General features: G+C 36.5%; 2 protein-coding genes across 6 annotated transcripts; one reads left to right on the top strand and one right to left on the bottom strand.

Moving 5' to 3' along the window:
• The first annotated feature begins 6493 nt into the window (after positions 1–6493).
• On the top strand, positions 6494–18897 carry LOC127833522 (uncharacterized). Of its 2 annotated transcripts, XM_052358817.1 has the most exons (7): positions 6494–7193; positions 7465–8581; positions 8919–8973; positions 10031–10111; positions 12093–12273; positions 13277–13372; positions 13577–14459. In XM_052358817.1, exons 2-7 carry the CDS (start codon positions 8243–8245, stop codon positions 13773–13775), a joined length of 951 nt encoding a protein of 316 aa, XP_052214777.1. In that variant the 5' UTR covers positions 6494–7193; positions 7465–8242; the 3' UTR covers positions 13776–14459. The 2 variants fall into 2 exon arrangements, with proteins under 2 accessions (XP_052214777.1, XP_052214778.1); XM_052358818.1 differs by lacking the exons at positions 6494–7193; positions 12093–12273; positions 13277–13372; positions 13577–14459 and adding exons at positions 15393–15543; positions 15903–15989; positions 17654–18897 and having other exon boundaries at positions 7412–8581.
• A 23714-nt stretch (positions 18898–42611) lies between these two features.
• On the bottom strand, positions 42612–129147 carry LOC127833520 (WD repeat-containing protein 44-like). Of its 4 annotated transcripts, none has more exons than XM_052358815.1 (22): positions 128938–129147; positions 113278–113376; positions 111712–111793; positions 108211–108807; positions 100805–101050; positions 100156–100415; positions 99868–100101; positions 96573–96705; positions 91993–92129; positions 90832–90909; positions 90526–90599; positions 79306–79373; positions 78172–78252; positions 75475–75519; positions 75205–75295; positions 66085–66167; positions 60101–60205; positions 54065–54187; positions 47800–47988; positions 45814–45915; positions 44687–44802; positions 42612–44392 (listed from the first exon to the last, which is right to left on the bottom strand). In XM_052358815.1, the coding sequence occupies exons 1-22, from the start codon at positions 128994–128996 to the stop codon at positions 44038–44040; spliced, it is 3357 nt and encodes a 1118-aa protein (XP_052214775.1). In that variant the 5' UTR covers positions 128997–129147; the 3' UTR covers positions 42612–44037. The 4 variants fall into 4 exon arrangements, with proteins under 4 accessions (XP_052214775.1, XP_052214776.1, XP_052214773.1 ...); XM_052358816.1 differs by having other exon boundaries at positions 100210–100415; XM_052358813.1 differs by having other exon boundaries at positions 99868–100415.
• Positions 129148–144066: the final 14919 nt, after the last annotated feature.

Here is a 144066-nt window from a genome sequence, read left to right as displayed (position 1 = left end):
ATCTCCCATAGGGATATTGCATTCATTCAAACACCGCATTGCTATGTGCATTCACTCTCACCATAAGGATAGGCATTATTCAGTACAACACCGCATTGCTATGTGCATTCACTCTCCCCATAGGAATTATGCATTCATTCAAACACCGCATTGCTTATGTGCATTCACTCTTAATTAATATCCCCCATACGGTTATGCATTCATTCAAAACACCGCATTGCTATGTGCATTCACTCTTATTTAATATCTCCCACGGTTATGCATTCATTCAAACACCGCATTGCTATGTGCATTCACTTTTAATTAATATCCCATACGGTTAAGCATTTATTCAAAACACCGCATTGCTATGTGCATTCACTCTCTTATAGGGATATGCATTCATTCAAACATCGCATTGCTATGTGCATTCACTCTTAATTTAATAACCCCATACGGATTATGATTCATTCAAACACGCATGCTATGTGACTTCACTCTTAGTTAATATCCCCATACGGTTATGCATTATTTAAACACCGCATTTCTATGTGCATTCACTCTTAATTAATATCCCCATACGGTTATGCATCATTTCTTCATCGCATTGTTGTGTTGTTTGATCCGCTTTATGACATTTTCATTTAAATGGTGAGCTTATTGAATACGTTTGAACTCGGTCAAATTATTGACATTTCATTTACTTTGTCATGTTGTTTACACAAATTCATTTGTTCACCTAACTGACAAATGCTTTCATTTCGTCTGAAAATTGTCCGATGCTATTCTAACAATTTTATTATTGTCCTACGTATCCGAACAGCCTCATAAGTGCCCTATGTATCCGAACAGTCTCAATATCGCCCTATGTATCCGAAACAGTTTCATTATCGCCCTATATATCCGAACAGTTTCATTATCGCCCTACGTATCCAAACAGTTTCATTATCGCTCTATGTATCCGAACAGTTTCATTATCTCCCTATATATCCGAACAGTTTCATTATCGCTCTATGTATCCGAACAGTTTCATTTTCGCCCTATGTATCCGAACAGTTCATTATCGCCCTATATATCCGAACAGTTTCATTATCGCCCTATGTATCCGAATCGTCTCCTTATTGCCCTATGTATAAGAAACAGTCTTATATTTCCCTATGTATAAGAACAGTCACATTATTTCCCTATGTATTAGAAACAGTCCTCATTATTTCCCTATGTATCGACCAGTTTCATTATGGCTCTATGTATCCTAATAGTCTCATTATTGTCCTAGTATCCGAACAGTTTCATTATTGTCCTATGTTTCCGAACAGCCTAAGTATTGCCCTATGTATAAGAAACAGTCTCATTATTGTCCTTTGTATCCGAACAGTCTCATTATTGCCCTATGTATCCGAACATCCTCATTATCGTCATATGTATCCGAACAGCCGCATTATTGTCCTATGTATCCGAACAGTCTCATTATTGCCATATGTATAAGAAAGTCTCATTAGTGTCCTATGTATCCGAACAGCCTCATTATCGCCCTATGTATCCGAACAGCCTCATTATCGCACTATGTATCCGAACATCCTCATTATTAGTATATGTATCCGAACAGCATCATTATCGCCCTATATATCCGAACAGCCTCATATTGTCCTATGTATTCGAACAGTCTCATTATTGCCCGATGTATCCGAACAGCCTGATTATTGCCCTATGTATCCCGAACAGCCTCATTATTGCCCCAATGTATCCGAACAGTCTCATTATTGACATATGTATCCGAACAGCCTCATTATCGCCCTATGTATCCGAACAGCCTCATTTTTGCCCTATGTATCCGAACAGTATCATTATCGCCCTATGTATCCGAACAGTCTCATCTTAACCCAGTATATTAACAATGTTGCCGGATTCAATATGTATTTCACGCAGTTTCCTTTTTTTGCCATGGGTTATCACTCAGTCTCCGTATAACAACATTTATTCGCACAGTCTCCGTATTTCCATATAGGCATTCTCCGTATTGCAAAATGTTTTGCCGTTGCGATTGCCAGATCTGAACGGGCTCTGGCTTCCGGACTGGGTGAACCCAGACTTGGCGAGCTCAGGCGTTTTCAAGAAACCCTATCAGGCCAACTTCGATGGGGGGATTCATATCGCCAAGAGTGGAGTCTACCTCATGTATGCCCAGGTATGTATAGTTGAGCTTACTACGAAGTTCCATAATCCTTTTCCTGTAGGCGTGAACATTTTACGAACTCTTTTGAGATTTTGTGTTAAAAGAGTAAAGAAAAAATGCATGCAACACTCTTGGTCAGTCGTGTATGATGTTTACACTATTTAATTTAAATTCTGGCAGTTATCCATAAAGAAAGGATTCGAAGTAAATAAAGCAAACTGGCTCTGAGAAGACGGTGTTGATGGAGTGTTACATGGATCACATGTACACGCACCACTCCACTGAGACATGTGTCTCCATCAGGCTTTACGTGAAGCCGGACGACACGGAGGACCGGATTTTCATCAAGGAGATGGAGGGAGCAGCGGGCGCCGTCTACGGGAGGGAATCCTCCGTGCTGGGGCTCATCAGAATAGACGACGTCCAGTCATTGTCGGCATTATTTGAATGAGCTTGACAGATTATCGCGTGTGTGCGTGTGTTTGCTCATAACAGTGCTGGTGCCATGCGTCTTACACTTAGCACATGCAGCGATAGCCATATCCTTTGGCCAAACAACAGTTGGTCTTCTATAGACTAATCGATCAAGTGCATTGAGGAATTTGCACAACTTACCCGTATTGTGCTAGAAAGCTCTTCCACTCGTATGAATAGTTTGTGCCAATATAGTTTTATGAATACTCAGCAATCATCATCGTACAATAAAGCACACTCACATGCTGCCCGACTCTTCTACAATATTTACCGTTCAATACTGTTTTATGAAGATTTCTACGAATATCAACGGCACTGTGCAAGGATAGTCAACGAATGCTCACGAGAAAGAATAGCAATGTAATTGACGTCGAACTTAATGGCAATGACATTTATATACTTTACTTTCTCTGATTTCTGTATAAAAAAATATCGTTTGCAATATGTTAATATATGTTTTCACAACGATCGATAATAGGTATATGATGTATAGAAATGAATGCGAATGTTGAGTTGAATATATTATTATGAATTATTAATGTGTATACATGTTTAGTGGATAGTAAATAAGTTATTTATGTAAATATAATTTCTCTATTTGACTTTGATTAAAATGCGTTGATTTATGTAAAAATGCATTTGCAGAAACCTACCATTTGTGAAGGGTTGATATCTTTAATTTTAAAATGCTCCTATTTTTAACATGTGCTGTTTTTGTATCGTTAAGAAATCCAGTTGCTCGAGCCCTCCACTATTGTTTCAGATTACGCTCACTCACCAGAACAAGATAGGTTATCATGTGTTGAGAGGCACCCAGGACCAGCGGGAAATCCTCACCACGTGCACGCACATCACCAGCTATATCCGGCCCAGCAGTGAGACCACCGACGACAGGCCGGATCCTGCGTCATGCACCACCATCAAAATAGTCAAGCTTTACGAGAATGATAAAGTTTTTATTGAAGAGATCCCATCAAATACTGCAGCCAATTATTCCAAGACAACTAGCTTCTTTGGATTAATAAAAATTGACGACATCCAATGAACTAAATAAAAGAAACACCATTTTATTCCTGGGTACACCTGAGCACAATGGTTTTGCGGGACACAATTCTGTTAGTTTATTGACGTCTATTCTTTCAAATGGCATTCATACAACATGACTATAGAGGCTTGGAAAGTTGGAAACGTTGCTTTGGTTGCAAGTTTTGATTTGTTGTATGTGAAACATGTTCATCCACGTATGCGTTCAGTGTTTGCTAGCTTCGTGTTTGCAATCGTGATACATCGACTGTCTTCGCAATCCTCGAAATTACGCAATAAATCGTTTGCTGATTCAGAGTGCCGTGTTGATGAATTCGGTTTGTCGTTATACGCTGTATCGTCTGGACTAGCTGTACAGTGACCACTTGTAGACGACAGTTGAAGACAGGCAAAACTGTAGTAGAGGGCGGAATCTGTTAAACGCGTGTCCATTTTCAGTACAATTGGAAGGTGTGTTTTGTTATTTTTTAAGCATATGCTAACCCATGTATACATAAAGTAGTACGTTTTTTCATTATTATTTTATCAATGTCTCTCTCTTGGTCTTTGGAGAAATATAGGTGTTACAGGTATAATATTTAGGCTATTAGCAACATTTTTAAATTGGTGATTATGTTTGCCATTCTGCATAATAATATTATTTATATACGCTTATGTGTGTATAAGTTGTTTGAGATGAGTATCGATCGCATTTTAAAGGGGCCTTTTTAAGTTTTGGTAAAGTAACACAATTAAAAAATATATTTTTCAGATTATCACATTTTCCGTGCAGATATGATATTTGTGAGGAAACAGTTATACTGAACATTTACCGTGCTCTAAAATATCCATTTTATTTTTTTTTAATAATTATATTTATCAATATAAATCATTTAATGTAAAACTTCAGTACATGCCAAAATCTGTAAAAAGGTCCCTTTAACAAACTTAAAAGACAAGCTAGGGGATGTTATCTTTGGTATGTAAAGCTGTTGTTAACTTTTGATCTCATGTTGCGTAGGGTTTTATTAATACATTAATGTACATATATGCCGGTTTATTATTTCTTATCATTATGTTCATTGAAATCTAAGCATTCACATGCTCGACCATATATAAGCTGCAGTAGTTTTGAAAATGCGTAATCTTTGGTATTTACCTTTCATGTGCATGTGTATTACTATGTCTGTGTCATTGTTTGCCAATATTGACAATGTGCAATATTAAAAGATTTTGTTTTGTACTTTTTTGAATGTTTTACGTGTTTTTTCCGCAATCATTTACGGAAAAATATATCTTTAGTCTTTAAATGAATGCAGTGAATATAAGGCAACAGAATGCATTCAGTGAATATAAGGCAACTTAATGCATGTAGTGAATATAAAGCAACATAATGCATGTTGTGATTATAAGGCAACATAATGCATGCAGTGAATACAAGGCAACATAATGCATGCAGAGAATATAAGGCAACGTAATGCATGCAGTGAATATAAGGCAACATAATGCATTCAGTGAATATACGGCAACTTAATGCATGAAGTGAATATAAGGCCACAAAATGTATGTAGTGAATATAAGGCAACATAATGCATGCAGTGAATATAAGGCAACATAATGCATGCAGTGAATATAAGGCAACGTAATGCATGTAGTGAATATAAGGCAACATTATGCATGCAGTGAATATAAGGCAACATTATGCATGCAGTGAATATAAGGCAACGTAATGCATGCAGTGAATATAAGGCAACATAATGCATTCAGTGAATATAAGTCAACATAATGCATGCAGTGAATATAAGGCAGCATAATGCATGCAGTGAATATAAGGTAACATAATATATGTAGTAAATATAAGGCAACATAATGCATGTAGTGAATATAAGGCAACAAAATGCATGTAGTGAATATAAGGCAACATAATGCATGTAGTGAATATAAGGCAACATAATGCATGTAGTGAATATAAGGCAACATAATGCATGCAGTGAATATAAGGCAACATAATGCATGCATTGAATATAAGGCAACGCAATGCATGCAGTGAATATAAGGCAACATAATGCATTCAGTGAATATAAGGCAACATAATGCATGTAGTGAATATAAGGCAGCATAATGCATGCAGTGAACATACGGCAACATAATGTATGCAGTGAATATAAGAAAACATAATGCATGTAGAGAATATAAGGTAACATAATAAATGCAGTGAATATAAGGTAACATAATGCAAATTCTCATATGAACTAAAGTGCAGCTTAAGTTTCAGCTACTTGAAACGCAGTTATGTGACTTTTAACACATCAAGTTAAGTATGCACTTATCAAATAAATCTACATTGACAATTTATACCCGAGCTTTACATGGATACAAACCATTTTAAAAAGAACAGCACACCAAAATAAATATATTTACAACCAAGGAAATTCACGATGCTTTTTACAAGGGCTTGTTTTGGGATGGTTAACAATTCATGCATGATTAGTTAAAAATATTCAAGGGCTGTCACTCATCTGAACGTAATCACCATGGTGCAAGATCTGTACTTCTTAACAAACGAACCGACATCGTTGTTACTTTCGCAGCTGCAAGACCTAAGTAAAGGGGCTGACACAAGCTATTTGATTATATAGGCTAAGGCAATTTTTAATAAGCTCGCATTTGGCGAACTCAGTAACCTTTTTCTATGCGATGTTTAAATAATTTAAAGGGTTTGAGATCTTTTCATCAGATGCGGCAACACTTGAAACACATAAATGATAAATCTTCAAAGTTTCTTACACCGCTGTGGCGTCCGTTAATTATGAGGACTGCATGGTTGCAAAATGACAGTTGTTATTGTTCAGTATAAGAATACGAAGCCAATTTAAACGCTAAAAATGTTTGCAAAATGGTTTAATATGAACATAGACAACGGCTGCATTACGCGGTATACATGGCAAGAGATAAAAGAGAATAAATAATGTTCGACAGGTACCTGTGTCAAGTCACTTTAGGAAATTGTATAATTGCATGACAAGTTTAAAATATGTGCTATTATTTTCCGCACTAAGCTCCTGTAGGTCGCGTAAAAGTTAAACTAAGGTTCAAGTGGATGCAGATCTAAAGAGCACACGACCGTTTCAGGAATAATTATTGCTCTTGTAATTAATAATTCCTTTATCATCAAAATACTATTTATTGTAAACGGTCGTAACGCATCTATCCGCAATCGGTACAGTGCAGGTCGTGTGTTGCATAAGAAAGGCGTAGGCTGATATTGATAATGAAACCGTCTGGTTAAAATATTAGCAATGTAAATAAGTTATAACAAACAAGAGCCTTCAGAGTGGACTGCCAGGCGCTGCATACTGCTACCGTTTGATGCGAAATCGAACAAGTCAACAAACTAATTCTCCTGGTTCTACTTAAGGAAAACCCTATGAAAAAGAATGTTTAAACTTAAATGAATATGAATTGATTACCTTAATATTTTGCTATATCAACCTTTACTGTGTTATATAATAGAGGAATAAGAATATTCGACATAAGAAAAGCAGTAAGTAAACAAATCAATTGTTTTTCAATGAACCTAAAAGAAACGTTAGTTGGAATTTACACCGCCTGCGTCTATGTAGTCAACTTAATTAATAAGTTAGTGTGTTGATGGTATTTTCCTTTCGAGCCATTCACAATTTTGAAACCAGTATTTTGCATTGCGTGTGCTCCAATTAGACATGTATTTTAAGCATTTTAAAGCATTTTTATCACTTACATCTGTATAATATCGTCAACCCAAATACCGCTCCAAAGTGTGTTTTACGGCAAAGATGCCTTTCGTTGAACTGAAGAAGGATCAGGCAAGAATACAAGACGGATATTTCATAGCTTTTGTCATACATAAACATCTGATAATACTTATAAGCAAACAGAATGTCAGATATGTATGAAAACATTTTATTCACACACAAGTCGTACACATTTTGGTTTCTGGACTGATAGGCCTACAGGTTGCGTTGCTTAATTTAGGTGCACAGCCATCATGCGAGCAAAGGCTCGGTGTAATGACAGCTACACTACAACGATTATAAGGAGTAAGACTTGCAGTAAAGAATGTTGGTGCAAACATCGTTCAATTTTCTTTTGCCTTAGAAAGCATACATTCTTACGAGTTCATTCGGCAAATAATACTGCGAGAGATGTTAGCGCACTAAAAATGCGCAATATCAATTCGTGATACTTAACGAAATACCAAATTTAAGTCAACTGCCCCTTTAATGTTAATTGTTATGTTATAAATCTTGGTAAAGTACACTGAGAAAGTAGAGAGTACTCAAATGCTGGCTAAAGCTAGCACTATGCATTTTAAACTGTGACGTAACCGACGGTATTTTTTTTGTAAGGAAATGAATTGTTGTCGTTTCTATCGCCTGAGCTTATAGGTGTCGACAAATACAAACAATATGATTGGATTATCTAACTACGCATTTGTCTGATTGTGATCGAGTACTTAACAACGGCCGGGCTGTATCGCCCTCAGTTATACGGGAGCTAGTGCATACGACGGCGGTGAAGAATGTGACAGCCTTAACGACAATCACAGTGGACATGCACAGCTCTGCTCATCCGGAAATGGACTCAACAGTGTCAAAATGCCTTAACATTCAGAAGGACACGCACGCATGCAGGGATCTGATCATTGGAATGGAAGGCGTCAAATCAGAAAGCTTACATCGCCGATTGTGCAGCCGTTTCGCAGGAGTCTTTTGGTGCCGGAGTGTCGTCATCTCAATGCTGCTCGTATCGTTCATCTCGCACCTGCTGTTGCACGTGCAGCTCGGCGAGGTGCGCGAGGTGGTCCGGGTGCAGCGGGACAGGATAGAAGATCTGATGGAGGTCTCACACATACTACTCAATGAGGACACGGGCTTGATGCCGTCATTCAAGGTATGCACACAGTCGGAGTCTGTCTTGGTACTAACCTGGTAATAGTATGATGGATAGAGCTGCCGTTGAATGCTTATAATTGAATACTAATTGTTAACTCTAAAACTTCATAATATATCCTCAGAACAAGCTTATGTTGAATAAACCAGCATACTTCGACTAGTTTTATTTATCTATTTATTTATTTTTCATCAAGTAATTTATTTCATTTGTTGATTTATGTCATTATCCTTTTACAGATTATCTATTACATTATTAATGTATAAACATATGTTATTATCCAAGTGATTTATTTTGATGTTTTGACAATTATTGATCTTTTTTAATGTTGCTGCAGACCAGATCTAAGCTAGAGTCGCAGGATCAGATTCAGAGATCCGGGACTTCTCGGAGTGAGTACACCTTCATATTAACATGCTTGATATAAGAACAAATGCATCACGCTGCATCAAAAGTATATTGTATAATAAAGGCGACACTATTTTAACACTGTGCATGGTTTTTCAATACTGAAATAACACTTTATAAAGCAAAACACAATGTAGAGATATATAAAGCAATAAGCAATAACACAATGTAGAGATAAACAAATGGTATAGTCAGTTTTCGTTTTTTTCATTTATTCCTGCTTATTGAATAATTTAGTTTACACGTATTTACATAATACAACAGATTCACATGTACGTAATATGTAACGCTTACTAATTATGAGGTCAATAAATCGCGTTTCAAAATCCAGAATTTCCGCTTGAAATGACATACATAAATATTGCAAAAAAAACAACACTAGAATGTCAGCTTGAAATGGTCATACGAAAATAATGGGAAAAACAACCGATTTTCAATTTAAACTTCTTTTAAAAGAAGAAAAACCATTTCATGTGTAACCACGTTATGTGTTATTTATGTTTTATATTTTACATTAAGCATTTAAATACAAAAAAAACTAGTAGCGTTTCAAAATAAATACGATGGTTTGTTAAACGCTGATTCAATTCCATTATTTGGAAACCTTACTATCAATTACCTATATATGCTTATTATTTGGTTATATGACGATATGCATAAAAAAACGTGTAATCAGTTGTTAACATCAATGGGTGAATTAGCAATAACCTGTCTTAAAAAGGCGTTGACAAATCGGTTTTAGTAAGTTATAGATAAAACTATATTTGTAATAAATAATAAAAATAACAACATGGAAATGTTTTAGTAAGTTATAGATACAACTATATTTGTAATAAATAATAAAAATAACAACATGGAAACCATATTCATTAGTAAATGTATAGGTCGTCGAATTACCATCTGTTTTGATATTGCACTTTTTTGAACATATACAGTAGGACGATATCATTTAAACGTATGTTTATTGCTATTGGTCGGTGTACCCGGATTCGTATTGGGTTTATGTGCTTTACACACAATCAGTGAGTTCAATCTCCGTAGGGGCCAGACAGAAGCGCCACGTGCCAGCCAGTCCGAACTTCTTCTTCCGTGGGCGGTCTGGTGTCAATCCCAGCACAAGAGGTAAGTCTACAAATCAACTACCTCTTTCGTATTAACATTGCAACTGAGATACGCAATTATAATAAAAAGAAAGGATAATACAATTATGTATAACGTTACAACACATATCTACAGTTAAAACAATTTACTAGGAGAGTTAACCGTTTGTGTTGCCCATTATTTGTAGTCGGGTATGTTTATATTAATAACCAGATTAACATGTTCAACGAGGTAACGTACATTAAGTATTTTTCAAAAAACATGTACGTATGGATTTCAAACAAGCGCGTTAAAATACAAAATGTCATAAGCTGTGAAACATTCCGACCAAACGTTGTCTTGACAGCCATTGAGGTTGATTGTTTGTGAAGCCGTGATTTTCATTATTGCTTATTCTAAGAGCAATACCACGAATCCGTATGTTGCTATATATTAGTCGTTATACGACATGTTAAGATCTCAAAGGTCGTTATGTGGCATGTTTAGTTAAGAAATGCCGTTGTGGGTCACTGCACTGTCCCATAGGTCGTTATGCGGCTTGTAAATGTCTCACAGGTCGTTATGCGGCATGTTAAGGTCTCAATGCGTTATGCAGCATGTTAAGGTGTCATAGGTCGTTGTGCGTTATGTTATAGTCTCACAGGTCGTAGTGCGTCATATTAAGGTCTCACAGGTCGTTATGCGTCATGTTAAGGTCTCACAGGTCGTTATGCGGCATGTAAAGTTCCAAGAGGTCGTTATGCGGCATGTTACGGTCTCACAGGTTGTTATGCGTCATGTTAAGGTCTCACAGGTCGTTGTGCGGCATGTAAAGGTCTCATGGGTCGTTATGCGGCATATTAAGGTCTCACAGGTCGTTGTGCGGCATGTTAAGGTCTCACATGTCGTTATGCGGCATATTAAGGTCTCACAGGTTGTTATGCGGCATGTTAAGGTCTCATGGGTCATTATGCGGCATGTTAAGGTCTCACAGGTCGTTATACGGCATGTTAAGGTCTCAAAGGTCGTTATGCGGAATATTAAGGTCTCACGGGTCGTTATGCAGCATGTTAATGTCTCACAGGTCGCTGTGCGGCATGTTAATGTCTCATCGGTCGTTATTCGGCATGTTAGGTCTCACAGGTCGTTGTGTGTCATGTTGAGGTTTCACAGGTCGTTATGCGGCATGTTAAGGTCTCACAGGTCGTTGTACGTCATGTTAAGGTCTCACGGGTTGTTATGCGGCATGTTGAGGTCTCACAGGTCGTTATGCGGCATGTTAAGGTCTCACAGGTCGTTGTACGTCATGTTAAGGTCTCACGGGTTGTTATGCGGCATGTTAAGGTCTCACAGGTTGTTATGCGGCATATTACTTTGTAAATGTTCAAAATGTCGTTATTCGGCATGTTATGTTTCCAGAGGTCGTTATGCGGTATTTTTATGTCCCAGAGGTTGTTATGATTAGGTATCACATGTCGTTATACGGAATGATAAGGTTTCAACGTCGTTACGCTGCATGTTAAGGTCTCTAAGGCGTTACGCGGCGTGTTAAGGTCTCAAAAGCGTTGTGCGGCATGTTAACGTCTCGGATGTCGTTATAGATGTGATTTTTGCAATAGACTTTATAACAATACACGTGCATGTGAACATCCCTTGCTTAGCGGACGTAACACGTGGTTGTGATTTGTAGGGCAGCATTGTCTCATTGGAACACACCACACTGAATCGGAACACATATTTGTATGATTATGTTAAGAAACAAACTGGAGGTGTTCCGTTGGAGTTGTAATGTAATGTGCATCTGTGAGAAAAAAGACATGCACATTTGCCAATCCTAAAATTGCTCTGCCGAAATCTACGTCCCAACTATAAAATGCATTTTGTGAGAACGAGTGGGAACCTGGTCATGCCTAGCATTTGAGAGTTGTAACACGTTTCCGGGAATTTCCCTTGTGACAATAACAGGGAGAGCTGTGTTTAACAAGGAGCACAAACAAACAGCGTACTTTTACCTCCTATGCAGCTGGTGTGTTCTTGTGGGAGACTTCGTCGGAGAGCTTCTCGGATGTTAACTCGTTCGAAAGGGCTGAGACGAATGCAGGCTTCGTGGAGAACGTTACTGTGCTCGCGCCGGGCGTCTATTACGTGTTCGCGACCATCGTAGTGCACGGCCGCCGGCCCCGTAACGGGGAGCTCGAGCAGAGGTACGCGACCCAGAGGCCGGCCCGGAAAGCTCCTGATAAACGTAGTAACCACAGTTCTGATTTAAACACAATTGAACTGCATTTGTCAGTTTAAAAACAAATACATCATATTTCATACAAACATGAAATTTTACACTTTTATTAAGGAGCTTTTTGGAGACTGACCTAAAGGCAGTATGGGTATCTGTTGTTATTGTTCCTTTCTGTCTTTTTGTTTGCTATAATTCTATATAATACTTGTGATTTTTTTTATGAACAACCTTTCTCTTATACAAACAATGAATGATCACTTTCGTTGCGAAAAAATAAGTGTTTATTGAGCGCTTTTATGATTTTAAATTGACATTTTGTAATCTAACAATGAATGTGGATCGTTCTTGCTAGTAATTCGCATTAATACCGGTTAATATGTTCATGGTTAATGAGTGAGAACAAAACGGTGTTCTGGTACTGCTGACTCGGTTTGACTCAACTCAACTCAGTTATCGTAAATATAAAATATATCAACTTGTTATGCTGGTTGCTCATCAGATTATAAAAGGCATGTACAGTATTTCCACCCATATACCAGTTATATAGAAATTCTCTACTGACAACCTCATATTTTACAATCAGTAAAAGAAAAAAAAAATTCTCGTAAAAACAAAAATAACATATTCTCAAAGTGTATGCAACATGTAATTGTCTACCAATTTCACTATTTAATTTGTGGTTGGAGCACCTAAAGTTGTCAAAGGCTGTCTTATATTTTAGCGGAATTTCAAAACAATGCGAAATTTAACAAACTTATCATTTAACAATGGTGATCATCCAAAAGTACTGAGAAATACACCTTAAAACATAAGTATATACCATGGAATGAAATTCTGTTTAATGTATAAATGCCCGTGTTGAGAACATCGTTACACGCCGACTCATATTTGCTGCATGTTAAACGCTGATATAGATGCATTTGCATCTGGCATAGAGCACGATTCTAACGTGCGTTCTGGTTGTTCTCCAGCGCCGTCTATCCGCCGATGGGCGCGATGTTGCACCGCCGGAAGTCAGGAGGCGAGGAGGAAGTGCTGGACGTCTCCTTCTGCACCCAGGATGACAGGTACGCGTGTTCGCGCTGGCAGGTACTCAGTTGCAACTTAACAGATAGATGACAAAGTTGTGTGCATCCATGACGCTGAATGAGATTCAAACATTCGCTTTTCAGTATGTATGCAGTATCAGATCTAAAACACAAACATGAGCTGCTGTCAGTATCATGCTATAGCTGTTGTTACGCATAATGTTCAGCTCCCACTGATTGCAGGGGTGCGGAGTTCGGGTACGGCCTGGGCGACTACCCGCTGGACTCCGTGCAGCTCCGGGGCCTCTACTACCTTGACTTCAGGGACACCATTTGGGTCACCAAACCCACCAACATGGAGAATAACCCCAAGGGCGAGACGTACCATTCCGAGCAAACTGATATGCACTTCGGTGCATTTATGGTGGATAAAGCTGTCTAAAGCCATATGTGAACTGTATGAACCAATACCATTTACTTAGGACAACTTATATTAAGTATGATGTGGTTGTAAAAGAGGTCATTTCATCGGCTTGAACTGAATGCCGGTTGGGTGTTTTGGTTTCGTGTGTGTGTTGATACTGATGTTAATCAGTATTGTGTACGTTTTATAAACCCACGAGACCACGGTGGAAACACCAATCTAAGGGAAGCAATTCATAGTAAGCACACTGGCTAACATTTCATGCATGGATACAATTGTAAACTAAATCAGTTAATCAAAATGTGTTTACGATTTATATTGATTGTTTTGTTTTACTCGTTTATGATGTTGTTGGTGGTGTTTAAATTCTACTTCCGATGTAGCATTTGTTGTTATTGTTTTTCTGATGTGAAAAGTATTATTATTAGGAGGTTTAATTTGCTTTTGCATCATACATGCTTCGCACACTTTATAATCTGATCGCACGTGTTTTTTAATGCATTGTTATTTTCTGGCTTCATTTACACGAGTGAAGTTTAACAACACTTTCAGTGCAAATGGGACATGCCAACATAGCTGCAAAACATGTCGATAATAAAAATGTCTTCATATACATGTTAATGTAGTTCATTCATGTGTAAATTGTACAGCATGTGTTTATTTTTGATATTAATTATGAGATTAATAAATTATTGACATTTCCATCTGAGTTGTTCTACTCGTAGTATGATAGAAACGTGATTTTGTTAAGAGATAATTCGAACCGTGGAGCTCTATAAGTACGAAACTTATGGAAGAAATGCACAATAATACGAATATATATAAAGGAATAACGTAGATATAAATTAATGAGTAGCAAGTGTTGCACACCAAATAAATGCACGTGTAATAAAGACTATGTCTGTTTTCTGTATCACATACTTGTTTCATGTGCTTGTGTCTTCTTGTACTTGATAAACTACTGGTGGCCCCTATGTTATCTGTTTCTGGATGACATACTGGTTTTCATGTACTCTATTTCTATATCACAGACTGGTTTTATGTTCGATGCCTCTTCTGTTGCACAGACTGATTTAAGTATCATGGTGTTTGTTTCTTTCACAACAGACTGGTTTCATGTACACTGTGTCTTCTGTTCCTAGGTCTCAGACTGGTTTTTATGTACACTGTGTCTTCTGTTCCTAGATCACAGACTGGTTTCATGTACACTGTGTATTCTGTTCCTATATAACATGCTGGTTTCTTCTGTTCCTCGATCACAGACTGATTTTGTGAACATTATGTTGTCTCTTCCTATAAAACAGACTGGTTTCATGTCCAGTGTGTCTTCTGTTTCTAGATAACTGGCTGCTTTCATGTACACTGTGTCTTCTGTTTTAAGATCACACACTGGTATCATGTGTTCTTGCTCTTTTATTTCTAGATCACACACTGGTATCGTGTGTTCTTGCTCGCATATTTTTGGATCACATACTGGTTTCACGTGCACTGTGTCTTCTGTTTTTAGATCATCACAGAGTGATTGTATGAACAATTTATCTTCAATTTTTAGATCACAGGCTGGTTGTATGTACAATGTGTCTTCTATTTCTAGATCACAGACTGGTTCAATGTAATCGTATTTTCTGTCCGTAGACCTTCTGTGGGTGAAAGAACTCTGCGACGATGAGACGTTTCATCCGGAGTGGAGCGGGTCGTTTGTGAAGAGCGTCATGATCATGAAGCCAGGCATCTACTTTGTGTTCGCAAAAATTGGCGTCAATGGGCTTGCCAACCATTCCACGTAGTGAGTTGAGTTTTCATGACAGCCCATTTTAAAGGCAAACAGAATTTAGAAATAAACGTACAGTTCTGATACGTACGGAATCAGGCTGACTAATATATTAAAAACTATAGAACTATCATAGACGTATTGCAAAACAAAAAATATAACATCATTATATATTCATGAATTGCTTTTCAACGAATTCATAAAATAGTGTTTGCAAGAGCGACCGATGGTATGAAGTGACAACGAGTCTCAGACGAGTTGTATGCGGTCATATTTCAAGTACATTAAAGCTGTAAAATAAACGCATTTCCATTGCACAACGTTCAAGTACAAAGTGCCCTTGTGTGTAAGTACGCGATGTGTTCTCATTACAGCGCCCCGGGCCTGATGCTAATGAAGACACACCGACGTCACGGCACCAATATAACGCTAGAGACCGCCTACCTCACACAGGACAATAGGTGAGGACATGACCCGCATTTCAAATACAACATGATCTCCTCTGAAATAACTGCACTGAAAATTGTAACTGTTGATGTCAGCAATTTGATTCATGAACCTTACAAGAACAGACTTACACGCAGTTTTGCTGAGATGAAAATAATTGATTCCAACTTCCAAAAAATTGTATGACCATACGAATATCCCAGTGGTAAGTCTTCTCATTAATGGCTTAGACTCATATAAGTGCGACACACGATGTCTATGGTTTATACGAGGTCATTATGCGGTTCTTCATGATTGAATTTAGAAAACTTGCACTTTGTACCTTTTCAATATGTCTTTGATTGTAGAATTTCATTTCAATAACGTTGGTACCAAAATAGTTTTCTATAATTAGCACATTTTTCTTAAATCTTCTATTTAAAGTGCATACGTTGTTTCAAAATCATTTCCTAGACTTTAAATGTTTTCCACTACAAAAAGCATATTTCTATAAAATCGGTTGTATTATTCACTCGATTCTTGTGTTTCAATATTTTTGTTAAGTATATATACCACGAGTGAGCTTTGGCGTTCCCATGACTTTCTTAATAGTTGTATGGTTTACCTGCTCGTTCGCAAGAGTAAGTTATCTCGTTCACAATTCTTAATAACTCATAGGAACGAGGTACTTAATCGTGAAACCGTAATAAATAAACACACACACACCCGTCACTTATGCAAGCGTACAGACCTGTGTGTAGTACATTTTTATAGAATGCACATGTATTCTCCCATATGGTCATCGCCCCAGAAGACATTTTAATTGGGTCCCGGGGCTCGTGCCAGGAGACATACCATGCAAGAGACCGGGCGACCATGTTTCTTTTTAATTCTCGATATGAAGCATATAGTACTATAAATCTCGCTTAAATGTCTAAATGGTCCACACAAGTCACGTACATGGATTATGAAGAAGCTGGGATAGAAGGTGCGACCCATGTGTGCTGGCGTTAGTGTTAGTACGCGACGAAGAAACATCTCACGACCAGAATGTTGAGCCTTTTAATAGCTTTTTAAATAGCTACAGTACATAGAAAGCCAATTATGAGGACTTTTGTTATTATTAAAAAGTAAGCTTCTGCCGCCTTAGACGACAGGTCGTTGTGTCGAGGTTCTATTCAAAAGCAACTTCAGCACATCGACAACGATGTTTATAAAACTTGGTTTGTTTGTTGTTGTATTTAACACGAAATTTATCATGTAACTGCCAAATCATTGTTTGCGTATTGATATTGATAATGTATTAATTTATATAATTAATGCTCTCATTCCATGTCAAAAAAAAAAAGGGAATCGTTTCGGAAATTGGTGTACGGTCTGCGATTTTCATAGAATCGGTGCCTATGGACGTAACAACAGAGTTGTGTATGGAAAGAGTCCGCATTTTCTACTCGATTATGTAAAAAACACACTATCCAACAGCATCACAAGAACACACATTAAGAACATTCAAATACACTCAATTCCTGAGTAGCCTTAGCTACGTAAAAAAACAAACTATCACTGACAAAGTTTCCGTCAGAGCTCATTTTTCAACGCAAACTCAATTTGCCGTATTGCATGTGCATTTAAGAATAAAGAATAAACAGCTAAGCGATTGGCATTGAGAATTAAGCGGTTTACTATTACCTTCTTTCAGAGGCCTGCCCTATACCCATCAAAATAACCGACCATACAGCCCGCTGGATACGCTTCCGATATCCGGCCTGTTTCGGCTCCGCAAGAACGAGAAGTTGTTCGTGAAGGTGCGAGACCACCCAATGGGCGCTTTGTACGACCTGGATGGCAATCACACCCACTTTGGGGCCTTCATGGTTCAAACTAAGGATAGCTGAGGCGGTGAGCGGATGGGCTGCCTTCCGGTTCGGATAAAGTTTGTCTTAGACATTGAGTACTTACAAACTACCGTCTTAACGAATAGCGTGTGTACAGACTTCTTACAAAGAACCTGAACGTCGGAATTGGTGCTGCCAACAGGCAGTGAAATTTAATTTATTAATTGCCGACACTTTGCTCTAAAATATATTATAATGATAATAACTTGCGAAAATGAAAAAGAACAAATATTTAAGCAGATGCATAAACGCTATAATGAATAGCACATATACATCTTATTATATCCTGTTTTGCTTGTTGGGTGCGCTGGTTTTCTGCCAAGCTTTTCAGACACCGGAGTCCATTGTCCAAGCGGCCGGTAAGCCGATTATTGGGCCCTTCATTGGTATCTACTATGCCATACAACCAGAAGAGCACGTGGTCTAGCAGTAATGCCAGTTGCCAGTATTAACGCAGACTTTATACTTATCAGTGATTGTGTGCCCTATAATTTGAAAATAACTGATTGTAATACATTACGTGAAAGTATGTATCACAGATGTATCAACCCATTTGAAGTTTGTGCAAATCATAATGATTGACATGCTTTAACTTGTGTCTTATTAGGACAATCACTCTGTTAACGGGCCTTCTTTGAAATTATACAAGGTATTGTGGCGGTTGTATTTAACATTTAGAGTAAAAGTGTTCATTAAAAGTCTGTCGGGATTTACATAACACACTGTTCAAGATGTGTTTTGTATAGACCGAATAACTTCCTATATAACATATTAAACACGTGAATTCAAGTATGCTACATACATTAATATGGAATACTTCTCCAACACGTACATCGACATGTATTTGTGAATCCCTTCATGCGTCAATGTATATTGTTTTCATTTATGTATCTGCGTATGTGCGTTACCCTCAGGTTGTATTTGGTGCCTTGCTTATTACATCAGTTGTGTTGCAATTGTTACCGACTTCATTGTTAGTTTTAATGCAATTGTAATTCGACTAAAGAAGTAAGTGGAACTTGTTTAAATAAATGAAATGCCAACATTACTTAACTAAATTCCTTTTCCTTTGTGCTGAAGTTGGCATTCTCATTAAATTAGGGAAAAAAGAATCGGTTCCAACTTTCAAGGGTTTGGAGTTGGATACCGACTTAATGGAAGCAAAGCTCCCTTAAGAAAAAATAGGCAAACATAGAATCTTTCTTCATACGGTTGAACGTACTATAACTTTGAACAAACTATAACCTTTGCTTGGTAACATTACCTTGTTGCAAAGTTGTAATCCCAGGCAGGGGCGTAGATAACCTCCAAACATTGGGGAGGCGGACGCAAGGTCCCGGCTTTGAAAATAATAACATTGTTAATGTAATAAATTTTGTGTTAAATATTAATGATAATAATTTTAAAAAAAACATTATAAAGCAACAATGCGAGTCTTGTATGTTGTATGTTGTGTGTTTTTTTTCTAAATTTCGTTTGTATTTAGATCGACGTTAGGTTCATAAAAGGTAAGAACGGTCGCAAATTAAAATTTAATACTAATATACCTACCTAATCGTATTGGAGCCATGTGAACGAATCAAACCAACTAGATTGGAATGAACGCTGTTCTGGCTTTTTTTCCCGAATGTACGCTTAGGAAAAGCAAAATTTCGAGCCTGATTAGGAATACTCGTTTTGAACATTAAACAATTACATATATGATATTGTTTCAATGATTTCTAATCAAATAATAACTGTTATACTTAAAGAACAAAAATATTTTCAATCAAATTAATGTTTTTGACGCGTATATTTACGTACAATTGTTTTAAGTGGCAGTTACCTTTGAATTAAAGCGCTCAATTAAAATTAAAAGAAAAGCCTGTCCTCCTGCACAGACTCAATGATCTTACAAAGAAAACTATTAACCTAAATCACTGAATCACTCTTTCTTATGAAAATAGACGTGATATAACAGCATGGAAATTATTTGCTTCAATGGTTACACTAAACTTTCGGAAAAACGCTGGATCGATTCACCAGCGTTACACTTCGAAACAAAAAGCAGCATGTTCTGTGCGTGTAGTAAACTTACAGGTCATCGCCGAGTCTTCACGACTACCTTATGTGCTGATATGTCCCATGTGGCATTTTCAGTGTAAAATATTTAATTTTAAGCCAAAGTAGCTCGCATTTATCCCGCTGCCCGGGTTTTCGCCGAAGGAATTTTTTTCAACAAATACACCAGTGCGCGATGGCCAATGAGACCTTTATGTTCAATGGTAGTAAAACAGATAGGGATGCTATGATGGTTTGCTGTATGGGTTATGTTTATGTATTTTCTGTGGATGTTGTGTGTCTGTCTGGAGCGGAAAACGAGTGAGTAATCCAACTGTTCGCGTCAGTCCGTCGTGAAAGTCAATTTAGTCTATGTTCAATGCCAATCGCCCAAAACCCACTGTTAATTAATTTTATTTTCCTTACCATCATGATTATCATCATTATAACAATTGTTATCATTATTAAATTATAATTATTATCATTATTATCATTATTTATGATTGATTGTGTATAGTTTGTTTTTAAATTGTGTGTGTTTTTACTGTTCTCTCCGCCCCAAGTGAGGTGTAAGTGGGAGTTCGAGCGGGAAACAGGGAACGCCCCGATTCCAGAAACGTCCCTGGTTCTTTTAAGTGCCCTGTGTAGAGCACGATACACTGCACCCCCGGTTAACGTCCCTCGCGAAAGGCATATCAGTCAGTTAAGTTAGTATTTACAGTATTAGTTAAACCAATGCACACCCACAAACTAACAACAATATATATAAGAAGTGAATGAAAAACTAGCAATACATACTTGCATTATGAGACTAAGATGTCACGGTTTCTTACTAATTAGAGGATGGGATTGAATTGAGTATTATTGCTGTCATAGTCAGTAAATATAATTCAATACTCGAAAACGGATACAAATATGCAATCAAATATTTGAAAAGGGGCATTGTACCTTTTATATGCTGGCATGTACTAATATTAAACTAGCCTCGCTTTATGTCTTTTTAAGAGAAGATTGCAGTGCGGATATACTGTTACTTTCCTAAATTATACTGCTTACTCGTCGCACATATAACAAATATCATGCACTGTAAACCAAATAATAAGAAAAATTCGAGAGAGCATGCGATAGACAAGAGCAAGCCACCAGCATTCCTTTATTGTAATATTAAGTAGGTCATGTCATCAGGGCCAAGCGCGCGGGCTTGATGGAAATTCGTCAGGTGTGTTCCACTAGCGCCGCTGACATGCACTACCCAATATATTATAGTATATGTACCTACATTTTGAATCTAATATATAGCAGTCATATTGAGAAAAAAAATAATTAAGACTTAATGTGCGCGTACTCATTGTTAGGGGAGCACTGCGGGTGGATGAGGTTGACCCATGCTCGCACTTTTTTTGTATCTTCAAACAATGGGTGGAAGTGTGTTATACGCGCGCTTGTCCTCTATCGCGTAGTCGGCAGCTGGTTACAGCTAAAGAGAGGGAAAGTAAGAGGGTCTGGTTTTGTTACATAAAGCCTTTTTATTAAAGTTTGGTCATAGTGGTCATTTGGCCTAATGATATGCGTTTTGTGAGTACCCTTACGTCGTTATAGTGTGTGAGTTTTCTGTGCGTTATATCAGCCTGTCCCCGGCCATTACCATTGGTATGCAAGCAGGTATCCGGACAAACGGCACCCGGTCAATCGGCACCCAGTGTTTTTTTGCATACGCGGACAGTCGGCACCCAGTAAATTTGTCGACGCGGACCGACTGGCACCCTGTAAATTTGTCGCCCCGGACAAACGGCATCCGATTTATTTGTATACCCGGACAAACGGCACCCTATTTAAAGTTCCCGGTCATAGCTATATGTATGGACAGAATCGTTGTTTTTATTGAGGATATCACTGAAAATCCGGTTGAAATCGGTTTTAATTTTAAATCTATTCCCGCATGTAATTGATTAAAACAAGCGTATTTGTAAATTGTGACGACACAAAGCGGTAATTACGGGGATAATTAGTTGATAGCGATTAAATAAATATTTCATCAAGCAATGTTCAACGTAATCTAATTGCAGAAAACAAACAGCGTGCAAAACAAAATCAGCCGACAATATTCGCGGCGATTTTCAATAATGACGATTAAATAATAATTTGCGAAAAAAATATTTAGAATAAACAGTTACCGATACTTGGTAAAGCACGGGGAGAAAAATGAAATTTTCCGAAATTTATCACTTCTGTCGGACACTGATTGAAAAAAACGCGATAGGCCACGATGTCGCAAGAGTTAATTGACGCGTGTATGACAATACACAGGGTCGAGTATGGAACGCCAATGCTGCCTTCTGATGGCACTAGTCTTTATGTTCTGTGCATTTACCAAGTTGTTTTGTGTAAACTACATTTTGTCCTGTAGAAACATCATTTCGTTCTGTGCATTTGTCATTATGTTGTGTGCATTTGTCATTATGTTGTGTGCATTTGTCATTATATTGTGTGCATTTGTCATTATGTTGTGTGCAATTGTCATTATGTTGTGTGCATTTGTCATTATGTTGTGTGCATTTGTCATTATGTTGTGTGCAATTGTCATTATGTTGTGTGCAATTGTCATTATGTTGTGTGAATTTGTCATTATGTTGTGTGCATTTGTCATTATGTTGCGTGCATTTGTCATTATGATGTGTGCATTTGTCATTATGTTGTGTGCATTTGTCATTACATTATGTTGTGTGCATTTGTCATTATGTTGTGTGCACTTGTCATTATGTTGTGTGCATTTTTTATTATGTTGGGTGCATTTGTCATTATGTTGTGTGTATTAGTCATTATGTTGTGTGCATTTTTCATTATGTTAGGTGCATTTGTCATTATGTTGGGTGCAATTGTCATTATGTTGGGTGCATTTGTCATTATGTTGTGTGCATTTGTCATTTTGTTGTGTGCATTTACTAATTCGTTCTGTACTAACGACATTATGTTTTGTGCATACATCATTTCATTATGTGCCAACGTCGTTATCATGTTCGGATACGTTACACTGGGCAATACAAGAGAGAACACCGGTGTGCACTAAAAAAGGTTATATTCCGCAAGAAAACGGCCGAAAAAAAGTTGCAAAAACAGTCGAGTTTGACTTTTGACAAGTTTTTTCTTGGTTCGTACATGACATATCTTTTTCATTGCACAAATCGACTCCGCTTAGAATGGCCTTTAAGAAAAGGTATGGTTATGGGCGTCTCTATGTGCAAAATGTTGCATTTATTTTCGCTCAAAGATGTCGCTTTTACATTGAAATATATAGGGAAACTATTTAGTATATTGTGGCCTAACCACGTTGGAAGGCGCTTCGCAGCTGTTGGCCTTAGCGCCATTTTACCGAGATTGATAGGCGAAAAAAATTGAGTTCAAGATAATGAAAGAAATGTCTGATTGTGAATTTAGTAGAATCGGAGTGGAGACCATTGGGGATCGCTTAAGGTTGCGACAAATAGCAACTGGTGGTAGTGATACAGTTCATACAAGCCACAGTAGCACGCCAGCACCATCAGCAACAGGAAATTGTAATCAAGATAAATGTTACGAAGAAATTTAAATTTGATGTTAAAAAGTGTTTTTTCAATAATTATAATATGAAAGTTACATCCCTGGTTTTCGTCTAATACTGCCATAATTTGTTACATCCTTTTGTTCTAGTCATTCTCAGGGGCGTAAAAATGCGGTGTGTACACCTAAATACAGTAATGTATACATTTCTACGTAATGTGGCGAAATGAGGCGTAATGCTGTATGAAGAATGTGGGGAAGTTAGTGTTATGTATATATCTGTCAGTTTCTGGCCAAGAAATGAAACTAAAGTGATTTCCAACAAATGAATTCATAATAAACGTGCTCATTTCGGTCTCAGATTTTACAATTCATTTTAATGTTAAAGACCTTAGACCTTCTAGATCTACGTAATGTACAAGAAAAAATAACGGATGTCAATAATTAATTGTTTTAAGTTAAGGTTTTATTCTTCAAACTTTTAATAGTCCAAATAAATTAATACCTAAATGTTTGTCAATTCATTTTAAGTTAGTTTTTTTCTTTCAAATTTAGATAAGTCCGGGGTTAATTATAGTTAAAGCTACAGCTCCCGCTACAGCTATCTAAAAATATTCATTGAAATATAAAATATATATCACTTATCAGTATAGATCTAGTAGTGCCTTATTAGTATTACACATTTTTCTCATCGTAATATATTTTACTATTTCTACTTTTTCTTGATGAATTGCTTTCACTTTAATTACCTCGATAATAGGCAAAGATTTTACTTTTTTTATTCAATGTGTTATTATGAAATTCATCAGTAGGGGTTATCATATCAATTAAGATAATTGTTTCTATAATATTTGTATATTTTACAACGTTTTCTTTGCATTTATATTTTGATGAAAATATATTATTCACGGTAGTTTTTTTTTAAATTCTATTTACCCGCATGAAAAGTAGCCAACTTGGCTATAGAAAAGGCTTGATAGGGTACATGATATATGTATTGGGATATATACAAGATAGAAAAAACAACAACTTCTTAACATCAAATTTAAATTTTCTTCGTAAAATTTATCTTGATTACCAAGAAAGAACTTGTCAAAAGTCAAAATCGACTGTTTGTGCAACTTTTTTCGGCCGTTTTCTAGTGGAATGTAACCTTTTTCAGTGCACACCGGTGTTCTCTCTTTTATTGCCCAGTGTAACGTATCCGAACATGATAACGACGTTGGCACATAATGAAATGATGTATGCACAAAACATAATGTCGTAAGTGCAGCACGAAATAGTAAATGCACACAACATAATGGCAAATGCACACAACACAATGACACATGCACACAACATAATGACAAATGCACCCAACATAATGACAAATGCACCTAACATAATGACAAATGCACCCAACATAATGACAAATGCACACAACATAATGACAAATGCACCCAACATAATGACAAATGCACACAACATAATGACAAATGCACACAACATAATGACAATTGCACACAACATAATGACAAATGCACACAACATAATGTAATAACAAATGCACACAACATAATGACAAATGCACACAACATAATGACAAATGCACGCAACATAATGACAAATGCACACAACATAATAACAAATGCACAGAACGAAATGATGTATGCACCTAACAAAATGTCGTTAGTACAAAACAGGTTGGTAAATGCACACAACATAATGACGAATGCACAGAACGAATGATGTATGCACCTAACAAAATGTCGTTAGTACAAAACGATATTTCAAATGCACATAGCATAATAAAAAATGTACATAACAAAATGATAATTCTACAGAACAAAATGTAGTTTACACAAAACAACTTAGTAAATGCACCTAACATAAAGACCAGTGCCATCAGAAGGCAGCATTGGCGTTCCATTGTCGAGTGTGTACACAGTAATCTCGATACCGATCAAATAACCGCCATTGTCGTTAATGTCTGGCGTCAGCGTGAACACTGGTTGTTTATTATTGGTGTTTTCACTTCAAATACACTTGTATTTGTTAATGCAGCATACTAACACAATATCGCGAAAAGAGAAAAATAATGCATTTAATGTCAACCGTACTTACGATTTATTAATCAGTGCATCTATGTTTCGTATGAACAGAAGAGAGTAGTCCGCATTGCTTTACGCTGTTCAGTGTCACATCCCATACTACAAAGACACGGCGATGTTGTTTATGTTACGGAGAGATTATGCTCAAATCAGCCAATTAGACGGATTGAGTGTATTCATTTGGGTCTGCTGGCGTTCTGTAAAGGTCATCTAAGGTGCAAAGCTGGGTTAAACAGCTATGCCGAAAAAATGAAGGAGGAGGTAGAGTAAAGGTATAGATGATTAGTAAATACATTGCAGAGTGAGAAGAGGTTGGGGCGAGAGCAGAGACAGAAAGGAATAATAGCGAGTGAGAGCAAGAAGTGAGAGTGCGCGTGAGGAGTGAGAATACTGAGAATTCAAAGGAAAAATGTTATTACAGAGAAGAGAAAGTCGGGAGAGAGAAAGAGTTAGAGTTTGTTTGAAAATGGTAGGAGAGGGAGATGGAAAGAATAGGAGAGATAGAAAACGTAACCATAAAATGAGGCATATAGAGGTAATTGATGCGGATAGTAGGAGTAAGTGTTGTGATGAGCGAATAATATGAAAGACATCGGGCTACCACAACCAGTACCCGATAGTTATGGTCTATTAGAGCCCGGGTAACTTAATATGTTAATGTTAATATAATAAGTTAATATAGCATTTAGCTATAATTTTCGATGGATTAAGCTTTGGTGTCTCAACATAAATGTGAATTTTACAAAGACAGCACGGCAAACTTACCATTTCACCACAATTATGGTATCTTGATCAAAATGTATGTTAAATATGCATTCAAATGATACGCTTTTAACAAAACTCCTGCATTTAACAGTTTTATTTTTAAAACGTTCATCTTACAGTTTGTTATGTTTCATTTACTATAAAAACCGATCATTAAACATCATCATTTCAATATTTAATTGCAATACAAATGCGTTTTGTCTAAAGCTATAAAAGCGCGCGAACGATATGCTGAATAAACAACGTCAGGTATTTCTCGTTGAAAGTGTACGGGTACACAATTAAAGTTCTGTTCGGTTTACTTAAAATAACGTCAAAATGTTATAGTCTCAGCCACGCGGTCGCAGATGGATTTTTGATTGACGTAGAGGTAAAAGTTGTATTAATACTTTTGATCGAGTTCATTGAGTTCAAAATCAAGTGAATCAGGCACGGTTCGAATCACAGGAATCGATTCAATATCTTCTGTTTTTGCATTACACACTTACGATGTCATTTAAACAATCATACATTTCAACACCCCTATTTAAAGGATTTATAAATAATCATGTTCGTAAACAGGTCTTTGATTTATATAACCAACTAGTACGCCGATATAAACAGTTTGTGAGTCCCGTGCGTTTTTGTTTTAAAACACGATCTGTAAGTGGTAGATGCAAGTGTTGAGAGAAATTAAGAAGTGTTAGTAGAGAGATGATGTAGACAAAGTTGAAAGAGTGATGTAGGAGGGAAAGTAAATATAATGAAAAGAGAGTTAAAACAGTGCGGAGTGAAAAACAAAGACAGGTTAGAGTGATAGCAGATGCAGAAAGGAAGTTTGTTATACCAGTGAGGTCAAGAAGTTTAAGTGTGCGTGAGAATACTGTGAATTCACAGAAAGGAACGTAGATCTAGAGCATAGAGAGAGGGAGGGAAGAGAAAAGTTAGAGTAGAGATTGATAGTGTTAGGAGAGGAAAATGAAAAGACGAGGGATAGAACACATATCAATTAAATGAGGCATGTAGAGGTAAGTAAGGCTGTTAGCAGGAAGAAAAGTGGTGTGAAAAGATAAGAAAAAGAAAGACATCGGGCTACCACGACCAGTACCAGATGATGGTGGGCTCATAGAGCCCGGGTTACTCCGTCGATTGGACAGAGTTGAAAAATCCGCATAGCGAACGGCGCTCTGAGTAGCGCACACGTCTCTGTTGTTTGGTAACGTTTTATAGTATATTTTATTATATTCTTCAGTTAAATTTCGTTGTCTCAATATAAATGTATAATTTAATTAAGACATCGCAGTAAATTAACAACTTTACTACAATTCTGGTATCTGGATTAAAATGTTTGATTAAAGCGAGATTATACGATTTTGTCGAATATTTTTGAATTAATATGAAATGTTTAAAAAAACAACTTATTATACATATTTCAATATAAATTAAAATAAAAGTTTAGAAGAACATTTGTCGAAAAATGCGAAATAAGCCAGATATTTCATTCTAACATCGAAAATGACTGTACAGTCGAATTCGCCAAGATGTATATCTCGCATGTACGATGTGAATCTAAATTTAGTTTAACGGTTCCTTTTAAATTCCTGCAACGATATATATTCATACGGCACACGTACACTAACTCTGATCCTAATAAAAAGGCGAATGCTTCGGTTATTGTAGGAAAATATGTACGAAATATCTTCGTCACAATCGGCTCGGGGCGCTAATTTGTCTCTGCTGCATTTTATGAAATTCGTCTTCAATGTACAAATTTTCTTGCCTATTTTGTGTTCTTGTAACATATTTTTATCAGTATATTACAATTTAACACATATAAAAATCGTATAATCTCGCTTTAATATATATTAAAATTACATTAACGATAAAATTTTCTTCTGCATTTTACAGTTTTATTTTGAAAAAGTTCATCTTGCTATGTTTCAGTTACTATAAATAAAGGTGTGAAAGGCCCTGTTTACGGTAAGGTTAAATATGCTTGTGTCTTTCCTCTAGTAATACAGGGATTTCGTGGTCTAGCGGTAGAGCCCTGGCGTCGCAGCACCTTGGGTAGCAGGTTCGGGGCCGCAATGAACCTTCACCACACGTAACATGGGATATAGTAACGAAATAATACATTTTTCTAAGACTAATTATTATAATATTTATGCCCCCCCCCCCCTTCGAAGGGGGTATATTGCTTTGCTCATGTCGGTCTGTCTGTCTGTCGGTCGGTCCGTCCACCAGGTGGTTGTCAGACGATAACTCAAGAACGCTTGGGCCTAGGATCATGAAACTTCATAGGTACATTGATCATGACTCGCAGATGACCCCTATTGATTTTGAGGTCACTAGGTCAAAGGTCAAGGTCACGGTGACCCGAAATAGTAAAATGGTTTTTGAATGATAACTCAAGAATGCATACGCGGCCAACAGGGCACACTCTGAACAATATTACTGAAGCAACTGGTCTGTAATCCTAAATCTATAATTATCAGTCCAATGAAACATCATCCTTTTTGTAAAATACAGTGGATCAGTAAAAATATCAGAATATGAGATCAGACCTGATTACCCTACCGATTGCTTCTCAGTAGTAGGGAGAGCATCTCTCAGTAGTTTTGGGCTGTTGTCAGTAGTTTTAAACTTTTCAATCATTTTGAGCATTAAAACCCCATGACTGGGTCACATATCAGTTTAACGGTACATAAAGCATTAGATGAATTTACTTGCTAATAATTTAATCTGTTAAGTGATTTTTTTTTTTGCTTTTATTTGTTACAGCCTGTGCCATTTGGATTGGGAAAATTAGCGGCATAAACCATGACATTGGATAAAATAGCGCGATAAACCATGAAATTGGGAAGCATTAAGCATTATAAATATGATTATAAGTAACATAACTAAAATTGTTTTTAAGTGCATGTTTGACAGCATTTTTATCTTATAAAGTGCTGCATTAACATCTTTTTACAATGAATACAATATTTAGTTAATATTCATCCACATGCATATAAAACTTGCAATAATCTATAGATTCTTAAATACACCATTTGATCATAAGCTCTTTAAGAGTAGCTATTAATTTAATTCAGTATTTTTTTTTTAATTAAATATCATAAGGGGAAAACAAATATTGACAAACACTCTTTAGTGTTCTTGTTGTGTTAATGATGTATTAAATGGAGTTAAAATAATATATGTTATTTGTTTACCTTTCAATATCTTGCACTTGACAACCTCAGTTCAATGCTATTTCATTAAACTGTACAGCATAACAAACATAATAAAGCAGTATGCATATGAATCTGAGTATACACAGATCCACTAACATATATATCAAATTGACCGTTCCAAGGCGGTGACCCCAGTTTTATTCTTATTTGTGTTTATGTTGTTATGTATTGTGCTGTATTGTGCTGTTTTGTACTGTTTGGGCAATCGGTCACTTGCCTTAAATAAAGGACCTACTAATTGTTTAAAATAATAATTCGATACTACTCCAGCAGCTGGAGTTTCTCTTCCTTATATTGTCTTTTTTCCATTTTCGAACGATACTCATCTTATTATAATAAATGCTTTAACTTTGTGAATGACTGAACTCCAATTTTCCAACACTCGTTTCCGTGACGCACATTCACTGTGCAGATTTCTGATAAATATATATTGTTGTTTTCTTATCTCAGGTAGTATTTTGCATTAATTAACACACGCATTACATTATTTCCTAATGACCACATGTATCCGCTGTTAATTTGAATGGTATTTCTTATTTTGCCGTTAATCGCAATTTCTCGTCTGCTTGCCGCCATCTTGAACGTGTGCAAAAACAGGCGTGCTCAATCCCGATACATCGACTATCGTCGGTATTCTCCGCAATAGAGAGAGTGTATAATGGATAGCAACGTTAAAACATACATGTATATATTCGGCTAAATTTGCGAACCAATACGTAAGTCAGTTGTCGTTCGGTGACGACTCGACAAGCTCGATCAGCACTCGTTCCCCGGGAGGCTTGAATTTTAACGTTTCTTACTACGCAAGCGCCAAAATGATTATGATGGATAAATTACCCGCAAAGACCGAAAATAAGCAAAAGTACGATTAAAAACTGAAAATTTGACCATTTTGATCGATGGATCCGTAGTTTTTCAGTACAAATCCGTAGTGCGTAGTTTATCCAAATAATCCGTAGTAACTACGGCAAATCCGTAGAAGTAAACAGGTCTGTGAGATTTTTTGTATATTTTGTATTTTAAATATTGTGTTAATGATTAATTTTGTTGATTAATATAAATATAAGCAGGACAGGGGAGGTAATTTATATACAGGGGAAACCACCACCACCACCACCGCCACCGCCGCCGCCACCGCCACCGCCACCACCACCAACACCACCACCACCACCACCACCACCACCAAAACGTATTCACACAATGGCTGCTACTACAACTTATAGCCCATATAGGGGGGCATGCATGTTTTACAAACAGCCCTTGTTTATATAATTCTACTATTAACTAAAGTTTTTAAAGTGTTTAAGTGTTTAAAACATTTACAGACACTATATTTCACGTGCGGGTAAATTTGTTTATTTATACTAATTAAGTAAAATCAGTATAAAATATCTTGATAGCCACTCCTCACATGAGTGAATTAAGGCCATCCTGGTCCTTGTTTTATGATTTTGCTACTGATTAAATCACACTGTACAAAGTGTTTAACAAATAATCTATTACAAAGTCTTACTGATATTGTAACTGTTAGAGAGTTTAAATACAAATGTTCTAATTAATTATTAAAGGAGGACCTTTAAAATTGAAGGAGGGGTAATGCCATGCCCTAGATTGTTCATGAAAACATGTGTTTATGTATATGTACATTGTTCATTTTTATCGTTTATGTTTTGCATCTAAATGACTATTTCACTGTTATTTAATGCTTTTATTGGATTCTGTGTGGTAGTTAGAGCTAATAACAGCCGATGCCTACCTTTTGTGCTTCTTTATTATTTGTAATATCCTTTTTAAATGCCTCATTGTATTAGCGTCTGTTAATATGGCAGCAATTTTGGATAAACAGGAAGTTGATTTATAACATGCTGACATAAGTGCACTCTGGGTAGTTTACAGTGACTACAGTATTTTTGACAGTTTGGTCATATAATATGATTTGTTAAATACCCATATTCCTTCTTAAAAAGTTGTTTAAAAAGGTAATAGTCCTCTTTATAAATGACTTATTGATTTAATTGATATGTATTTGACTTCTTTTTCATTGTAATATTGTCAGAAATATCATTTTAAGACGATTGACATTTACCGTGTCAAGAACGCTAAAATTCTATTGTGCGCTCTTGCGCGCTTTACTGAGCGTTGTTTGTGCGCTTTTTGTGCACATTTCATATGCGCGCTTTTATGTTTATATTGCACAATGCTATGTGTCAGCTTCTGGACTGTATATAAGGCACTAAAATTTGTCATTCGAGGACTCTGCACTTTGTTTTCCTAGGTGTGAGACCTATTTTATTTTTCTTATATAAGCATTTAAAATACAGTTTTAAATAAGACTAGCTATTAAAATTAAGACTGAATTTTACAAGTAGAATTTATCATCTTTTTAGGACATTATAAAACAGAGTGTGCAAATTCTTAACATGATACATATATATTGCTGTATTGTAATGATAAATGTCTAAGAAATAACATGTCTGTTAAGAAATATATATTTCTATATTGAAAGTTGTTATTAATTTATTTTTTGTGAATGAATAAACTTTTGAAATGTTATAAATCTTGAGTTTATAATTTTTTGACAATTTAAAACAACTGAATAGGCAAAATGTTATTTTTAGTTTACTGTTTATCAGAGTCCATTTTAGTTCTATATCAAACTTGAACAAAAGCTTCAAGTTTGGAAAAGTTAAAGAAAGTAAAAAAAATCACAGCTACCGCTCGGCTCGTGACAATATGCTTGTCATGCTAGGAAAATTCTGTTTTCTATCCGTATTGAGTCACGATTTCATTCTTATGCACCCTATTGCTTCATGTCCAGTTTTACCGTGTGTGTGTGTATGGGGGGGGGGGCAAAGAGAGCACGTGCCTAACCTCACAACAGATTTTTTTTCGATTGGTTATTTGATCATATTTTGTAATCATCATCATCATCATCATTATCATCATCGTCATCAATAACAACATCAACATCATCATTCTGCGCAAAACTTACCTAAACACGTGTTCAAATGAATGTGTCATTTTTTGTATATTAAGATATTCTAAAGAATCGGCTGTTATTTAGGTTGGTAACATATAGCCTCATCTGCGCCATTTATGTGTGAAATTCAAAGTTTATTTAGAAGTCCTGCTGCTGATTTCCCAGCCATATCAGATCCCCCGCCCCCCCCCCCACCCCCCGGCCGCTGTACTACCAGAAATTAGTCAAGCGCTATCCACGAGGTTACACAAAGACGCATGATAGTGTATTGCAATCTCAACATCTATATCAACGGAAGAAAACGGAAAAATCATGGAAAAAATAGAAAAGAAAAATGTTTTTATGTTTCATAATTACATTGTTTAAGTAAAACGCAGTTCATTGGGAAAATTCGTGACAATCGGAAATAATTTATCAATTTTCGCTAAAACTGAACAAAACAACAAAACTGTTTGGGTTGATCATTTTCGATATTATTGGGTGTGTGATATATTTTTTATTAATAATACTTCGCATTTTGACTCGGTACTAAATCGTCCGGGAAAGACACAATGGACTATCGATAAACGTTGATAACACAGTATTGCTTTCAAGACGAGGAAACAAAAACTACCGGAAAAATATAGTGTCATGATAAGACGGAAATCGTTTCATTATCTAACCACAAATGTTTGCCGTACTCGTCAGTCGGTATGAAAATAGTTCTTGAGTGACTGAAATGCTACCGGAATTTGCCAGTCTGCTATAAATAACATAGTTTGACTTCAATTTTTTATCGAAAAGTATTGTTCCATCTATAAGAAACAAAGATATTTGTAAAGACCCGGGTCGTGCGAAAATGGGTCGTATGCCACAAGCGGCTAACGCAGCTATGGTCCAGCCTGTTCATCTCGCAGAAGGTCAGGAGATAACTAATGAGACCGCGAAACCTTGCGTGATTTAAAGCGGACAGCGCAGCTCCTGACCCAACTGCGCAGACAGGGCTTTAGCTATGCTAGCCAACACGCCAAAAGACCCATTTTCGCATGACGCGTCAAGAAAAGTATGATCTGAATTTGTCGAAAGATACTGCATGTCGAAAGAAAACTGCATGCTTATAAAATATTTCAATATTATATATTTCGATGGTGAAAAAATAAACTCATAATAAGCAAATTGAGGACACAAATGATGTGATCTCCCGTAGTATAATTTTAATTTACAAACATTTACATGTGGGTTGAATACACGTGCAATTAATAACACAAATTTCAGCGGTGAATATGCGACAAACAAGTGACAAAAAGCAATAACAACAATTTAAACATGTTTGTTTAATTAAATTATTTGAAGCGTATTTTTCTAACTTTAAGTCAGGATATTATATTTATCGGAAAAATCGCCAATGGCAATTGAATCTGTCAGCTCCTTATTAAAGTTGGAAATCTTAAAGAAGATGGCGATTGTAAAAAAATTAAGGTAACTATAAATGATATAGTATTCATTAGTTTAACAGAGCTCGGTCAGCAGCTGGTGCATGCACGTCGCGATCGGGGGGAGAGTCACTCGCAGAATATTTTCTTGAAGACTCCGATGAATCGCCAACGGAATGGTAATGGTCCGTAGGTGGATAGTGGTTTCACTATATCGCCTTAGGATGGTCGGATATGGGAACTTCCTCAGGTGGCTCTGTTAATCTCTGTTAATCAAGCGATTACAGTCATCCCTCGACCCGCACGGCTTTTTTCCTGCTGACTTCGCTGACTCCCAGAATTTGGAAGGAACGCTAAGCGGAATGGTAATTGTCCGTAGGTAGATAGTGGTTTCACTACATCGCCGGAATAGGGACGGGGACAGCGGAGGTGGCAGCGTAGAGGACGGGCGTGGCGGACCTTGGGCAGAGACACAGACCAGGATTTCGAAGGTGTGGCCCAATGAAGATAATGGAAATGTCGAAGGACGGCGGTACCCAGTACGCTCAACGAGCTGAGGGAAACCGTTCTGGGGTTCGGGTCGACGGCTTGTGGCGTCTGTAGAGGCCTTACAAGCAGCGCAGCGCGCGAGGATCGGGAAGAAGACATTTTTCAGCACTCTCTTTGGAGAGTAACCTTGTTCGTTTAAGGACAACCAATGAATGTCATTAAATTGTCTACCAGTGCACATTAAGGTCTCAGTTGCCACCGTGCATTAGTCTATTTTGATCAAAGTTACCAGTATTTCGTTGGCGAATTCCCGGGCAGCCGAGTTAAATTTGACAAGTCACATTACAGTAATGTGTGCTGACAAAAATGCGTCACGAGAAATTGGCATGTTACTTTCTAGTCGCCAATCGGTTTCGAGAATGCTTATGAAGACGGGGTTAACTGGCGACTATTATTTTTGATTGACTTCGATCAATGAAGTAAGCGTTTACCGCAGATTGTTTAACACATAATTACAGTTTTACCATTTACGTAATTCAGAACGGAAATTAATACAGTACATTAAAGACAATGTCGGGCAGCATCCTCACGCCTTTTAACGGTAATAAATAGTTACTTATGAAAAATCAAAAGCAAATGGTAAGCAATTGAATCCTTATGGCGAGTATTTTGTGAAAACACACACACACGCACGCACACACACACACGCGCACGCACACGATGAGAAAGTATTGACCCATTGAAACTATAGAAAAAATACGTTAATTTACGAATTGCAGTACATGGGATTCCTAAAAATATTGGTGACAGGTGGAGTAGAGGAGTTACACGTTAATGTCAGTACATGAAAATAAATAAAAATGAAATGGAAATGTATTAAATAAACATTTAATTTTAGGCAAAAAATATTAAATATTTTGTTATGTGGTTTGATCGATATTAAAATACAATGCTCGTTATTACCGAAAACATTTATTATTAGAATTATGGTGTGGTTCATTCTTTGTTAGACTCAAAGACTTTACCTAAGCGCCAACTTAGATATACGTTGAATTTATTTTGTCTTCTTTGTAATCATACGTTGAGTTTGTGTGAATCCTGTATACAATTATGAGAGATTGTAAATCAATGGCATTTTCCTCCTTTTTTTCAAAATCTCATCACTGTAGACCATTAAAAGTAAGTTAATACTAGTATTTATGAATGTCACCGGGGTTCCAGCTGGTCGGGCGTGACACGTAGTTTCGAGTTTGGCGGTTTCTTGCTTGCCCGGCAGGGTAGAAAGGATCTTGGCATTACATACTTAGATTAATTTAGATGTTTTTGTTCAAGTTTTCGACATTTTGCAATAAATTTCCAGTTCACTCAGATTGGTTTTCTGTACTTTCTTCGTCACTCTGTCCTTATCCTCTGGTGGTTAAAGCCACTATGTTATAGGAAAGGCGACATATATAAGTAGTTGATATTGTTCAATATGATATATATATATATACATAATGTTTCGCGCCAAAATTGTTTAGTGTCCCCAGATAAGCAATTATTTATGATAATGTTTATTTATTTTAATTGACCAACTCCCTTATTTTAGTATCATTTAAGCATAAAAATTAATTGTGATCTATAAATAGCGCATATTTGTCAATAGATAATATCCATGCAGTTTAGCTGACATAACTTAAAAAACCTTTATAGCGTACAGTTTAAATAACTGGTTGGTGTTTAAATAACTGGCTTGCGTTTAAATAACTGGTTGCCGTTTAAATAACTGGCTGCCGTTTAAATGACGGGCTGGCGTTAAATATCTGGTTGCCGTTTAAATAACTGGTTGCGGTTTAAATAACTGGCTGCCATTGAAAAGCAGCCTAACACATTTATTAAACAAAATACACTCCAAAATACATACCAAGTTCCGAATGTTTGAATATCATGAAGGTCATATGAAAATGGGGTGTTTTGTCTGGTCAATTATATGTCTTAAACTAGAATAATGCCGATCCGATCAACTCGATCATCCAGATCACCGAAATGTCCCGACCAAGCTCGACTTCTTCTCGACCTCATGTCGCTAACACAAGACCCCCACACGACGTCCACTCAGCCATCTTTCCGATTACCGCTCGATCATCTCGACCTATACGCTAGCCCTATACAAACAGTGGGAACCCAGCTTAACGCAAATTTAAAGGGACCTTTTCACGTTTTGGTTAATTGACCAAATTAAACAATTTTTTTTCCATATTCCCAAATTTTCGCTGCAGTTATGATATTTGTGAGGGAAACAGTAAAACTGAACATTTACCATGCTCTAAAATATCCATTATATGCATCTTTGGACGATTTAAAACCTGAAAATTATAAAGCGTTGCAACGCGAAACGATTGACTAATTTGCAGAGTTATGTTGTCGTTTGTGACACTACCAGGATTAATTGCGAATATAAAGTATAACATATATCACTCATTGTATGAGCACGGACGGTCGAGTGGTCTGAGCGTTGGACATTTACGCCAGGGTTAAGTGGTTCGAGCCAATATGAAGGTTCATTTTTTTCCTTTAATTTTATTGTGTTTATTTTTAACTGGAGCTTTTAAGATCCAATGTTTACATTTATAAAAAAAACATAACATGGCAAACTTCAATATCTACAAAAATCTGTGAAAAGTTCCCTTTAACTCATTATTATTGTTGTTATCAAATGTCGCTCACAGATTGTTCTGCATAAAGTGGAAAATAATAATAATTTCAGAAAATATATTGTTCGATCATGGTCAGCGATCTTTTTACAAACCAAACTCTTATTTTGTTTAGATGTAAGTTGAATTAATTCTTTCAACCGGTAACTTAAAATTAAATCAATCAAAATTGAAAAAGACTATTGCCAAGCAATTTATGTCCCCTACCGGCTTCACCATTGTCAGAAATATATATTTTTTTATATTTGTTACCATAGCAACAATAGTTTTTGACGTAGGAACAAAATGAAATGACGTGCATTATGTCCTTATTGCCATCTATCCATGTTTCAAGTTTCGTGAAAAAATATTAAGAACTTTGTAAGTTATCGCAGGATCCAGAAGTGTGACATACTCACAGACTGACGGACACGCAGAGCGCAAACCATAAGTCCCTTCCGGTGAAACTGGTAGGGGACAAAAAAGGAGAACTTTTTACACAGTACAAGGTTTGTGATATTGAATCTTTTCCTAAACCAGTGTCTTGCTAACTATATACATGTCTTCCAAACTTTTTTAAAGGAATATATTTGCAGATATCCAATCATTTTGTTGCAATATATATGAAACAAGAGGGCCTGAAAGGCCCAAGGTATCCCCCGCAACATATGCTTTGTTTGAGGATGGGTGCAAATTGGACGGATGAACATAATGATAGATGGACGGACGGAGGACAATAACACAAAACTAAGACAAAGGAAGGTATTCATACCAAGTTTCAAAGAAATCCGCCAAAGCGCTTCCAAGATATGGCTCCAGACACAAAAATGCCTATAGTAAAAAGCATTTTTTCAAGATACAAAGGGCCATAAGTCTGTTTTTAACAGATGGTGTACAATGCCATTTGGTGTGCATCATCCTCTTATGCATATATATACTCATACCAAGTTTAAATGAAATCCGCCAAAGAACTTCCAAGATATGGCTCTGGACACTAAAAAGCATTTTTTCAAGATACAAAGGGCCATAAGTCTGTTTTTAACAGATGGTGTACAATGCCATTTGGCGTGCATCATCCTCTTATGCATATATATACTCATACCAAGTTTAAATGAAATCCACCAAAAAACTTCCAAGATATGGCTCCGGACACAAAAGTGCCGGACGGACGGACAGCCGGACGGACGGACAACGCCAAAACAATATCCCTCCGCCTCTGGCGGGGGATAAAAAATGCTTATTTTGCTTTATGTATGATTGACTGGATGCTCCTGATTGGTCCTATGCGCCCCCCAAAAGCACAACATGAGACATGCCAATGATTATCACTTTTTATTTATGTATAAGATCAGTTATAGAAAAATAGCAGCTATCATGTGTCTTCAAGGGGAAAATCAAGTATATTGCGCATAAAAACGAACAGACACAAGTTAACAATACAAATACCTTTTCCATAATTTTTAACATTAGGAACATTTGCGAATAAGAGAGTATAATAAAAAGTCCAACAAATCTTAATCCTTCTCTTCAGTTATCGCAACTTCATAGACACTTATGGTAATGCTATGCTGATCTGATAAAAAAGCTTCAGCACTTTAATTATACTTTACAAGTTAAACGTGACAAATGTCCCAAACTGCTTGTTGGGGGTCTAATTCTTCACACATGTTGAAAATGTTTTAATTTCCCAATTTCATTATCATTAATGGCAATCCCATATGTACTGTATGCAATCCTATACAAGGGAACCAACATGGTAACCCCATATGTACTGTATGCAATTCGATACAAGGGAACCAATATGTACTGTATGTAATCCTATACAAGGGAACAAATATGTAGTTATGCAATCCTATACAAGGGAACCAATAGGGTCTTAGTTTGTGAGTAATATTTTTGATATTTAAAGTTCTTTTTGCTTTATCAGTTTAGACTGATAGAAACCATTTAAACAGCCTGGAAATAGGGTTTTATCTAACAAAAATTATTTCAGCAAATTATGTAGCGGACCATTATCTGATGTTACATTCTGTATTTTTTTGATTTAAGACAAAACAGTTTCATAGAAAGATTTTCTAATAACACTGCTACATCTGTCCATTTAAATAAATCATGTGGCACCTGGAGCTAGGCCGGTTTGACCTAAGGGGAATAATTTGAGTAAACGTTTAAGAAGACCACTGTCTGTTGTCACATACCAGACATCAAAACTGTGAGACTAGCAGTTTCAAAGATTTTAATATGAGTAATAACAGAACATATCACCATCACATCCAGAGGAAGGAACCAATGGGCATGATTTTTACAAACTTGGCAGAGGATAACTATATGATGTTACATGCTAAACATTAAACCCTGACCCTTGTGGTTTAAAAGATTTCAAAGATTTTTTACATTTTCATTCTTAAACAAGACCTGCGTTTGTGAAACACAACGCCCCTGACAATGCAGCTATATTAGAGAAAAATTTTAAGTGCAAGGCAATAACTTTGCCAAAAATCAATGCTCTCGAATGAAACTCACACTTTATCTGAAAGTCATGAAGAAGCCTCACATACCAAAAATCAGCTCAAATATCTGAAAGTGCTGCATAAAAAACCTAAAGAAAACAGAATATTTCTTAGTCCAAGGCCCATAACTTCACCCAGAATTGATGGACCAGAACAAAATGCAAAATTCATCTGCGAGTCATGTAGGTAGACTCACATACCAAAAATCAGCTACATATCTTCAAGCGTTTTGTAAAACAAACCTCCGGAAAACAGAAAATTCCATGTCCAAGGTCCATAAATTCCCCAAAAATAAATGGACCAGAACAAAGCTCACACTTCATCTGCAAGTCATGTAGGTAGACTAACATACCATATATCAACTCAATAACTGAAAGCTGACAACTGACACAAACAGAATTTATAATTGATAGTTGCATTATTTCTGCCAGCGGAAACATTTGCTTTTATTTAATTTTCACTACATGACTATACTGTATGAGAATTGGAAAACAAAGTTACTTTTCATAATTATTAATGAGCAAACTTAAACCAATATTATTCCATTTTACTATAAAATACTCTTCAATAAAGTCTGGATAGAAGCAACATTTGATCAGAAAACCAAAACTATCACAAACAAGAGATGTGTTCGTCAGAAACACAATGCCCGCTATTGCGCCGCTTTGAAAAAAACAATTATTTTTTTTGACGTTTGACCTTGAAGGATGACCTTGACCTTGAACTTCCACCACTCAAAATGTGCAGCTTCATGAGAAGCCGCTTTGAATTTTTTTTGTTTGACCTTTGACCTTGAAGGTCAACCTTGACCTTAAACTTCCACCACTTACAATGTGCAGCTTCATGAGAATGCGGCTTTGAACAATTTTTTTTTTTTTTTTCACCTTTGACCTTGAAGGATGACCTTGACCTTGAACTTCAAGCACTCAAAATGTGCAGCTTCATGAGATACACATGCATGCCAAATATCAAGTTGCTATCTTCAATATTGAACAAGAGATGTGTTCGTCAGAAACACAATGCCCCCTATTGCGCCGCTTTTATTTTTTATTTTATTTTTTACCTTTGACCTTAAAGCATGACCTTGACTAAAGGATTACCTTGACCTTCACCTTTCACCACTCAAAATGTTCAGCTCCATGAGATACACATGCATGCCAAATATCAAGTTGCTATCTCCAATAATGCAAAAGTTATGGCCAACGTTAAAGTTTTTTTCGGGACGGACGGACTGACTGACATACACACATACTAACTGACGGACAGTTCAACTGCTATATGCCACCCTACCGGGGGCATAAAAAGCAATCATTGACAACAATTAACGATTAAATAAAGCGTTGTTTCACTGCTTGAGAGTCTGTGCAGAATAAAACACAGAACCAAGAGATGCGTGCACATGAACACCAAAATTAGACAACGAATTCATGGTAACACAATACATACACAACACATAATTTGAAAAAAATATCACAGGAAAGAAAATAACATCATATCAGCATGCCCTGGCAACTTTCTGAACATATGTTAATAACTGTACACAGTTAGTTCAAAACATACCATAAAGAACTATTAAGTTAAAAAAAGAAAAGAGATATTATGATAAATAGGATGAAAGCATAAAAAGTAATTAATCATCATTATACTTAGGTGATTACATAATTGCTAACATATGGATTGATATGAACTTATGTATATACAAATTGCCACAAGCATGCGATATATTACAGTTGATGACAGATCGACATCCACGTAAACAGTAATCCAAGAATCTGTAATGCCTCTGCAGTTTGTAAGAAATTACCCGTAGGTATATATGACTGACACCAGTTGGCATCAAATATACTTTTAACAGTAAATGGACAATTGCAATGAAATAGGCCCTTAACTTCAACAAGAGGGCCATAGGTTTAAGGGCACTCAGCTGAGACTTCAGAGATCTAAAATGCTTGGAACAGCTTTTGTGATGTTCAAACCATTTTTGAACTTGGTCAAGATATCATGAGAACAGAAGTTCTAAGCAAGTTTCATGGTGATTGGAAAATGCAATTTCAAGAGTGTTCAAAATGGTTCACTAAACGTAAACTTGAACCCAGCCCATGTAAGCCATGTTTTCAATACAGAAACCATTTTCTAACTTGGCAGAGATATAATTTAAATAAGTAACCAACAGGGTTACTTTGAACGCACAGGAATAATTTGAGAAAAAAACTTGGTAGGAAACCCCAATATGATGTTACATGTTGTATACCAATCCTCAGGGCCTTCCAGTTTCACAGAATAATGTTAAATGTTTCTCTATATACGTAGTGTTGCAACAAGAAAGACTTGGGGCAGGACCAATTTTTTACTGAGGAGCATGATTTGAATCATTTTTAGAGGACCACCATACCTGTTACATGCCAAATAATACATGCCTTGGCCTGTTAATTTTTTTATTGAAATCCAACCTTAAACTTTGACCAAGGAGCCTGGGTATTGCATGTGACATTCAGTGTCATCATGCATAAATACTAACAAGAGCACCGCCTTGCGGGTGCAGACCGCTCATCTATTTTCTTTTTAAAGGTGAAGGGACTCTCAATTTCAATCACAAAGGAGGGAAGGGTGGAGTGAAGAGGGGTGTAAAGTGTTGGGGTGTGGACATTTATAACATTATCTTCCAAAAATGCGAAAAAAAAAATGCAATTTTTTTTAATATTTCTTTTGGAGGTGGGGGGGGGGGGGGGGGGGGGGTGGGGTGGGATGGGGGTATAGTGTGAGATGGTCATTTGTAAGATGACTTAAAAAAAAAAAAAAAAATTAGGGAAGGGGTGGGGGGGGGGGGGGGGAGGATTCTTGGGTGCGATGGTTGGACGGTATTTCAAAAATAAAATAATAAAAATAAATATTTGTGTTTTTTAACCGTTTCACAAAAAAAAATTGGGATGGGTGGGGTGGGGGTATAGTGTGAGGGTGTGGTGGTCATTTGTGAGATGATCTTAAAAAAAAAAAAAATTAAAAAATTAGGGGGGGGATTCGGGGGGGGGGGGGGGGAGGGGGAGGGCACGGGAGATGGTTTGGGTGGAGTCTATTGTGGTTTGTCAGGTAAGAGTAGTTTTGTCAAAGTATCAATCAAATCTAATCATAAATAAAGAAGTTATGGCAATTTTAGCAAAATTTAATAATTTTACCTTGAGAGTCAAGGTCATTCAAAGGTCAAGGTAAAATTCAACTTGCCAGGTACAGTTACCTCATGATAGCATGAAAGTATTTGAAGTTTGAAAGCAATAGCCTTGATACTTTAGAAGTAAAGTGGATCGAAACACAAATTTAACCATATATTTAAAGTTAGTAAGTCAAAAAAGGGCCATAATTCCGTAAAAATGACAACCAGAGTTATGCAACTTGTCCTTTTACTGTCCCCTTATGATAGTTTGCGAGTGTTCCAAGTATGAAAGCAATATCTATGATACTTTAGGGGTAAAGTGGACCAAAACACAAAACTTAACAACATTTTCTAAGTATAAAGGGCCCATAATTCCGTCCAAATGCCAGTCAGAGTTACATAACTTTGCCTGCACAGTCCCCTTATGATAGTTAATAAGTGTTGCAAGTATGAAGGCAATAGCTTTGATACTGTAGGAATAAAGTGGACCTAAACATCAATTTTCTAAGTATAAAAAGGGCACATAATTCTGTCAAAATGCCAGTCAGAGTTACATAACTTTGCCTGCACAGTCCCCTTATGATAGTTAGTAAGTGTTGCAAGTATGAAAGCAATAGCTTTGATACTTAAGGAATAAAATGGACCTAAACACAAAACTTAACCAAATTTTTCAATTTTCTAAGTATAAAAGGGCACATAATTCTGTCAAAATGCACGCCAGAGTTATCTAACTTTGCCTGCCCAGTCCCCTCATGATAGTAAGTAAGTGTACCAAGTTTGAATGCAATAGCATTGATACATTCTGAGAAAAGTGGACCTAAACGCAAAACTTAACCGGACGCCAACGCCCACGCCAAGGTGATGACAATAGCTCATAATTTTTTTTCAAAAAATAGATGAGCTAAAAATAAACTAATATTTTGTAAAGTAAAGTTAACCAATAAAAAATCAGTGTTTCAGTGATCCCTCATCACAACCTTTATAATACAGGGTTATACAAAGATTTGAACTGTAAATGATTATATAAACACATTATTTTTAATAACTGTAATAAGGGTTCGATTGACATATTTGTTAACACCTTGCATTACATATATACTAACTTATATACAGTATAACATAAATTTATCACATTATATGTTATATTAAATATTTTTAGATTGTAAACATAATATTTAATATTAAATATATTTATTAATATAATTTAATCTAAATGTTAATACAAACACACTGGTAAGCAATCTGGCCATTACACAAAAAATGAATTCCATTCATGTGTTCAATAATTCAGTACCGGTATGTGAAGTGTGTAGCTTAGTAGCTGGCAATAAGGCTATCTAGCCCGGACCACCTTGATACATCCCAACATATCTGCACTGATTATGAACTCTGCACTGGTCTCCTTGACACCCATGGAGCTAAGGGAGGGGGCAGACGTGGGCAGGGCTTCAAGAGTGGAGTCCTTTAGTCTGCGGGAGGAGCCCTGGCTGCTCTCATCTGGGGGCAGGAAGTTGAGCGGGCTGGGAGCAAACACCGCCGCAGTCACCACTGCATTGTGCACCTTGAACGCCTCAAAGTAGTCATTCCTGTCCCTACGAGCTGACGAGAACTTGTAGAACTCGTGTTGTGTGCGAAACAGGTAGATGAAGTGGTCCTCAGACCCACATACCAGGTACTTGCCTCGCTGACTGAACATAAACAAAATACACATTGGAAAGGAAATCACATTATACATTGAAACTTACACAACTTGTATTTGTTTTTGAGATACATAGGATCTTATGGGAATCCACAATCTTGTCAATTAAAAAGAAATGTGTACATCATACATTTTAATGTCATTTTACTACATCTGCTCATCAACTTTATCAAATAGAGTGAGTGATAACAAAGATGATTTCTAGAAGAACCAAACATGACAGTGTTTGCTGTCAGTGAAGTACTAGTATGTGAGTCTACTATGCCTGGTACCTAAATATTACCTGAATGTAGCTCTGATCTGACTACTGGTGTTGGTGAGACCCTTGTATTTACAGGAGAGAGTGAGGTCCCTTAGATCATAGAGACGAACACGAGAGTCATTGGATGTCACCAAAACCTGCAAATACACAAACAAAACTAGAACAATGAAAGTTAAAGTAGACAGGTTAAGATATTCAATGTCAAAGCTTATACAGTTATGGCACCACTGTAGAACATTTTCCTCGGTAAATAGAAATGTTTAACCCCACATGGAGGGATATATTAAATCATATATGTATGAGTCTATCCCTCCATTGACCTGTCTGCATAAAAACAACAAGTTTGTGGAGCAAACTATTTCCACATTTTTCAACCAATTTAATTGAAACTTAAAATTTGTCATGAAGTTTGTAAGGGGATGATATTTGTTCATGACAAATTATCCACACATTCTGGAGTTATTTTCCCTAGATAAGTGACAAAGTGATAAAGACATATTAGTAATGTTTGTGAAATCGTTACTCTTGCTATTTTTGAAATGACAATACATGTACTTTCATTTTCATTTTAGCTAGCGTTAAATAAAAGAAATAACATTTCAAGTTACTTCTTCAGAAACAAAAGTGTAGTTACATTTTGTCTTATTTAAGTAGTGAAAGTCATTTGCACCATTTTAAGTTTGTCACTTTTACAAGAGATTTGACTAAACCATTACAGGGTTCCAAGCCAACCTGGAAATCAGGAAAAACCTGGAAAAATACTTTCACTTTTTCCAGTCAGGGAAATTTGGAAAAGTTCCTGAAATCAGGGAAAAATCAGGGAATTTTGATTAGTCAGACTTTCCCGACTTGTGTCGAGAAGTCTATACAATTAAAACAGTAAATCGATTCCTCTGCATGGCTATGGTGGCTTTGTAGTATACATGTAGCTTAGATATGTCTGCAACTGCTATTTATTGAGGGCGTCTAAAACAAGAAAAAGGTAAAAATAATGATCCTGGAATTTTTATTTTCCATCAGGGAAAAATCAGGGAAAAGTCAGGGAATGTTGTACATACAAAAAGCTGGGAACCCTGCATTAATAATTGCAACGTACAACTCGTTCAAATAGCATATAATGTATTAGGAAGCATATATTGAAGGTTTACCTTGTCTTCGCCAGGTAATGGCTCAATTCCTGTGATTTTTTTACCCTTTGAGTTCTTTCCTCGTGTTGAACGAACGTGAATCTGGGTATAGTATTTAAGGTGCTACAAATACAATGAAAATACATTGGTAAACACATGGCACGATTTATTAAAACAGTTGAAAGTATCAGGTGGACAAAACAAAATCTGTGGAGAATGTATTGAAAAATAAAATGTTTTGTCTTAGCTCACTTTGACCTAGATTTCTTGTAAATACACACAGCTTCAAAGCCATACATTTCATATTGTAAGATCTTTATATAATGCAGTTGTAAATATTAATATTATGCATTAATTATCCCCCGCCATAGGCGGAGGGATATTGTTTTGGCGTTGTCCGTCCATCAGTCCGTCTGGCACTTTTGTGTCCCGAGCCATATCTTGGAAGTGCTTTGGCGGATTTGATTGAAACTTGGTTTGAGTATAAATATGGATAAGAGGATGATGTACACCATCTGTTAATAACGGAGTTATGGCCATTTGTATCTTGAAACAATGCTTTTTTAAGTGTCAAATATAACACTTTTGTGTCCACAAGAATATTGGCAGGGGATATCAATTCAACGAATTTGCTTGTTGGACACATGTTTAGGAGTAGCAATATCTTAGGGAATACCAACTTATAACAAAGGTTTTATGTCAACTACTATTGGAGTTTTGTTTTTAAATTAAAACAAGAGATGTGTTCATCAGAAACCCAATGCCCCCTATTGCGCCGCTTTGAAAAAACAATTATTTTTTATTTGACCTTTGACCTTGAAGAATGACCTTGACCTTGAACTTCCACCACTCAAAACGTGCAGCTTCATGAGAACGCCGCTTTGAAAAATTATTAGTATTTTTTTTTTACCTTTGACCTTGAAATTCCACCACTCAAAATGTGCAGCTTCATGAGAATGCCGCTTTGATTTTTTTTGTTGTTGAACTTTGACCTTGAAGAATGACCTTGACCTTGAACTTCCACCACTCAAAATGTGCAGCTTCATGAGATACACATAAGATACACATGCATGACAAATATCAAATTGCTATCTTCAATATTGAAAAAGTTATGGCCAATGTTAAAGTTTTCGGACGGACAGACACCATATATTTGACATTTGACCTTTTCCTTTCACCACTCAAAATGTGCAGCTCCGTGAGATGCACATGCATGCCAAATATCAAGTTGCTATCTTCAATATTGAAAAAGTTATGGCCAATGTTAAAGTTTTCGGACGGACAGACGCCATATATTTGACATTTGACCTTAAAGGATGATCTTGACCTTCACCTTTCACCACTCAAAATGTTCAGATCCATGAGATACACATGCATGCCAAATATCAAGTTGCTTTCTTCAATAGTGAAAAAGTTATGGCCAATGTTAAAGTTTTTGGACGGACGGACAGAAGCCATATATAAGACATTTGACCTTGAAGGATGACCTTGACCTTTCACCACTCAAAATGTGCAGCTCCGTGAGATGCACATGCATGCCAAATATAAAGTTGCTATCTTCAATATTGAAAAAGTTATGGCTAATGTTAAAGTTTTCGGACAGACAGACACCATATATTTGACATTTGACCTCGAAGGATTACCTTGACCTTCACCTTTCACCACTCAAAATGTTCAACTCCATGAGATACACATGCATGCCAAATATCAAGTTGCTATCTTCGATAGTGAAAAAGTTATGGCCAATGTTTAAGTTTTTTTAGGACGGACAGACTGACTGACATACTGACTGACGGACAGTTCAACTACTATATGCCACCCTACCGAGGGCATAAAAAAAATCTTCATAACCATTATTATATCACATTTTTTTCTATAAAACAGCAATCACACATGGTTACAAACACAGTACAACCATGTCTATGTAAAATGTGTATACATGTATATGATATTGAATATCAACAAGTTTTTGCATGCAGGTCCAACAAAAATGGTCACTAACTGTACCTCAGTGCTGTAGAAGATGCACTTGCCATCGTATGTTCCCACGACAGCAAACTTGCCATTGTGACAGAAGTTAGCGGTGGTAATCAGGCTGTTGTTCTCCACCTCGTTCCACATGGTTACCTTCTTGTCGGGGATGTTCCACAGCCTCAACTTGCCATCCAGCGACCCACTCAGGAAGTAGCGGTCATCCTGCACACACAAATACACCTCAACATGCATGATGTCAGTAATGATTTTGAGTGAATGTGATCAACTGTTGTCTCCACTTTAACCAGTTTTAACCTATAAACTTAAGTTATTGAGACACTGATGAGTCAGTTTCCTGGATAGAACCAGTACTTGTTTTCTTTAGGGGAAATAGGATGTTCTCACATTGGGGATCGAACCTGAGGCCTCACAGTCACTAGGCATACAACATATCTTCTACAACATGATAATTTCATCACCTAATATGGGTAGTATTCTTAAAAAGTGGACAATTATTATAAATAGAAAAGTGCTAGGTTTGTTGATTTGTCTTCTCCATGTTTATATCAACTTTAAAACAAGAAATTGTGCGGCCACAGCCGACACGTATCCCCACGCCGCAACTTTTGACCCAAGGGTCAGATCAAAATTCCAAATAGTGCACTGTCGTACATATGCTCATAGCTACCATGTGTTTAAGTTTCAAGGTTCTAGTGCTTATAGTGTAGGAGGAGATAGTGGCAAGGACGGATGGACAGACGGTGGAGATAATCACATAATCCCCCCACTCAAATTCGGAGCGTGGGATAAAAACAACACGCATTGTATGCCATGCAACAGTTGCATTATTGTCTAAAGAAAAACTCCGCAATTTTTAAAGAAAACCAGAGGGCCTAAAATCATTGGTCAATCACCTTAAACATGTAGCAATTAACATATTGTGTGTATATTTTTGATGTTTGTTAGTGTAATAACTGTAGTTTCTATCTAAAAAATTTAGTCCCAATGCCACAGACTTAATATTGTCTGCAACATTATTAAAAACAATTAAAAGTGTTTACTAAAGTCATATAAACAAAATCCATAACACCTAGAGTGGGGCAAACTTTGACCCCAGGGACATGATTTGAACAAACTTAATAGAGGACAAAAATAGGAGATAGCACCAAATATTGAACCCCTGACCCCTGTGGTTTCAGACTTCAGAGAGTAAGATTTTTAACATTATAAACTATACAAGTCTATATAAACAAGGGCTGTTTGTAAAACATGCATGCCCCCCATATGGGCTCTCCGTTGTAGTGACAGCCATTGTGTGAATATGTTTTTTGTCACTGTGACCTTGACCTTTGACCTAGTGACCTGAAAATCAATAGGGGTCATCTGCCAGTCATGATCATTGTACCTATAAGTTTCATGATCCTAGCCATAAGCGTTCTTGAGTTATCATCCGGAAACCATTTTACTATTTCAGGTCACCGTGACCTTGACCTTTGACCTAGTGACCTGAAAATCAATAGGGTCATCTGCAAGTCATGATCAATCTACCTATCAAGTTTCATGACCCTAGGAATAAGCGTTCTTCAGTTATCATCCGGAAACCATTTTACTATTTCCGTTCACCGTGAACTTGACCTTTGACCTAGTGACCTCAAAATTGATAGGGGTCATCTGCTAGTCATGATCAATGTACCTATGAAGTTTCATGATCCTAGGCATAAGCGTTCTTGAGTTATCATTCAGAAACCATTTTACTATTTTGGGTCACCATGACCTTGACCTTTGACCTAGTGACCTCAAAATCAATAGGGGTCATCTGCCAGTCATGATCAATGTACCTATGAAGTTTCATGATCGTAGCCATTAGCGTTCTTGAGTTATCATCCGGACACCATTTTACTTTTTCAGGTCACCGTGACCTTGACCTTTGATATAGTGACCTGAAAATCAATAGGGGTCAACTGCGAGTCTTGATCAATCTACCTATAAAGTTTCATGATCCTAGGCATGAGCGCTCTTGAGTTATCATCCGGAAACCATTTTACTATTTCGGGTCACCGTGACCTTGACCTTTGACCTAGTGACCTGAAAATCAATAGGGGTCATCTGCCAGCCATTATCAATCTACCTACGAAGTTTCATGATCCTAGGCATAGGCGTTCTTGAGTTATCATCAGGAAACCATTTTACTATTTAGGGTCTCTGTGACCTTGACCTTTGACCTAGTGACCTGAAAATCAATAGGGGTCATCTGCGAGTCATGATCAATCTACCTATCAAGTTTCATGATCCTAGGCCTATGCGTTCTTGAGTTATCATCCGGAAACCATTTTACTATTTCGGGTCACTGTGACCTTGACCTTTGACCTAGTGACCTGAAAATCAATAGGGGTCATCTGCGAGTCATGATCAATCTACCTATCAAGTTTCATGATCCTAACGCCTAAGCGTTCTTGAGTTATCATCCGGAAACCATTTTACTATTTCGGGGCACTGTGACCTTTGACCTAGTGACCTCAAAATCAATAGAGATCATCTGCGAGTCATGATCAATGTACCTATGAAGTTTCATGATCCCAGGCCCAAGCGTTCTTGAGTTATCATCCGGAAACCACCTGGTGGACGGACCGACCGACCGACATGTGCAAAGCAATATACCCCCTTTTCTTCGAAGGGGGGCATAATCATATGACCGTGGGGGTACAGTTAGTTTTGACCCCCAGGTCCATGAATTGAACAAAGCCCCATCCCTCGCGAATTCAGAGAAGATTTTGAAGTTTATCATTACTTACTATTATACAAGTCTTTAGCAATAATAACTTTTGGGGCCTGGCCAGTTTTGACCCCAGGTGCATGATTTGAACAAACTAAGCAGAGGACAACTATAAAAGATTACATGCCAAATATGTGGTTTCAGAGAAAAAGAGGAATATTTTTAAAGTTTTCACTATATAAATATACGACAAACAAGTCACAATTGGGCAGAGCCTATTTTGATGCCAGAGGCAACATTTAAACAGACCTGGTAGAAGACCACCATACAATCTTGAACTCTTTACATCAAACCTCTTACACCAAAGATTTGTTAAGTTACTTACTATCTAAGCCTAACAGTATATTAATTGTGTAACCCTTTGGAATTGCCAGTTGCAGACATGAAGATTTGTTAAAGCTTTTACTATATACAATTAAGGAAAACAAGTAACCCCAAAGGCGGGACCAATTTTGGCCCCAGATGCATTATTTGAACAAACTTTGTTTAGGACCAACATGCCATGCTACACACAAAATTGTACAACCCTGATTTTGTGGATTCATGGAAGAAGATTTCAAAGTAATCTACTATACAAGTCCACATAAACCATGTGACCCCTGGGGCATGGGCAATTTCAAGTCTAGTGGTATGATTTGAACACATTCAGTAGGTGACCACTAGACAATGATAAAGATTAAACATTAAATGCCTGAGCCCGGTGGTTTTAGAAGACTTTCAAACTTGCCATTTTTTAAAATCTTTGTTAAGCTCTGGTGACCTACACATGCAATTAATAAGAATGATTTGAAAAAATTGGAAAGAGGATCATCCAAGGATTAATCCCATGAGGTTTCTTTAAATCTGTCAAGCAGAAGTAGTTGTTAGAATTAAAACTCAACGCAGGCAACACATGCACTGACCAACAACGCTGTATCATAAAAGCTCCTATGAGCAGTATAGACAAGCAAAAACATCTAAATTCTAACTAGAGCTTTGTCACAGACGTGATGTATACCCCCACATGCTGCATTGACACAGAATATTTTGCATGGTGTCTTCACAAAACAAGAGAAGCTAATTTATGGCGATTTTTAAAAATTATTATGCCATTATCATTTATGGTCATGTTGACCTTTGAACTCTTGAATTCTTTTGCATGACATGCCATCCAATGACTGTGAACAAAATTAATGTACAGAGTCATTTAAAAATCTCACAATGAATGACATAGTTATGGCCCGGACAAGCTCATTCATTGCCATTTTTGACTTTTGAACTCCAAGTGTGACATTGACCTTGGATATATCGAGGTAATTCTTTGGCATGACACACCGTCCAATGATTGTGAACAAATGTACCAAGTAATTTTAAAATCTCACAATGAATGACATAGTTATGGCCCGGACAAGATCATTTATGGCCTTTTTTTAACTTTGAACTCAAAGTGTGACCTTGACCTTGGAGATATCAATGTAATTCTTTCGCATGACACACCGTCCAATGATTGTGAACAAATGTACCCAGTAATTTTAAAATCTCACTATGAATGACTTAGTTATGGTCCGGACAAGCTCATGAACGGGCATTTTGACCTTTGAACTCCAAGTGTGACCTTGACCTTGGAGATATCAATGTACTGCTTTTGCAAGACACATCATCCCATGATGTTGAACAAATGTACCAAGTAATTTTAAAATCTAACAATAAATGACATAGGTATGGTCTGGACAAAGTATCGGTTAAAAACACACTAAGTTACCCCCTGACCTAGCTTTTGACCCGGCAAGACCCATATTAAAACTTGACCTAGACAGCATCTAGATACAACTTCTGACCAAGTTTGGTGAAGATTGGATGAAATTTTCAGGACAGACAGCCTGACCGACAAAGTGACTCCTATATAGCCCCCATTACCAATCAGTGCTCACACTGCTGCCAGACATTGTCGCCAATGGCGATTATTTTATCCAACTGGCTATTATTTCTTAAAATTGTCTAGAAAAAATGGTGATTATTTTATCCAACTACATGTACATCCAAAACAAATGCCTCTAAAAGTTGTCCGGCGAGTGCGAAACGCCTATAAATCGGCATCAAGCAGGAAAAATCGATAACGAGATTACCTGTGTACACACTCGACCCTGTGTATTGTCATACACGCGTCAATAACTTCTGCGACATCGTGGCCTAGAGCGTTTTTCTCAGTGTCCGACAGCAGTGATATATTTCGGAAAAAAAACGTCTTTAATATCCCCGTGCTTTACCAATTATCGGTAACTGTTAGATCTATTAATTGTTCGCCAATTATAATTTAATTGTCATTATTGAAAATCGCCGCGAATATTTTCGGCTGGTTTTGTTTTTCACGCCGTTGAAAATTGCTTGATGAAATAATTATTAAATCGCCATCAACGAATTATCCCCGAAATTACCGCTGTTGGTCGTCTGCTTTAACATTTCTTGATGTGTGATAAAATTAATGATTTCAATTTTTAACCAGGTAACCTGGTTAAAAATAATACTGAAAAACACTTCTTTTCTCCATTTGAAGCATTTTTTAGCCAAACAGCAACATTAACACAAATCACCCAATTTTAGTCAAAACGCTGCGAATTTTTCCCAATTCAAAGGGACCCGGCATATGCCATAACCAGCTAATTTTAACGAAACACGTGTTTGGAATTACACTGAGGTGGTGTATTTTAAATCACGCGCTTTGACGTTATTTGATGTAAACATGATCGGCATTGCGAAAGTGTTATTGTTGGAATAAATCATTTACATTTGATATTGGCCTGTGCCTACAATATAACGGCCGATGGCAAACGTCTTTATAAGAGATAAAGCAGTCGAACGATATGTACCTTTTATTTAATGTGCAAAACGCGTACACTTTTTCGGATTTCCGCTTTCGGATACTGTATTTTTGTCGTCGATTATGATTTATTTTCAAAGTTCATAATAGAAAAAATAGAATGACGAATACACATGCGTTGATGCGGAAGGTGTGGTTTATAATATTTCGAATTGTATTCACCAGAAATTGCAATTGGAAAAACTAATAAAAAAAGTATAATTAGTAAGGGCTCTGGGTGGGGTGGGGGCTCTGCCCTTTATTCTCATGAGTATGTAACTGTAGCTGATATCTGGTTTGTTAAGTCACACCCACAACCTTGATTGTATTGTTTATTGTAAAGCCATGATAATATTTTATAAGAAAATGACACACTGATATTATGCTTGTTTTTAAGTATATATATATATTTTATATATATTGTAACTTAAATTCAATAGATATACATTTAATAAAACATAGATAAAATGAGATACATTGTTTTTTTCTTTTTTGCCTTCAGTACCGTTTTGCTGAAAAGTCCGCGTCAGTTTTGGCTATTATTTTTTTAATGAAAAAAATTATGGCTATTATTTTCTGAAGGCCAGTGTGAGCACTGCCAATGGCAATGGGGGTATAATTAGCGCTTGCATCCATAATAAGATCATGAAGACAAAAGGGCCAAGGGCTGCATGTGGTTGCTTACATACCCTGGGGTGGAAGACGATGGCAGTGACAAAGTCCATGTGCTGGAACGTACAGAGACACTCCCGGCGAGATATGTGCCACAGCCGCACGGTCTTGTCCATCGAGGAAGACAGGATAAAGTAGTTCTAGAGGCACACAACAAACACAAGCTGTGAAATATTGGTGAAATAACACGACTTTATTTTATGCTTCCTGGTGGTTTAAAGAGAAATATCAGTGAATAAAAACTGATAATTCACAGTTTTAAACAGAGAAATTAACAGTGTAAATTATCAATAATTTTCATTGTTTTACTGCAGGTATTTTTGAATATTTTTGGTTTCCCCATTGTGACCCCAAATTCTATCAAGGGCAACTACTCTGCATTGACTGTTTATAACATACGATAATGATTAGCTTTCCTTGAACATACATGTAATGACATTTCAGGGTGCCTAAAAGAGAATTATATGTTTTATAAATGTATAGAGGATATTTGTTGGATTTGTTGGAATATTGATTTTACACAAGCAAATTCGTTGAATTGATATCCTCTGCAAATATGCTTCTGGACACTCATACCAAGTTTCAATGAAATCCGCCAAAGCACTTCCAAGATATGGCTCCGGACACACAAAAAAGCATTTTTTCAAGATACAAAGGGCCATAACTCTGTTATTAACAGATGGTGTACAATGCCATTTGGCATGCATCATCCTATTATCCATATATATACTCATACCATGTTTCAATTAAATCCGCAAAAGCACATCCAAAATATGGCTCTGTACAGCCGGAAAGACAGCCAGATGGACAACGCCAAAACAATATCCCTCCGCCTATGGCGGGGGATAATAACTCATGATCATAGAAAATATATTTTCTATTATCACTAGTAAATTAAAATCCTATTCCACCAAATCCAACAAATATCCTCTATTAATTTATAAAACACTATCAAATAAAGTTAGTCATATGTATCATAACATTGTGGCCATATACTCACATCAGTGATGTTTTTAAAGAGATTTTTAAAGTTATTTTCCTATTTAAAGTCAATATAAACTGTTTGACTTCCCAGTCATTGTTTTCCTCAATAAGAGATTGACAAACTAAGAAACAAGAGCTGTCAGAGGACAGCACGCTCGACTCTTTGAGTGTTTGACAGTATAATGTAAGCCATCATGGAGAGGGGGGTATAATGTGGGTGTGTGATCATTTAATAGATGATCTTTCAAAAATAAGAAGAACAAACAAATTTTTTGGGGGGGGATGGTTTGGGTGGAGTGCATTGTGGTATGTCAGATAAGTTTTTTTTTAAGTCAAAGTATGAATCAAATGTGATCATAAATAAAGGAGTTATGGCAATGCAAGCAAAATTTATTAATTTGCCCTTGAGAGTCAAGGTCATTCAAAGGTCAAGGTCAAATTAAACTTGCCAGGTACAGTACCGTCATGAAAGTATGAAAGTATTTGAAGTTTAAAAGCAATAGCCTTGATACTTTAGAAGTAAAGTGCATGTAAACACAAAATTTAACAAAATATTCAAAGTTACTAAGCAAAAAAAAGGGCCATAATTCTGTTAAAAAGCCAACCAGAGTTATGCAACTTTCCCTGTACAGTCATCTTACGATAGTTAGCGAGTTTTCCAAGTCTGAAAGAAATAGCTATGATACTTCAGGAGTATAATGGACCAAAACACAAAACTTAACCAAATGTTCAATTATCTAAGTATAAAAGGGGCCATAATTCTGTCAAAATGCTTGATACAGTTGTCTGCTCTTATTTATAGATTGGGATAATGTTTGTAAAGAAGTATGCAAAATATGAAAGCAATATGTCAAAGGACATAGGAAATATTTGGGGTAGTACGCAAACTTTAACATAGATTTATCAATAATATGCATATTCTAAGTATAAAAGGGGCAATAATTCTGTCAAAATGCTTGATACACTTGTCTGCTCTTGTTTATAGATTGGGGTCATGTTGGTAAAGAAGTATGCAAAATATAAAAGCAATATGTCAAAGGACATAGGAAATATTTGGGGTAGTAAGCAAACTTTAACATTTGCACGCTAAACTAACAAGAACGCCGAGGTGAGTAGGATAGCTCCACTATATATATTTCATATATAATAGTCGAGCTTAAAAACATTGCAATGGCTTTAAGCCGATATCTGCAACATGCAACATGTCAAATTCAATCAATTTTTAGCTGTGGGAACCTTGACCTTGGAGATATCAACGTAATTCTTTTGCATGACACACTGTCCAATAATTGTGAACAAATGTACTGAGTAATTTTAAAATCTCACAATGAATGACATAGCAATGGCCCGAACAAGATCATTTATGGCCATTTTCGACCTTTGAACTCAAAGTGTGACCTTGACGTTAATTCTTTCGCATGACACACCGTCCAATGATGGTGATCAAATGAGCCAAATGACTTTAAAATCTCACAATGAACAACATAGTTATGGCCCCGACAAGCTTGTTCCTCCCGCCCGCCGACATTCGCCAACCTATAACCACTTTTTTTTCTACGGAAAACTTTAAATACATCATATCTGATTGGAGACCTTTAAATGATAAAAAATATAAATAATAAAATAACAAGGGCTGTTTGTAAAACATGCATGCCCCCCATATGGGCTGTCCATTGTAGTGGCAGCCATTGTGTGAGTACGATTTTTGTCACTGTGACCTTGACCTTTGACCTAGTGACCTGAAAATCAATTGGGGTCATCTGCGAGTCACGATCAATGTACCTATGAAGTGTCATGATCCTAGGCAAAAGCATTCTTGAGTTATCATCCGAAAATAATTTTACTATTTCGGGTCACCGTGACCTTGACCTTTGACCTTGTGACCTCAAAATCAATAGGGGTCATCTGCGAGTCATGATCAATCTACCTATGAAGTTTCATGATCCTAGGCGTATGCGTTCTTGAGTTATCATCCGAAAACCATTTTACTATTTCAGGTCACCGTGACCTTGACCTTTGACCTAGTGACCTCAAAAACAATAGGGGTCATCTGCAAGTCATGATCAATCTACCCATGAAGTTTCATGATCCTAGGCGTATGCGTTCTTGAGTCATCATCCGGAAACCATTTTACTATTTCGGGTCACCGTGACCTTGACCTTTGACCTAGTGACCTCAAAATTGATAGGGGTCATCTGCGAGTCATGATCAATCTACCCATGAAGTTTCATGATCCTAGGCATATGCGTTCTTGAGTTATCATCGGGAAACCATTTTACTATTTCGGGTCACCGTGACCTTGACCTTTGACCTAGTGACCTAAAAATCAATAGGGGTCATCTGCGAGTCATGATCAATCTACCCATGAAGTTTCATGATCCTAAGCGTATGCGTTCTTGAGTTATCATCCGGAAACCATTTTACTATTTCGGGTCACCGTGACCTTGACCTTTGACCTAGTGACCTCAAAATCAATAGGGGTCATCTGCGAGTCATGATCAATGTACCTATGAAGTTTCATGATCCTAGCCCCAAGCGTTCTTGAGTTATCATACGACAACCACCTGGTGGACGGACCGACCGACCGACCTACCGACCGACATGAGCAAAGCAATATACCCCCTCTTCTTCGAAGGGGGGCATAAAAATACAATATGTACTTTAGATGATCAGATTGGTCTACAACAAATGTGATCCAGATCATCCGTTAAATCATTCAAGCTTGACAAATAATTTAGAAATTGCACATTTGAAGCCTTACATGTTAAATTTCAAGTATTGCATAAAATCAGAAAACAAGAGGGCCTGAAAGGCCCAAAGTCGCTCACCTGAGATAAAAAGAAATGACCATTTCTTTTCAGCCCAAGATATCAATGGAACAAATGTTCTAACCAAGTATCATGAAGAATTAACAACAAATGGCCCCTTGGCGGCCATGTTTTTTTAACAGACATGAACCATTTTTTAACTCTTCCAAGATATGTCCAAATTTCATGACGATTGCGAAAAAAATGTGTTTTCTAGACTGTTCACATGTTGTCACTATATACATATAAAGAAAACTGCCCCACTCCCTGGCGGCCATGTTTTTTCACTGATCACGACCATTTTCAAACTCGTCCGAGACATCCACATAACTAATGTTTTGACATGATGATAAGGCAAAACATGTGACTTCTAGAGTGTTCACAAGCTTTTTTTACTATATAAATATAAGGAAAAAGACCCCCCCTGGCGGCCATGTTTTTTTACCAATCCAAACCATTATCGAACTCAACTGTCCTATCCAGGTGTGGTAGTGCGGTCTCCTTCGCTTACGCAAATGAACCGGTCACAGGACGGTTACAAGTTATGTAACTTTGTAAGCACTTATGTAATGCGGAAAAATTTATTTGACAAACTCTTATTTTTGGTCAGGATGAATATACTGACTGGTTGTAATTCAATTTACTAAAGGCGTTCAGTTAGGGACGCCTAAATACACTCAAAGAATTTATTTATAAGTGAAAACCAAGGCAGCTTTAACAAAAATAACTAATTTTTATTCCAAGAACTCAGAAAATGAAGAACAATGACAGAAAATTAAGAACAGGTACAAGACAAGTCTAAAGAATCTAAGTAGCGTTACAAAAATGAACAACATACAGCAAATACCTTAATGAATGTAAAAAGAAGTTCAAAATCTGTCAAAAAAACTGATCTAGAAAGTGCTTCAAAAATCTAGTTTACAAAATAGGTCTAATTTAATCTACAGAACAATATTTATGGAGATTAGGAAACTTCAGTGAATCAAATGTAAAAATAAGAAAAATTTACTAAAGTTATTGAAATAGAATAGAGTCTTTCTAATTTAGAAATTGCCAAATAAAAATAATCTAAATAATAAGAATAATTAAGAAAATAATGCCAAAATGTCTTGATGCTGGTGTTGAAAATAATTTAGAGTTTAATTATTTCAAAATTCCAACCTTTTTCAAGAGCTGTTAACTTTTCAAGAAAGCATCAAGAGGTGTTTAAATTAGCCAAAACAGCTTATTTAATACAGTTCAGAAGAGATCAATGGCAGAGTAGTCAATTTTCCCTCAGAACAGTGCATTTATCAATGATCAATATCTTCCCAAATTCCAGAGCAGAACTAAAAATAGATTACTGAACCAGGTTAAACAAGGGAAATAAATACTGCATAAATACTGCAAAATCATGTACATGTTGTCTTTCTTTCAGTTATCTCTTAGTTGAAAGGCTTATCATAAGTGTTAATAACTAAAACAGTTATGTTAACTATGAAAATTCTGTGTTATGAAAAATTACATAACACAGTTAATGTCACATAATATTGACATAATAAAACCAAACTTTACTACACAGGAAACCAATGTTCTGACCAAATTTCATGAAGATTGAGCAAACTAGAAAGTTAACAAGATTTTACTATAGCCATATAAGGAAAAATGCCCCGCCCCCTGGCAGCCATGTTTTTTTAAGCCAAGGTTACCATTTTTAAACTCATCCAAGATATCATTGGGACAAATCATCTGAGCAAGTTTCATGAAGATCGGAAAATAAATGTGGCCTCTAGAGTGTTAACAAGATTTTACTATAGCCATATAAGGAAAAATGCCCCCCCCCCCTGGCGGCCATGTTTTTCAACCAACCGACATCATTTTCGAACTCATCCAAGATATCATTGGGATGAATCTTCTGACCAAGTTTTATGAGGATCGGACAATAAATGTGGCCTCTAGAGTGTTTTAACAAGATTTTGCTATAGCCATATAAGGAAAAATGCCCCGCCCCTTGGCAGCCATGTTTTTCAAGCAAACGTAACCATTTTCGAACTCATCCAAGATATAATTGAAACTAATCTTCAGACCAACTTTCATGAAGATTGGACAATAAATGTGGCCTCTAGAGAGTGAACAAGGCAAATGTTGACGTCGCACAACGCACACGGACAAAAGGCGATCACAAAAGCTCACCATGAGCACGTTGCGCTCAGGTGAGCTAAAAACATCAGTGAAATATGAAATTTACGCCACATTGAGAGATACAACCTAGGGTTTGTGTACCTTAGACCATGTGACATCCAGCAGGTCGGCAGTGTGGCCCCTGTATTTACAGAAGGGCTTTGACTTGAACGGGCCTTTGTTATCCTCCTCTCCATCTGCACATGCCTGCACAAAGACACCATGGACATGTACAGTCACCCATGTGTACACATAGACACCATGGGTTATGGAGGTTTCGGTAAATGACAAGTTCGGTAAATTGATTTATAGAGTAAAAGCCGTGGAGGTTTCGGTAAATTGATTTTATAGAGGAGGTATACCTACAACGAGGTGTTAATGACACCTATTATCTGCTTACAATAACATTAGGGGCATTTATTTGCAAACTGTGGATTAATTTTGATGTACATTAATTGAGTTGTTTGGCACTAATTAATTTATCGGTTTAAATGTACGGACTTGATTTTATCAAATTAGAGATGTTTGCAAAGTGTTATTATTAATTATCCAGGCTTGCAACCTATAAATATTCTAATCGATGGAGGTAAATTATATATTAAGGTCATGGTCGTTTTGTATTTTATATATGTTTTTAAACAATTAGTTGATAAAAACCTTAATTAAAGCGTATCAGTTAAAAAAATATAATAATGTGGCTCTTACAAGAGGTGGCCTCCACGTGGCAAGAGCTGGGATACATATTCATTATGTTGGCAAACTACCTCATGTTTATATAATGGTTAAGTTTCGGTGGTTTAAAATACTAAGATCAAATATGTTTGTTTCGTATATAAATAAATTTCTCGCTTCTTTTTCCTAGTTATCAGTTAAATTTTATATATTGTTTTTCTTGTGTTTTTTCTCAACCAGAAACCAGAAAGAAATAATAAAACATATAAATAAATATAAAATTCAACATGAAATAATTTTTATTAAATCATATTTTACAAGAAACTTTTTAAAATAGCATTAAACTTAATTGAAGAGCTTACATTGATTCCGCCATAAATCATTATTTCTTATTACTATTATGTTACTATTATGTTATTTAAATAAAAGCACCAATTTAAAAACAAACAACAGTATTGCGTTATTTAAATCGTAAAATTAACCAAAAATTTCCTAACAGAATTCGTTTTTGAGAGGTTGCATTTTCATTTCCCTTAATTCTTTACCTTAGGCATAGCATTAATTACTCTACTCAAAATTAATCCACAGTTTGCAAATAAATGCCCCTAATGTTATTGTAAGCCGATAATAGGTGTCATTAACACCTCGTAGGTATACCTCCTCTATAAAATCAATTTACCGAAACCTCCACGGCTTTTACTCTATAAATCAATTTACCGAACTTGTCATTTACCGAAACCTCCAGCACCCGACACCATGGACATGTACATGTACAGTCACCCATGTGTACACATAGACACCATGGACATGTAGAGTCAACCATGTGTACACATAGACACCATGGACATGTACATGTACAGTCACCGATGTGTACACATAGATACACTGCAACTCCAATATATCGCGGTTGAAGGGATCCAAAGATCGCGACCGTGATATATCCGGAGCGCGATATTTATTGTTTAGTTATTCATCATGTATATGTATGCATTAGCATAGTTTGGCAATCTCAAAACACACTATTTACTTACCATATTGATTTGTGTGTTACATCCATATGTTATTCATTGGTATAACACAAATCATTATTCTATGTAAGTATTTTGAAATGCATATTATAATTAAATTTGTAATCCAAAACACCATTGTCAAATGTTATTGTTCAAGAAAGCATGCACAAATTAGACCCATTTACAAAATGACGTCATTCACCTCATGAAAGCATGGAAAGTTTGACAAACTGAGGGACATGATTCATCTCTCAATTAAAATCAAATAATTTACACTGTATCTAAAACGCAAAGATTGCTGAGATAGGTCAGTATTGACTTGTGACAATTACAGCTATAATTGTATACACCTTCATGTGTTTACTGGTGCGTTTCGGCAGTTCAAAGCAAATTCAATAGAGAATGGTTAACACCCAAAATGACCTGTGATGTTTGACAAGTTGGATTATTGTTTATCGCAGTACACAGGTGCTAGAGTGGTGTACAATGAGAGCAAACAATCTGGTTAAAACTGGATTATGAATGTCGGATTAACCAGAAATTAAGGTGGGTGAAAAAAGGGTAAAATACAACTTTGAAACGGATTTTATCTCATCAAATTCTCAGATTTTAAAGCATGTTATTTAGAGATTATGCTCATCAGATTTTTGGGAGCCATAGCCGATTCGCGATATATTGGACAACGCAGTAAAACGGACCGTGATATATTGGAGTTGCAGTGTACCATGGACATGTACATGTACAGTCACCCATGTGTACACATAGACAACATGGATATGTACATGCACAGTCACCCATGTGTACACATAGACACCATGGACATGTTCATGTACAGTTACCCATGTGTACACATGGCAAAGCATATAACGTAGGATATTATTAGTGAAATATAACAAATCATTGTCATTTCAATAATTATGGTAAATTGTTTTCCATGTTCTTTTTGTACCTGTAGTTCTTTTCTAATTTTTTTAGTTTGCATTGCTGTAAAATCAAAGCTGAAGTTTGGTCTACAGATTGATTATTATTATTAATGTAATTACTCTAAGTTTTCAGACATTTTATAATAATTTTTTTTTTCTGTGTCATGAAAATTTAGATAAGCAAAATATTTAAAACAAGACCTGTCAGAGGACAGCGTGCTCGACTATTCAAGTGCTTGACAGTTTAACGTAAGCCATCATGGGGAAATTGTTCATATTCAATAATTTATTAGACGATCTTTCAAAAATAAAAAGAGGAAAAAAAAAAAAATTGTGGGGAGGGGGGTCGGGGGGGTTAAGAGGGGGGTAATATGTGGGGTGTGGTCATTTATTAGATGATCTTTCAAAAATAAAAACAGGAAAAAACAAGGGCTGTTTGTAAAACATGCATGCCCCCCATATGGGCTCTCAGTTGTAGTGACAGCCATTGTGTGAATATGTTTTTTGTCACTGTGACCTTGACCTTTGACCTAGTGACCTGAAAATCAATAGGATCATCTGCCAGTCATGATCAATGTACCTATGAAGTTTCATGATCCTTGGCATAAGCATTCTTGAGTTATCATCCAGAAACCATTTTACTATTTCCGGTCACCATGACCTTGACCTTTGACCTAGTGACCTGAAAATCTATAGGGGTCATCTGCGAGTCATGATCAATGTACCTATGAAGTTTCATGATCCTAGGCATAAGCGTTCTTGAGTTATCATCCGGAAACCATTTTACTATTTCGGGTCACTGTGACCTTGACCTTTGATCTAGTGACCTGAAAATCAATAGGGGTCATCTGTGAGTCATGATCAATCTACCTATCAAGTTTCATGATCCTAGGCATACGCGTTCTTGAGTTATCATCCGGAAACCATTTTACTATTTCGGGTCACCGTGACCTTGACCTTTGACCTAGTGACCTGAAAATCTCTAGGGGTCATCTGCAAGTCATGATCAATCTACCTATCAAGTTTCATGATCCTAGGCATAAGCGTTCTTGAGTTATCATCCGGAAACCATTTTCCTATTTCGGGTCACCGTGACCTTGACCTTTGACCTAGTGACCTGAAAATCAAAAGGGGTCATCTGCGAGTCATGGTCAATCTACCTATCCAGTTTCATGATTCTAGGCATAAATGTTCTTGAGTTATCATCCGGAAACCATTTTACTATTTCAGGTCACCGTGACCTTGACCTTTGACCTAGTGACCTGAAAATCAATAGGGGTCAACTGCAAGTCATGATCAATCTACCTATCAAGTTTCATGATCCTAGGTATAAGCGTTCTTGAGTTATCATCCAGAAACCATTTTACTATTTCGGGTCACCGTGACCTTGACCTTTGACCTAGTGACCTCAAAATCAATAGGGGTCATCTGCGAGTCATGATCAATGTACCTATGAAGTTTCATGATCCTAGCCCCAAGCATTCTTGAGTTATCATCCGGAAACCACCTGGTGGACGGACCGCCAGACCGACCGACCCACATGTGCAAAGCAATATACCCCCTCTTCTTCGAAGGGGGGCATAAAAATTATTATTATTTTTTTTTTTTTGGGGGGGGGGGGGGGTAGAGGGTTGAGAGGGGGGTATAATGTGGGGTGTGGTCATTTATTAGACGATCCTTCAACAAAAAAAAGGGAAAAAAAATGGGGTGGGGAGGTGGGGGGGGGGCAGGGATTCTGGGTTGGGCCGTAGTGTTTTGTTTGGGTGGAATCCATTGTGGTATTCAGGCAAGTGTTGTTTTGTCAAAGTATTAATAAAATCTGATCATAAATAAAGAAGTTATGGCAATTTAAGCAAAATGTGCAATTATCTTAGAATAAAAGGGGCCATAATTCTGTCAAAATGCTTGATACAGTTGTCTGCTCTTGTTTATAGGTTGGGGTCATGTTGGTAAACAAGTATGCAAAATATGAAAGCAATATGTCAAGGGACACAGGAAATATTTGGGGTAGTACGCAAACTTTAACATAGATTTATCAAAATTATGCATATTCTAAGTATAAAAGGGGCAATAATTCTGTCAAAATGCTTGGTACAGTTGTCTGCTCTTGTTTGTAGGTTGGGGTCATGATGCAAAATATGAATGCAATATGTCAAGGGACATGGAAAATATTCGGGGTAGTACGCAAACTTTAACATTTGCTGCATATTCTAAGTGGAAAAGGGGCCATAATTATCAAAAAATGCTTCATAGAGTTGTCTGCTCTTGTTTATAGGTTGGGGTCATGTTGGTAAACAAGTATGCAAAATATGAAAGCAATATGTCAAGGGACAATGAAAATAATTGGGGTAGTACGAAAACTTTAACATTTGCACGCTAACGCTAACGGAAACGCCGGGGTGATTAGGATAGCTCCACTATATATATTTCATATTTAAAAGTCGAGCTAAAAATACAAGTGTCCGAAAATTTAGAGACAAAGATTATAATGTCGGAAAATTATAATTATATTGAAATAAATGCAATAAATCAATGTACAATAATTTTCTTGTGATTTACTCTTCTTAAAGTCTCTATAACGCTCAAAATCAACGAAAATTTCGTTAAGTATTTCGTAAAATAAAGTTAACACCTTAACAATCAGTGTTCCTCATAGCAATAGCCAAAATTTCAACGCTAGATGTGGTATGATTACATAGATTTTTGCAGATACAAAACGCTCGTTTTTATTTATTTGTGGCCACAATTATTTCCCGCGAATATATCTATTTATACGACACACGAACACCATTGTAGTGTTCATGTGTCGTATGAATAGATATGCAAAACAATAATAAAAACGAACATTTTGTATCTACAAACATCTATTTTACCAGACCACATCTTACGTTGAAATTTCCGCAATTGCCATAAGGAACACTGATTTTTAATTGGTTAAATTTATTTTACGAACAATTGTACGAAATTTTCGTTGATTTTGAATAGTAATGTTACTTAAAAAAAAATAAATACAAATTCCCAACTTTGCAAACTCTTGCCTGAAATTATATAGAACAAAAAAGTAAAAGCAAAAAAAAATTCTGCTTCCCTTATAGGACAACACTGTTTCAAATGCTGTTGGGTGAATCCATTATTTTCTACCGTTTATAAGGTTATATAGCCAATTACGTGATGCAATGGTACATTGCCCTCAGGCATGCATCTGCAAGGTTTATGACCTTAATACGGTTGTAAAAAACTATGATCAAAGGGTCACAATATAAGCGAAAACAGGGCCAAAGTCTGAAGAATAGCTCGGTAAAATATACTGTCGAAAATTAAGAGACATTAGTTATGGACAAACCTGTATGTCCGAAAATTAAGAGTCACGAAAAATAATTATTTTTGCTAAAAAAGAGGATGTATTCCATTTTTGTATGAAAATACATAAAACAACAAATTGCACACGTTTTCCGACAAATGAAAGTAAAGAAGCCATTACCCCAACATCGACTGAAGACATTTCTGAGGAAACAGATGGAATTGAGCTGAGGCTTTCTTGTGACGCGGCAGGGGAAACTTTCACTGAAACAAATGAACTTGCCAGTCACTTGAATGTATGTCACACAATAGCAACAGCTTAACATGGTTAACCCATTACAGCGAAGTACTGAAATAGAAACAACCTCTTTAACAACATTATATATTTAATGCTTATATATGACACTACCAGTTTAAAAAGACGTTTGTTCTCATATTATCTTGCACCAGCAAATATTGGCTCAAAATATTTAAAACAAAAACTTGAAAAATGTCTCAGAGCATATTAAACAAGACTATTGTCAAGGAATATAAGTGCCCTACCTGCTCCACCATTGTCAGAAAATCCAGATTTTTTATATATATATTTGTTGACATAGCAACCAATTTTTTTTATTTTGGAACAAAATGAAATGACGTGCATAATGTCCATATTGCCATCTATTAATGTTTCAAGTTTCATGAAAAAATATTAAGAACTTTAAAAGTTATTGCAGGATCCAGAAAACCACCATTTTCAGCAGTAATTCTAGTCTATTTGTTGCCATAGCAACCAGAATTTTTGACGTCGGAACGAAATGAAATGACGTGCATAATGTCCATATTGCCATCTACCCATGTTTCAAGTTACATAAAACAAGGGCTGTTTGTATAACATGCATGCCCCCCTATATGGGCTATAAGTTGTAGTAGCAGCCATTGTGTGAACACGTTTTTTGTCACTGTGAACGGTGGTGGTGGTGGTGGTGGTAGTAGCAGAAGAAATAATAGTAGTAGTAGTAGTAGTAGTAGTAGTAGTAGTAGTAGTAGTAGTAGTAGTAGTAGTAGTAGAAGTAGTAGAAGTAGTAGTAGTAGTAGTAGTAGTAGTAGTAGTAGTAGTAGTAGTAGTAGTAGTAGTAGTAGTAGTAGTAGTAGTAGTAGTAGTAGTAGTAGTAGTAGTAGTAGTAGTAGTAGTAGTAGTAGTAGTAGTAGTAGTAGTAGAAGAAGAAGTAGTAGTAAAAGTAGCAGCAGCAGCAGCAGCAGCAGTAGTAGTTGTAGTAGTAGTAGTAGTAGTAGTATGCATTACAAAAATGCAGTTAGCCTTACATTTAGTAAAATTTAAATATACAGTAGACTCTCTGTAAACCGGACGGTCTCGGGACCGGCCTGATCTTCCGGTTTTCAGAGAGTTCCGGTTTACCAAGAGTTTGCATATTGCCGAAATATACATGGAATGCATTGTGTACAGAATCACATTAAATAAAACAAACCATATACATTTACATGTACCATGTGATAACTCTACGCAGGTACTGATTGCATTCTTAAACAAGAGCACCGCCTTGCGGGTGCAGACTGCTCATCTATTTTCTTTTTAAAGGTGAAGGGACTCTCATTTTCAACCACAAAGGAGGGAGGAGTGGAGTGAAGAGGGGTGTATAGTGTGGGGTTGTGGACATTTATTACATTATCTTCCAAAAAAGCGAAAAAAAAAAAAAAAAAAAAAAAAAAAATCGGGGGGGGGGGGGGGGGGGGGGGGGGGGGGGGGGGGGGGGGGGGGGGGGGTTTGGGTGCGATGGTTGGACGGTATTTCAAACATAACCGTTTAAAAAAAAAAATGGGGGGGGGGGGTTATAGTGTGAGGGTGTGGTGATAATTTGTGAGATGATCTTAAAAAAAAAAAAAAAAAAAATCAAACAAAAAAATTGGGGGGGGGTGGGGTGGGGGGGGTGGGGTGGGGGGGGTTATAGTGTGAGGGTGTGTGTGGTCATTTGTGAGATGATATTAAAAAAAAAAAAAAATTAGGGGGGGGGAGGGGGGGAGGGGGGAGGGGGGGGAGGGGGGGAGGGCACGGGGGATGGTTTGGGTGAAGTCTATTGTGGTATGTCAGGTAAGAGTAGTTTCATCAAAGTATCAATCAAATCTAATCATAAATAAAGAAGTTATGGCAATTTTAGCAAAATTTAATAATTTGACCTTGAGAGTCAAGGTCATTCAAAGGTCAAAGTAAAATTCAAGTTGCCAGGTACAGTAACCTCATGATAGCATGTAAGTATTTGAAGTTTGAAAGCAATAGCCTTGATACTTCGAGTGATCGAAACACAAAATTTAACCATATATTAGAAGTTACTAAGTCAAAAAAGGGCCATAATTCCGTAACAATGACAACCAGAGTTATGCAACTTGTCCTTTTACTGTACCCTTATGATAGTTTGTGAGTGTTCCAAGTATGAAAGCAATATCTATGATACTTTAGGGGTAAAGTGGACCAAAACATAAATCTTAACCAAATTTTCAATTTTCTAAGTATAAAGGGCCCATAATTCCGTCCAAATGCCAGTCAGAGTTACATAACTTTGCCTGCACCGTCCCCTTATGATAGTTCATAAATCTTGCAAGTATGAAAGCAATAGCTTTGATACTGTAGGAATAAAGTGGACCTAAACACAAAACTTAATCAAATTTTCAATTTTCTAAGTATAAAAAGGGCACATAATTCTGTCCAAATGCCAGTCAGAGTTACATTACTTTGCCTGCACAGTCCCCTTATGATAGTTAGTAAGTGTTGCAAGTATGAAAGCAATAGCTTTGATGCTTAAGGAATAAAATGGACCTAAACACAAAACTTAACCAAAATTGTCAATTTTCTAAGTATAAAAAGGGCACATAATTCTGTCAAAATGCATGCCAGAGTTATCTAACTTTGCCTGCCCAGTCCCCTCATGATAGTAAGTAAGTGTACAAAGTTTGAATGCAATAGCATTGATACTTTCTGAGAAAAGTGGACCTAAACGCAAAACTTAACCGGACGCCGACGCCAACGCCAACGCCGACGCCAAGGTGATGACAATAGCTCATAATTTTTTTTCAAAAAATAGATGAGCTAAAATGTGTTTTTAATCGATTTAAAAGCAAAAAATATTCCATACCGACTTGTTTTGATTAATCCCAAAGTCAGCGTGGTGCTTTATACATGTACGTACGTGGCATTTGTCATAAAGGCGAGTGACGACACAAATAAGATTGTTGTAGATACACGATTTATTATCATAAAACATACACACAAGCAAACAACAGCGTCGTAATTATATTTTAAGATATTTTTTAAGATATTCATAATCTCAAAACCTACTAATTCTTAAAGTTTACGATTTCACGAAAAAGTCCAAGATCACTCTTAGCTTGAAAGCACATTTCTCCTTTATGTTAAAAACATGGCTATAAGATCTTTTAAAATAACCGAGAAGATCACAAGAAAGTGATCGTCGCAACGGCATGCATTAATTTTTTAATTAAATTGTTTATCATAGGCGATAATAAATAATTAATAAAACTATCGAGTCAATCACTTTTTGGTGTTACCGTACGTCTATTATAGACATTCACAGTTTGTTTTACATTTCTTAATCGGACTCCCATAGCGCGGTAGCGACTTGACACCTTTATGGTATGTTTAATCCGATTATCAATAATTTCGCGAGCAAAATGTGTGACACCGCACTCGCTGTGCTTATTAGGTATTGTTATTTTCACGCCTCGGGCATCTTGAGAATTTAGACCGTCCGGTATACTCAATGTATTTTACGTTGAAAATGACCAAATTTACGGAGATACCCGTCCGGTTTCCGGTTTTCAGAGAGTTCGGTTTATTCAACATTTTTTAACAAAGAAAAAGAAGGAGAAAATACGGGACTGGCCCGACCGTCCGGAATCGGGAGCGTTCCAGTATTCAGAGAGTCCGGTATTTGCAGAGTCTACTGTATTACAAGGGAGGCAAATGCTGTTGTAACAATAAATTTAAACTTATTGCATTTGTTTCCCCTGTATATAAGAAAGATATAATAGTGTATTACCTCCCCTGTCCTGCTTATATTTATATTAATCAACAAAATTAAACATTAACACAATATTTAATATACAAAATATACAAAAAATCTCATATTCTGATAATATTTTTACTGATCCACTGTATTTTACTAAAAAGATGATGTTTCATTGGACTGATAATTATAGATTTAGGATTACAGACCAGTTGCTTCAGTAATATTGTTCAGAGTGTGCCCTGTTGGCCGCGTATGCATTCTTGAGTTATCATTAAAAAAAAACATTTTACTATTTCAAGTCACCGTTGCAACTTTAAAGGGAATCACAAAACTAGCAAACAACAATATCACTCTCCAATTCGTATGGATCCCGAGTCACGTAGGCATTCCGGGTAACGAACACGCTGACCAACTTGCCAGAATAGGTTCCCATGAAGGTCTACCCTCTGATTTAAAGCCTAGCGCGCGCGAACTAATTGCAATCATTAACCAAAAAGGGTATAATGAACAGGATCACAAATGGTCAATTTACTGCGCCGATCATAATTTACCGATATTAACCAACCCTAGCCATAAGATTAACATCTATAGTCCCATTAAAAGGGAGGACAGGGCTTACTCGCGCATGCGCCTAAGGGTGACCAGATTGCACGGCGACTATTACAAAACTGTCCTCTGCCCCCAGTGCAACATTCATAACACGTTTGAACATCTTTTCTTTATATGCCCTAAACACGCTGAACAGAGACTAGAACTAAGTGCAGGGGTAATAGCGGCCTTCAAAAACCCACTTATCATTAATCGCGACTCACTGTTGATGCCTCCAAGCGGAATCGCTCCTGTTGTGCGACTGCACGTGTTTAAATTTTTGCGCGACACGGGCTACTTAGATAAAATATAATATTCCGTCGGACTATTAGCAGTAGATTGAAATAACAACACATACCGTCAGTTATATACTGCTTCATTTATTCAAATTAATAATAGCAATCTTATGTACTAATTACGGGCGGGACTCGGACGATGGTCACTTCGGTGTGCACCATATGGCCACTCGTCTGGGCCCGAACTGAACCTAACCATATTATCCCGGCCCTATAGGAAAAATTAAAATAAATAAATAAATAAATAAAAACTCAGATCAATAATGGCAACTTTATGTACTAATGACGGGTGGGTCTCGGACGATGGTCACTCCGGTGTTGTCCATATGGCCACTCGTCTGGGCCCGGCTCGAACTTATATACTATTATTAATTAATTTGGTTCTAAAACTGTACCGTAAAACAATCCATGATATATGTAATTTTAAAGATTCCAATTAATAATGACTATCTTATGTACTTATGACAAGAGGAAAATTGCATCAATAAATAAATAGATATAGAAACACTGCATGTAATGTGCACGCCGAGAACCTATATTTGTATTTGGGGTCCAAATGTACTTTGGATTGGTAGTACATTACAATGCAGTGTCCAATAACACCTTGTTGACGTCAATACATAAATAAACAATACTATAAACAAGGCAAAGATGAGGGAGCTGTCTATAACGAACGTTCGCGGTTTCCTCGTCTGCGCTTTATGATATATAGGAAAATTACACCAATAAATAAATAGATAAAGACTAATAATACTAAAACGACGGAAGGGTACGTCCCCCCCCCCCCCCCCAATACATATGTCACTTGGCCCCTTTCGACCACTATGGATAAGCTCTAAGCCTTCTTTTACAACCAAATAGCGCTCTAGGTAACAAAACCCAGGGTTCCGCGAGACCCTCGCTTTCCTTCTCTTAAGCTGTAATCAGCAACAACGACGAAGGTAGGGGAAAAGCACACAGACAACATACTTCCACGCAGGATCGGAAGACGCAGTAAGTGCGCACGTGGGCAAATTTACCCACAGTGCAACCCCTATAGGTGTAAATATTGTTGTAATTAAATGCGATTAGTTAACATTTTTCCCATATGTACAAGACTTAAACATGTTGAGTAGAGCGTGTCAGCTGGGCCAGAGGGCGCGCCTGAAGAGATATCTCTCGCCCGTGCACTCTGGCTCCGTTGACATGACATCCGTGCACTCTGGCCCCGTTGACATGACATACCCAACATGACAAAAATAAAAATAAAAAGAGAATGGTGACGGTATTTGTTGTTGTTGTTTCCCCTACTGTAGCGTAGGTGATGTTTTCTTGTAGAGTAGTGTAAGTTTTTTCCTTGCATGCCTGTGCCTTGTTACGTTTGACGTTGAATTGCAAACCTTGTATTGCTAACCTGCACGTATTACCCTTGTCACTATGAGGATCAGATCGAATTAGAGGGATGGTCAGCATTAACATCCCAGATCTATTCCCTCCTGAACAAAATGCACTAATACATATAATTACCATCTGTGTAACCACTAGCAATATAAACAGGAAGAAGAACGTGCGCTCTCTCTCTCTCTCTCTCTCTCTCTCTCAAAAACAAATAAAGGCGCGTGAAAATTTTCTCCCAAAGAACGAAAGTGTAGAACCAGATATTGTCCTCCCTGTACCACCAACAACCAACCAGTCATCTCGGTCCAACCACACAAACGCAGCCCCTTTTCTACTATATTAAACTTCAAAACTATTCTGACCCTTGCAACACCATTAAACACCTGACAATATCCACCAGCACAACAGAGAGAGCCCATGTGAATTTACAACAAGACACAGGGCAATAGAGTTATATCTGTACTAATCTATGTTTATGTACTAACAAGTCCTCCGCGAGGGACGTTAAACGGGGGTGCAGTGTATCGGTGCTGTACACCGGGCACTTAAAAGAACCAGGGGCGCCTCTGGAATCGGGGCGCCCTCTGTATCCCGCTCGAACCCCCACTAACACCTCTTGGGGCGGAGAGCACAAAAACCACACACAAACTATAAGGAATTAACATTAATGCCAATAAGGATAATGATAATCTAGAGATAATAGGAATACTGCAAAAACCATTTTGATAAAAGGCAAATCACTACATAATCCATTAAAAAAAAAAAAAAAAAAAAAAAAAAAGAGCATCTAGTCACATTAAGGTCTCATTGGCCATCGTGCTATGATGTATAATATGACCTTATTTTCTCCCCTGAAGGGTCACAGGGGCAGGTCGATACATCTGTAGTCGAGAAGACGCTGGACGACCTGTAAATAAATCTCAAATACACACACCCCCATTTCAAGTCACCGTTACCTTGACCTTTGACCTAGTGACCTCAAAATCAATAGGGGTCATCTGCGAGTCATGATCAATGTACCTATGAAGTTTCATGATCCTAGGCCCAAGCGATCTTGAGTTATCGTATGACAACCACCTGGTGGACGGACGGACCGACCAACCGACCGACATGAGCAAAGCAATATACCCCCTCTTCTTCAAAGGAGGGCATAAAAATATTAAGAACTTTAAGTTATCGCAGAATCCAGAAAACCACCAATTTTTTTAGCAGTATGTCTAGTCTATTTGTTGCCATAGCAACCAGAAGTTTTTACGTCGGAACAATATGAAATGACGTGCATAATGTCCATATTGCCATCTATCCATGTTTCAAGTTTCATGAAAAAATATGAAGAACTTTTAAAGTTATCGCAGGATCCAGAAAAACCACCATTTTCAGCAGTATTTCTAGTCTATTTGTTGCCATAGCAACCATAATTTTTGACGTAGGAACGAAATGAAATGACGTGCATAATGTCCATATTGCCATCTATCCATGTTCCAAGTTTCATGAAAAAATATTAAGAACTTTTAAAGTTATCGCAGGATCCAGAAAAGTGTGACGGACGGACGGAGACAAAACCATAAGTCCCCTCCGGTGAAACCGGTAGGGGACTAATAAACAGAACATGTCCTGACACGTACACGTCCATAACATATCCTTGAATTTATAAAATGAGCAAGAGATGTGTTTGTCAGAAACACAATGCCCCCTTACAGCGCCGCTTTGACTTATTTATTTATTTTTTTATCCCTTGCAGGTACAGATAATTATCTCCCTTTAAAGCTTATTACTTCCCTTGGATTTGTTGTTTTTTACCTTTGACCGTGAAGGATGACCTTGACCTTTCACCACTCAAAATGTGCAGCTCCATGAGATACACATGCATGCAAAATATCAAGTTGCTATCTTCATTATTGCAAAATTTATGGCCAATGTTTAAGTTTTCGGACGGAGGCACAAACTGACAGACGGACTGACAGACAGTTCAACTGCTATATGCCACCCTACCGGGGCATAAAAAGTGCTATAGTTATGCAAAATCATGGAGCAGTCGAAAGTTCATTCTTAATGATCATCTACACATTAAGGCAATTAAGCTGTAAAAGATTGCTCAAAACCCTCCAATGCAATTAGAGCTTCTACAAAAGATACAGATTCAGTATCTTCAATTTTGTTTAGTACAAATTGGCAATCATTTAATGAGCTATAATTTGAACATGGGAAATATACTCCATAACATATCTTTTTTATAAAAGATTTTCCCGTAATTTAAACAACATAACAAACTGTCTGAACAACCTAGCATTTGTTTCTTCACAGTGGGCAGCATTTATAATATAAAAGGCAGTTACTGCACCCAGATTCTTTAACCACACAATATATAAACAGTAGACACTATTATGTCACAGGTGTGAGACAAAATATGCAAAATATGCAGTTAAATTTAAAAGGACATTATACTGCGAAAACTTGTCACAGCCAAATACCTTTCTTCAAAAGCATTAACACATTAACATCATAAAACTGTGAAACCTTCAGCAAGATTTACCTAGTACTTTTATAGGAATTGAAAAAAAAAACAACAAAAGCACCGCTAAGTGGGTGCCAACGCTTGGCTGCGGGTGCACTTGTGAATAAATGAAAGCTTGTCAGAAGATCTTTTTTTTAGAGGTGACCTTGACCGTAGTAACCCAAAAATGGGTTTGTTGTGTAGAACTTATCAAGGTGCAGCTACAAATGAAGTTTCAAAGTTGTAGGTGGAAGCACTTTGATTTTAGAGCCAATATTAAGGTTTTAGCATGACGCGAACGGCGGAAGAGCTGGCTATGACAATACTTGGGGTTTTCTCCAAAAACAGCCAAGCTAAAAAAATACTATTTAGTATATACTTGAAAACCAGACAAGGGCAATTATTTTTGTTGCAGGCAAACTATTTTTCTTGGGGGGGGGGGGGCATAAACATGAGAAGGTAAAATTCATCTAGTATTGTTGATCAAACACATTAGAATTGTTTGCATATAAAGGCAGACATACTTTCAATGTATTTTTGTCTCATATCATCAAAGTAGTGGAAGCAGGAATCCAGCACCCATATCCTCAACACACTGTCTTGTCCCCCTGTGGCCTGAAATACATACAACAGGTCACTACTACTGCACATCTAGCTTATCTGGCAGTGGCCTGAAAAACATATGACAGGTCAAAGTTAGAAAAAACACCCAGTATCTCATAATTTATTTAAATGTATTACCATTATGTTCAAACTCCTGTTCCTACAGAACAGGACACGTTATGTACACTTACCAACAGTCTGCCACAGGGGGAGAACTTCATGCACCAGACTGCACCCTGAGCAACAAGACAGTTTAAACATTGAGTTCCAACAATAATGTGACATATTGTTATGGCAAAACAAAATTGATTTGAACATTCTTTGAAACACTGTACAAAAGGTCTTTCTATAATAAAATGTAAGTACTGAATGATCCTCACTGTGTACATCTTTTGCAATGTTTCATAGTGCATGATCCCCACTTTGTGAGTCTATCATAAATGGCAAATACCGTGATTCTCATTCTATGAGTCTGTGATAAATGGTACATACCATATGATTCTCATTCTGTGAGTCTGTGATAAATGGTACATACCATATGATTCTCATTCTGTGAGTCTGTGATAAATGGTACATACCATATGATTCTCATTCTGTGAGTCTGTGATTAATGGTACATACCATGATTCTCATTCTGTGAGTCTGTGATAAATGGTACATACCATATGATCATAATTCTGTGAGTCGGTAATGAATGGTACATACCTTATGATTCTAATTGTGTGAGTCAGTGATGAATGGTACATACCATATGATGATAACTGGTGTGTCTGTGATAATCAGTACATAACTTATGATCCCTTCTAGTTATGTCTTTGAACCAATGGCATTCTAGACACATACTACAAGCCCTACAAGGGATTTAAAAGTTATCCTGGCCAAAAGAAATTAATTCATATATATAGCTTACGAAGAATTTCACCTGTAACAATAATAGCAATATAATTTGGGCTAATGGATTACAACACTTATTGTGAAGCATGAAATGACACACAGTTTGATCCCTGCCGCATATATCTGTGATAAATGAAAACATACCAGATGATCCCCAGTTGGTGTGTCTGTGATAATTGTCTCAAGCCTGGGGCTCATCAAAAGTTATTTCGGAAAGTAAAATTTACTTTTGTATTTAGAATTGCTAGAGAAAATGTTGACCTTTTGCTGTGATTTCACAAAAATAGTGAAGATTGAAATGTTGCGTAAAGTATGATCCCCAAACTGTGAGTCTTTGATGAACAATAAATATGGTATGATCCCCAATTGGTATGTCTGTGATAGAAATGGTACATACTGTAAGACCCAACTAATAATTGATAAATGGTACATACTGTAAGACCCAACTAATAATTGATAAATGGTACATACTGTAAGACGTAACTAATAATTGATAAATGGTACATACTGTAAGACCCAACTAATAATTGATAAATGGTACATACTGTAAGACGTAACTAATAATTGATAAATGGTACATACTGTAAGACGTAACTAATAATTGATAAATGGTACATACTGTAAGACGTAACTAATAATTGATAAATGGTACATACTGTAAGACCTAACTAATAATTGATAAATGGTACATACTGTAAGACCTAACTAATAATTGATAAATGGTACATACTGTAAGACCTAACTAATAATTGATAAATGGTACATACTGTAAGACGTAACTAATAATTGATAAATGGTACATACTGTAAGACGTAACTAATAATTGATAAATGGTACATACTGTAAGACCTAACTAATAATTGATAAATGGTACATACTGTAAGACCCAACTAATAATTGATAAATGGTACATACTGTAAGACCTAACTAATAATTGATAAATGGTACATACTGTAAGACGTAACTAATAATTGATAAATGGTACATACTGTAAGACGTAACTAATAATTGATAAATGGTACATACTGTAAGACCTAACTAATAATTGATAAATGGTACATACTGTAAGACGTAACTAATAATTGATAAATGGTTCATACTGTAAGACCTAACTAATAATTGATAAATGGTACATACTGTAAGACCTAACTAATAATTGATAAATGGTACATACTGTAAGACGTAACTAATAATTGATAAATGGTACATACTGTAAGACCCAACTAATAATTGATAAATGGTACATACTGTTAGACCTAACTAATAATTGATAAATGGTACATACTGTAAGACCTAACTAATAATTGATAAATGGTACATACTGCAAGATCCAACTAGATATTTAATTGATAAATGGTACATACTGTAAGATCCAACTAGATATTTAATTGATACATTGTACATACCGTAAGATCGCACTAGATATTTAATTGATACATGGTACATACTGTAAGATCCAACTAGATATTTAATTGATAAATTGTACATACCGTAAGATCCAACTAGATATTTAACTGATACATGGTACATACTGTATGATCCAACTAGATATTTAATTGATACATGGTACATACTGTAAGACCCAACTAGATATTAAATTGATACATGGTACATACTGTAAGATCCAACTAGATATTTAATTGAAACATGGTACATACCGTAAGATCAAACTAGATATTTAATTGATACATGGTACATACTGTAAGATCCAACTAGATATTTAATTGATAAATGGTACATACTATAAGATCCAACTAGATATTTATTTGATACATGGTACATACCGTAAGATCAAACTAGATATTTAATTGATACATGGTACATACCGTAAGATCAAACTAGATATTTAATTGATACATGGTACATACTGTAAGATCCAACTAGATATTTAATTGATTCATGGTACATACCGTAAGATCCAACTAGATATTTAATTCATACATGGTAGATATCGTAAGATCCAACTAGATATTTAAATGAAACATGGTACATACCGTATGTTCCCCACTGAGATCCTGTACAAACTTGAGCTGACCAAAGTCATAAGGACCTTTCTTGTTGTGGTTTGCCTTGAACTGAAAACATATAAAAGCAGAAATGAGCTTGAAGTTGGAGTGTGCATTCATTATTGCAGGTAAAATCAAATATTACAATTCATAAAGAACAAACACCTAAACCACTTATCTGAGTGCACTGACACCAATTGTTGAAATCTTTACCTTATAGATGACACAAACTAAGTAAAGAGAACAATAGGATAGACCTAAATGAATATGACATGTGTCCATTTGGTATGGATGCCCCAAAAATTTTACTTTTGTCTCAAAACTCAGCTCATAACAAACAAAAGATGGCCAAATTTGATTGTTGACCTCTAACTGGGACATAGAACTTTTAGGTAAATTATATAGGGGAAACATATCAGCAGTCAGTATTCCAAGTGAAGTAATTTATGGTACAGTGATTAGAAATTGAATAGATACATAACAAAGTTACAGCACATACAAGCCGTTTTATAGCCCAATTTGACCTTTGACCTCTTAGTGTCAGCATGACCTCTTAGTGTCACCATGAATCCTGAGTGTCACCATGATCTCTTAGTGTCACCATGACTTTCTAGTGTCACCATGACCTCTTAGTGTCACCATGATCTCTTAGTGTCACCATGACTTTCTAGTGTCACCATGACCTCTTAGTGTCACCATGACCCCTGAGTGTCACCATGACCTCTTAGTGTCACCATGACCTCTTAGTGTCACCATGACCTCCTAGTGTCACCATGACCTCTTAGTGTCACCATGACCTCTTAGTGTCACCATGACCTCTTAGTGTCACCATGACCTCCTAGTGTCACCATGACCTCTTAGTGTCAACATGACCTCTTAGTGTAACCATGACCTCTTAGTGTCACCATGACCTCCTAGTGTCACTATGACCTCTTAGTGTCACCATGACCTCTTAGTCTCACCATGACCTCTTAGAGTAACCATGACACATTAGTGTCACCATGACCTCTGATGTAGGGAGACAGGTTTTACATATGAAATGCGGAGAACTTATGCTTGTCATAGGTTGAAAGTCATGTTCAAACAGCATGATTAATGACAAAGTTAAATTGTGAAGATTACCTTGTATTTTCTGCCATCATCTGACACCTCCCCTTCTACAATTGTATTGTTTTCTTCATTATGCATCACTGAAAATAAAGTCAATATGCAAACAATAGTACATACTGGATAGTATTGTGTTCCATTTTGATTGAGCTTACAATACACCCAAACAAGACCTGCCTTTATGAAACACCCTGCCCTCACTTCCATTTGAAGCCACACAGCAGCTTTTTTAGAATAAATTTCTAACTGCTAGGCCCATAACTTTGCAAAACTAAATGGACCGGAGCTAATCTCACACTTCATCAGAAGTCATGCTGGTAGACATGTGGACCAAAATCAGGTAAATATTTTAAAGCATTTCATAAAGAACATCCGGAAAACAGGAAATTTTGAAGTCCAAGAACCATAACTTCACCAAAAATCAATGAACCAGAACTTAACTCACTCTTCATCTGTGAGTCATGTTGGTAGACTCACATACCAGAAATCAGCTCAATATCTCAATGCAGTGTGTAAAAAATAATATTGCCAAAACTCAAAGACCGGACAAAAGTCATACTTCATCAGTTGGTCACATAGTATCACAAGGAAAGATTTTGACTCTATTGATTTTGTTAATATTTGTGATTAATTTAAATCCTAAGAAACAAACGTGCAGATTATATAAATTTCCAGTTTGAACACTTGCACTCAGCAATTAACTTTAAATGATATGCTTGTTGACAGTTTGTAGGATTTATATTTATTATGCTTGTTCACAGTTTGTAAGATTTTTATTAATAATCATTCTGCCTTTTAATTCATGCCATATGTGTTGATCATGCCTTTCTTAGTCTAATACAATTGTTATAAACCACTTCATACATGTCAAGATAGAAGGTGTATTTAAGAAATACAATTTAAAGATTGACAGAGAAAAAATTGGTGGAACTCCGTAATAGAACACTGTTAAGTTATTTATTATTTGTGTTTTTAAATTATATTGTTAAAACTTATTCAGTGTTTGAGTTAATTCCCTTAAAGAAGTATTATTCACAAGGACAGGGAGCTTCCTTTGTGAAACGAGGTAGACTCACATACCAAAAATCATCTCAGTATCTGAAAGCGGTGCTTTAAAAAACTCCGGAAAACAGAATGCAGACCGGCCAGAATGACAGTGTGAAAGCTATATGCCACATCTACTGGGGGGGTGGGGGGGGTGGGGGGGGGGGGGGGGTGGGGGGGGGGGGGGGGGGAGGAGAGGAAGGGGGTAGGTGAGGTAGGGGTTGGGGGCATACAAACTTGACCAGTAATTTATGATGCTTTACCATGTTCCCTAAAATGAAGTTTATTTCTTCAAGTTTAAAAAAAATCATACTTGCATTAATCATGAAACCTGACTATTTTTAATGTATATTGCTGTTTACAGTACTGAAACATGTAACCTTTACCTAAATCTGATGGAATTGACGTATCCATTATATGCTTGTTAAAACAACAGACATAAAGAAGGCAATATCCGTGCTTTGCAAAATCACAAACACAGTGAGTCTTAAGTAGGAACACATAAGCATTGGTTAGTATTTCAAAGTATCACCAACTTTAGATGTACGTGTATTTGTAACACAGCGAATAAACTGCAACACAACCATCTGCATCAACAAGACTAGTATAATTACCAAGTTCATTCAATCCATATGAAAAAATAATACTGCCCACTTGTTTATCAATATATAATTGTCTTCCTCCAGATCTCGCAGTAACCAGTACGGCAAGAAGGACAAAGTTTCATGAAAAGCATGGGGCATTAGATAATCACAACACTGGGAAACACAACAACTTGTGTTCAAAAACAGTTTGACCAAGAAGATTGTGTTAACATTTTTAACTTTGTTCACCAAATCAAATACTGTCTTTCCACAGAAGATCAGTTTAAACCTCATTGATACAGTATAAATAATAGACATACAAATGACAAATGCAATAGTGTACCCTTAATGTGCACATGTTCACCTCTTCAGATTAAAATAATTGCAGTGGCAAGTATTGTACTGTTAAAATATTTTGGTCAATTGACTACTGTCACAAATCATCAGATAGGATTCATTTACACTCATTTACATTTCAAGCACAAAGTAGCAATTTGGAGTAATATACAAAAAGAACATTCATGGCTATTTACCATTAAAAAACATGTAACATTTAAAATTAAACCTGTGCCATTAATACCCACGTTTAAAGCCCGCACATTCTAACATTTTAAAGCATGTTCAGGTCATTTTACACCTAAGTGTCTATCTCTGTAAAATACCACACAAGTTTTCTCACTATTTACATGAGAAACATAAATACTCAAAATCAACAAATATTTTTTTAAATATTTCATACGAGATACAAAATGCTCATTTATATTTTTTGTGAGATAATATACATGTAATCCAAGTTAATTTCCCACAACAATATCCAAACATTTTTTAGCGAATGCAAGACTGGCTTTCTGCAGCGTCCGAAGAACGATGCATTCAGCAGAACTACGTCCTGCTTCCAAAGCTGCCCAAAGCAAATCTCGCATTCGCTCGTAAATGTTCAAATATCGTATCAGAAAATTCACATTGAATATAGTGTGACACACAAAAACTAAAACAAGCATTTGTATCGCGTTATATTTATGTTACCAAACCACATCTAGCCTTGAAATTTTGGCTATTGCTATCAGGAACATATATTCATTGATTTTGAGTGTTTATGGGCTTCTTATTGTGCATCAGATTAAATTGTGAAATGTTCCAGTTCATAACTTTTCAGACATTAACATAACAAGAACATCAACATTGGGTGATACTTTCTCTCATCAACTGACTTTGCTAAAAATGTCACATGCATGCCTAATATTCCCCTCATAATGTATAGGACAGCCATGGAAAGAACTGGGCCCAAATCTTTGCTTATGTTGTACAAATCTTCTTACATAACTTAATCGGCACATCTTACATGGAATAGTTTCTAAAAGCATGTTCAGGGAGCTCCGGTTAAAGAGGCCATAACTTTGCCAAATGTTCATGCTTTTAAGTCAATATTCAAACATTAATTATGACTTTCACAAGTCATTATCTCTGTACATGCATAGGTTATGGACCAGCCCTAAAGATAGGCCAATAAACAGTATAATTATTTTATCAACTAGACCACTCATGTTCACACTGAATCTCCAGTTACGAGAAAATACTGCAAAACTGAGTAGACACTTTATGTATATATAGTCCAACCTGTCCGAGCGACAGCCTGTTAATAGCGACCAACAGTCTATAACGACCACACCGATTTCCTCCCGAACGATTTCACTATATATGGAATAAAGCCCACCTGCGAACAAAGACCAAAGACCGCCCTTTTACATTCCCAAAAGTCCATTTTGACAGCTTACAACGACCACTGCAATCATAAAAATCAACGATTTCAGAACTTTCAAAAAAACTAAATGGCCGCCATGACGCTGTGTAGTAACATGATACACATCTTACCAGTGGACTCGTCGGTCGCTATGGAGATATTGGCAAGTGACAGTTTATTGCACTCGATAGCGGTTGTTTGTTTATTTTACACGCATTGCTAATTGGTAGTCGCCTGCTTCTTTTATGCATTTGACAGTTTGTCAAAAGTGTAAAAATTTGCCTTTACATTTGTATATTTAAGTGACTCGCGATTAATGTACTAATTGCCGAAAATATCATAGGCAAGTTTGGGACTTTCATCAACTCATTAAGGAAATTAACGGTTTCATATCAATTACACTATGCCTTAAATACAAACATTGTGATAGTCATTCCCTTCTTAAAATTCTCCGTGATAAAACGTGCATAGATTATAGATAAGTAAATTGTCAGATCAAGTTAACCATCATGGCTTCCAAGCTTAAGTTCTTGACGTTGGAAGAACGCGTTGCGGTCATTAGTTTGTTAGTAAAAAGACACAGTTGTAGACGAGTGGCTAGTGATCTTGGTGTAGGCAAAACTCAAATCCAGAACATTTTGAATAACATGTACATATACATGTATGTCAATAGTTATTTATACATGTATATGATTAATGAAATAAATAATAAAATCATAAGGGAATGGAAATATTAAAATTTAAAAACAAAACTGTGTTTTCAATCCTTCATTTCATTATACATGCATAAGTATTCAAACAATTAAAAAACAATAGAGCACATACATAGATATGGTACCTGTTAAAAAACTACTAGCATATTTTGCAAAGTTTCAATCGACCCTGGGAATAAAGACCACCTGTGAACAAAGACCACAACGACCAAAACCCTTGAGTGGTCTTTATGACAGGTTAGACTGTACTGGAATTTTGCAAATTGTAAACTGCTATGAAACAAAAGATTGGTAATGTAAAGCAAAGTGTTTCTGTCTCCAATTTCTGTGTCAAGGCAGAGATACAAACTTCATAAAACAACAATAATGTTTAATGTCACATTTTCATTATATTCAACTAGTTTCTTAAACTGAAAGAATACCTTTATTTTTCTTTTGCACATGGGGAATGGACTTACGCAACTTTGATACCTGTCCTTTTTAATAGGAAGAACCTTTGCAACTGTTTTTTTTTATTTGTTAGTAATTAAACAGCAAATATATATATATATTTATCTATAAAGTAACAGTGACATTGACCAGATGTGCACTCTCAAATGAGGTATTGATAGAACAAATATTTGTATGTAGTTAAATGTAAAAAAGTTAAAGCTTGGTCTAGAAACTAGGTAGTAATATACGTAGTGTTATTACAAACACTCGATGTTACTTCAAGAAATTCAGTTGAATCTATTTTGCTATTTTAGTAACAGTGACCTTGACCCCACCTATCCCATACTCTATCAGACGTATTGAATGATTTTATTCTTTAATCTTAAGATATTGGCACAAAATGCAAGAAAAACTGGCTTTTATGCACTAAAGATTATTGTTTTGTTAATGCATTTGAATAAATTAAGATATTTTTAAAATACAGTTCTTTAAGGTATGTTTACATTCTGCCCAGCCCGTGTTTAAGCCCCTATGAACCCCATTGACCCTGCACCCTGCAATTACAAATTATCTTTTTTCAAATGATTTTTTTTAAATAATTTTATTTCAATATCTCTAATACATATAGAGTAATAGACTCACATGTTAACCTGAATTTCAACATGCAAAAAGGGGCATAATTCTGCTTAATTGCAGGTCATAGTTTGGGGCCTTGGCTAGTGACCTTGCACCAGAGGACATATTTTAAGTTTCAATTCAATATTTGTAGTGGTAACAAAGATATATACAAGTTGCAAAAAAAACTTAACCTAAATTTTATCTTTATAGCAAACCTTAACTTAACCAGACTATTGAAAGAACATATGGTGGCATAAGCCTGCTAAAAAGCTGGATACAGTTGTCTGCTCAGTAAATGTTCATAAAGACACTTAATACATATGCTAAGATTTATTGCAATATCTGTAGTAGATAATTTTTCCAAATGGGCTTGTACCGGTACTCTTCCCAATGGGGCAAAAAAAATCGCTGATTGGGCAACCAATGTTTCCATAAACTTACGAAAAATATTATGGACGCAATAAAGGCCACAATATTCTAATTCAAATTTAATGCAGTATGGAGGGAAAAGGTACAGCAAAGACGACAAAGAAACAAATGCAGTTCATTTTTCCATTTTCACAATTGTTTTCTGTACAATTGATTGTTTATTTCAATTCTGTCAAATACACATTGTTAAACAAGATGTGTTTGTGAAACACAATGTCCCCCTATATGATGTTTGACCTCGAAGGATGACCTTGACCCCTATATGGTGTTTGACCTTGAAGGATGACCTTGACCTTGACCCTTCTCCACTCAAAATGTGCAGCTCCATGAGATACACATGCATTTCAAATATAAAATTGCTAGCTTCAATATTGCAGAAGTGACATTACATGAGCAATTTTGACCCATATATTTGACCTTGAAGGATGACCTTGACCTTGACCTTTTACCACTTAAAATGTGCAGCTCCATGAGATACGCATGCATGCCAAATATCAAGTTGCTATCTTCAATATTGCAAAAGTATTCATAAAATAAGCGATTTGGGCCACATATATTTGACCTCTGACCTTGAAGGATGACCTTGACCTTGACCTTTCACCACTCAAAATGTGCAGCTCCATGAGATACACATGCATGCCAAATATCAAGTTGCTATCTTCAATATTGCAAAAGTACTCATAAAATGAGCGATTTTGGCCACATATATTTGACATCTGACCTTGAAGGATTACCTTTCACCACTCAAAATGTGCAGCTCCATGAGATACATATGCATGCAAAATATCCAGTTGCTATCTTGAATATTGAAATACTGCAAAAGTGTACATTAAATGAGCGATTTTGACCCATATATTTGACCTTTGACCTTGAAGGATGACCTTGACCTTGACCTTTCACCACTCAAAATGTGCAGCTCAATGAGATACATATGCATGCCAAATATCAAGTTGCTATCTTCAATATTGCAAAAGTTATTGCAAATGTTAAAGTTGGCGCAAACCAACCAACCAACCAACCAACCAACCAACAGACCAACAGACAGGGCAAAAACAATATGTCCCCCACTACTATAGTGGGGGACATAAAAACTATTAAACGAACCTTCTCTGTTGCCCTGACTTAAGTATAAACATGCTTTTTTTCTTTGACCAAGTGACAAATTTTTTTTAAAGCTCACTTGACTCTGTTCAAACACAGTCCAGATTAAATTGGGATAAACATTCTGACCAAGTTTCATGAAGATAAAAGTCATTAGTGCGTCAACAAGGTTTCACTAAGGCAATATAAGCAAAATTGCCCCGCCCCATGGCAGCCATGATTTTCAAGGAATCAGAACCATTTTCAAAATTCAGCCAAGATATTATAAGATCAAATGATCTGACCAAGTTTCATGGAACATTGGACAACAAATGTGACTTCAAGAGTGTTTATAAGGTCTATTGCTATGAAGGTAAACAGCTTCGAACATTTGGCAACCATGTTTTTCAAGGCACCTAAACCATCTGTAAACTATGTTAATATATCATTAGAAAAAATGTTTTTACTAAGTTTGATGGAAAATTGGACAATAAATTTTACTTCTAGAGTGTAACAAAAGGTTTCACAATTGCCATTAAGAAATCTTCCCCACCCCTGGCGCTCATGTTTTTCAACGGACCAACAGTTTTCTAACATGGCCCAGATATTATTCAAGCACATGTTCCTACCAAGTTTCTTGAAGTACTAGAAATGTGACTATTACAGTGTAAACATGGTGTAACTATAGCCAAATAAGTAAAAATGCTCTACCCTCTGACATCCATGTTTTTCAATGAACTGGAACCATTTATGAACTCAGCCAAGATGTCATAAAAAATGTTCAGACCTTGTGTCATAAAGATTGGACTTTTTTGGGGTCTTTTAAGGTAAATATTGATGACGCACAATCTGGGAAGCACGACGAATGACAGAAAGAATAACATCACAAGAGCTCACCATGAGCACATTGTTCTAAGGTGAGCTAAAAATGGTATGGAGATGTGGCATATTGAACCTGAGCATAATGCAGACACAGACACAGATGAGAAGTATAGTTAGGATCATTTGGTGAATAGTTGAGCTAAATATTCATGATTGCACAATTATATTAAAGTCCCGTAAAGTCACACAGGAGGAGGCATGATTGTGAAAGCAAAGCTAATATAAGAACTGACAAACAAGGATAACAACTGTGTTAAAGGCTTCACTTTTTCTCATTCAGTCACAGGTTGGTGTAATTTCTTTCAGGCAATCTAAATTTATGTTGATGTTTAAGCAAGACAGGCACAGGAGGACATTTATATCCGTGTGCCACAGTGCGTGAGAAAACTTATCTTAGTATGCCACAATGTGTGAAAGAACTTACCTTTATCTGCCACAGTGTGTGAGGGAACTTATCTTGGTCTGCCACAGTTTGGGAGTGAACTTACCTTAGTCTGCCACAGTGTGTGAGTGAACTTATCTTGGTCTGCCACAGTATGTGAGTGAACTTATCTTCGTCTGCCACAGTGTGTGAGTGAACTTATCTTAGTCAGCCAAAGTATGTAAGTGAACTTACCTTGGTCTGCCACAGTATGTGAGTGAACTTATCTTGGTCTGCCACAGAATGTGAGTGAACTTATCTTAGTCAGCCAAAGTATGTAAGTGAACTTACCTTGGTCTGCCACAGTATGTGAGTGAACTTATCTTGGTCTGCCACAGTATGTGAGTGAACTTATCTTAGTCAGCCAAAGTATGTAAGTGAACTTACCTTGGTCTGCCACAGTATGTAAGTGAACTTATCTTGGTCTGCCACAGTATGTGAGTGAACTTATCTTAGTCAGCCAAAGTATGTAAGTGAACTTACCTTGGTCTGCCACAGTGTGTGAGTGAACTTATCTTGGTCTGCCACAGTATGTGAGTGAACTTATCTTAGTCAGCCAAAGTATGTAAGTGAACTTATCTTGGTCTGCCACAGTATGTGAGTGAACTTACCTTGGTCTGCCACAGTATGTGAGTGAACTTATCTTAGTCAGCCAAAGTATGTGAGTGAACTTACCTTGGTCTGCCACAGTATGTGAGTGAACTTATCTTAGTCAGCCAAAGTATGTAAGTGAACTTACCTTGGTCTGCCACAGTTTGGGAGTGAACTTACCTTGGTCTGCCACATTATGTGAGTGAACTTATCTTAGTCAGCCAAAGTATGTAAGTGAACTTATCTTGGTCTGCCACAGTATGTGAGTGAACTTACCTTGGTCTGCCACAGTATGTGAGTGAACTTATCTTAGTCAGCCAAAGTATGTAAGTGAACTTACCTTGGTCTGCCACAGTTTGTGAGTGAACTTACCTTGGTCTGCCACAGTATGTGAGTGAACTTATCTTAGTCAGCCAAAGTATGTAAGTGAACTTACCTTGGTCTGCCACAGTTTGTGAGTGAACTTACCTTGGTCTGCCAAAGTATGTAAGTGAACTTATCTTCGTCTGCCACAGTGTGTGAGTGAACTTATCTTGGTCTGCCACAGTTTGTGAGTGAACTTACCTTGGTCTGCCACAGTATGTGAGTGAACTTATCTTGGTCTGCCACAGTATGTGAGTGAACTTACCTTGGTCTGCCACAGTTTGGGAGTGAACTTACCTTGGTCTGCCACAGTTTGGGAGTGAACTTATCTTAGTCAGCCAAAGTATGTAAGTGAACTTATCTTCGTCTGCCACAGTATGTGAGTGAACTTATCTTGGTCTGCCAAAGTATGTGAGTGAACTTATCTTGGTCTGCCACAGAATGTGAGTGAACTTATCTTGGTCTGCCACAGTGTGTGAGTGAACTTATCTTCGTCTGCCACAGTATGTGAGTGAACTTATCTTGGTCTGCCACAGTATGTGAGTGAACTTATCTTGGTCTGCCACAGTATGTGAGTGAACTTATCTTCGTCAGCCAAAGTATGTGAGTGAACTTATCTTGGTCTGCCACAGTGTGTGAGTGAACTTATCTTGGTCTGCCAAAGTATGTAAGTGTACTTATCTTGGTCTGCCACAGTATGTGAGTGAACTTATCTTGGTCTGCCAAAGTATGTAAGTGAACTTATCTTGGTCTGCCACAGTGTGTGAGTGAACTTATCTTGGTCTGCCAAAGTATGTAAGTGAACTTATCTTGGTCTGCCACAGTATGTGAGTGAACTTACCTTGGTCTGCCAAAGTATGTAAGTGAACTTATCTTGGTCTGCCACAGTATGTGAGTGAACTTATCTTGGTCTGCCACAGTATGTGAGTGAACTTATCTTAGTCTGCCACAGTGTGTGAGTGAACTTACCTTGGTCTGCCACAGTATGTGAGTGAACTTATCTTGGTCTGCCACAGTTTGGAAGTGAACTTACCTTGGTCTGCCACATAATGTGAATGAACTTATCTTGGTCTGCCACAGTATGTGAGTGAACTTATCTTGGTCTGCCTTAGTTTGGGAGTGAACTTATCTTGGTCTGTCACAGTGTGATAGTGAACTTACCTTTGTCTGCCACAGTGTGTGAGTAAACTTATCTTGGTCTGCCACAGTATGTGAGTGAACTTACCTTGGTCTGCCAAAGTATGTAAGTGAACTTATCTTGGTCTGCCACAGTATGTGAGTGAACTTATCTTGGTCTGCCACAGTATGTGAGTGAACTTATCTTAGTCTGCCACAGTGTGTGAGTGAACTTACCTTAGTCTGCCACAGTATGTGAGTGAACTTATCTTTATCTGCCACAGTTTGGAAGTGAACTTACCTTGGTCTGCCACATAATGTGAATGAACTTATCTTGGTCTGCCACAGTATGTGAGTGAACTTATCTTGGTCTGCCTTAGTTTGGGAGTGAACTTATCTTGGTCTGTCACAGTGTGATAGTGAACTTACCTTTGTCTGCCACAGTGTGTGAGCAAACTTATTTAAGTCTGCCACAGTGTGTGAGTGAACTTACCTTGGTCTGCCACAGTGTGTGAGTGAACTTATCTTAGTCTGCCAAAGTGTGTGAGTGAACTTACCTTGGTCTGCCAAAGTGTGTATGTAAACTTATCTTGGTCTGCCACAGTGTGTGAGTGAACTTATCTTGGTCTGCCAAAGTGTGTATCTAAACTTATATTGGTCTGCCACAGTGTGTGAGTGAACTTACTTTGGTCTGCCACAGTGTGTGAACTTATCTTGGTCTGCCACAGTGTGTGAGTGAACTTACCTTGGTCTGCAACAGTGTGTGCATGAACTTACCTTGGTCTGCCACAGTATGTGAGTAAACTTATCTTGGTCTGCCACAGTGTGTTAGTGAATTTATCTTTGTCTGCCACAGTGTGTGAGAAAACTTACCTTGGTCTGCCAATGTGTGTATGTAAACTTATCTTGGTATGTCACAGTGTGTGAGTGAACTTATCTTGGTCTGCCACAGTGTGTGGGTGAACTTACCTTGGTCTGCCACAGTGTGTTAGTGAATTTATCTTTGTCTGCCACAGTGTGTGAGAAAACTTACCTTGGTCTGCCAATGTGTGTATGTAAACTTATCTTGGTATGTCACAGTGTGTGAGTGAACTTATCTTGGTCTGCCACAGTGTGTGGGTGGACTTACCTTGGTCTGCCACAGTGAGTGAACTTATCTTGGTCTGCCACAGTATGTGAGTAAACTTATCTTGGTCTGCCACAGTGTGTGAGTGAACTTACCTTGATCAGCCACAGACTTGACCTTGCTTACAGTCTTGCCAACCTTCTTCCCAAACAGACGCTTCAGTCTGGCACTGAAATCACAGCAGTACACAAGTATGCTAATGGAGTCGTTCAGATGATTGAGTTTGTATACAATGTCATGGACTCTAGCCTCTACAGTGACATAACTTATTTGATCTTTTACTGCTTTCTTGATTAAAAACTTTAATTTAATTTGTTCTTATGCCATAGTTTGGTCAGATGAAACATAATAACTGACATTTTGAAGTGAAACCCTGTGAAGCTTATTGAGAGTGCACTTACCCTTTCTTCCTGAGTCCTCCCTCAGACACACTGGATCTGCCACTCTCAGACTTGGTGTCATCATCAGAGCGGCCCCCACTGAAGACACGCAAACACAACACTTACATTGCACCCAAAACTGGCATGTTGCAATATAAAAGGTTGGCTTGGGGTAATTGTTTGTAGCACTACACAAGTGATAGAGGATATTTGTTGGATTCGGTGGATTATCGATTTTAATTCACGAGTGATCATAGAAAATATATTTATTTTATGCTTTCCGGTTGTTTATAGAGAAATATCAGTGAATCAAAACTGATAATTTCACTGTTTCAAACAATGAAAATAATCAGTGAAAATTATCGATAATTTTCACTGTTTATGTTAAATGACGTCATTTTTTTGACGAAATGACGTCATTTTCCCAGCGAAATTCTTTAGTTAAACTCTTTTACAATGTATATAAACTGTGAAAAAAAGCATAAAATAAAAAGAAAATTTGTTGTGTTCGGTGGATTATCGATTTTAATTCACTCATGATCATATAAAATATATATTTTCACTCGTGGCTGCGCCACTCGTGAAAATTTCATTTTCTATGATCACTTGTGAATTAAAATCGATAATCCACCGAATCCAACAAATATCCTCTATATTTTCTATGATCACGAGTGAATTAAAATCGATATTCCACCGAATCCAACAAATGTTCTTTTTATTTTATGCTTTTTTCCACAGTTAATATACATTGTTACAGAGTTTAACTACAGAATTTCGCTGGAAAATTGACGTCATTTCGTCAAAAAAAAGACGTCATTTCACAGTAAACAATGAAAATTATCGATAATTTTCACTGATAATTTTCATTGTTTGAAACAGTGAATTTATCAGTTTTAATTCACTGATATTTCTCTATAAACCACCGGAAAGCATAAAATAAATATGTATAATGAAGACCCCAAAAATTTGGACCAAACTGGATTTAGTTGTGATTGTCAGATTATTCACAAAATTGAAGAGTGTGAACTTTTTTTGAGGTCCATATCAAACTCCCGATATATTGAACACCGCAATGTAACACAGACAGCTATATAACAGACTTTCAGCGTAGTCAACATGTTAACATGATGGTGATTGTTGTGAGTTGCCAATGTTGTGTTTAGGAAGAGGCAGGTAAGATACCTGTGGAGCTCGTTGGTTCGCTCCATTATGTGCAGTACAAGGGGGTCGATGCACTTGGGCAGCCTGCGGTCAGCTTCAATGAGAGGCACCAGCTCTCCAGTGTCCAGGTTTTTCACCATCACTGCATTCAGCACCTCCTGCCATCAAACAAACTCTCCACTATGATTGGGTGGGTTAAACATGATCATCTATAATGGGATGCAGTGATATATTGTCCCTTTTATCCATGTTATTCTACAGGATGAACAGACGAATAATCATTTGTTACAAATGGTAAATACTCAAGTCATAAGTTTTAGATCTTTCAAAAATTGAGCCAAACTATAGTCTACAGTGAGAGGCAATTCAAATCATACATGCTGTATTTTTTCAGGTATTCTGGATATTTAAAGGGGCCTTTGCACGTTTGGGTAAATTGACAAAATGGGAAAAAGTTGTTTCAGATTCGCAAATTTTCATTTTAGTTATGATATTTGTGACGAAACAGTAATACTGAACATTTACCATGCTCTAAAATAACCATTATATGCCTCTTGTGACGATTTAAAAACCCGAAAATTATAAAGCGTTGCAACGCAAAACGCATTAATTATTTGGAGAGTTCTGTTGTTGTCGTTATATTCTGTGAAACTACGAGGATTGCTTATACATAGTATAAAATACACCAGGCTTTGTATCCGGAAGGATGGCCAAGTGGTCAAGTGGATACTACTTTTACTCCAAGACTCCAGGGGTCAGTGGTTCGAGCCCCGCTGAGGGTTACCCTTTTTTTTTCTTTTTTTAATTTTATTCTTGATTTTTTACTGGAGCTTTTTATATCTAATGCTTACAATTATCAATATAAAGCATTTTATGACAAACTTCAAAACATGCCAAAATCTGTGAAAAGGCCCCTTTAATAAAATTGTCTAAACATTTGACTCTGTGGCATTTACATCATCAAACGCAATTTCACCTTACTATGTGAAGCACATTAAACAGAAATAACTTAGATTGTTTAGAGTTATTATGGATCAATTGTTTTATAATAAATGTGATAAAGAACACTCATATTTTTTGGAAGTAAACAAGCAGGTGCAAAATGTTCTTGAAATCATACAGTGAATTGTGGGATATATTTTATTTCACATCAAATCCAGGCCTGGGTATTCCCTTTGTACATGTCTAAATCATGTAACACAACGTGAGTGTATCAGGTACTCTATTTATTTAATTATTAATTATAACGACTAACAACTAAGTGAGCAGTAAATTAAAATTAGGATGGAATGCAATATATTGAAACTATTTTCTGAAAATTGGTGAAAGGGAAAGTTTCTGAATAATAATGAGAATAATAAATTGTGCTTATGTATATTAATTGCATTTTTGTTTATTGACCAAATAAATCTGTGTTTGACACATGATACAAGTAATGTTGGGCTTTATTCAGCAATGAAAAAACCCATGCAAGATCGTTGTTTTGCCGTTTTTAAATTTGTATCGACTTATTTTGCAAAATTTTGTCAAATATTCACCTTGGACCTAAGACCGAGTATTTATGGACAAGTTGCAATAACTATTTCTCAAAAGACAAGAAAGCCATACTGAAATTTCCCCAGCCCTGCCATAATCTTATATGCAAACTTGATCCAAAACAAGACGGTAAGAGGCACTCACCTAAGACCCCAAGGAACTAAACAGATCTGAGCCGGTAGCATTAAGGGTTTCACCATTGACTTAAACATCAAGTGTTCCAACAGATGGCAGCCTTGCTTTTGTACAAACCAAAGCAATTGTCATACTCAACCCAGTAGCACAAAGTTTTAAAGTTTGTAAAAATATGACTTCTATAGTGTTGAAATGATTTTACTAAACCCACATTAGGAAAACTACACCGCATTCCTAAATGAACCAGGGGTGGTATTCCAGAAACATCTTAAGTCATTTCTTAAATAATTTCACTTAAGTTCAAAGTTACAATGTTTTGTATTTCTTTACTAAATTAGGAAACAAATGTTTTTTTGGAATTCCTAAAATAACATTGGCATAATGATGCTATTTAAATGTATATTTTGATGCCAATCTATTGCAATATGAAATGAAACACTTAAGAAAATTTCCCAATTTAAGGATAAGAATAAAATTTAACTTAAGATGCTTCTGGAATACGACGCCAGAACAGTATCTCACCAATGTGACTTTTCTTTCATTCCATCAAGTGACCAAGATTTTGACCCACTTGACCCTATATAGAACTTTGCCAAGACATTATTGGGGAAAATGTTCTGACCAAGTGTCATGAAATTGGGCAACAAATGTGGTCTCTAGAGTGATAATAGGCTTTTTTGTTCAATTTGACCAGGTGATGTAGTTCAAGAGCACAAATGACCCAGCTCAAACTCTGATATTTCATTAGGAGAAATGTTCTGATTAAGTTTGATAAAAACTGCATTGCAGCTTCTAGCGTTTTCACATGCTTTGACTTTAATCTAGTTTTTTACCTAACATATGACCCAGTTTCAAGCTTAGCCAAGATATAATTGGGAGAATTGTTCCAACTGATTCTTATAATGCTTTTGCACTTAGATAGTTTACAATCGCTCTCTTAAATATAACCTAGTTACCTAGTTTTTAACCGCACAAAACCAAGTTAAAACAAGAGGGCCTGAAAGGCCCAAAGTCGCTCACCTGAGATAACAAGATATTATTGGGACAAATCTTCTGACTAAGTTTCACTAAGATCGGAAAATAAATGTGGCCTCTAGAGTGTCAACAAGGTTTTACTATAGCCATATAAGGAAAATAGCCCCGCCCCTGTGGTGGCCATGTTTTTCAACCAACCCGCATCATTTTTGAACTCGTCCAAGATATCATTTAGATGAATCTTCTGACCGAGTTTCATGAAGATCGGACTATAAATGTGGCCTCTAGAGTGTTAACAAGATTTTACTATAGCCTTATATAGCCATATAAGGAGAAATGCCCCGCCCCTTGGCGGCCATGTTATACAAGCAAACATAACCATTTTCAAACTCATCCAAGATATCATTAAGATAACTCTTCTGACCAAATTCCATCAAGATTGGACAATAAATGTGGCCTCTAGAGTGTTAAAAAGGTTTTACTATAGCCATATAAGGAAAAATGCCCCGCCCCCTGGCGGCCATGTTTTTCAACCAACTGGCATCATTTTCGAACTCGTACAATATATTATTGGGATGAATCTTCTAACCAAGTTTCATTAAGATTAAACAATAAATGTGGCCTCTAGAGTGTTAACAAGATTTTACTATAGCCATATAAGCAAAAATGCCCTGCCCCTTGGCAGCCATGTTTTTCAAGCAAAGAGTACCATTTTTGAACTCATCAAAGATAGCAGTGGGACAAATCTTCTGAGCAAGTTTCATGAAGATCGGAAAATAAATGTGGCCTCTAGAGTGTTAAGGTTTTACAATAGCCATATAAGGAAAAATGCCCCGCCCCCTGGCGGCCATGTTTTTCAACCAACCGGCATCATTTTCGAACTCGTCCAAGATATTATTGGGATGAATCTTCTGACCGTGTTTCATGAAGATCAGACAATAAATGTGGCCTCTAGAGTGTTAACAAGATTTTACTATAGCCATATATAGTCATATAGGGAAAAATGCCCCGCCCCTTGGTAGCAATGTTTTTCAAGCAAACGTAACCATTTCGAACTCATCCAAGATATCATTGAAACCAATCTTCTGACCAAATTTCATGAAGATTGGACAATAAATGAGGCCTCTAGAGAGTAAACAAGGCAAATGTTGACTTTGCACAACGGACAACGCACGACAAACAAAAGGCGATCACAAAAGGTGAGCTAAAAAATGGCTCAGAAAGTTTTTGGATAAATGTTTCATAAACACTGGGCTTTACATGTGGCCTCTACAGTGCCCAGAAGCCTTTTCTTTACTTTGACCTGGTGACCAAAATTTAAACCCAACTCATGTTGGGTTTAAATGTTTTGAACTCGAACCAGATTTCATTGGGACATATGTTCTGGCCAAGTTTCACAAGGTAAACATTGGTGACACAAGACAAATTACTGACAAAAGGCAATCAGGAAAGCTTGTAATTAACATGCTGTTATCAGGTAGGCTTACAAACACATCACAACAAGAGGACATTCATTTAGGTAATTAAATAGAAATATCTGTGAAAGAAAATCTAGAATCAAATGTACAAAGTTACAAAAATGGCACTGACATTGTAGATTAGCTAGATCAAATAATGGGACTCACACATATGCATAGCATCACCAAACAAGAGATGGATTTGTCAGAAACACAATGCCCCCTTATGCGGCGCTTTTTTTTCACCTTTGACCCTGAAGGATGACCTTGACCTTTCACCACTCAAGCTCCATAAGATACACATGCATGCCAAATATCAAGTTGCTACCTTCAATATTGCAAAAAATATTCAATATTGCAAAACTTTAACCAAGGTTAAAGTTTAAGGTTTAAGTTTTGGGACAGAATGACAGACAGACAGAATGACAGGCGAAAAACAATATAGCCCCGATCATTCGTCCAGGGGCATAAAAATCTTTCTCATACACATCTGATTACCTCATCTGTAAGAGGCTTAGTGGGTGAAGCACGCTGGCGGGACAAGGAGCTCTTACGTGCCAACTCGGAACCACTCACGTTTCGTGAGCGACGACGCTCGCTTTTATCCAGACTGGAGGACTTGCTGTGTCTGCTTCAATGGGAACAATATCAAATACACTATTGATACTTTGCATTTCTGTGGTATATAATGAAATCATGTTGCTTGCGAGCTGGTGCTGTTGTTTTAACTGTTCTCAGGATATTCTAATATCTTGCTGTTTCAAAGTCTATTATAATTTGCTGTTCTAAAGACAACACTTCTTGGCTTAATTTTGTTTGGCCATATTTGTGAATGAATATAATGATTAAGTTAACAAAAATTGGTGTTTCATTAAATTCTTGGTTACATCCAGGTAAATAACAGATGTACAAATCTTATGTCAGCATTTAAAAAAGCAGCGTACTAAAACAGTTTATTAATCCCTAATTTTAGGTAAATTCTAGTCACTAAATTTAAATATTATGTGATATTTCAGGTAAAACAATAAACATCTTCATTATTCTTCAATAACATATCACACTAATAATTACATGCACAATTTAGCACCATCTAAACATATGAGGACTATGTACAGAAATAGTTGTAACACAATATTGCTTAATATACAGGGCAATATCAGTGAACTTTGTGTAAATTTATTGGATTCATAACATCATTTGGTCAAAATTATGACGTTAGTTCACCAATTTGGGTCTGCCATCATTGACAATCCGTTTCATTTACTGTTTTTATTTGAGAATGAAAATGAAGGTATGCTTTTACTGTTAATTTTCCCTGATTGTAAATATTATTTCCTAAAACTCACAGGGATCTGTACAACAAGAGAGCAAAAGGCCCTTGGTCGCTTGTCAAAAGGCACTTTTTTTAGCAGCTTTCGTTATATTCACAAATCTATTTTAGAACTCAGCCAAAATATCATATCATAAGACAAGAGATGTGTTTGTCAGAAACACAATGCCCCCTATTGCGCCGCTTTGATTTTTTTGGTTGATCTTTGACCTTGAAGGATGACCTTGACCTTGAACTTCCACCAATTAAAATGTGCAGCTTAATGAGAATGCCGCTTTGAAATTATCATTTTTGACCTTTGACCTTGAAGGATGACCTTGAAGGATGAACTTGACCATAAAGGATGACCTTGACCTTGAACTTCCACCACTCAAAATGTGCAGCTTCATGATAACGCCGCTTTGATTTTTTATTTTTTTTACCTTGAAGGATGACCTTGACCTTGAAGGATGACCTTGACCTTGAACTTCCATCACTCAAAATGTGCAGCTTTATGAGAACGCCGCTTTGAAATTATTTTTTATATTTTTTTTTACCTTAGACCTTGAAGGATGACCTTGACCTTGAACTTCCACCACTCAAAATGTGCAGCTTCATGAGATTTACATGCATGCCAAATATCAAGTTGCTATCTTCAATATTGAAAAAGTTATGGCCAATGTTCAAGTTTTCGGACAGACAGACGCCGTATATTTGACATTGAAGGATGAGCTTGACCTTCACCTTTCACCACTCAAAATGTTCAGCTCCAGGAGATACACATGCATGCCAAATATCAAGTTGCTATCTTCAATAGTGAAAAAGTTATGGACAATGTTAAAGTTTTTTTCCGGACGGACGGACAGACTGATTGACATACTGACGGACAATTCAACTGCTATATGCCACCCTACCGGGGGCATAAAACATTTCTTAGGTAGTTTAATGCTGACTAAGAAAAAACAAGAGATGTATTTGTCAGAAGCCATAAATTTGACCTTTGACCTTGATGAATGACCTTGACCTTTCACCACTCAACATTTGCAGCTCCATGAGATACACATGCAAGCCAAATATCAAGGTGTTATCTTCAATATTGCAAAAGTTATGAAGAAGGTTAAAGTTTTGGTTTAAGTTTTTGAATTTGTTTTTTTGACCTTTGACCTTGAAGGATGACCTTGACCTTTCACCACTCAAATGTGCAGATCCATGAGATACACATGAATGCCAAATATCAAGTTGCTATCTTGAATATTGCAAAAGTTATGACCAAGGTTAAAGTTTTGGGACATACACACACATACAATGACAGACAGTCCAAAAACAATATACCCCCGATCTTTCGATCCAAGGGCATAAAAAGAGGTTCATAAGGGTTCATATTAACCATATACGAACATCATCAAGATTGAGTCATAGATTTGGCCTTTGAAGTGGTAACAAATTCTTTATTTGATTTGAAATGGTGACCTATTTTTTGAATCCGTTTAATCAAGATTGAGTTATAATCGTGGGTTAACAGGTTTTTCTCAGATTTGACATGGTGACCTAGTTTTTGGACCTATTCGACCAAAGTTCGAAATCTGCATTGATTTAGTCAATATTAACATTCTACCGAAGTTACATTAATATGGAGTTATAAGTGAGGCCTCTGGAATGGTAACAAGGTTTTTCTAAGATTTAACTAGGTGACTTTCAGAAGTATGTGACGCAGATTCAACTTAATCTACACATTGTGTAAATAAATATTCCGAACAAATGTCATCACAATTGAGTAACTATTATGACCCTATTGATTGGAAAAATGGTTTTCTAATCTTTGAACCTGTGACCTAGATTTTCAAGTCATTCAACTCCTGAAGATTGGACAATGAGTGTTGCCTGTAGATTCAGAGGGGTTAATCACATGACAAACCAGATGGGCAATGTCCATGCTGAGAGAGGTATTGCTCGCAGTTTTATACCCTTTATTACTTGTTTATATTGTTAAAATGCTGCTCACTTTCAAGCATATTCTCAAGAAAGTGATAAGTGTTTATATCCTATAAATATTTACTGTATATCAACTTTACTCGCTGCAAAATTTCTTAGTGGGTTACAGCTTCCGCCAAGAAAATTAAATTTTGTAGCATGTAGAGTCGAGACAAGGAGCAAATATTAATAGGAAATGAACACTTATCATTTTCTTTCTGATATGGCTGGAAAGTGAGAGGCATTTAAACAATGAGGACAATTAATAAAGGGTATAAATCAGCGAAAAGTACCTTTCTCAGCAGATGTCGTCATCTAGTTTGTCAGGTGATTACTGTCTCTGATAGTGTTCACAAAGTAAACGTTGATGGCACAAAAGGGACGTTGAGTGACGCACAAAAGCTCACCATGAGCATGTTTAGCTCAGTTGAGTTAATAAATCAGATGGAGCTATCTCAATGTGCTGTATGGGCATAAGTTGCATCCTTGCTGGTATGTACTATGTTACATCACCTGTCCATGCTGGAAGACTTGCAGCTGCCCTTTCCATCTGTAACATCACTCTCCATACTGGATGTCTTGGAAGAATGATCCCTGCTCGACTTCTTGGACCCTTCAAGGCTGGAAGTCTTGGCTGACCGTTCTAGGCTGGAAGTCTTTGCTGACCCTTCTAGGCTGGAAGTCTTGGCTGACCCTTCTAGACTGGAAGTCTTGGCTGACCCTTCTGGGCTGGAAGTCTTGGCTGACCTTTCTAGGCTGGAAGTCTTGGCTGACCCTTCTAGGCTGGAAGTCTTGGCTGACCCTTCTAGGCTGGAAGTCTTGGCTGACCCATCTAGATTGGAGGTCTTGGATGACCCTTCTAGGCTGGAAGTCTTGGCTGACCTTTCCAGGCTGGAAGTCTTGGCTGACTGTTCTAGGCTGGAACTCTTGGCTGAGCCTTCTAAGCTGGATGTCTTTGAGGCCCTGTCTAGGCTGGCTGACTTTACTCCGTCTCTGTTTGACACCTTCAGAAAGTGACATGGGGATTCATGGTCCGAGTTCACAGCCAGAGCTTCTGCCTCCTAAACAGAATGGGCAACCATATATTTATGAGCTTCATAGATGTGTAGGATTTATAAACATGACATTTCAAAATACACGTGTTCAACTTTAAAGGGTAGTTCTGTCAATACCATTGAAGATTACGGACATTAAATGTAAACTTTCACATTGCATAGTAATGATTCTTTATATTTATTCAAGTCCTTTATTTATGTTTATTTCCAATTATTTTTTAAGGGGACCAATCAACTAGTGCTGAGCCCAGAGTCTCGTGGTGTCTGCTCAGCTCTAGATGTGTGTTGCCACAGTTCTGAAAGCTGTTTCTACAATATTCACCTTTGTCCACATTTACTAATGTATTGATATTTATATACTTGTTAACAACCATTGATAAAAAACCAGTCCAGACCTGTGTTTTGACATGCCGTTTGCCTCGCATGAGGGCCCTGAGGTCTAGAGTCTGTTCAATATCTGCTTTAAGTCTATCAAGCTGGTACTCGGGCAGCAGGTACTCTGGAGGCAGCCCAGGGGACTGGGGGTCCATCATTGAGGACTGAGGCAACCCTGGGGACTGTGGGTCCAGCCCTGGCACTACAGAAGGCGTACCTGCCATGCAGTCGCTCTCACTTGCCACAGAGCTGCTTGCCGAGTCAAACTGTAGACATAGTGAGAGTTAGAATACAAAACTTGAAGCTCACTCAACTAACAAGCTGAACATATGCCAAGGAATCCAGATACAATCATGTCAAAACAAACATCATTTAACAAGATCCTTGTGACTTCGATCATTGACCTGTTGACCTCAAAATCAACCAGCATACTAATTTAGATGATTGTGCCCGTAGGGTCACTGTTTGGGTACTGCAATTTATTATTGATTAAAACAAGAGGGTCTGAAAGGCCCAAAGTCGCTCACCTGAGATTCAAAGGAACTGACCTGTTCTTTGCAGCCCAATATATCATTAGAACAAATGTTCTAACCAAGTTTCATTAAGAATGAACTAGAAATAGCCCCCTGGCGAAAATGTTTAAAAATTCATGATGCACAACGGAAGACAGACAATGGACAAAAGGTGATAACAAAAGTTCAAAAAATATTATCCTAATAAAGATTGTCACCATGTTTTAAGATTATATTATTAAAACTTATTGAGTAAACTAAATCAAGATATGATAAAAACATTTGTACTCAGCAATTGTCATTCAGATTGAACTAAAAATGTGACTAACAGTATTCCCAATGTTTCACTACTGTAGACATACAACAAAACTGCCACCCCCCTGAGAGCCTTTTTTTAAACAAACATGAACTATTTTCAGACTCACCTTTCAATTATATTACAAATTAAAAAATCAATAAAGCTGTTTTAAAACTAAAGTCTTTGATATTCACAAAACAATCAGACCTCATTAATAAACTGTGTGCCTCTAAAATTATATCTTCTCTTAACTATGGTGCCAGACATCAAAGTAATAGAACAACAAGGTATCAAGTTGCTGATCTAAAAATGGACTTGCAATTAGGGTCAGTTGGAATAATTAAGTGTGCATTCATGACAATTTTCAGACAATAAATGTGGCCTCTAGAGTAACAAAAGGTTTCACTAAAGTCATATAAGGAAAAAAGGTCTTTCCTTGCAGCCATGTTTTTCAACCAATTGGAACCATTTTCCATCTCATCCAAGATATCATTTTGCCAAATCTTTTGAGCAAGTTTCATGAAGATCGGACAATAAATGTGGCCTCTAGAGTGTTAACAAGATTATATGCCTGCACCCTGGTGGCCATGTTTTTAAAGCAACCGGAACCATTTTTCGAACTTGTCCAAGATATTATTGGGATGAATCTTCTCACCAAGTTCCATGAAGAATGGACAATAAATGTGGCTTCTACAGTGTTAACAAGGTTTTACTATAGCCATATAAGGAAAAATACACCGCCCCTTGGCAGCCATATTTTTCATTCAAACGTAACCATTTTCGAACTCATTCAAGATATCATTGTGACCAATCTTCTGACCAAATTTCATGAAGATTGGACAATAAATGTGGCCTCTAGAGTGTTAACAAGGCAAATGTTGAAGCCGCATGATGATCAACGGACAAAAGGCGATCACAAAAGCTCACCATGAGCGCATTGTGCTCAGGTGAGCTAAAAAGGATGTTTATTTTTAACCATAACATTTGGAATGGGGATTTTTAATGATGAAAGGGGATAATAAAAATTAAAATAAAACAAACATCATTTTGTTCATAAAAAAAATCAAGTTATGGCGATATCAAGTTATTAAACAATAATTAGTTTCAATTAACTAACTAGTTTCCTGTGCATTTTCCAAAATTGACCTGCATTTGCATTCACAAAATTCTTAAATGCATTTATCAATATTAGCAAGAGCATCATGTTGGATTATCAGCAGTCATCAACTGGAAAGGTTTAAGTTGTTTTTAACTACACTTATATATTAAAAATAGCGGTGACATTGAATCAGACAATGATTAAGATGAGGTTTCAATATTACTGACACAGATTTTCATGTTCCCATGTTCATGTTATTTTGTTCCAAATTATGAAGCTAACACAATAAAATGTGAAAGTTTAGTACCACTTATCAACCTAACTTGATTATTTGAAACATGGGACAATCACCATTTCCGCTTAAATTTTAAACTTTAATCGCCAGCTGAAAGATTCAATTGCCGATGGTGATTTTGGCGATCGGAAACACTAACATAGCTTATGAGCAGGTAGAATATATTACAAAGTTTTTACTTGAGCTATAATAGGAAAACTGCCCTGAGTACATGTACCTGGTTTTGTAACAGACAAATATTTTTAAATATAACTTCTAGATTGCTCAAAACTTGTTTCTATTATAAGACCTTGTGACCTAGTTTTTCAACCTAGGGATTTCAATAGACGCAGAATCCTGCGTTTTGATGCGAGCATATTAAAAATGACTCTTTTTTTGACGCAACCCTTTTTTCTGCCATGCTGTCATTTTGACGCATCGAAAATTTGACCCGTGCGTCAGTCAGTTAACATCTCAAATTCCATGGTAATAAATCCCACTGTGCTCCTAATAGAAATTAATGTTTCAGTTTTTGAAACTCGGTCTATAATCGAGGGAATACCCCGGGCATTGTTTATCTTATCTTATCTCTTCCAGTACACGTGTCACCGTCTAAATAGTGCGTGCGCACTAACTGGGTACTTAGCAGAAGTGATTACATGATAACTAATTGACCATACGATAATTGCAGGTTTTTTTGCAGACTTTGCAGACGGCACTGTTAAAGAAAGTCAGCAAAAGTAATAAAAGAAAAAACAAAATTGATCAAAGGTCTATTAATTACGTAGATCCACTAGTAAGTCCAGCGAGTTTTGTCAGTTTGTTAATCCACCAATAACTAGAGCTTTGTCACAGACGTGACGAATACCCCCACATGCCGCATTGACACATAATATTTTGCATGTCGTGTTCACAAAAAACAGCGGACACCATGCTCAATTTTTTAAACCCACTAAGTGACCCCTTGACCAAGTTTTTGACCCAGAAAGGCCCATGTTCTAACTTGGCCTTAAGATCATCTCCATAAAACTTCTGACCAAGTTTGGTGAAGATCAGATGTAAACTACTTGAATAAGAGAGCGGACACCATGCTGAATGTTAAAAAATGCACTAAGTGACCCCCTGACCTAGTTTTAGGCCCAGAATGGCCCATGTTCAAACTTGTCCTAGAGATCATTTAGATAAAACTTGTGACCAAGTTTGGTGAGGATTGGATGAAAACTACTTGAATTAGAGAGCGGACAACACAGTGAGGTTTAAAATGCACTAAGATACCCCGTGACCTAGTTTTTGACCCGGCATGACCCTAATCAAACTTGACCTAGACATCATCTAGATACAATTTCTGACCAAGTTTGGTGAAGATTGGATGAAAACTACTTGAATTAGAGAGTGGACAACATTGTGATGTTTAAAACGCACTAAGTTACCCCGTGACCTTGTTTTTGACCCGGCATGACCCATATTCAAACTTACATGTACCCTAGACATGATCAAGATACAACTTCTGACCAATTTTGGTGAAGATTGGATAAAAACTTCTTGAATTAGAGAGCGGACAACATGGTTAGGTTTAAAACACACTAAGTGACCCCGTGACCTAGTTTTTGACCCGTTAAGGCCAATGTTCGAACTTGGCCTAGACATCATCTAGATACAACTTATGACCAAGTTTGGTGAAGATCGGATGAAAACTACTTGAATTAGAGAGCGGACAACATGCTGAATGTTTAAAACGCACTAAGTGACCCCGTGACCTAGTTTTTGACCCAGCAAGGCCCATGTTCAAACTTGGCCTAGACATCATCTAGATACAACTTCTGACCATGTTTGGTGAAGATCGGATGAAAACTACTTGATTTAGAGAGCGGACACTTAATACGGACCGACCGACAGATTGACAGACAGACAAGCTCACTCCTATATACCCCCCTAAACTTCGTTTGTGGGGGTATAATTAGAGAGCCGACAACATACTGAATTTTTTAACGCACTAAGTGACCCCGTGACCTAGTTTTTGATCCAGCAAGGCCCATGTTCGAATTGGCCTAGACATCACGTAGATACAACTTCTGACCAAGTTTGGTGAAGATCGGATGGAAACTACTTGAATTGGAGAGCGGACAACACGCTGAATGTTTAAAACGCACTAAGTGACACCGTGACCTAGTTTTTGACCCAGCAAGGCCCATGTTCGAACTTGGCCTAGACATCATGTAGATACAACTTCTGACCAAGTTTGGTGAAGATCGGATGAAAACTACTTGAATTAGAGAGCTGACATGCTGAATGTTTAAAACGCACTAAGTGACCCCGTGACCTAGTTTTTGACCCAGCAAAACCCATGTTCGAACTTGGCCTAGACATCATGTAGATACAACTTCTGACCAAGTTTGGGGAAGATCGGATGAAAACTACTTGAATTAGAGAGCCGAAACTTAATACGGACCAACAGACAGACCGACCGACCTACAAGTTCACTCCTATATACCCCCCTAAACTTCGTTTGTGGGGGTATAATTAGAGAGCGGACAACATGGTGAGGTTTTAAACACACTAAGTGACCCCATGACCCAGTTTTTGACTTGGCATGGCCAATGTTCAAACTTGACCTACACATCATCTAGTTACAACTTCTGACCAAGTGTGGTGAATATCGGATCTAAACTACTTGAAATAGAGAGCGGACATCATGCTCAATGTGTAAAACGTACTAAGTGACCCTGTGACCTTGTCTTTGATCTGGCATGGCCCATGTCCGAACTTGGCCTTCAGATCATCTAGATAAATCTTCTGACCAAGTTTGGCGAAGATCGGATGGAAACTACTTGAATAAGAGAGAAGACACAATGCTTAATGTTAAAAAACGCACTGAGTTACCCCGTGAACTAGTTTTTGACCCGGCCAGGCCCATGTTCGAACTTTGCCTTAAGATCATCTAGATACAACTTCTGACCAAGTTTGGTGAAGATCGGATGAAAACTACTTGAATTAGAGAGCTTACAACATGCTGAATGTTTGAAACGCACTAAGTGACCCCGTGACCTAGTTTTTGACCCGTTAAGGCCCATGTTCGAACTTGGCCTAGACACCATGTAGATACAACTTCTGACTAAGTTTGGTGAAGATTGGATGAAAACGACTTGAATTAGAGAGCGGACAACATGCTGAATGTTTAAAACGCACTAAGTGACCCTGTGACCTAGTTTTTGACCTGGCAAGTCCCATGTTCGAACTTGGCCTAGACATCATGTAGATACAACTTCTGACCAAGTTTGGTGAAGATCGGATGAAAACTACTTAAATTAGAGAGTGGACACTTACTACGGACCGACAGACAGACCGACCGACAAGTTCACTCCTATATACCCCCCTAAACTTCGTTTGTGGGGATATAATTACGGATAACACCCATCTTATATAAACTGGAATCACAGTTCATTCTTTATACTAACAAGTTGTAATACTACACATGAACATTGAGAAAACATATTTCCTCTATGTCATGACCTTCGATATTGTAAACGGCGGACGTATTTTAAATTAACATTCAACCAGCGTTCAATTCAAAGCTGGCGATTCAAATTGCTAGTAATGGTGAGTCAATAATGGAGAAAGCATTAACTGGATTTAACAAACATTTGATAAGGTTTGTTAAACCTGATAACAACAAGGAAAATTTGGATTATTAAAGTTAAACTACTACAGGTAAGGCATTCTTAAGTGTACATATTTCGGACATGTATACTATTCGGATAAACAGTAATAGATATACTAGATGTTCCATGCATTTAGATTGTGTTTTGTTAGAAAAGCTATCATAGGGATAATGATAATATAATGACGATAAATATGTGATGAAAAGGTGCTACCGGTACATATATTAAATTACTTAAATGTGTTAGAAGACTTAAATGTGTTATAAGGAAGTAGATTGTGATGTGCCAATTCGTTAAAATATGTTTTGTTCTGTATCATGGTATTGTTATTTTTAATAAGGCAGTATAACTTTGTATATTGTGTTACTCTTAGAACATATTTTTTTATCTAAAAAATTGGACACTACAGACAAAACACAATTAACGTGCTTCAAAATTGACCCCAGCATTTTCAATTTGACTCCTCAAAATTTCAGTCCAGGGGTCATTGACTCCTGGTTTTAAAAATCTATTGAAATCCCTGCAACTTCTGATGACCCAGTTTCAAACTCGGCCAAAATATAATTCACACAAATGTTCTTATTAAGATTCATGAAGGTTTTACAATAAATTAAATCCCTTGTGCAAATGTTGATGACAATCGAAGCACTACAAACGACAGACAGAAGGCGATCACAAAAGCTTAATATGAGCATGCTGTGCTCAGGTCAGCATACAATTAAACATTTAATAACATTTATAAATGAAAAGCAAACTTAAAATTGGCATGCTTTCTCAACATAATCAAAATAAATTGTTTATGTTCTTAGATTAACTTAAAGGAAACAACACAAATGAGCTCATATTGAAAGTCAATAATTCTCTGGTAAACTAGACAAAAAATTACATGTAAGCTCTTTATAACAACCTCAATAATTGTGTCACGTAACATGTAAGCTCTTTATAACAACCTCAATAATTGTGTCACGTAACATGTAAGCTCTTTATAACAACCTCAATAATTGTGTCACGTAACATGTAAGCTCTTTATAACAACCTCAATAATTGTGTCACGTAACATGTAAGCTCTTAATAACAACCTCAATAATTGTGTCAAGTAACATGTAAGCTCTTTATAACAACCTCAATAATTGTGTCACGTAACATGTAAGCTCTTTATAACAACCTCAATAATTGTGTCACGTAACATGTAAGCTCTTTATAACAACCTCAATAATTGTGTCACGTAACATGTAAGCTCTTTATAACAACCTCAATAATTGTGTCACGTAACATGTAAGCTCTTTATAACAACCTCAATAATTGTGTCACGTAACATGTAAGCTCTTAATAACAACCTCAATAATTGTGTCAAGTAACATGTAAGCTCTTTATAACAACCTCAATAATTGTGTCACGTAACATGTAAGCTCTTTATAACAACCTCAATAATTGTGTCACGTAACATGTAAGCTCTTTATAACAACCTCAATAATTGTGTCACGTAACATGTAAGCTCTTTATAACAACCTCAATAATTGTGTCACGTAACAGGAGGATTCAATAGAGTCAAACAAGACATTCAATGACAATAAATAAGTTCACCCTATCTGTAGAGAGTTTCAGCTTCTTTTTCAGGCGTGGTGGGGCTACAGGGTCAGCAGTGTTCCCTGGCTTGACGGGGCTAGGGGGGCTCACCGAGGGCACACAGGGGAGGCCTTGCAGGGTGCTGAGAGGGGTGCGCGTCTTTGTGCTCCTAACAATGTCTGGTTCATCATCACATAATAGCATGCTTTCCTGCAGAACGTTTTCTACAACATCTTCTGGATCAATATGGTTGTTGTCTAAAGAACCTGTACGAGATTTCTCTGCAATCAAATCCTGTAACTGTTTTGACACTTTAATTTTTTCCGGATAGGCATCATTCATGTTATGGGAGATGTCACAGAACTTATCAAGCTGCTCGATACTGGCCTGTCCTAGTGGGGTACTAGACCCAAAACAACCATTGTTGTTTGTGTTCACAGAGTCCTTGCCATATTGGGACTGTATCAGATTTTCGTCTTCAAGGTCAGAATTTTCATCCTCCGAGAAGGAGTCCTGGGAGGATGTCTCAGAGCTGCTACCAGGATCAGTCATTTTCTTACGTAATTCTTCATGTCTTCTTCTACGCTTCTCATTGTCACCTGTTTTTTTTTCCTCCTGCAACATTTTAATATTTTGTAATTGTATTTGGATTATTTGTGCTCAATATACAAACAATGTTGCTCACCTGAACTTAATATAAACTTTATACATTGTATATACAATGACTTGTAAAAATTTAACAGATGTTTCAAGTAAAACATTGGCAACTCACTTCAATAATGACTGAATACCTGCTTTAAACAGTTAAATTCATAGAGGTCCCAGGTGAGTGCCTTATGACCTTTGGCCATTTTGTTATACTTTAAATGTGCATGCGTAATTTGCAATTATCTTACAACAAATGTAATTTTGTGTCATTCTCTCTTTCATATTCAAGTTATACCAATAAGATATCGGCTCTGACCTTTCATTGATCGCAAATACTTCAGTTTTATTACAGTGTAGAGGAGCTAATCTGTATTTCTTATTATCAATCATTTTTTTATCTCAGTCCTGATAAATACAATTCTCAATGTACTGTGCAAGTTTTACCAGGGGATGAAAGATGTTACCGGTACTTCAAGAATATTAAATGGTTGTAGAATAGCCACATACAGAAAACTGCCAACCCTCAGAGCAGCTACATTTTTCAATAGGCCTAAACTATTTGTCAATTGCGGGAGGTTTCATTACGATTGGGCAAATCTAATATTTAAACTGATTTTTATTAATTTGACCTAATAACCTAGTTTTTACGCCATAGAGGACTTGGACAAGTTATCATGGAAAGATTGAGATGTTTTTTAAACCATTTTAAAACTTGGTCGACATATCAACTAAAGACTTAATAATTTAAGGATTTACTGTAGCCATATAAGGAAAAATGCCCAGCTATCTGGCAGCCATGTTTTTTAACAATTTGGAACCATTTTCGAACTCAGCACAGATATCACTAGAACAAATGTTTTTACCAAGTTTCAAAAAGATTAGACTAAAAATGTGACTTCAAGAGACTCAGTGTTAATAAGGTTTTACTAATATTAGGAAAAATGCCCCGCCCCTGCACAGCCATGTTTTTCGACCAACCATTACCATTTACGAACTCAGCCAAGCTATCATGAAAACAAATGTCCCTTACTAAGGTTCATAAAGATTGGACCAAAAATGTGACTTCTAGAGAGCAAACAAGGTATTAATATAGCCATACAAGGAAAAATGCCCTGTCCTTTGGCAGCTATATTTTTCAGCGAACCATAATCATTTTTAAACTCAGCCTACATGTAGCTTTCATTCAAACAAATGTTACGACCATGTTTCATAAAGATTGGACCATAAATGTGAGTTCTAGGGAGTTCACAAGATTTCACTATGGCCATTAAAGGAAAAATACCCTGCTCCCTGACCTCCATGTTATCAACAGACTGGATCCATTTTCGAACTCATCTAAGATATCATTAGAACAAATGTTATAACCAAGTTTCATGAAGATAGGACAATAAATATGGCTTTTAGAGTGTTAACATGGTTTTAATATACCCAAATAAGTAAACATTCCCCGCCCCCAGGCAACCATGTTTTTCAACAAACCAGGAACCTTTTTTAAACTCATGATATCATTAGAACAAATGTTCTGAACAAATTTCATGAAGATTGGGCAATAAATGTGGCTTTTGGTGCGTTAACAAGGTTTTACTTTAGCCATACAAGGAAAAATTCCTGTTCCCTGGTAGCCATGTTGTTCAACCGTCTGTATTTTCAAACTAGTCCAAGATATCATTCAGGGGACACATTTTCTAACCAAGTATTTTGAAGATCTGAAAATAAATGTGGCCTCTAGAGTGTTTACAAGTCAAATGTTGACGCCGCACGACAGACAATAGGCATCACAAAAGCTCACTACTGGCAACTTGTGCTCAGGTGAGCTAAAAAAGGATTTTAGCAAAAGATCAATTTAATTTTTATGCAAAGAATGTGTGCGATGTTTTAATGACAAAACACTTGAGAATTCATGTGGATATAAAATGCATAGATATTAGTACTCTTACTAACAAAGGGCATGTACTATATTAAAACATGGATAATGTACAAAATAAAGCTTATTGGCTATACTGAACAAAAAAGCAATTTTCAATAGTGTAACAAGTATTGTTGTGTTTTTTACAATATCATTCATGCTTAAAATATAGAATTATATTACTTATTTTTATATTTAAATTCATATGTTACAGCAACTGACAAAAAGTAAGAGAAAAATATAATATGTTTATGAAACTATTGAATAACCGTCACAAGCATTCTTATTTCTATTTTGTGACATTTATTTAGGGGGCAGTGATGCTCTTCTAATCAGAAAACTGTTTTGCCATTAAGTTTCCAGTATATTAAATAGCAAAAAAATGCATGTTTGAAGAAAAATATATAAAGTTATGGCATGGAAAAACCAAAATGTACATTTTCCATGATGTTCAGTTTGATCATTGCATCAATAATCCCATGAATGCAACCACAATTAAAAGTTATCCTCAATTAAATATGTATTCAGAATAAATAAAGTTATGATGAATGCAAACATAAAAGCAAAAAAGTGACCCAATGCCATGTTTTTCAACAGACAGAAACCATTTTTTAACTGAGAAGAGATATCATTAGATCAAATAACCTGATTTTTTATGACAATTGAGCACAAAATCGTGACCTTTAGTATCTTAAGTGCTCACAAGGTTTACTCAAGCCATAGAAAGAAACTGCACCACCCACATTTTTTTCAACAGACTGAGACAATTTTCAAACTCAGTAGTTTCATTTTTTAAATTAATATGATGCAACATATTATTATGGCAACCAGGTTCTTAACAAATAAAAAGAGAAGCATTTTGGTAAAGGATCATTTGTTTAAATTTAACATGGAGAACTTTTTATTTAAAAAAAGTATTGTCACCAAAAAACAATAATTGGGCCATGTTTTGAAGCCCTTCATACTGGTCTGTCCACAGTCTTCTCCTTCTTCTTCACATTCAGGGCCTCTAGCCTCCTCTGCAGCTCTGAGTCCTCCTTCCGCCTCCTGCAAACACAGTCAGACGGGTAAATGAGCATCCCAACAGGTCAATAAGCATCCCAACAGGTCAATGAGCATCCCAACAGGTAAATGAACATCCCAACAGGTCTATTAACGTCCCAACAGGTCAATGAACATCCCAACAGGTCAATGAACATTCCAACAGGTCTATTAATGTCCCAACAGATCAATGAACATCCCAACAGGTCTATTAACATCCCAACAGGTCAATGAACATCCCAACAGGTCAATTAACATTCAAAGGGTCTATTAATGTCCCAAAAGGTCAATGAACATCCCAACAGGTCAATGAACATCCCAACAGGTCTATTAACGTCCCAACAGGTCAATAAGTATCCCAACAGGTCAATGAACATCCCAACAGGTCTATTAACGTCCAAACAGGTCAATAAACATCCCAACTGGTCAATGAACATTCCAACAGGTCTATTTATGTCCCAACAGGTCAATGAACATCCTAACAGGTCAATGAACATCCCAACAGGTCTATTAACGTCCCAACAGGTCAATGAACATCCCAACAGGTCTATTAACTTCCCAACAAGTCAATAAGCATCCCAACAGGTCAATGAGCATCCAACAATCTACAAACATCACAACAGGTTGTTGAGCATCCCAATTGGTAAATGAACATCCCAACAGGTCAATGAGCGTCCCAATGGGTCTATGAACATTACAAAAGGTCAATGAAATCCCAACAGGTCAATCAACATCCCAACAGGTCATTGAGCATCCCAATTGTCTATGAAGATCCCAACAGGTCTATAAGCATCCAAACAGGTTAACGAGCATCCCAACTGGTATATGAACATCCAAAAAGGAATATTTTAACAGGTCAATGACCCCAATGGGTCAATTGGATGAGAATCACAACGGGTCAATGAACATCCCAACAGATCAATGAACATCCCAACAGGTCAATTAGCATCCCAATGGGTCAATTGGATGAGCATCCCAACAGGTCAATGAATATCCCAACATGTCAATGAACATCAAAACAGGTCTGCTAACATCCCAACAGATCTAATAACATCCAAACAGGTGAAATAACATCTAAACAGGTCAAAGAACAACTCAACAGGTCATGGAACACCTCAACAGGTCAAGAAAATTCCCAAGTCCCAACAGATCAACCTACACCTCAACAGGTCAAGGGACATCAGAAATGATGGTAGCAACTAACTACATAAAAGGAGAACTGTCCTATCCTCATTGTGTTATGTTTTCAAATCAAGTTTAAACTTTTTTTAAATCATATATAATGAGTTTGAAAAAGTGTCTTTTTAGTTGAAAGAAAATATTACTTTCATAGTTTCACATCCTTTTTGCTCAAATAAACCAGTAAAAGTGTTTTTAGTGATTCCACATGGTTAATGTTAACACTGTAAGACAGGTAACAAATGACTGACCATGATCAAAAATACTTATTATAAGCATGTTGTACTCTGTGTGTGACTGTCTGTCAGTACCTCTCCTCCTGCTGTCTGCGCAGCTCCAGTAAAGCTAACTCCTCTCTCTCCAGCTCATCTAGGCTGTCCAGACGTGGACTGGTACGGGATAACAGCACCCTGCAATAGAAAGCAATAGATTTCAGAGAACAGCAAAACTCAGGCAGACATATCATCATCAGATAATAAACAGGAGGAGATATAAACACCATGTAATACACAGTACCGGATGTAACACCTTGATATACACAGGGGGAGATATAAGCACCCTGTTATACACAGGACCAGATGCAACACCTTGATATACAGGAGAAGATATAAGCATCCTGTAATACACAGTACCGGATGTAACACCTTGATATACACAGGGGGAGATATAAGCACCCTGTTATACACAGGACCAGATGCAACACCTTGATATACAGGAGAAGATATAAGCATCCTGTAATACACAGTACTGGATGCAACACCTTGATATACACAGGAGGAGATATAAGCACCCACTTATACACAGTACCGGATGTAACACCTTGATATACACAGGAGGAGATATAAGCACCCTCTTATACACAGTACCGGATGTAACACCTTGATATACACAGGAGGAGATATAAGCACCCTCTTATACACAGTACTGGATGCAACACCTTGATATAAACAGGAGAAGATATAAGCGTCCTGTAATACACAGTACCGGATACAACACCTTCATATAAACAGGAGTAGATATAAACACCCTGTAATACATAGTACCGGATGTAACACCTTGGTATACACAGGAGAAGATATAAGCACCTTGTAATACACAGTACAAGATGTAGCACCTTCATATACACAGGAGGAGATATAAACACCCTGTAATACACAGTACCGGATGTAACACCTTGATATACACAGGAGGAGATGTAAGCACCCTGTAATACACAATGCCAGATGTAACACCTTGATATACACAGGTGGAGATATAAACACCCTGTAATACACAATACCAGATGTAAAACTTTGATATACACTGGAGGAGATATAAGCACCCTGTGATACACAGTTCCGGATGTAACACCTTGATATACACAGGAGGAGATATAAACACTCTGTAATACACAGTACCAGATGTAGCACCTTCATATATACAGGAGTAGATATAAACACCCTGTAATACACAGTACCAGATGTAGCACCTTGATATACATAGGAGGAGATATAAACACCCTGTAATACACAATGCCAGATGTAGCACCTTGATATACACAGGAGGAGATATAAACACCCTGTAATACACAGTACCAGATGTAGTACCTTCATATACACAGGAGGGGATATAAACATCATGTAATACGCAGTATCGGATGTAACCAGGCTTGGCGAAATTGCCGGTCCGTCGGTCCTGACCGGCAAATTTTCATTTGGTCCGGCAGGTTTAACCAGAATGTCGGTCCTTGTGACCGGCAAAATAAATGTGCAATGAATGCAAACATATCATATTTTTTCAAAGTTGAAAATTCGAAGAGCAAACCCTTTACTACAGTCTACATCATGAAAATGAAATCGCTCATTGTGTTGATGTTTGCAATAAGTTTGTTACGTACAATTAGCAAATCCAACTGGTTACACAACACCTACTTCAAACTCGCGAAATCGGCAACTGCTTTCGCACATTTTAATCCCTTTTGTTAAAACATCGCAGTCTACACAGGGTCAGTAAAACCGCTAAGCGTGTTTTCACAACACTCACACATTCTTCGCGATATCATTCTATTAAAATTTACCACGAAACATTTAACAGAAATTTAATACACGCACGCTTTCCATGCGTTTGACGTGACGTTGTACATGTAGGGAATAATTTGCGCGCGCTTTTCTGGAGAGAAAGGATTAAAACACACTGTACATTTGCAGTTTATTTGAAGAATGTGATAACGTCGAGTAAAAATTAAATTGGGAAGAGTGTTTCGGAATACAAATTTAATTATGCGCATTTGAGAATTCAACAAAACACGGAATATGGACCAGTTTCTAGGACGCTCATACTTCGGTACGATGCGTTTTTTTCCGATTTTTCTGAGAAAAAAAGGGTTTATCTTAATGTACATAGTTGTGTTGTTGTTTTTTTTCGGTCCGGCTAAATTTTCTCCGGACCGGCACATTTTCTGAAATGCCTGTCCGGATGACCGGAAGTTTTTTTCCAATTTCGCCAAGCCTGTGTAACACATTGATATACACAGGAGGAGATATAATCACACTGTAATACACAGTATATAAATATTACATGTCTGACAGGGTGACAGTAAATTTGTCAACTTTCGGAAATACTGTCAACCGAGGCGAAGCCAAGGTTGACAGTATTTTTCCGAAAGTTGACAAATTTACTGTCACCCTGTCAGACATGTAATATTTATTTTATTATACCGAATAAACTATTCAAACATGAACAATTTATATGAACCATGAACAATTTTAATATTCAATAATTGAATTTAATTTCAGCAATGAACAACCATTAATATATTGAGTGGTTCAGATTTACGGGCAGAGCAAAATGAACTTCGCTTTATTCGGCACCGACTTAGTAATCAATTTATCCCATCAATTTTCTTAGTCGTCAATTATTTCTTTAAAAATATATTACAGAACCAGCTTTCCATATTTTATTTTCATCACTTGATTACGCAATTTATGACGTACTTGTGTGACGTTATTTCGGTGACGAAACATTTTGGGACAACAATATGGACGTGGTGGTTTTTTTAACAGTAAAATATTTGTTTAAAGCATCGAACGAATCCAAAACGTATTTCGGATTGTGTGTTTGTCATGCATAACACCTTAAGAACAGACACTCGTTGTAACTTTATTGTTATTAGCATTGGATTAAAGTTGCCTTTGAGGTAAGCGTGTCGTTTATACTAAATTGATTTTCTTTTTGACTCCTGTCAAAGCTTAAATAATGTCATTAATCTATTCTACAGCACAGTTTCAGCTGCAATCGATATTTTAATTATCCAAATACAACGGACACGCAAAACTGCGTACTGCGCATGCGCGAATGGGACAGTATAATTTTCGAACATTCCGCACGTGATTGCTAAGGCAGCGGGATACAGTATTTTTTTGTCAGTAAATTTTTTCCCGCTGGTGGCACGTGATTGCTATGACAGCGGGATACAGTATATTTTGGACAGTAAATTTATTCCCACTGGGTCTGACAGTATTTCTATGTCACGATGGCCTATGGGAGTTTAGCATTGTAAATAAAAGTGAGGTATAATAATACCAGATGTAGCACCTTCATATATACACTGGAGGAGATATAAACACCCTGTAATACACAGTATCAGATGTAAAACCTTGATATACACAGGAGGAGATATAAGCACCCTGTAATACACAGTATCAGATGTAAAACCTTGATATACACAGGAGGAGATATAAGCACCCTGTAATACACAGTGCCAGATGTAACACCTTGATATACACAGGAGATATAAACATCCTGTTATACACAGTACAGTACCAGATGTAGCACCTTGATATACACTGGAGAAGATATAAACACACTGTAATATACAGTACCGGATGTAGCACCTTCATATACACTGGAGAAGATATAAACACCCTGTAATACACAGTACCAGATGTAGCACCTTGATATACACAGGAGAAGATATAAACACCCTGTAATACACAGTACCGGATGTAGCACCTTTGATACACTAGAGAAGATATATACATCCTGTAATACACATTACCAGATGTAGCACCTTGATATACACTGGAGAAGATATGAACACCCTGTAATACACATTACCAGATGTAGCACCTTGATATACACTGGAGAAGATATAAACACCCTGTAATACACAGTACCAGATGTAGCACCTTGATTTACACTGGAGAAGATATAAGCACCCTGTAATACACAGTCCCAGATGTAGCACCTTGATATACACTGGAGAAGATATAAACACCCTTTAATGCACAGTACCAGATGTAGCACCTTGATATACACTGGAGAAGATATAAACACCCTGTAATACACAGTACCAGATGTAGCACCTTGATATACACTGGAGAAGATATAAACACCCTGTAATACACAGTACCAGATGTAGCACCTTGATATACACTGGAGAAGATATAAACACGCTGTAATACACAGTACCAGACGTAGCACCTTGATATACACTGGAGAAGATATAAACACCCTGTATTACACAGCGCCAGATGTAGCACCTTGATATACACTGGAGAAGATATAAACACCCTGTAATACACAGTCCCAGATGAAGCACCTTGATATACACTGGAGAAGATATAAACACCCTGTAATACACAGTACCAGATGTAGCACCTTGATATACACTGGAGAAGATATAAACACCCTGAATACACAGTACCAGATGTAGCAGCTTGATATACACTGGAGAAGATATAATCACACTGTAATACACAGTACCAGATGTAGCACCTTGATATACACTGGAGAAGATATAAGCACCCTGTAATACACAGTACCAGATGTAGCACCTTGATATACACTGGAGAAGATATAAACACCCTGTAATACACAGTACCAGATATAGCACCTTGATATACACTGGAGAAGATAAAACACCCTGTAATACACAGTACCAGATGTAGCACCTTGATATACACCAGAGAAGATATTAACACCCTGTTATACACATTACCAGATTTAGCACCTTGATATACACTGGAGAAGATATAAACACTCTGTAATACACAGTACCAGATGTAGCACCTTGATATACACAGGAGAAGATATAAACACCCTGTAATACACAGGACCGGATGTAGCACCTTTGATATACACTGGAGAAGATATAAACACCCTGTAATACACAGTACCAGATGTAGCACCTTGATATACACTGGAGAAGATATAAACACCCTGTAATACACATTACCAGATGTAGCACTTTAATATACACTGGAGAAGATATAAACACCCTGTAATACACAGTACAAGATGCAGCACCTTGATTTACACTGGAGAAGATATAAGCAACCTGTAATACACAGTCCCAGATGTAGCACCTTGATATACACTGGAGAAGATATAAACACCCTTTAATGCACAGTACCAGATGTAGCACCTTGATATACACTGGAGAAGATATAAACACCCTGTAATACACAGTACCAGATGTAGCACCTTGATATACACTGGAGAAGATATAAACACCCTGTAATACACAGTACCAGATGTAGCACCCTGATATACACTGGAGAAGATATAAACACCCTGTAATACACAGTACCAGATGTAGCACCTTGATATACACTGGAGATGATATAAACACCCTGTAATACACAGTCCCAGATGAAGCACCTTGATATACACTGGAGAAGATATAAACACCCTGTAATACACAGTACCAGATGTAGCACCTTGATATACACTGGAGAAGATATAAACACCCTGTAATACACAGTACCAGATGTAGCACCTTGATATACACTGGAGAACATATAATCACCCTGTAATACACAGTACCAGATGTAGCACCTTCATATACACTGGAGAAGATATAAGCACCCTGTAATACACAGTACCAGATGTAGCACCTTGATATACACTGGAGAAGATATAATCACCCTGTAATACACAGTACCAGATGTAGCACCTTGATATACACTGGAGAAGATATAATCACCCTGTAATACACAGTACCAGATGTAGCACCTTCATATACACTGGAGAAGATATAAGCACCCTGTAATACACAGTACCAGATGTAGCACCTTCATATACACTGGAGAAGATATAAACACCCTGTTATACACATTACCAGATGTAGCACCTTGATATACACTGGAGAAGATATAAACACCCTGTAATACACCGTCCCAGATGTAGCACCTTGATATACACTGGAGAAGATATAAACACCCTGTAATACACAGTACCAGATGTAGCACCTTGATATACACTGGAGAAGATATAAACACCCTGTAATACACAGTACCGGATGTAGCACCTTGATATACACTGGGGAAGATATAAACACCCTGTAATACACGAGTACCAGATGTAGCACCTTGATATACACTGGAGAAGATATAAACACGCTGTAATACACAGTCCCAGATGTAGCATCTTGATATATACTGGAGAAGATATAAACACCCTGTAATACACAGTACCAGATGTAGCACTTTGATATACACTGGTTAAGATATAAACACCCTGTAATACACAGTACCAGATGTAGCACCTTGATATACACTGGAGAAGATATAAACACCCTGTTATACACAGTGCCAGATGTAGCACCTTGATATACACTGGAGAAGATATAAACACCCTGTAATACACAGTACCAGATGTAGCACCTTGATATACACTGGAGAAGATATAAGCACCTTGCAATTTTTGTTTGTATGTGACCACTACAGTAGTGTTCACTTTGCAATTTATGTGGAAATTTAATAATGAAGACTGAAGAAAACCAATTAAATGTATGGAAAATTGATACAGTAGACTCTCTGTAAACCGGACGGTCTGGGGACCGGCCTAATCATCCGGTTTTCAGAGAGTTCCGATTTACCAAGAGTATTGCCGTACATTTTGTACAAAATCATTTACATGTACCATGAGATAACTGTACTCGTGTAATGTTTATGTTTTAAGCCTTCTTCAAAGTATGTGTTTTTATTCGATTAAAAGCAAAAAACATTCCATACTGACTTGTTTTGATTAATCCCAAATAAGCGTGGTGCTTTATACATGTTCTTTCGTGACATTTGTCATATAGGCGAGTGAGTCGTGTTCGAGTTCACTATAAATGGCTCTGAATTAATTAAACCTCAAAGACAATTTTGACAAATAACAACACAAATACGATTGTTGTGGACACACGATTTATTATTCAAGACATAACACATTTCACAAAACATACACACACACACAAAAGAACAGCGTCATAATTATTTTCCATTTAAGCATTAAAATCGTGGCTGTAAGATCTTTTAAACTACCCGAGAAGATCACAAGAAAGTGATCGTCGCAACGGCATGGCATTAATTTTGTAATTAAATTGTTTATCATGAGCTTCATAAAACGATCGAGTCAATCACTTTTTGGTGATACCGCACGTCGATTTAAGACATTCACAGTTTGTTTTACAATATTTAATCAAACTTCTTTAGCGCGGTAACGACTTGACACCTTTATGGTATGTTTAATCCGATTATCGATAATTGGGCGAGCAAAATGTGTGACACCGCACGCGCTGTGCTGACCAGGTATTGTAATTTTCACGCCTCGGGCATCTTTTGGACCGTCCGGTGTACTAAATGTATTTGACGTTGAAAATGACCAAATTCACGGAGATATTCGTTCGGTTTCCGGTTTTGAGAGAGCTCGGTTTATTCAACATTTTTTAACAAATAAATAGAAGGGGAAAATAAGGGACTGGCCCGACCGTTCGGAATCGGGAGAGTTCCGGTATTCAGAGAGTCCGGTATTGGCAGAGTCTACTGTACATTTTTATTATTTTAGTTGAAGAAAGATTTGAAATGCAATTATCCTTTGAGTACTCACTGCACTGCGTATATGATGGTACAATGTATCGTTGTAAATTGAAACATGCCAAATATTTGCCTCATGACTTTTTACTTTCGGTGCCGATTGTTAACAATTATTTTTTTTTGCCACAGTATTACAAACAACAAGCAAATTTGTTGAATGGATATCCCTTCCATTTACCTCTGAAATGCATACATTGAATATTTGTTGGTTTATTTTCCAACTTTCTTTGAGGAATTACATGTATATCATTGCCATTCAGGCGATCGATATACAATATTTGTATCGCTAGAGCTGAGATTTCAACGCTATGGGGATGGGTTAATTTTGCAGACTGCCTTATTAACAAACCATTTCTACTACTCAATAGACCAGTTTTCTTTTTTTTACACATTATCAGCAATTCATCTGCAAATTATTAATTTAATCAGGCATTCACACCATGGTATTTTTTATGAAAGGGGACCCTATTGCTATTGATAGAGGAATTGTATTTAAACAAGAGTTCCGCAGTCAAAGATATATGCGCCCCAAACAGGACTTTGAAACAGTGACCCCAATTTCAATAGGGGTCATCTCTTGTCCAAGGCAATGCACATGTGAAGTATCAAGCCAATCATTCAATTCGTTGACAAGTTACTGATCTGAAACAATTTTCACACTTATTGTAACAGTGACCTTTACCTTTGCCCGCAATATCAATAGGGGTCATCTACTGTCCGTGTCCAATGCACATGGGAAGTATCAAGCCAATCGATATATTTATTGACGAGGTATTGATTAGTAAAGATTTTCCTACTTTTTGTGACAGTGAGCATGACCTTTGACCTAGTGACCCGAAGTTCAATAGGGGTCATCTACTGTCCAAGTCCAATTTACATGAGAAGTATCAAGCCAATTGGTCAATTTGTTGACAAGTTATTGATCAGAATCGATTTTCACTTATTGTGACAGTGACTTTTGACCTAGTGACCCCAAATTCAATAGGGGTCATCTACTGTTCAAGGCCAATGCATATGTGAATTACCAAGCAAATCAGTCAATTCGTTGATGAGTTATTGATCAGAAACAATTTTCACACTTGTTGTGACCTTGACCTTTGACCTAGTGACCTCAGTTTCAATAGGGGTCATCTATTGTCCAAGGCCAAGGCACAAGTGAAGTATCAACCCAATCCGTCAATTCTTTGACGAGTTATTGATCGGAAACGAATCTGCATCTACAGAAATGTACTGGTCACATTGTCTGACAAACTGTTTATTTGTCTGCCCAATTGTCGCTCTGAATGAAATTTCTTTGGTAATTTGAAAATTGTATCTGCCAAAAGCCGAAGGGACAACCCAATCTGAAACACTGCCTCCTCGAGATAGACCTTGTGTCTAATCAACCAATTGAAATATACTGACTTTCTCCAGAACCTCTGTAAGATAGAACGAATTGTCAATTCAAAACTTCTGCTTTTGCATTTATATCGTTTTTTGCGTAAACTTTTTTGTGTTAAGTTTTTGTTTGGAGTATTTCTCCACAAATGACTCACTAATTGATATCGATGATGACTGGTATTGTGTTTGTAAAGATGTACTAGATTGATTTAACTCAATTTTATAGACATACATGAGATGTATTTAAAAAATTGTACAGGGAATTTCGTTTTATCAAGAAGAATGGTGAGCTGTACGTATGAACATGTACTCATTAAAGCTCACAGCATTTGAGAAGAACTAGTGTGTTTATAGGTAAAGAAACTTCAGCGTACAGTTTATATAGTATTGACATACCTGTACACTGAAGCCAACCCCGTATTGAAAGTCAACCAGAGTCGTAACATATTTATGTCAGGCTATAAATCAAAGAAAGCTCATTTTCTTGGATACATTTCTACGTATATTGGTGAATGAATATAAATTAAAGCATTGGGGAATATTTTAAGGTTCAAATGTTTCAAATGCATCTTACAATAGATGAAAATAACTCTCATCTGTCTGAAATTCACAATTTTGACGCCATTGTAGCTTTGTCAAGTGACGAGTTTTCATTTGAATACTTTCGGATCGACCTTGACATTTTTTGCTGAAATTGTAAACAATACTTTTGTTTTCTGAAATCTATTATTTGTGATTAACAACTTACGTCTGGTGGATTATAAGACTGATTTCAGTGTGAATCAGGTAATTTTAAATAATATTTACCTTGAGTTTGTATTTACACTACAATTTGTTTACAAAACAAGCCAGAATAATCTAAAATACCGGGAAATGTCATTCTGAATTTGAAAACACTTGAGCACATGGTATGTTACTAAATATAGAAATAACGCCATATGACCGTGAAATCTCGAGATTAGCATTTCAAGAAAGTCTGTCATATCGCTGTTTTTCTCGATATGTAAGAGCAGAATAGATAAATTTTAAATGTTTAAGATAGTATTTTGTGAAAGAATATATCAGTTAAATGTGAACAATGTCAATATTTCCGATCAAGTGGTTGATTTGGGCCAATAACTGCATTTAAAAGCTGTTTTGGACTGGTCTTTGTTAACTGTCAACTTTTTGGGAATTTCTGGTTGACTTTCCTAATGGGGTTGGTCCATAACTATAAAGTCGCGCCTGTCAAAATTCATAAAAAGCGACATTTAAAGTTATGGTAGCCATAACTAGTGCGTTTACTTCTGCAAAATGGGGGTATACTTGTGTTCATGAAATTCTTAAACACATTTATTGTCAATAATGGCCAGAAATCATGAGTTTTTGTATGTAATATATTGACCAACCCATCCGAAAGACATCGGACCTCGGACATTTCCGATAAAATTTGCTGAGGTCCTGTATTATTCCCAACATTGTCGGACCTTATGTCCGACCATAAATAAATTGTGTGTTTTTGGTAAAAAATGAAAACGAAATTATAATATGAACAAATACCGATTTCAATGTTCAAAACCAAAATATGACCAGTATTGATGCTAATGTGTTTAAGAATTTTATAAACACAAACGTCCGCCATTTTATGCAAGTGCTTATGAAAAGTGAATTTTTGGATGGGATCATTCCCATTTAAAATGCGTAAATCAAGTGACGAAATGTGCAAGCATATTCATATTCACTGGTCATATTTGGTTATAACGACCAATCAATGAGCGATTTTAATTTAATATTCGTACATTTATGTATTTTGTCTATAGTTTCAATGTGTCAATAATATCTCATTGTGTGCATTAATGCAGATGTATTTTTTCATTTTAAAATACTACATGTACCGAGTTGCAGGGCTATATATAGAACAGGTTTACGGCACATGGTCTGTTTTGACACTTTCCATCCGTGGAACTCAACTCTGTCAGCAAAAATTTCGCGCTCTTATTAAAACACAGGTTTTACATGGCATCATGTGTAGTGAATGGTGCAGATGAATACAAAGGGACTAAAATAATATTATCACGTGGCTGTAGAAAAAATGTGCTATTCAGTTCTAAAAATGGACATGATAAAATATACTTCTACTTAAATTAAATTGTTACTGCATGCAATTTGTAACGGGTATTGTTTTCACAATTTACTCGCCATAAGTTATTAATTGCTTACCATTTGCATTTAATTTCTCATAAGGAACAATTATTGTTTAAGTAATTGTTTATGGTAAAAAGGTGCGACGATACCCAGGCAGCGTCTTTCATATACTGTTTAGTAACCATTGGATATTGCATAAATTTTAAAACTGTGATTTTTTGTAAATCAATCTGCAATGAACGCTAACTTCAAGACTGACGTCGATCAAAAATAATGATCGCCAGTTAACCCTGCCCTTATGATACACATTCTCGTTACCGATTGGACGCTTTGGCGACTGAAAAGTTACCCTAGAAGTTTTCGTGGTGCATCTGTGTCAGCATACATGGCTGTGTAATGTGACTATTAATTCGATATTAGACAACAATATGAGTGCAGATTATCGGACGTCTGAGTGCCTTCGGCCATTTGTTAAAAGGACGTATAACGGCCCATTTTTGGCGTAATTAACGGCCGAAAGCGCTTACTGAACGGGCATAAATTTCATTGTTATTTTATTGTATTTAGAATTGTTAAACATTGTGAACGATAAAAAACTATACAATGTATTTGTTATTGTTTGTTTAAAGCAGAATAAAGTCCGGTAAAATGCGGTGAGGTCCGGTAAATTTTAAAAGTTATCGGACCTCATGACTGGTAAGTTTTTTTTGTCTTTCGCATTGGTTGATATTGACTATAATAAAGGTGGAATGATTGATAATTGTAAGTGTCCCGCTTTTTGGTCATAAGCCACATATTATTTATAATTTCAGGCGCCCCGGGGCTGATAGGTTTTTTTTTTTTTTTTTTAATTAACATGTCAATTCACGTTCTGTGGTGCGTTATAACTCAAAGAAAAACAGCGTCAAAAGACGTCATTTGGTGCGCTATGACTACAAGAAAATCCCCCAGTCATTAAAAATATAAATATTTTTTTATATTGTTTGTTTTAAAACTTTCCCGCACAGATAGTAAAATCCCGACTCAAGAGATTCCCCCGTTTCAACCCGACTCTATTACTGTATACTTACTACTTTTCAAGTTTCTATTTATTACCTGATAATCCTGTTTATTCCGTTTTTCAATTTTGTAAATCACTTCCTGGTAGATATTTACAATAAAAGCTCTCAATTATTTCTTTAACACAAACCTTGCCATTTTTCTAAAGTATCAAATAAATTTTAAGTTACTATTAGCAGGGATCATATTTTCCTGCAACATCAATTGGTCCGGATATAAATGGGGGAAAAAGTATCCGAAAATGTATGTCCGAAATCATGACAAATTACGTTAAAATATATACCATTGATTTTGCCATTCATGAAGGTGGTATAATAAATGTATAAGTAAAATACCCTTAGGCTATTTTTAAACGGAACGAGTTTTTTCAACTGGTTTTATCATTTGGTATTTCATTGTTGTTTCCTGTGATGTTTTATCAGACTTTTTTCATCGTTGTCAATATTATTAATCTGTGTAAGTCTATACCAATGCTTTAAATCATTGTCGACTCGATAATAGCTTACAAACATGCACTGAACCAAACAAATGTCTGTGCGTAGGTTGGCTACTGACAATAACAAACCAAATAATTAAGAAAAAGTTTGTTGTCAAATAACCCACGGCCGATAGTTTAGATGCGTAGAGATTTAATCACGAGAGCGAGGCATTTGAAACCACGCATCCAATTTTCATGTCGTGAGTTATTCAACAACAAAGTATAAAGTACACGAATTATTTTGATTCTAACACGGTTTACTGAAGATTTATACAATGTGTATTACTTTCTTGTGTACTATTTTATGTGAAGTTCTGCCCTTAAAAATAACTTTCGGCTGTTCTGTTGATCAGATTCGCGACTTTCATTCATAATTATATTACCGGATTATTACGCTGGTGGAAAATGTATCGGCATGTTTTGTTTAGTTACAGCGCGTGCTTCCAGACGCGTCTTTTCGGATGCGTCTTTAATCCGCTTTTCACAAGTTTTTTATTCTTGGTCTGACGTGCAATTAACCGGTCCTGGCCGGTTTAGAGACTGCAGCGAATGGTTTATCACACCTAATCGAGATAAGAATGTAATTAGGGTGTGTTATCATGTACACTGTGTAATCGATTTCATGACATGGGTATTTTAGCGAACAGAATCGGACCAACTGTTTGGGATTTTCAATCGGTCTTTCATGACCCCAATCAGTCTAGGACCGACAAAACCGAAAAAAATATGATCCCTGACTATTAGTATTTATAGATTTGATGAAATATTGCCTCTGAACATGCGTCAATCCCCTTCGTGTTGTGTGCTTGTTAAAACGCTCAATACACATGACGCGACGTTGTACATGCTGCATAATTTTCGCGCTCTTTTTAATTAAGAAAAAGAAGTGACACAAAGTAAATTTGCACTGCTAATTTGAATCAAGAATATTTAACGTTGCAGTAACATTTACATTCGGAAGTGTGTTTCGGATTAAAAACGCGTTAACATCGACTTACGGGAATGGGTTTCGGATTGCAAATTTAATTATTAATTTGAGATTTCAACAAATATTAACAGTTGCGTTATGAATTCAACGATAATTTGTTTAAACACTTTACAAGTCAAATAAATGTTTTGACGGAATTATGCATGAAATTCACGTTGTCCACGAGGATTACGGCCGGTTGCCATCATCAGTCTTCTAAGTATTGATTATCAAATGATACATTTACAAGTGTGCGTAATTAATTCAACGAAAATGTGTTAAAGCGCATTGCGTGTCAAATAAATGTCAGAAAAACGAGGTGAATCAGTTCTATAAATGGACATGATGAAATATACATGTACTGGAATAAAATTGTTATCGTAACCGGGAGTTATTTGCTTAACTTACTCGCTATAAGTAATTAATTGTTTACCACTTGCAATTAATTTCTCGTATTAATTATGAGTCATAGGTAACACTTGTTTACAGTAAAAAGGTGTGATGATGATGACCAAAACCGTCTTTAATGTACTGTACTGGTTCCCGGTTTTATATTACGTAAATGGTTTAACTTCTTGCTAATCAAGCTGCGATAAATTCTTACTTCGTGCTCGACGTCAATAAAAAATACTGGTCAATATTTAACTCCGCCCTCATAAGCATTCGCGTAAACGATTGGACGATAAACATCACAGTTCGACGACTGGACAGTTACTTGATACATCCTTGTCAGCATTCAAATGACTGTGTTATGTGGCTAGAATAATTGATACGCGCGTCTTATCAGTGGATTATCCATTTCCCCATGTGGTGTTTATGGCGATTACTTGTGAAAGTAGGTACCGAGTGCTCTTTTTAAACAGGGAATATTGATACACTGATTTTGTTTGACAATCTCCACTTTCTTTTACTGAAAAATACACTGATCGGATAATTTCAAGCGCCCCGGGGACTCTGATTTCGAAATTCAAGCGCCCTGGCGAGGGATCGTTAAATGGCCTGTGAAAAGCCTTGGGCATTAGAGCTGCAACGATTCACCAACAGCTCGATTCGATTTCAGACACTCCGATACCGATTTTTTCGATTCGATTCATCTTCAAACCTAGTTTTATCATATATTCACTCTTATGCCTCAAAATTAACATTTCTGTTCAAATGTGATTTCAATAAAACACATAAAAAAGAATAGCAAATTAGGACTCAATTTTAATATAAAAACTTCTGACTAGAAGATTGTGTTGATGACACAATAATATAAAAAATAAATAAATAATCATAAGAACGTATCTGGAATCAGTTGAATGGTAGTACTATCACTATTACACCTTTACCCAAAACCGCTATAAGCATGTCTACCACTGTGCCATGACAGCATCACCTGTTACCTGTAGGACAAATCACATTCTCTTATAAACTTAACAAAACTTCAACAGAAATAGAACTATTTTCTGGCTGGCGACTTGAGTAGTTGCACTTGTGCGACATCTTTGTCTTGCTAAATCATCGTTATGTTTGCGTTTGACATATTGCATTAAATTAGATTAGTGGTTGAGCCGGACTTAGTGTACGCCACATATGTGAAGCACAGTGTACACTTTGCTTTATTGGTAGGGCTACCATCCCTAAACCCAAAATACTGCCACACTTTTGATTTTAGCTTCTTAGGCGCATCTGATAATTTCAATTTGTCGGCAACAATTTGTTCAGCCATTTTGACGTTTTTCCGAAAGTAGACCGTAACAGGCTTATTGATTGGATGACTAAAGTATTAATCAACCAAACACGCGCATCATAATTACAGGTAAAGATAAAACCTACACCTTCCTGTATCAATAGTCAGAATACAGCGTGCTTTACGTATCTATGTATATATATGTATATATGTTAAAGAATCGAATCGAATTTGGTAGGTTTGGTATCGTAATCGAATCGAAGCATTTTGAATCGATTTTCGATGAATCGGATCGAATCGTTGCAGCTCTATTGGGCATGTATGCAAATGTTGTCAGTCTAAGCAATTCTAAGTCAGATTTGTCTGACTGACCCATTTCGCGGAAGTCTGGGCATATATCCGAGGCGCAAAATTCCTACTAAATTTAATTTAAACATGATCAGTCATCACCTCTTCGGAGTTAAATCTTCCGCATCAAAAAACTCCTCTAATTCACTGTCAGACGACATGGCTGCAGCTGAACTGTTTTATATACTGTTTGAAGTATTGTTATTTCAGCACAAAGCGTCTGTGATTAAGATTACGACTTACACATATTTAATTTAAATCAGTGGGTCGGCTACATTGCTTTGACGGACGATAAAGTCATCCATATTTGTTTTGACTTGACTGGTTTTGATTCCATCTGCATATTTGGACAAAGCGGCCTCTACCTTACGGTATAATCTTATCGTAGTGGTAAACGGCAAACACTGCACCAGGCAAATAATTCAAGATCTGGAATGATTTTCGATTTATTACGTTTTCTTTTTTTTTTATGGAAGTCAGTGGTATTTAAAAAAATGGAAATTAATACAAAGTTGACAAAAACTGAGAAGGCCACTGGCCCAAATTCAATCGCCCGAAACCCAAAGGAACTACCACAGTATTCTGAGAAAGGAGACTTCAGAAGAAGTAAAGTAGTATATAAAATATAAATTTTTCATTTCTTTGCTCACTATTGTGAGAAACTGTCGATAATTTAAACTGTTTCCAACACATACTGTATAGGCACATATTTCAAAGTGTTTATGGACGATTTGTCCCACTGATATTTGTGTTGAAAAAGAGTAGGCGTTTAATTCATCCCACTGATAATATTTAGGCGGATAGGTGTGAATAATACCGTATAGGTGTGAATCATTACGGGATGTATATTAATGTGGTAAGATACAACAGTGTTAACAGTAAAAATTATGTCTAAAAAAATAAAAATGATTTATTGCTATTATAAAATATGTGTGCCCAGTTTATTATGTTCAATAAATATAAAACATGGAATGTTGTTATTTTTATTTTATGCATCATGTGTATTTATCACATGCTATACCCTGTTTCCCATGTAATACAACCATTACATATTTGTTTATATTACACATGTGTAATTCACCATTTTTAAGCGTTTGTATTGGCTTAGTTTTCGTTTATTGACCAATCGCATTTTGTTATTTTGCTTAAACGACGTTGCAACGTCAAATGACGTCACAAAATGTTAACAACATTCGGGATTTATCATTATGTTTGCGTAAATATTTATTTAATTTGCTCATTAAAAAGCATGTGATAAAAAAGATCTGACACTCGTTGTCATATCATACCATATTTTATTTGTGATTAAATAATCCTCGTCCAGGAAATTCGTTAGTAAGCTCGCCAAAGGCTCGCTTACTAACAAAATTCCTGAACTCGTTTAATAAAATATGGTATGATATGACAACGAGTGCCAGATCCTATATGTATTACATTTAAAAATAATTTTATAGGATGAATAAATAAAAGTGCATTTTATTTTTTTATTTAATTTTAGAATGCATTTGCTTTACTAGCGACTCGAAAACTATCAATTATCAGCGGTAAGTTCCTCTTCTTGAGGAATCTGATCAATGTCATTGACGTATTTGCCGTGCGAGCACATCGTTCCCGCCTTCGAACAGTTGAAGTTGCAGACTGAAGAGGTATATATTGTGTTTTTTTAATGTAGAATTCAAAGATAATATTTAACTTATCTTTTGCATTTTACGTTTTATTTCCGAAATCTTATCTTACAGATTGATATGTTTTAGTAACTATAAATAATGATCAGTCAGGCTTAAGATTTGCGGACAAAAGAACCGTTTCTAATGCATTATAAGGTCTGAAATCCCCTGTTCTCGATAGAGTTGAACGGTTCAGGGTATCCGGTCAAACGGCACCCGAACAATCGGCACCCTGTTTTTTTGCATACCCAGACAGTCGGCACCCTGTAAGTTCGTCGACCAGGACAATGGGCACCCGATTTAATTGTAAACCCGAACAATCGGCACCGGTTTAAAGGCAATCGATAAAGTCTATCAGCAACTTGTTGAACTAATAATTTTTATCGGCTAATTGTTTTTGTAAAAGAAATGATTAATAAATCTCGTCAACAAACTGTGTTATCAAACTAACTTTATGTTTGATTAAATGTTTTTATCAAATCCCATGCATTTTACAGTTTTATTTTTCAAAACGTTCATCTTACAGATTGTTATGATTCAGTAACTATAAATACAGATCATTAAACATCTTTATTTCAAGATTTAATTGCAATACAAACGAGTTTTGTCTTAAGTTATAAAAGCGCTTGAACGATATGCTGAATAAACAACGAACCATATTTCTCGTGGAAAGTGCACTGGTACACAATTCAATTTTGTTCGGTTAACTCAAAATAACGTCAAAATTTTATTGTCTCAGCCAGGCGGTGGCAGATGGATTTTTGTTTGACGTAGAGGCAAAGTTGTATTAACACTTTTGATCGAGTTCATCGAGTTCAATCTCAAGTCAATCAGGCACCGGTTCGAATCACAGGAATCGATTCAATATCTTCTGTTTATGCATTGCAAATATACAATGTCATTTAAACAATCATACATTTCAACAGCACTATTTAAAACAAGGATTTATAAATAATCATGTTCGTAAACAGGTGTTTGATTTAAATAACCAACTAGTACGCCGATATATACATTTTGCGAGTCTCGTGCATTTTTTTCTATTTAAACACGATCTGTAAGTAGTAATTGCTATGCCATATACAGTTGAATACGCACGATTCAGAACAGGGAATACTTTTATCGTTGAAAGAGAGAAAAGAATGAGATTGGATTGATGGGAAGAAAAAAAGTGAAGGAGGAGGTATAGTAAAGATATAGATGCGAGAGTAAAGACATTAGTAAAAAATTGCGGAGTGAGAAAAAAAAAGAGGTTGGGGTGAGAGCAGAGACAGAAAAGAATACTAGCAAGTGAGAGCAAGACGTGAGAGTGCGCGTGAGGAGTGACAATACTGCGAATTCAAAGAAAAAACGTTATTATAGAGAAGCGATAGTGGGGAGAGAGAAAGAGTTAGAGTTGAGTTTGAAAATGGTTGTAGAGGGAGATGGAAAGAATATGAAAGATAGAAAACGTAACATTAAAATGAGGCATATAGAGGTAATTGTGCAGATAGTAGGAGTAAGTGTTGTGATGAGCGAATAATATGAAAGACACTGGGCTACCACGACCAGTACCCGATAATTATGGGCTATTAGAGCCTGGGTAATCCGTCTGGGTAATAAGACAGAGTTGAACAATCCGCATAGCAGACTGAGCTCTCAGTAGCACACTCTTGTATTTTTGGTAACTTGTTTTTGCTATTTTCTTCGATCGATTAAGTTTTGGTGTCTCAACATAAATGTGAATTTTATTAAGGCAGCACGGCAAACTTACTATTTCACCACAATTATGGTATCTTGATCAAAATGTATGTTAAATATGCATTCGAATGATACGTTTTTAACAAATCTCCTGCACTTTACTGTATTATTTTTTAAACCGTTCATCTTAAAGTTGATATGTTTCAGTTACAATAAACCGATCATTAAACCTCATCATTTCATTATTTGATTGCAATACAAATGAGTTTTGTCCAAAGCTTTAAAAGCGCGCAAACGATATGCTGAATAGACAACGTATAAGGTGTTTCGCGTGGAAAGTGTACGGGTACAAAAATGAAGTTCTGTTCGGTTTACTTAAAATGACGTCAAAATGTTATAGTCTCAGCCAGGCGGTGGCAAATGGATTTTTGTTTGACGAAGAGGCAAAAGTTGTATTAACACTTTTGATCGAGTTCATTGAGTTCAAAATCAAGTCAATCAGGCACCGGTTCGAATCACAGGAATCCATTCAATATCTTCTGTTTTTGCATTACACACTTACAATGTCATTTAAACAATAATACATTTCATCACCCCTATTTAAAACACGGATTTATAAATAATTATGTTCGTTAACAGGTGTTTGATTTAAATAACCAACTAGTACGCCGATATATACAGTTTGCGAGTCCCGTGCTTTTTTCTATTTAAACACGATCTATAAGTGGTAATTGCTATGCCTTATTCAGTTGCATACGCACCATTTAGAATATGGACTACTTTTTCGTTGAAAAAGAGCAAATAATGAGTTTGTATATATGGGGAGATAGAAGGCGGTAGATGCAGGTGTTGAGAGAAAATAAGAAGTTTCAGTAGAGAGATAATGTAGACAAAGTTGAAAGAGGGATGCAGGCGGTAAAGTAAAGATAATGAAAAGAGAGTAAAGACAGAGCGGAGTGAGGAAAAAGACAGGTAAGTTTAAACATATTTATTTCAAACAATGCACTTTTGTTTTCATATAATTACAACAATGTTTATAATACGTACATGTTCGAATAGGATAGGAACGAAAGACGAAGTCTTATAGAGTTCTTCTCCCTAAATATGTTTTGCTTTGACTCAGTATATATTTTATATGTAATTAAAGACAAATTGTTTGTTTTTGTTTTACTTTTAACTGCATAAACTATTTGCTAATGTGATAAAAGATTATGTTTTAGATTAAACTGTATAACATATAGTCAAGTTTGTTCAATAATTTTACTTCTCTCCCCTCCGATATTTGATTAAATTATCACTTAATAAATTTTAATGTACATATCAAAATGCAATTCAAGGCTTAAATTTAACCACACTCATGTAGTAAGTTTTCTTGTTTCTACTAACATAGCTGAAACGTAGGGAAGGTAGGTCGGCGAAACTTTTTCATTTGACTTTTTTTTACCTGTGCAAGGTATTTCCAACTAAGCAAGGTCTTCAAAATGTGTTTGCAACATTTATTATATAACACTCAAAGATGGCACAGTCATAATTTTGATCAATCTGAACGCATCGGACAGTGGGCTACACCACACCGTCTCTCTGATGTACGAAGGCGGCCGTCATATTGGATTTGGAACTACTTTTGAAAACAAGATAGCGGCCCGACGGTTTCAAACCTGACGTAAAGAAGAAACATTAAAATGTGTTGTTTGTAGCTCGTCTGTTTCAAGATAACATTCTTTAAATAATATTAAGTGTAAATCTGTGAATTCCCACAACATAATTACACTTTTAAATGGAAAGTTTCCAGTATTGACATTGAGTACTCCTATAGTATTAATTATCAATGATGACTTCATGTAACGGTAGTCAATATAAATTGCCGCAATAGTCTTTTGATGATTTCTGTTTTGGCAGACTCTTGGCTCAGATTTATTCTGAACGCGAATTATTTCAGCTATCCTATAAATATGAGGTCGATACATGTATACATCGGTAGATTACGTCTAATTATTTGGACTATGACATTAAGTTAATTATAAATTTTCACGCTTTGGTAAATTGAGAAAATTTAAAAACAATGTTTCAGATTCGCATATTTTGGTTTTAGTTATGATATTTGCAAGGAAACAGTGATACTGAACATTAACCATGCTCTAAAATAGCCATTATATGCATCTTTTGATGATTTAAAAGCCTGAAAATTATACAGCATTGCAACGCGAAACGATTGAATGCTTTGGAGAAATCTGTTGTTGTCCTTATATTTTGTGAAGCTATAAAGAATGCTTACATATAGTATAAAATACATCCTTCATTTAATAAGCACGGATGTTTGAGTAGTCTAAATGGTAGACTTTAAATCCAGGACTCTAGGGGTCAGTGGTTCTAGCCCTGATGAGGGCAACTTTTTTTCCTTATTTTAATTCTATTCTTGATTTTTAACTTGCACCTTTAAATTGACTGTTTTCGTTATAATTTGTGACACTACAAGGATTGCTTACATAAAGTATAAAATACATCACTCATTGTATACGCATGGAAGGCCGAGTGGTCTAAGCGGTAGACTTTTACTCCAGGGGTCAATGGTTCTAGCCAAGTTGAGGGTTACTTTTTTATTTTATTTAATTTTATTCTTGTGTTTTATTGAAGCTTTTTAGATCGAATGTTTACATTTATCAATATTGCATTTAATGACACAAATAATTTGGGAGAGTTCTTTTTATTGTTACAACAATGTTTGATTGTGTGATATTTCAAGGAATGCTTATACATGTATAAAGTATTATAACTATAAAATAAACCACTGACTATGGAAGCACTGATGGCCCATTGGTTTAAGCGCTTGATTTTTACTCCAAGGGTCAGTGGATTGAGCCCTGTTAAGGAAGACTTCCTTTCTTTTTTTCAGCATAGCTGTTTAACGTCACTTTTGACCTTAGTTTACCTTTAATCATGACCAGTCAAATTCATATAAAAATTCCCGCCAGTAGGTCCCAAATGATTACATCCGAATTGTACATTAGCTAATAATACAAAAATCACTGTAAACAATGGATGCATATCATTTGAACAGAAATATGAATATATTTTAAAGAACATGTACATGTTAATTACAATAAATTAAAAACATGATTAAAAACATTCTCTAAACATTACACAGAAACTTTTTTCCTTAGTTTAAGAAGCATTATAGCATTAATCACATGTCTCTAAAATTAAAAGAAGCTATTGTTTACATGCCGTTACGCTCACACTAAACACTACAAAAACACACACACAAAGTGTAGCAAGGGTACACAAAGTCAAACACATGCTGCAAGGTCCAATAAACCCACTGTAACTCTTGGATTGCCTTTGTTATACCTTGCCTGGAATTATATCAAAACTACTGTAGACCAAATAAAAACAGTTGTTTATGTTAAAATCTTTGTTTCTCCTAAATATATTCCCCTAATAGTCTTAAATTTATTATATAAAGGATACACTGGTTAACTTATTTGTGTTTTGATCTGACTTTACTTGTCTTTGTAGCCTTTGCTAGACTGTGTGTGTCTTTGCAGTGTTTAGTGAGACCCACTCTTATCTAAATTTGTAAACAGCATAGTTATACATGTCAATGTATCAAGTAAAAAAATGTAATAATTTACACTAGTGTTAGTCTGTTGCAAGATTTAGTTCACTGATATATTAATTAAATGTGTTATTACTATTAATCACTTCAAGTGGCATAATAATCAATCAGTTGTGTATTGCGCATCAGACCCAAGAAAGAATCGACACTTGCCGAAGAACTTTTTATTTCAAGATGGTGAGCATAATTAATTGTAGATTTCACCAAGCGCTTATTATATCTAGTTCTGCGGGTTTTTAAATGTACATAACATCAATAGCTTTTGCTGCCATTTTGTTTATCGGATGCAATTGACATGACGCCTTATCTATGATCGCTCCGCCCACTAGAATTGATCCACCAATCAGCGATCGATTAATCGGGCGCATCGTTAGCAACGACCTGTCCGCCATTTTCTAGACAAGCTACATGTTTAGGTTCACTTTTATTCCAACGAGTTTCTTTTGTTTTCCTCTTTAAAAAAACGATGAAAAATGGTTAAACGGTGTCAATGGGAATTATGTAACTCTACCGCCTCACTGTCACATGTTCCAACACATGTACTCACAGATGTAAATAAGCAAACACATTTTCAACAAGTTGTTGGGTTATGTGTCCAGATTTTTATGGGGATCAATAATCTATTGAAATAAAAAAAGGCATTTAATTGTTTCTATAACAAAAAAAGTGGTTTTAAATAATATTTTTCTGATTTCAGGTTCAGTGTTTGTGGAAAAACATGAGTTCCTGATCCAGAGTAGCTTTAAAGGCGAGCCCTTATGATACATGATGATGTCATTATCAATGTGACAGTTGCCTTAAAAAATTGATGGAGAATAAATTGTTTTTAAAAAGCTTAAAAACGTTTATTTACACATTTTGTGTCAAGACTTAATTAAACAATTAATATAGTTGACAGAAATAATTGTAACCAATATTATTGCTGTTAATTGGAACATCCTTATAGTGTAAGCAAACACACCTTTCTATATGGAGAGGAAATCCAGGTTCAAATCCTGGTGGGGATCCCATATTAGCAGCAACTTATTAGCAGATTATGTTCATATTGATTATACAAACAATACTTTTTGTTGTCAAAGTGTGTTGTATTTAATATGCAAATAAAATGTTCATTGTTTTTTGATAATTTTCTCTATCTCACACACAATTACGCAGTTATTTTGTTTTATTTTACTTCATGTTATGTATCATTCGTATTAGGGCACCATTATTAGGTTCACAAGATATCAGATGTCAAAAACAAAGGCCCATAATTATGTCCTGGCAATCTATCATAATTATAAAACTTTTACTTTGAAAAGAAAAGGGTTCTTCTTTGTTTCTACTACAGAATCAAATAAAATTGTTATTTTTCGTACGATATTACAAAATCAGGATATACGCCGAATATCTTTTAGGCTCCACTGGTCAAAGACAAGCAGGGCTTATGTCATGGTCCTGTGTTCGTCGCGCGTGCGTCCGTCCGCGCGTTAACTTTTCCTTTAAACATCTTCTCCTAAACTACTGGTCCAATTCTGATGAAATTTCTCAGGAATGTTCCTGGGGTGAACCTCTATCAAATTTGTTCAAATTATGTCCTTGGGGTCAAATTTGACCCTGCCCAAGGGGTCACAAAATTGACAATTTGCTTATATAAGGCCTATTTTGTGAAAACTTTCAAAATCTTATTGTTCATTACCATTGAGCCTAGGGCTATCAAATTTTGTATGTAGAGACATCTAATAGTCCTCTACCAAATTTGTTCAAATTATGCCCCTGGGGTCAAATTTGACACTGCCCCGGGGGTCACAAAATTGAACATATGCTTATATAAGGCCTATTTTTGTGAAAACTTCAAAAATTCTTGTCCATAACCATTGGGCTTAGGGCTACCAAATTTTGTTTGTAGTGACATCTAAAATAAACCTCTACCAAATTTGTTCAAATAATGCTTCTGGGGTCAACTTGGACCCTGCCCCGAGGGGTCACAAAATTGAATTAACGCTTATAAAGCACCTATTTTGTGATTTCTTTAAAAATCTTCTTGTCGAAAACCATTCGGACTATGGATACCAAATTTGGTATGCAGTAGCATCTTATAGTCCTCTACCAAGTTTGTTCAAATAATACCCTTTGGGTCAAATTTGACCCTGACCACCGGGTCACAAAATTGAACATTATATACGCTTATATCTTGCTTATTTTGTGAAAACTTTTAAAATATTCTTGTCCTTAACTTTAGGACCTAGGGCTACCACATTTTGTATGTAGTGAGATATAGTAGTCCTCTACAAAGTTTGCTCAAATTATGCCCCTGGGGTTAAATGTGACCCAGCCCAGGGGGTCACAAAAGTGTACATGTGCCTAAATAGGGCCTATATTTAAGTATTTGCACATGCCGAGAATATTTGTTTCAGCCTTTTTTCAGCAGTGGAGCGATACAAGGCCATCATGGCCCTCTTGTTTAATAATTAAGACTATAAATTGTTTAAAGTTTGTGTTTGACGTCCTTGCTTCTGGAATGCAGAACTGTTTAGGCATAAATGACTACCCTTTTTTTTGTTAGAATCAACATTGATGCATTATTACTTAAGCAAAGTTGAACTCTTTAAAAACTCGATGACTGGGGGACTAAATTTTTCATGTTTGTTGCTTACAATTTACTGAATATATAAATGTTTATGGCGAACAAATGCCATCTCTCTTAAAAGGGAGATGGTGTTTTTTCATAAATATCCAGGTTATTTTATATAAATAAGACCACATAACATATTTATATAGTATAAAATGAATTCTGAGCTATACATCTATGATGATGCCATTATGTGTTTCGCTGTAAAAAAAAATACAGAGAAAATAGACTACAGCTGCATGTCACAAGAGTTGTTAAAGGGCATTTTGACAGTATTGCCCCGGACTTTTGCCAATTTTGAAGGATAATCTTATAAAAAACTGATTCTTGGTTTAGCGTGCATAGGGGATGGAGGAGCTTTTATTGGTGCCTTATAAAAAAGTTGTTTCATATTGTGGAAAATTGAGTTTTAAAATGTATACACGATGCCTTAAATAAGTAAAATTCCAACAATGTCTTTGGTTTTTCAATTAAAAACAAGAGATTTGTTTGTCAGAAACACAATACCCCCTATTGCGCCGCTTTAAAGCCATATATTTGACCTTTAAGGATGACCTTGACCTTTCACCACTCAAAATGTGCAGCTACTTGAGATGCACATGCATGCCAAATATCAAGTTGCTATTTTCAATACTGTGAAACCATTATTAATCGTCAGGCATTAATTTTCATAAATTTCGTCAGTCGACCGATCGGCGAATTTAAGACCCTAACAAACACTCATGCTCTATGTTTGAACAAAAACAAACACTAAGTTGAACAATATTTTAAAACTTTACCGCAGACATGAGGCATTAAATTCCAACATAATCCATGCACACATTCACTGCTGTTTCGTAATCAAGATTAATCCGGTTTTGACACAAAGGGATGTAGATTACACAAGGTACTTAACTGGCACGTTACACTTCTTTAAAACGCGCGTGCAGTACAGCTGTATCGAATACGTTGACTTCGTTTATGAAGAATGGTAATGAATTAGCGCTAATTGTTTATAACTTTATTACCCAATAGTTGCATTGTGTTTTTCAGGGGTGTTGCATATTAGCCATCACGCAGCGAATGCCAATGAAAGACAATAAACCAAATGAAAAGATTACGATGTGTGATTAACATGCGTACCGGTATTTATCACAAATTAATAAAGAATATTTTAATTGCTCTTCGTTGTTTGATTGTTTGCGTTTAACCACACTTATAACTATTTTATATGTATCAATTTATTTATTTTTAAATTATTGACATTATTGATTTATATACCGGTAGTTTACTTTTTAAGAACAAACACATACATAGAGTTTATAATTTGAATGTTGATATCAGAATAAAAAAGCACTGTTTTCAATTATAATAATAGAATAAGACTAATTGGCAATCGGCTTTGTTGTTACAAACACTCGTTAACGGTTATTCGATCCCACTTGTACGCTAATCATAACAATGAACGTGTGAATGGCAAACATTAAGAGGGTCCATTACTGTCCCTTGATAACAAAAGACTAGTTAATTGGCATGTGACAAACAGGCCCCACCTCCTGCAGTGATTCTCAAGTGTGTTCCCGCATATGTATTACACACAAATCGGATATTGACTGACGCATTTTTTTTAAAATTCAAAATCAGAAATCGGCGAATTTAAGTGCTGACGAAATCGTCATTTTTATAAAAATGACGAAATGTTGTGCTGTCGAAAATAAATGGTTTCACAGTATTGCAAAAGTTAGGGCAATATTAAAGTTTTCAGATGGAAGGACAGACAGACAGACTGACGGACAGTTCAAAAACTATATGCCACCCTACCGGGGGCAGAAAAAACTGTATTCTTAATTTGTTTATAGGTGTTTTTGGTGTCTCCACAGTATTGGAATAACCAATTTACACTTAAGGCTAAAACAGGGCTTATCCATTATATTCACCACGAGGTTCATTAAAATGCTTACTGGGTCAAACATGTGGCATGGGGATACGCGTCGGCCTCTGCCGCGCCACTTCTAGTTACAATTGTTGCCTGCACAGTAGACCATATTTAGTGTTTTGGTTGCCCAGCTATAGAGTATCGGCCTGGCCAGAATAACAGCTAAAATATAAAAAATATCTGCCAGAAGTACTGTATGGTTGCCATCATCAAATGCACAGAAAGAATTGTTTTTCAAATTCAATCAAGCTCTCCACTTATTCCATCCTGCGAAACCTTTAGGTGTCTCAATACTGGTAATAGTAAACCCCACTGAGAGCCATATGGCTTTTGTCTGTATACAGTTTGTGACTGCCTGGCTCGTCACTATAATGTTGTTTTTTTTTTTTTGGGGGAGGGGGGGATCTAAGTGGATTTTACTATTTCTTATATTACACCAAAGAGTTTTCCCTGTACCACTGTACAGTGTTGTACGATTGTTTATGGTATAGAACCTAAACATATGGATTAAATCTCAAAGTGTGTCGCCCTGCAGAACATCCGCAATGTTGTACCGATAATTAATGCAATTTAAGAAATACTGGTTCTTTAAGTTTGAATAATGGTGTTGTTTACACTTCAAGAAACAACTAATTGGCTTTCTAAGCATTTAATTAACATTTGAATATTTTGTATGTAATGACAACTAATGTTTAACAATAACAGAAACAAATATTCTATTATATTACTCCTCAGAGATATTGGTCCTTCTATATCTATATTATCAGTTAATTTAGTGCAAATTTAATGGTGTGTAACCCGAACTATATGTTCGGTGTAATATCTTCCGCCCATTCTATACATAAATGGTGACGTCAGTAAGACCGGTGTGACACAATGATCTTCCGCCTAGAGGCGTTAGACATATCCTTCCACCAATTACACCCGAGAGACGATCGCCGTTATGGCGGAATTGTCCGAGGAGTCCCGATTGAATTTTGATAACAATAATCAAGTTAAACAAACAATGAAATTTTCGCGGTAAACTTGATTTTCAATGACCAAACAAATAATGTGTCGGGAAGAAAAATAAGGATTGGTCGGGTAAGTGGAAAACAAATTTTTGGACCTTACATATTTTAGATGGTTTCAAAGGCAAGGTTTCATAATCCTGTATTTTGAAAAAAAAAATATCGAAAAGAGCAAAAACGCATGATTTGTAGAGAACACTTCTAAAAAGAGTCATGAATTAAAAAACAAAGAACAAAACACATAATATGAATAGAAGTTTATTTAATAAAATCTAATTCTGTGTATAACTATGTTACATTTCGCATAAAATAAAGGTATAAATTTAACTTTTTCGCAACCAATGTTTCGGATTCAAATCCGATTATGTAAATGACTGGTCCACGTTTTTTTTTCAATCAAACACTATAACGTATAATAAAGACGCATTAATATTGTTGGCTACAAGAGTTATCATTCTGTCTATAATACCAGGATCTAAACCACCTGATAATTCACAGTGCACAGGATTGTTATTCAATAAAACCTCAGACGGACAGGCAAAATTAATTTTTAAATCTGCAGGAGACAGTTGCTTGTTTCCACATAAAAATTGCGTCTCGTTTTTTGGTCCGCCCATGAAACGCATGAACTTTCCTCAATTAATCGGTTGCCCAACCAAAAAAAATTAAACCTTGTATCACTGTAACGCATTGCACGCGTATCGTTATTGTTATACCATTTCACAACATCTATGAACAAAATAAATGCAATATTGCCCATTGGGAAACGTTTGGGCTACCAACGTCAGAAATGTTACAAAGTCAGCTTTCACATTGTGTTCTTTTCAGATGTCCAACACCTCGTCGAAAAGATGGTGTATGCCGTCATTAAAAGGTTTTGTTTTGTTAACAGCATTTGTTTCAAAGAATATATATATTATGTATGTTTCTTCACTGGCATCATTTATTAATGAAATATTTGATCGTTAAAGTGAATTAAATGCTAATTCTTTTTTTAGCTTTGACAATATATGAATTAATTGTATGCCTTATGGGTTTTGAAATACAATGTATTATACTTATTTGGGGGATTGGTGTCAATATTTTACTACGTTTCAATGCAGAAGAAAAGAATTTTTCCGACAGCTATTTTGACAAAATCGTTTTCCACCACCCCTTTTAACAGGCGTACTGGTATTTAACGTCCGATTTAAAAATGTTTTTACACAGACTTTTTTACTGTATGAAATCCGTTTGATAAATGGCATTTACATAATGGAATCTCCCATCCATCATTTTACGGAGATGTTTTGAAGCGTGTCCGCAAATTAAAATATGTTAAACCAAATGTTCATATTAAACTTTTCAATTTAATTAACTTGTTTTTATCAAAAGGATACGATGCTTATGTACTTAAAAACACGTGTTTGATGGTTTTTGATTCACTATATCTTTCTTCTCTTAAAATTTGGAATCATAAGTGATATTATAGGCATTTTTCACTGTTGAACAAAATTGTGTCTTTGTGTCGTATGAACAAATCTGCATGAAAACTACATTTGGACTCAAATCGTACATCAAATCATTTCTGTCGTCAGTTGTCAAAACACCTATATACTGTTTGATTCCAATAATGTCGCTTCAATGGAATTACTATTTTTATATATTTGATTCTTAATATTTAATCAACTAAATTTGTTTTATTAGTAGTACAATTTTGCAGTAGCCCCCCATTAATAGTTAGCCGGATTTTTTTCGAAAAAATCTCGGCTTATAGATTGATGTTGTCGGGCGGGCGGGGGGGGGCGGGCGGGCGGGCGGGGTGGCGGCGTGCTCGAAAATGTTAAAGTTCTTATTTCATGGTATAACTTTGGTATGCTTGGACCTAGAGTCTTCAAACTTGACATGAAGGTTGGCCAGGATTAACAGATGACCACTGGTCATTTCAAGGTCATTCATTTGAAGGTCAAGGTCACTGTGACCTTCAATATAAAAAATGTTAAAGTTGTTATAACTTTGGTATGCTTGGACCTAGAGTCTTGAAACTTGACATGAAGGTTGGCCATAACTAGTTAGTAACCACTGGTCATTTCAAGGTCATTCATTTGAAGGTCAAGGTCACTGTGACCTTGAATGTAAAAATGTTAAAGTTCTTATTTCATGGTATAACTTTGGTATGCTTGGACCTAGAGCCTTCAAACTTGACATGAAGGTTGGCCAGGATTAACAGATGACCACTGGTCATTTCAAGGTCATTCATTTGAAGGTGAAGGTCACTGTGACCTTCAATATAAAAATGTTAAAGTTGTTATAACTTTGGTATGCTTGGACCTAGAGTCTTGAAACTTGACATGAAGGTTGGCCAGAACTAGTAAGTAACCACTGGACATTTCAAGGTCATTCATTTGAAGGTCAAGGTCACTGTGACCTTGAATGTAAAAATGTTAAAGTTGTTATAACTTTGGTATGCTTGGACCTAGAGTCTTGAAACTTGACATGAAGGTTGGCCAGAACTAGTAAGTAACCACTGGACATTTCAAGGTCATTCATTTGAAGGTCAAGGTCACTGTGACCTTGAATGTAAAAATGTTAAAGTTCTTATTTCATGTTATAACTTTGGTATGCTTGTACCTAGAGTCTTCAAACTTGAAATAAAGATTGGCCAGTACTAGAAGATGACCACTGGTCATTTCAATGTCATTCATTTGAAGGTCAAGGTCACTGTGACCTTAAATGTTAAAATGTTAAAATTGTTA

Source organism: Dreissena polymorpha, chromosome 6 (assembly GCF_020536995.1).
Source record: "Dreissena polymorpha isolate Duluth1 chromosome 6, UMN_Dpol_1.0, whole genome shotgun sequence".
NCBI classification, from domain to species: Eukaryota; Metazoa; Mollusca; class Bivalvia; order Myida; family Dreissenidae; genus Dreissena; species Dreissena polymorpha.
Note: the sequence above shows the minus strand (reverse complement) of the source record. Positions and strands in the feature narration are given on the sequence as shown.

Coding starts and splice junctions, on each gene's coding strand:
- LOC127833522 (XM_052358817.1), top strand. CDS start 8,243: ATGCACAGCTCTGCTCATCCGGAAATGGACTCAACAGTGTCAAAATGC. Junction 12,274..13,276: donor AACGGGGAGCTCGAGCAGAG/GTACGCGACCCA, acceptor GTTGTTCTCCAG/CGCCGTCTATCCGCCGATGG. Junction 13,373..13,576: donor TTCTGCACCCAGGATGACAG/GTACGCGTGTTC, acceptor CACTGATTGCAG/GGGTGCGGAGTTCGGGTACG.
- LOC127833520 (XM_052358813.1), bottom strand. CDS start 128,996: ATGTCGTCTGACAGTGAATTAGAGGAGTTTTTTGATGCGGAAGATTTA. Junction 113,377..128,937: donor GAAGATTTAACTCCGAAGAG/GTGATGACTGAT, acceptor TTTCTATTGCAG/GGTGCTGTTATCCCGTACCA. Junction 75,520..78,171: donor ATCTCAGTGGGGAACATACG/GTATGTACCATG, acceptor CTTGTTGCTCAG/GGTGCAGTCTGGTGCATGAA.